The 144,179-nt window shown below is 41.3% G+C and overlaps 3 protein-coding genes across 4 annotated transcripts in view; all 3 read left to right on the forward strand.

The window, feature by feature from the left end:
• The first annotated feature begins 16,455 nt into the window (after positions 1–16,455).
• Positions 16,456–38,497, forward strand: MTFMT (mitochondrial methionyl-tRNA formyltransferase). 2 transcript variants are annotated; one of them, XM_061158061.1, is made up of 9 exons: positions 16,456–16,685; positions 18,637–18,846; positions 22,452–22,574; positions 24,227–24,329; positions 25,405–25,480; positions 29,986–30,077; positions 36,534–36,612; positions 37,482–37,564; positions 38,073–38,497. In XM_061158061.1, the coding sequence occupies exons 1-9, from the start codon at positions 16,465–16,467 to the stop codon at positions 38,259–38,261; spliced, it is 1,176 nt and encodes a 391-aa protein (XP_061014044.1). In that variant the 5' UTR covers positions 16,456–16,464; the 3' UTR covers positions 38,262–38,497. The 2 variants fall into 2 exon arrangements, with proteins under 2 accessions (XP_061014044.1, XP_061014045.1); XM_061158062.1 differs by lacking the exons at positions 36,534–36,612; positions 37,482–37,564.
• Positions 38,498–48,679: 10,182 nt separating this feature from the next.
• Positions 48,680–72,199, forward strand: SPG21 (SPG21 abhydrolase domain containing, maspardin). The gene is made up of 9 exons (XM_061158063.1): positions 48,680–48,819; positions 52,603–52,689; positions 55,355–55,516; positions 64,134–64,214; positions 65,109–65,254; positions 67,099–67,207; positions 67,892–67,999; positions 70,047–70,187; positions 71,515–72,199. Exons 2-9 carry the CDS (start codon positions 52,627–52,629, stop codon positions 71,629–71,631), a joined length of 927 nt encoding a protein of 308 aa, XP_061014046.1. The 5' UTR covers positions 48,680–48,819; positions 52,603–52,626; the 3' UTR covers positions 71,632–72,199.
• Positions 72,200–135,101: 62,902 nt separating this feature from the next.
• PTGER2 (prostaglandin E receptor 2) overlaps positions 135,102–144,179 on the forward strand; it is an 11,731-nt gene continuing 2,653 nt past the window's right edge. Inside the window, exon 1 of the mRNA XM_061158064.1 lies at positions 135,102–136,092. Within this exon, the coding sequence (XP_061014047.1) occupies positions 135,268–136,092 (825 nt within the window). The 5' untranslated portion in view covers positions 135,102–135,267. The remainder of the gene's footprint in view (positions 136,093–144,179) is intronic.

Below are 144,179 nucleotides of genomic sequence, written 5' to 3' on the forward strand. Positions count from 1 at the left end.
CTTATTTTTTCATATGGAATTTGAGAGGTAGCCAATTACTAATTTAACTGCTCAAAAGCTCAAGGAAATCATTGCTTAGATTTCTGAGATTTCCCTCATGGCTGATGCAGTCCTTGCTATGATGTTCAAGTTCCGAGGAGAAAAAGAAAAAGGTAAAAAAGACAATAAAAAATGTGGCTATCAAGTATCATGGACAAATAACCCGACAGAGAGTAAATCCAGACAACGCAGAGAATTACAGACGATGATGGCATTCCCATAGGAGGCTAACCAGGGAACTTTATTGCCAGGGGAACCTCACGGGTCATGCCCAGAGGGATTTGATAACTGCCATGGACCAGTGATGGCTGCACAGACTGTAACAGAGCCTTCTAACTGTCTCTAGAATACATTCTTACCTTCTTCCTTTTCATAAAAGAGCCCTCTGAATTTTAGAGTCATATGGCCCACCCAGCTAGAGACCACATTTCCTAGATCCCTTGCAGTTTGGGGTGCTCCTTTGATTTGGTATTGGATAAGAGATGAGAGACAGTAGTGTAGTACTTTTGAATTACTCTTTTTCTTTTTTTGCAACTTATATAAACCTTCTAATTGGTGTGTAACCTATACACAGAAAGGTAAACAAATATTAAGCTGCGGTTTAGTGGGTTTTCATGTGTGAACATGCCTACATGTGGGAACTTACATCCTCCAGATCAGAATATCGTCAGAAGCTAGAAGCCTTCTTGTGTCCATTTCTGGTTCCTGACCCCATCCCCTCGAAGGCAACCACTATCTTGACTTTTAATAGCATATGTTAGCTTGACTGTTTTTATGTTTTCCATAAATGGAATTGATCAATATGTAATCTTTTGTGTCTGGCTTCTTTTACTTAACATTATATTGTGGTATTCATCCATGTTGTGTGTAGTTGTGGTTCATTTATTCTTATTTTCAGAATATTCCATTGTATGACTATGTGGCTAACCTATGGATTTTGTTTTTATAAGAGAAATTTCAACCGATCCACTTCCTTTCTCTGTCTGGAACATGAATATGATGGTGGAAAGAACATCTAAAGGCAGGAGTCATTAAATTACAACCCATGGGCCAAGTCTAAGCTGCTTTTGTAGATACAGTTTCATTGGACCATGGCCATTCCCGTTTGCTTATGTAATGCCCATGGCTGCTTTTGGGCTTCCCAGGTGGCTCAGTGCTAAAGAATCCACCTGCAGTGCAGGAGACTTAGGTTCGATCTGTGGGTCGGGAAGGTCCCCTGGAGAAGGAAATGGCAACCCACTCCAGTATTCTTGCCTGGAAAATCCCATGGACAGAGGAGGAGCCTGATGGGCTACAGTCCATGTGGCTGCCAAAGAGTTGGACACGACGAAGTGACTAAACAACAACAGGGATGCTTTTGCATTACATTAGCAGAATTGGGCAGTTGTGACAAAGATTGCACAACCTGCAAAGCCTAAAATATTTACTATTCGGATCTTTACAGGAAATGTCTGTGGACCCAGACAGCAAGTTAGAAGGACCTGGGTCCTTGGATGACCTCATGGAAAAGGGCAGCCCACCTGCCCTGGATCCGTTGTCCACCTCTGGAGTGTTATGTGTGAGAGAGGCACGCTTTGGCATGATTTGAGGCACTGTGTTTGAGATCTCTTTGTTACAGAATCTTAGTCTATACTGTAACTGACACATATGTTGTTTATGCTCAGTAACTGCTTAATTAGTGAATGCAGTGGCATCAGAAGAACTTAGTATTAGTCCAGTTCATTTTTACTATGACCAGTCATACATCCTTGGACCTTGGACTTCTTTTTCTTATCACACCATATAAACTTCAAAGAGGAGTAAAAAGGAAAGGTATTTTAGACATTATTACCATGACAAAACCCAGGCCCTTTAAACTGAGGAGGTTTTTTTACCTGGGGCTAACCAGTTAGCTTTTCTGCTTAATAAATAAACAGGTAAAACCCAATATGAAGAGGGGAACGCTTTGCCCAAGAACGAGGGTAGTGAAGGTAGGGCAAGGCCGACTGAGCTGTCCAGGGTCCTGATCCCTTAGTTCGGGGCACTTCAATATGCGCCCAGGATTAAAGTGCCAGGTAGGGTCCTCCCCTGATCTCCAGGGACTTAGGGGTAACCATCTTTCTGCTTCTCAACCTCCTTCCTCCCCACATAAAGATGTGATGCTTGCCAAGGCTGACAGCCATCAAAGGCTTCAAGGTGGTGGAGACTGCTCTATATTTTCAGATCAGACTGTTCTGTTCTTTGGGGTGAGCCATTCATTATCAGCTGAAGCCAAAAGAGATGGTCACGCCTTTGACTAGATGTTTGTTCTTTCTTTCATTTTCACAAACATCGCTTACACTCAGAAGCCAATTTAATCATTAAAACAATAATTTTTCCACGTCCCCCAAAGCAGCACTTTCTCTTCTCAGTAAACTTCACAGAAAATGAAGTGAAATTCAGAGGGAAATGATAACACACAAGATAATGCAGCAGAGATACATGTACAAAGATGTTTACCACCACATAGTTTAAAGAGGTTTTTAAAAAATCTAAATGTCCAAGAACAAGGGAGAGGTTAAATTATGGTACAATTGGAACCAATATTTCTTCTAAGGGCCAATTTTTATATTAAACTCAGAGGGGGGAAACACATAGTAGAATTAGTGAGGAGATTTTTTGAAAATACACAGCAATTAAATGTCCAAAACTATTGGTGCTTAATCACTGGCCCAGTGCCTCCATCTGCAATAGGGTGATTGAGAAAGAAGATCGGTATCCAAAGGGAAGCCACCATTACACTGAAATGAAATAATCTCAGGGATTAAATGCTTTTTCAACAGACAGGTTTTGCTGGAAGTATGTCAGGAACATTTGCAAAGTATTGGAAGTTTGGGCAGAAACTGGTGTGAAACAATGGCACAAAGTTTATGCCTTCTCCAAGAAAGGACATTCTGTAGCCAGCACTTTTACCTTGGCTATAACACTGGAAACTTTCTATGTCATTGACCCTTACTTCTATGTCATTGACCCCTTGCTCCTGGTTATAGTATAACCAAATATCTTCTTCAGTCTCTGACTAAATCAAAGTCCAAGAGTAGAATAAAGCCAAAGTCTATCAGCTTTTCATTTTAATCATATGAGGTACTTGAAGTTTAATCATTCCTCTGCACAGAACACTGAATAGTTTCATCTTGAAGAAAGGTGCTCAATAATCTGTTTGAGAAATGTCCAACAACTTGGTTAATAAGCATCATGTGTTACTTTGTCTGAATTTTGTGGTTCTCACCTTCACAAGCAGGTGAGCATTCTTTCAGGAAACTAAGTAGAATACAGTTGAGAACTCTTGAGACTGCTTAGTTAGAACTATAGTTAAAGTTTTATCACCATCTTGCTGTCAGGGGAAAGGCCTCTGGTAGTCTCAGTTTAGGGGGGTACTTTTGGTGAGTAATTAGATAATCATGTGAGACTAGATTTAAAACCAAAACCATGTTCAATTAGAAAGTCACTAAGACTCTTGACTGATGTCAATTGTGTGGGTAAGTGACTAGGGTTTCCAGAATAAGTCTTAATCCTCTTAAGTTTATCAGAAAAGTTTCCAATTTTTTTTTATCAGAAATTTTAATTTATTTCCAGAAGGAAGTTATGAATTAAATCATTCAAAAAAATTCTATCCTGGACCATATTTGGGACAATTTTTCTTTTGCACAACTCCTCCTTTGGGTTCAGATAAGTTTTAAAGATATGCCTTGGTTAAAAAAAAAAGACTCTATGTCCATTAAGTTTCTTACCTAGTTGATCACTTTTTACTTTTTTGAGAAAATGGAGGCAAGTAGCCATATAAAAATATAATCATTGATGGAAATATTTGTATCCACATTAATATTATTTCTTTAAACCAGCTTCCTATATTTGGAAGGAGTTTCTTTTTATTTTTAATTTTTTTTGAAATGTAGTTGATTTACAATGATTTACAATGTTGTGTTAATTTCTGCTGTATAGCAAAGTAATTATATATATATATATATATTCTTTTTCATATTCTTTTCCATTATAGTTTATCACAGAGTACTGAATATAGTTCCTTGTGCTTATGCAGTAGGACCTCATTGCTTATCCATCATGTAGCACTAGTATGCAGCTGATAACCCTAAACTCCCACTTGATCCCTCCCCCAGTCCTCTCCCCCTTGGGAATCCAAGTGTCCTCTATGTCTGTGAGGCTGTTTCTGTTTCATAGATCAGTTCATCTGGGTCATATATTAGATTCCACATATAAGTGATATTATATGATATTTGTCTCTCTCTCTCTGACTTACTTCACTTAGTGTGAAAATCTCTAGGTCCATTCATATTGTCGCAAATGGATGCAACATCCATTTACTTCTTTTTCATGGCTGAATAGTTTTCCATTGTATATTTGTGCCACATCTTCCTTATCCATTCCTCTGTTTGTTGGCAGCCACTTAAATTGTTTACACATTTTGGCTATTGTTAATAGTGCGGCTATGAACATAGGGGTGCATGTATCTTTTTGAACTGTAGTTTTGTCGGGTATATATATATGCCCAGGAGTGGGATTGCTGGATCATATGGCAACTCTATTTTTAAATTTTTGAAGAATTTCCACTGTTTCCATAATGGCTGCACCAACAGTATAGGAGAGTTGAGAGGAATTTCTAAGCAGATATGGTATGGTGTTTCATTCAGTCTGGTGGTAGCTATCTAATGCAGTTTATGAACCTGAATTATGTAAGTATTATTCTACCTGTCATGTTTTAAATCAGGAGTGCAGCAAGAGGCATCTATAAATGGGCAAGCCTCCTTGCTGAGTGGGAAACAAACTCAGAGCCAGAATATTAGAAGCAGAAAGAAAAACTTTTGCCTGTAAATGGTTACAAAGCTGTAGGGTTGAGTTTCCATTTCTTCCACCAGAAGTGCCTGATACTGACCTCCTCAGTGTGTTTGCTCTGAGAACAGAAACCAAACACCCTCTAATTCCCCTCACCAGGTTTGGTCATCAGTTTCCACATCTCTTTTGCAGCTCAAGTTCGTCAATGTTTCTGGCCTGCCTAGTAGTGGCAGCCTTTATGACATGTAAGCTTGTGACTCCATAAGTCATTTCCCTGAAAGGTTTTGTAGCATCATTTCCATATATAAAATGCAGTGCTTGTTTATTATCCATGGGAAGGTTTAAACCTCATAAAAAGAAATTCATCCCTAAATATGACCCTCCTGACTGGATTTATATATGTGGATCTTCCAATCATACTTTGGCGAACCAATTCTAATTGAACTTACGACTGGAAAGCAAGGGCCTTCCAGACCTCTCTTCTGGACGGTGCTGCAGAGAAGGACAGTTTGTACATCCTAGTCTCTGATGCAGTGTGATGAGGGGGCACGTATTCTGAGGCAGCTAGTCCTTGGCTTCTGAAAACTGGATGATCTGAAGTATACTATATTATTTCTTTCATGAATTTTGATGGGTCAAAATAGGAATAGGATTTACCTGGGAAGTAATTAAAATGCTCTAAAACTGGCTGAAATAAAACACAAACTTATGGGAAGGATTCACAAAGCTAATAATCAGGGAGAGTCAGGGTAATAGTTCCTTTAACAACGTGTGCTAAGGGAGACCATTCCTGGACTTCCTGGTTAGTCCAGTGGTTAAGACTGTGCTCCTAATGGAGGGACCACAGATTTGAGCCCCGTTCAGAGAATTAAGATCCTACGTGGTGCAGTCTGAAAAGCAAGAGTATACCTTTTAGTTTGAACAGTTAAAGCCTGCTAAACTGAAGGTTAGAGATGCAACACAAATGCCCTTAATCAGTCATATGTATAGCAGAGTACAGAACAGAAAAACAAACAAACAAATAAAAACATTCCAAGATAATGCCATCCACATTCCATCACTGGTTTCATTCAGTCCTACATGATGAATTCTCTGTAGGCAAATATGGGATCAGCTGTCCAAACTTATAGACTTATCTGCTTCTAGATAAAGGAGTTTCAGAAGTTTTGGGATTTAAGTGCTCTGGTACATCCTGCCAGGCAAAGTCAATTCACACCAAAAGGCCAGAGCTCATGAGTTAATTCTCTGTAGTATTAATAGTTAAAACTGTTGGCACACCATTGTACACTGCTGGTGGACATATAAAACAGTGCAGCCACTTTAGAAAACAGCTGACAGTTCTTCTAAAAGAAGAATGTGAAACTATCATACGACCCAGCAATTCCACTCCTAGGTCTGTACCCAAGAAAATTGAAAATACACGTTCACACCAAAATTTGCACATGAATGTTCACAGCAGTACTATTCATAATAATTAAAAAGCAGAAACAACCCAAATGTCCCTCAACTGATGAATGAGTGAGCAATGGAATATTAACCAGCTATCAAAAGCAATGAAGTACTGATATTTACAACAGATGAGCCTTTAAAAGTATAGAGTGAAAGAAGCCAGTCACAAAAGACTACATCTGATATGATTCCATTTACATGAAATGTCCAGAACAGGCAAATAGATGGAGACAGAAAATCAATTAGTGGTTGCCTAGGGGCAATGGAGGGGTTGAGTAGGGGTAATGGAATAGGATTTATACGGGAAGTAACTAAAATGTTCTAAAATTGACTGAAGTAGTTGGTGCACAACTCTGTAAATATACTAAAAGCCACCAATTTGTACATTTTAAATGAGTGAATTGAATAATATGTGAATTATATCTCAATAAAACTGTTAAAAATAATGAGCATCTGATACAGTCCTTCGGCTTCCCTTTGTGGCTCAGTGGTAAAGAATCTGCCTGTCAATGCAGGAGACACAGGTTCGAACCCTGGGTTGGGAAGATCCTCTGAGGAGGAAATGGCACCCCACTGCAGTATTCTTGCCTGGAGAATCCCATGAACAGAGGAGCCTAGTGGGCTACAGTCCATGGGTCGCAAAGAGTCAGACATGACTTAGCAACGGAGCACACACGCATGATACAGTCCTTACGACCAAGGTTATAAGATTTTCCTTTGACATTTCTTGCAGAAGATCTCTGACTTATGTACAAGGGCATTTATAGAAATGTGAAGAGAGAGAAAAACCCACATGTTGATGACAAGCCTACGTATTAATAGCTCTGCTTTCATTTATTATTATAGTGTCAACTAAATACATCAGAACGAAAGAGAATGGAATTCCCTACTGGAGAGTAGGATGGAACCAAGGGGCTTTTCAATAACTCTTATATAAAGACTTAATTGATCATCAGTCCCAGAGGGAAAGATGTATTACAGACAGTGAAAGTTTTGACAAATCTCCAGGATATGACCTCTGTCTGTAAAGTGTAAAGGATATCACAATCACCTCCAACTGACAAAGTTATTATCATTCTAAAAGAAACTGTCTTAGAAGTAAATTTATTGACAACCTTTATTCATGAACAGAAATATGCTACTATCCAACACAGGCTCTATAATAATATAGCCACAGTGATACTTTACCTGTAGAAACTAATAGGATAGTAGCTTGTGTTTCTTGCATTTCTCTTTTTAATTAAGCGGCTTTCTCCATATTCTGAATCCAATAAATAAAGAAGCATGCTATTGAGGTAACTGAAACTATGGGGTGTTACTCCATATGTAACTTATTTCTAGCATCTCTCTTCTCTGTGTGTGATATCTGAGGGTAAAAGGTGAAAGAGGCTTTGGTGCTGTCTAGTAGCTGTCTAGGAAATAAAAAAGATGGTTTGGGTGTAAAATCAGGCTAGCTATTTTATTACTTCAGATGTGGGGCCCAATTTCAGGGAAAAGCAATGTCAAAAAGAACCCAGGTGTCCAAGAACAAGAAATGGCCATTGCTTTAGCTATTTTACTAACCAGAGTTTTGCAATGCTTTGAACACTACAGCAGAAGGCAACACAACAAACAGGAATTCCAGCTGCTCAAGAAGCAAGGAATCCTTTACAGTTCTGTTTGTTTGCTTATAGTCATTCATAGATTTTATATTTCCAAAAGTTTTGTGAAAGTTAATAGGCTCTTTTAGGATTTCCCCAGTGGTGCAGTGGATGGGAATCCTCCTGCCAATGCAGGGGGCACAGGTTTGATCCTTGGTCCAGGAAGATTCCACATGCCACAGAATAACTAAGCCTGATGCCTAGAGTCCATGCTGTGTAACAAGAGAAGCTACCACAATCAGAGGCCTGCTCAGGGCAGCTGAACTGTAGCCCCTGCTTGCTGCAGCTAGAAAAAGGGCAGAAACAAAGGAACAAATTCTCCAAGCCAGGCTTCAACAGAACGTGAACCATGAACTTCCAGGTGTTCAAGCTGGATTTAGAAAAGGCAGAAGAACCAGAGATCAAATTGCCAACATCCGCTGGATCATTGAAAAAGCAAGAGACTTCCAGAAAAACACCTACTTCTGCTTTATTGACTATGCCACAGCCTTTGACTGAGTGGATCACAACAGACTATGGAAAATTCTTAAAGAGATGGGAATGCCAGACCACCTTACCTGCCTCCTGAGAGATCTGTATGCAGGTCAAGAAGCAACAGTTAGAACTGGACATGGGACAACAGACTGGTTCCAAATCGGGAAAGGAGTATGTCAAGACTGTATATTGTCACCCTGCTTATTTAACTTATATGCAGAGTACATCATGTGAAATGCTGGGCTGGATGAAGCCAAGCTGGAATCAAGATTGCTAGGAGAGATATCAATAACTTCAGATGTGCAGATGATACCACCCTTACGGCAGAAAGTGAAGAAGAACTAAAGAGCCTCCTGATGAAAGTGAAAGAGGAGAGTGAAAAAGCTGGCTTAAAACTCAATATTCAAAAAACAAAGATCAGGGCATCTGGTCCCATCACTTCATGGCAAATAGATGGGGAAACAATGGAAACAGTGACAGACTATTTTTGGGGGCTCCAAAATCACTGCAGATGGTGACTGCAGCCATGAAATTAAAAGATGCTTGCTCCTTGGAAGAAAAGCTATGACCAACCTAGACAGCATATTAAAAGCAGAGACATTACTTTGCCAACAAAGGTATGTCTAGTCAAAGCCATGGTTTTCCCAGTAGTCAGGTATGGATGTGAGAGTTGGACTATAAAGAAAGCTGAGTCCCCCAAAATTGATGCTTTTGAACTGTGGTGTTGGAGAAGACTCTTGAGAGTCCCTTGGACTACAAGGAGATCTAACCAGTCAATCCTTAAGAAAGTAAGTCCTGAATACACATTGGAAGGACTGATGCTGAAGCTGAAACTCCAATACTTTGGCCGTCTGATGCAAAGAACTGACTCTTTGGAGAAGACCCTGATGCTGGGAAAGATTGAAGGCAGGAGGAGAAGGGGACGACAGAGGATGAGATGGTTGGATGGCATCACCGACTCAATGGATGTGAGTTTGAGCAAGCTTCGGGAGTTGGTGACAGTCAGGGAAGCCTGGCGTGCTGCAGTCCACGGGGTTTCAAAGAGTCGGACATGACTGAGTGACTGAACTGAGCAACAAAGACCCAGGGAAGCCATAAACAATTTTTTTAAATAGACTCTTTAAATAGTATACATTTGGGAAGTTACAGCAAAAACCTTCTAAAACCTACGCCAAAGAAAAATACAAATCAATTTCACTACTTCACGTCAAGGACAGACCATATACTCATGATCAGGTATGTGATCAAGCGAGATTTTTTAGTACTTTATTATACGTGTGTGTGCACGCGCACTCGCTCAGTCTCATCCAACTCTTTGCGACCCTATGGGCTGCAGCCCACCAGGCTCCTATCTCCACGGGATTTCCCAGGCAAGAATATTGTAGTGTGTTGCTACTTCCTCCTCCAGGGGGCCTTTCTGGCCCAGGGATCCAACCCACATCTCCCGCATCTGCTGCATTGCAGGCAGATTCTTTACAGCTGAGCCATCAAGGAAGCCTATTTATTATACATAAGCTTACCAATATAAGCTTTTAATACAGTTCTATACATATATATTTTGAATGTGCAGCCTAAATGATAGGTACAATGTTATTTAAAGTTTAAAACTTTGGCTTTAAAAATAAAATTAGCCTAATGAACATACTTTAGGACATTTTTTTTACTGCATTGATTTTATTCTTATAATTTTAATCTAATGAAAAAGTACATTCCATACAGACCAGAGTATGTAAAAAACATGTTTCAATAATTTTATTGAAATATAATTGATGCACCACATGATTCATTCATTTAAAATGTGTGCAAGTCAATGACTTTTAGTAAGTTCATAGAACTGTGTCACCATCAACGCAACCAATTTCAGAGGGTTTTTTATCATCCCCCAAAGAAACTCTGTGCCCTTTAGTGGCACTTCTCAACTGTCCCAACATCCACCTCTGCCCTACTTTCTGTCTCTACACACCTGCCTATTTTGGACATTTGTGTACATGGAATTGTACACTTCTTTGGTCTTTTGTGATTTTTTGTGACTGGTTGTAAAAGGGATTGTGTAACCTTCAAGAACTTGGATGTTGTCTATTCTTTTTAATTTCTTTAGTTTTTTTCAGATAACCAAAATAATTTATTAATTACTTTAATATGTCTAAGCTCTTAAAGTTAACTAGTGATCTGGGAATTACTATTTAAACTGACATTAACTAATGAATTAATCACTGTTGATATTAAATACACACCCTAACTTTTACTGAGGTATTGCAAGCAGAGCAATTCTGTAGTTCCACATGGTTTGCAGAGTTGCCTAAATTTTACACATCACTAGTCATTATAATTGCATTTAGTTGAGATGCCATGTTTATGTCTACATAGTTTTATGTTTTTGGTGTAAAGAATAATTAGTTATGTAATCTATAAGATAAGCATGAGGAACTTAGAAAATTCCAATTAATTAGGCTTATCAGAATATAAATCCAAGCCTCCCATGAATTAAAATGTTATATTGGCATTTTACCCACATTGTGATCAAATCTGAGTCTTTAAAAAAGTTGAATCATACCACACACAGAGCCCAAAAATCATAAAACTAGAACTTGATGAATTTTCACAAAACAATCACACCTGTGTCCTCAGTCCCCAAATAAAGAAATGGAGCCTGACCAAACACCTGGAAGCCGCTCTGTGCTCCTTCCCCAGTCACCACCACCAAACCCCCTCCAAGGGTAACAAGGATCTTGAGTCTTTTTATTTTAATGAGCATGCACTTGGCCAACTTTAGTCTCCAAGCTTAGTCTTTTAAAAAAATATTTATTTTTGGCTGCACTGGGTCTTCTTTGATGCTTGTGGGCTTTCTCTCACTGGGGTGAGCAGGGGCTACTCGTCGCGGTGGTTTCTCTTATTGCTCTAGGCACAAGGGTGCAGTTGCCACTTGGCATGCGGGAATCTTATTTCCTGGACCAGGGATTGAACCGGTGTCCCCTGCACGGTGTCAGCCACCGCCTGAGAAGTTCACAACTATCTTGATTCTAACACCCTGGGGTCGCAAAGAGCTGGACACGACTGAACAACTGAACTGAACTGAAATGGCTTTACTATCTGGTCAGTTTCCTTCTGGCTCGGCAAGGGTAGTTTATGAAAAGACATTATAGTCTCCCTTTGTTAACACTACACAGTTGTTTTGCTTGGGGGAAGGGACAGAGAAACAAACCAAAGATTTTATGATTTGATCTCTTTAAGCCTGTTTCAGTATTTCTCTTGGTCTCCTCGGTTGACTGTGGGCAGCACAGAGAAACTTTCCTAGCCCTCTCTCTTATCCCTAAGCTACGGCTCATTCCTGCAGTACCTCATCTGGCTTCCCTCCCTGGAACTGCGGCATTCTTCAGCTGTCATGGGACCTCTCCAGTCTCCCTCCTCCAGGGCACTCAGTCCTGTGGGCCCACGATGCTTCTTAAGCTCTCTCCAGAGGTGGAAAGGCACACAGATGTTGCATAGAATAGCCTCCTCAATATCTGTGCATTATCTGTAAGAGCTGAGGGCTCTTACCACCTGGTGGCTCAGATGGTAAAGAATTTGGCTGCAATGCGGGGGACCTGTGTTCGACCCCTGGCTCAGGAAAATACCCTGGAGAAGGGCGTGGCAGCCCACTCCAGTATTCTTGCGTGGAGAATTCCATGGACAGAGGAGCCTGGCGGGCTACAGTCCATGGGGTCGCACGGAGTGGGACGCAGCTGAGCGACTAACACTTGTAAGAGCTGCGGCGGGTGAAGGGATGTGGGGTGGTCAGCAGGTCTCGGTGCTTCCCCAGCGGGTGGCCTGGCAGACCCTACCCGGCTTTACAGAGCGGCTAGACAGATTGGGAAGTGACATCTGAGAGCACGGATGGCAGGAAGAACAAAGCCGAAAGGGAGTCCGGAGCACGTTCGGGGACGGGAAATTAGTGCGCAGCGCCCCCTCGCGGACTTCTGAGGCAACCACAGGCAGTAGATGGTAGGATACGAATCTTCGCTCTAAGGGGCTGCATCCCATAAGGTACCACTGGGCTGCGTCCCTCGGTTCAGTTCCCGCCGCTGACAGTGGCGCGATGCTTATATGTGGCAAACCTCCCCCTGATTACATGTGGCACGGCCTCCCGGGCCACAGATTCTTGTGAACTAAAGCATCGGCCACCTTACTAACCAGAGCTCTGACCATTTTCCTCTTGTGCCTCAGTTCCATCTTTCCCAGGGGTCTGACTGCTCCTCATTAAACTCTCAATGCCAACGGGCTAATTTTACACACACACACACACACACATACACACAGAGTCTGTGGCAGGTCTCCTGACTCCTCAAAAATCACGTACACATAGGTTTAGGTGGGATGATGGGGAATGAGGGACATTTCCTTAAACTCCTGGATCACCTCTCTCACCAGCCATAGTCATGGAAGCCAGCCCCACATTCTAGATTTCTACCAAACATCTCTGCTTGCTTGTCTCATCACTTCAGTTTCAAAGCATTCAAAGCTGAAATATTGTCATGGTTACCACCAGGCAGTTCTTCCTCTGTCAACCACACTGCTCTTGTCTTGTCACCCAGACTCAGAACTTGGAGTAATTTCATTGATTCAAATGCACACATACTCCATTCATCAGGGGGGAGGAATTTCTGGAAACTGAAGCACCAGCCAAATTAGCACTGTCTGGGTTCTATTATAGCCCAGTCCTCTTGGATGTGCTTTCTGGACATCTTAAGGTATTACCTAAAACCCCTTGCCATTAGGGGCTGATGTCCTCATCTTCATGTGCTCCAGCCATGGATTTGCCTGGAGTTGGAAATGGATTTCACCCCACTCCTGCCCCCATACGTCTTCAGTTTACCATCAAGAGTTTCAGAAAGATTTCCATGTTAGCATCCTGGGAAAATGTCAGTTGTTACAATAATATCATGTTCAGGTTTTTTTTTTAAAGATATTTGCTAAAAATGAAAAGAATACCTACTAGAAACTTAGATGTCAGTGGTTTAGTTCAGTTCAGTTCAGTTCAGTTGCTCAGCTGTTTTCAACTCTTTGTGACCCCATGGACTGTAGCACACTAGGCTTCCCTCTCCATCACCAACTCCCGAGGCTTGCTGAAACTCATGTCCATTGAGTCAGTGATGCCATCCAACCATCTCATCCTCTGTCGTCCCCTTCTCCTCCTGCCTTCAATCTTTCCATCAGGGTCTTTTCCAATGAGTCAGTTCTTTGCATCAGGAGGCCAAAGCATTGGAATTTCAGCTTCAGCATCAGTCCTTCCAATGAATATTCAGGACTGATTTCTTTTAGGATTGACTGGTTGGATCTCCTTGCAGTCCAAGGGACCCTGAAGAGTCTTCTCCAACACCACAGTTCAAAAGCATCAATTTTGGGGGACTCAGCTTTCTTTATAGTCCAACTCTCACATCAATACATGACTACTGGAAAAACCATAGCCTTGACTAGACAGACCTTTGTTGGCAAAGTAACATCTCTGCTTTTTAATATGCTGTCTAGGTTGGTCATAACTTTTCTTCCAAGGAGCAAGCATCTTTTAATTTCATGGCTGCAGTCACCATCTGCAGTGATTTTGGAGCCCCCAAAAATAAAGTCTCTCACTTGTTTCCCTTGTTTCTCCATCTATTTGCCATGAAGTGGTGGGACTGGATGCCATGATCTTAATTTTTTGAATGTTGAGTTTTAAGCCAGCTTTTTCACTCTCCTCTTGCACTTTCATCAAGAGGCTCTTTAGTTCTTCTTCACTTTCTGCCATAAGGATGGTGTCATCTGAATATCTGAGGTTATGGATATTTCTTCCAGCAATCATGATTCCAGCTGGTGCTTCATCCAGCCCAGCGTTTCTCATGATGTACTCTGCATATAAGTTAAATAAGCAGGGTGACAATATACAGCCTTGATGTGCTCCTTTTCCTATTTGGGACCTGTCTGTTGTTCCACGTCCAGTTCTAACTGTTGCTTCCTGACCTGCATACAGACTTCTCAAGAGGCAGGTCAAGAGGCGGTAGTTTTCCCTACTTTCTTCAGTTTAACTCTGTGGAGGAAAGCCAAGGGATTGGAAACGACTCTTCAGACTGAGCGGTCGCTATGTGATCAGCAGAGGGCGCTGTGAGCGACTCAAGGCAGCTCTGTGGGGCGGGGCTATCAGAGGTGAATTTGGGTTGCTGAAAATTAATTGGATCATAATGAAGTCTCTCTGATTCAAGGAGAAAAATTACATAAACACAAATATGAAGAGTCCCACTTTAGACAGCAGCCAGATTCTAAGGTGAAAACCCAAACGACTATTTGACTTGTATTTATAAGTCATGTTGTGTGGGAAAAGACCATTAAATAATACCAGAGGAAATTCCCCGGGGGTCCAGTGGCTAAGACTCTGTGGTTTCACTGCCCAGGATGCAGATTCAATTCCTGGTTGGAGAACTTAAGATCCTGCAAGCTCTGCAGTGTGGCCAAAAAGGAAAAAAAAAAAAAAAAAAAATCATATTCCACTTACCATGAGATGATATTAGAAGGTAACTTGATCGAAAGAATAGAAGGTTGAGATCCTATCTCCATCCCCTTCTCTTATACAATCAGATGAGCAGAATCACTGGAAATACAGTCCCTCCCTTCCTCTTTCCCTATCTCTTTTCTATTCAACACACAGGTGAATTTGTCAATGTCTATGCATACATCGGAGAAGGAAATGGCAACCCATTTCAGTGTTCTTGCCTGGAGAATCCCAGGGACGGGGGAGCCTGGTGGGCTGCCGTCTATGGGGTCGCACAAAGTCGGACACGACTGAAGCGTCTTAGCAGCAGCAGCAGCATGCATACATCAGACAACTTTCCTCAGTAATTCCAAACTGTAAGAAGCAGAGGTCCCCACAGAGCATTAAAAGGATACATAGAGGTACTTCCCTGGTGGTCCAGTAGTTAAGATTCCACCCTTCTACTCCAGGGGACACCAGTTCAATCCTTAGTTGGGGAAATAAAATGCCACACGGCCAAAAAGTAAAAAATAAACAAATTAGGCCAAGATTTTTTTTGAAAAATACTATGAAAAAGGGCACATAGAGAAAAACACTAAATCCATTCAGGCAGGAGCTCAAGGCTTCAGGGAGGATGTCTGACCTTGACATTGAAGAATGGATAGCATCAGTGGATAGAGAGGAAGTGGGGGGGAGGGGAGCATAAGCTAAGGCACTGAAGCAGGGATGTGCAGAGCTCATAATTGAAGAAAAAGGACTGGCCTGGAGTCGTTGAGCCTGAGGTTGTGTGATGGGGAAAGGCGGTGACAGTAAGTCTAGGAAGGAATCTGATCTCCACTGTACCGTCAGGTTGCATAGGCCACTCAAGGACCTCAGAAATACAGGATCTAAGCACTAAAAGCTTTTAGATTCTTCTGAGGACAGCTTCCCCTGCCCATAGTCCCTGAGAATCTCTTCTGTGTTATCCCTCTGGGCGGAAAGGTACCCACAAGGTATGGGGAAAAGTGGGCCTTTGGGTCACTAGAGTGACTACAAGCAGGAATTGGGGACACTGCCTTCCCTAGTACTTGGGGTTGCTGTGGAGGTTAGGATAACGGACTTTGGAGCCACGTGGGGCTAGCTGTGAGGACCTTACATAGGTAACTACCCTAACTTCGCGGAGTCTCAGATCCTCTTCAGTAAAATGGCTGTAATAATATCTACCTGGTGTGGGTGATATGCAGATTAACTAAACAAAGGGGATCTAGTCAATATTAACTATAACGGCTGAGAAAATGGTACAGAGATAAAGATTTCGTCATCTGAAAACATATATGATTTGTTTCTAAAAAGAGTTGTTTGGGGAGATTGGCTAAATCGTGCAAACAAATGCAACAAAAGTCACGCGCACTTTTGAACCCGCAAATTCCCTTTCCAGCTCCAACACAGATGGGCCCCGCCTCCAATCAGGCAAGCCACGCCCCAGTCGCGGAAAGGCCTCGCCGGACGAGCTTCCTCCCCGGCCCCGCCCCTCCGGCCCGGAGCCCGCTCCCGCGCCCCTACGCGCCTGCGCAGGGTAGGCCGCCGGCGGAAGAGATGAGGGTGCTGGTACGGTGCTGCTGCGGACCCCTGCCAGTCGGGGGCGGCGCGGGCCGGAGGCCGAACCCACGCTGGCGAGCGCTGGCCAGGCTGAGCGCGGCCCCTGGCTGGGAGGACGGCCAGGGCGCTCGCGTCCGCGAGAAGCCGCCTTGGAGGGTGCTCTTTTTCGGCACTGATCAGTTCGCCCGCGAAACGCTGCGGGCGCTGCACGCCGCCAGGTACCGGGCCCGGGGATTGGGAGGCCCGGGTGTTGAGGGCGCGGCTCTGGAAACTCTGCGGCCGGCCTCGAGGATTTGGGCTTCTCGTCGGGAAAAGCAAGATGAGCGGGAGGAGCGTGGGCCCAGATCTCGGCGTCTCGAGCGCCCGGAAGGTGCGCCGCCCCCTCGGTCAGTCCTTGGGTGCCCGGCTGGTCCCGCCCGGCCGGTCTACACTCCCCCGACTCTTAACGCGCTCTGAGCTCTACAGGGCACCCCATGGTGTTGAGACCTTGCTGCCTGCCTTACCTGCATCACCTCTGCCTTGTCCCACCACCTCCCTGCCCGCTTTGCATGGAAACCGTGACCCAGAGAGGTTAAGAGATTGCCCAAGGTCATCAGCTGAGCAGGTTGGGACTAAGATGGGGTCTGACTTCAAAGACCGCCCCTTTCCACTCGCTCCTGCTGCCTCCTACTCAGCATGATTTGTACCCTCTAATTCTTTGGGCTTCTTACTAGACACAGGCATCTCTCTGCACACGCTTGCCTTACATTTTCACTACCTAGCTCCTCCTTGTGTACAACCGGATCCAGTTTTCTGGGACTGAAATGAAGACACTGTCCAAAAGCGAACTGCTTTTATAAATCAGAACTCTTAGGTATACATTTAATATTTATTCCGCAGGGGGATCCTAGTTCCCTGGCCAGGAATCAAGCCCGAGCTCCCATAGGTGTGGAAGCATGGAGTCCCAACCACTGGACCACCAGGAAATTTCCCTACATTTAGTATTTCTAAAATTCAACACATTCCTAGGGGGGAGAATTATTTGAGATCTAGCCTGTCTGGAAAGTCCATGGTATGTGGTGGCTATCCCCATATACACTGCTCTGCCTCCTTTTCCCTAGTCTGCATTTTTTGTTTCCCCATTCCTTGTTTTCCCGATGCACCCCAGACTCAGTTCTGTCATCTCCCTCCATCACGTGTTCCCTGCAAGTACTTCCCAGCAGACCCTCATGTTGACTCCTTCACGAATCCCCTTGTATTCCCCGGTCCACTCACTGCGCGCTGTAACACACCCTGAAACGCTCCCTTCACGTGTGTTCCCTCTGTAGACTGTAATGCACTCTCTGCATGCTGCTTTCTTATGTAGAAATGCTTTCCCTGCATCTCTCTCTGCATGTGTCCTTGTGCTTCTGCTGGTGCTTCGCTTGGCAGCTCCAGTACTCCTGCACTTTCTGTTTTGGGCCCTCTTGTCTCCTTTTCTCATAACTCCTTAACATTTGATGCAGTACCTGCTAAGTAAATGAACAGTCCCTGGCACTGGAATACTGTCCAGCAGGTAAAAAATTGAGATAGTGCTACATACAGTGTCATGGAATGATGCCCATGGGGGTGTGTGTGTGTGTGTGTATGTACATAGAAATATATATACATACATGTATATTTTAAAAATATCTAGTTTGAATAACATGTGGTTATAGTAAAAAAAGAAAATTCAAAAAATTTAGAAGACATACAATGAAAAGTCAGTTCCTTCCTTCTCGTTCTCCCAGGTCCCAATTCTTCTCTTCAATTTCTTATTCTAGAAATGTTTGATGCATCTATAAGCAAATGTATGTTTAACCTTTTTTTTTTTTTAAAGACTCACATATCATACAGTGTTAAAAAAACAAAATGCAGGAAGGTATATGTAATCCAGTTGTGTGAAATGTCTACTGTATATGTTTCAGCGTGCACAGGAAATTTCTAGAACTGTAACAGTTCGAAGAGTAGCCATTTGTGGCTCTTTGAATTTAAACAATTAAAATTAAATAAATAAATCTAACTTTAGTCTCTCAGTTGCACTAGTTTTAACATTTACCCTTAAATACTTTGCGAATTAATCAGAAAAATGCCTTAGAAATGTATGAAGTAGTTTAACATTCCGTCATTATCTTAACCCTGTCATATTTTCTTCTAATCTTTCCACCTTAGGGAAAACAAAGAGGAAGAGTTAATTGAGAAGTTGGAGGTGGTCACAGTGCCCTCCCCATCACCGAAAGGACTGCCCGTGAAGCAATATGCTGTCCAGTCTCAGCTTCCAGTGTATGAGTGGCCAGATGTGGGATCCGGAGAATATGATGTTGGCGTGGTAGCATCATTTGGCCGACTTTTGAGTGAGGCTCTTATTCTTAAATTTCCCTAGTAAGTTTTATTTGCAAGGAAATACAGCGCACAGACCTTGGTCTTTATATATTGGACCTGGTATCTAAAGCGCAGTACCGTGTGACTTGAACTCTAATTCGTCTTGTTTCAGTATTTTCTGATAAAGTAAAAGATTTCATTAGTGGCCTGAATTGTTTTGTTTTGTGGCTCAGAACAACACAAGTTTATTGCTGTATCGTTCTGTAGGTTGGGAGTCTACCTATGGCTCATGAGGTTAAAATCAGAGTGTTAGCAGGGCTTCATTCTTTTCTGGAATCTCTAGGGGAGAATCCACTTCTTTGGCCTTTCCAGCTTCTAGAGGCCACCAACTTTCTTTGGTCCGTGGTGCCCTTCCTTTATCTTCAAAGCCAGCAATGGAGGATCAAGGCTTTTTCATTTCACATCTCTCCGTTCCATTATCACTTTCTGACCTTCAGCTAGGGAAGGTTCCCTGCTTTTAAGAATTCATGTGATTAGATTGGACCCACTGGATAATCCAGTATAATCTATTTCAGGGTCTTTTACCTTAACTGTATATACAAAATGTGTAAGATAACAAATTCACAGGTTCTGGGGATTAGGACATAAACATCCTTGGAGATCCGTTATTCAGCCAACACTGGAGGAGATGCTATGATTGGTTTCATGAATCAGTAAGCACTGGCTCCAAACACCACTGAAATCCTCTCTGTTCCCATATTTTTAAGATACATTGCACAGTAATTTGATCAGTTCAGTCGCTCAGTCATGTCCAACTCTTTGCGACCCCATGGACTACAGCACACCAGGCTTCCCTGTCCATCACCAACTCCCAGAGTTTGCTCAGACTCATGTCCATTGAGTTGGTGATGCCATCCAACCATCTCATCCTCTGTCGTCCCCTTCTCCTCCCCCCTTCAATCCTTCCTAGCATCAGGGTTTTTTCCAGTGAGTCAGTTCTTTGCATCAGGTGTCCAGGTATTGGAGCTTCAGCTTCAGCATCAGTCCTTCCAATGAATATTCAGGACTGATTTCCTTTAGGATGGACTGGTTGGATCTCCTTTCAGTCCAAGGGACTTTAAGAATTTTCTCCAACACCACAGTTCAAAAGCATCAATTCTTTGGCGCTCAGCTTTCTTTATGGCCCAACTCTCACATCCATACATGACTGCTGGAAAAGCCATAGCTTTGACTAGATGGACCTTTGTTGGCAAAGTAATGTCTCTGCTTTTTAATATGCTGTCTGGGTTGGTCATAGCTTTTCTTCCAAGGAGCAGGTATCTTTTTATTTCATGGCTGCAGTCACCATCTGCAGTGATTTTGCAGCCCCCCAAAATAAAGTCTGTCACTGTTTCCATTGTTTCCCCATCTATTTGCCATGAAGTGATGGGACTGGATGCCATGATCTTAGTTTTCTGACTGTTGAGTCTTAAGCCAACTTTTTCACTCTCCTCTTTCACTTTCATCAAGAGGCTCTTTAGTTCTTCTTCACTTTCTGCCATAAAGATGGTGTCATTTGCATATCAGGTTATTGATATTTCTCCTGGCAATCTTGATTCCAGCTTGTGCTTCATCCAGCCTGGCATTTCGCATGATGTACTCTGCATATAGGTTAAATAAGCAGGGTGACAATGTACAGCCTTGTCATACTCCTTTCCCAGTTTGGAACCAATCCATTCCATGTTCAGTTCAGTTCAGTTGCTCAGTTGTGTCCATCTCAATTATGAAGTATGCAGTCATCGAGATTTCAATATTTGCACAAAGCCAAATGGCAAAAAAAGCCAAGTCAAATGCACAAGGAAAAACATGCCGTAGCAATCTAAATTGTCTTACATGTCAGTTCTCATACTGACATTTCAAGTCACATGGGAAGGTTAATTAACAATGCTGGCATGAATTGTTAAAATTTATGATGGCCTTTATCACTATGTCTGGGCTCTCACCCACCCTCATTTAAGTGCTGTATATGTGCTGACAATTCCCAAATTTGTCCCTCCAATTCAGATCTCTCTCTGAACTCGAGGCCCCTGGTACACACTGCCTCCTCTGCAGCTCTGCCTGATGTCTGATAGGTACCTTACATTTAAGGTATCCTGAACCTTTCACCCCGAAGCCTGATCCTTCCCAAAATCTTCATTTCAGCACATGTCAACTCCAGCCTTCAGGACCCAAAACCTTGGCATTGTTGTTAATTTCTTATCTCACACCACACATCCAATCCATCGGGAAGTTCTGTCAGCTCTGCCTTTGAAATCTGCCCAGAATGACTGTCTCTCATCACTTCTGTGGCCATCACTCTTGGCGCTGACACCGCATAACCTCCTAAGTGGTCCTCATTTCTATCTTTGGCCCTCTTAGTCTTTTACCACCCAACACCACCTGATCTTTTTTAAAGTGTAAGTTAGTCATGTCACTCTGCTCGAAGTTCTCTGGTGGTTTTCCATCTCGCTCATAGTAAAATCAAGTCCTTTTTTTTCTTCCTGTTTGATTCACTATTGCTTATATCCCCAGCACTTAGTGCCAGGACATGAATTATACTTGGTAAATATTTGTTGGATGAATGAGACTGGGCTGAACAGTGGAGTTTAGAATATAGGAGTCTTGTATATATAGGGGCTTCCCTGGTGGCTCAGTTGGTCAAGAGTCTGCCTGCAATGCAGGAGACCTGGGTTCGATCCCCTGGGTTGGGAAGATCCCCTGGAGAACGGAATGGCTATCCACTCTAGTGTTCTGACTTGGAGAATTCCATGGACTATTCCATGTGGCCACAAAGATGCTGACACAACTGAGTGACGTTCACTTTCACTTTATGTATATACATACTCATGTATGTATATGCATACTCATGCTAATGGAAACATCATTAAACTAATGGCAGATTAGTAAATTATTAAAATTGCTTATTTATGGGTGAAAAGCATATTGGGAGACACACCAATGGTGAATAAATCATTCAATGGGGATCTAAGAAGCTTGTTTTAGGAACTCTAAATGCAAATTTAGTAGAGTGAGGGCAATTATGTAATTTGACTAAAAAGTATAATTTTACATTGTCCATGAGATGCACTACTGGGTTTGAGTGGCTCTTCTCATATAGTAAAAAAACACATTTTGTGTTTTTATTTAAAAACTCCCAGATATCACAAGCTGTTGTGGAACATCTTTGGAACAATGAATAGTTGTTCTTGCTCTGTTATTGAGTTTCATGGGTCTCTTATGGCAAGAGAGTGTACTTAGCCTCTGACTCCTGCTTTAGTTGGTTTGAGACTAGATTTAACTGTTTTTCAAAGTTTCTGGCAAAGTTTCATGATGAAAAATAGCATATTAGTTTAGGTGGCAGTAAACTAAGGGGCTTCCCCGGTGGCCCAGCGGTAAAGAATTCGCCTGCAATGCAGGAGCCGCAGGTTTGATCCCTGGGTTGGGAAGATTCCCTGGAGGAGGGCATGGCAACCCACTCCAGTATTCTTACGTGGAGAATCCCATGGACAGAGGAACCTGGTGGGCTGCAGTCCATGGGGTCTCATGGAGTCGGACACACTGAAGCGATTTAGTTCACATATATGCAGCAGGAAACTAAATGGTGGAAAAGCCCACTTTCATACTAATTTCTGTCTTTTCTAATTCAGCGGCATCTTGAATGTCCATCCCAGTTGCCTTCCGAGGTGGCGTGGTCCAGCCCCTATAATCCACACCATCCTCCATGGAGACACAGTTGCTGGAGTGACGATTATGCAGATTAAACCTAAAAGGTAGAGCGTATTTTCCTGTCTAGAGACTTTTGTGATTTTTGACTGTTGATGTCAGTCTGCCTGAGGGAAAGGGGAGGTGGATAAGTGGGTGCTAATCACTCATTTCTTAACTCCAGGGTGCTTTTTTCTTCTATTTATTCCTGGTTTCTAACGTAAAACATGTGTTTTAGAATTTACACAGTGTCTCTTTATACTTGTTAATGAAATAATGTTATTAACAGCTGGATTTCTATAAATGACATTTATAAGTGAGAGATGGATTTTTGCATATTAGTTGTCATCTTGGTTTTCTGCTGGCTTTGGTTTCTAGGGTCAAAATTTTTTTTGAACCTGAAGTAATACATTGTATACCAATGTGTTATATAATTGTCTTTAATATTTAATTTTTTAAATCATACCTACAATCTAAAAAACAGTTATTTTAAATTGTATCAGGAGAGTATCTTAATACTCTGCGTGTTATCACCTAATGTCTTCAGAGAAAAGAAAAATCACAAGTTCACAAGAATAACTCAATATCTGGGATTTGCTTTAACTTCAAAAAATAAAAAAAGAGGGGAGGGTCAGATGAAACAAGAGTGGTGAAACTTTGGTAGTTCTCAAATTTGAATGGTGTGTGTATGGGGATTCCTTAGACTGTTCACTCTGTTTTTGGAATGTTTGTTACTTTTTGCTTACTTTTCATAGTAAGCATTTTACTAAAGCTTGTAGGTAAAAAATAGAGTTAACAGATCACAAAATTACATATTTAAAACAAAATATATTTCTAATAGAAGTTGATAGCCAATATTTGCAGAGCTTGATATAACATTCAAGACTTGTGGCAATGCAAATACACTTGCACCTACTTGTAATCGCTATTGATTATAATTCAGGCAAAACTCTGTCCTTTGAGAAAGGAAATATTGAATGATTATAAATTCCTTAATTGTACTTCCTTGGAAAATAAATTCTTTGCTTTGTGCTTTCATTATATAAATAGAGACTTTCTCATACTATTTATTGCTAATGGTAGAATTATTTGTGGTTGCAATTAAATCCCTGATGTGCAATTTTATACTTTTTTCCTTTGGGCAAAAAATTAACTTAAAATCTAAATATAGGCCAGATTTGCTCTCCCTTCTTTCTTTATTTTTTTAATTTTACGGTTTTTAATAGCTTAGTGAAATGACTGTGTTAGAGTTTAATTTTGTTAAGCTCAAATATTGACTCCATATATGCCCTATATGACCAGAAAATGGTAGTTAAGAGTAAACCAGGTGAAAATGCAGAAAATGGTGAAAAGTTAATGGGCTTAAATTCTCTAGTTAATAAACTCAAGTGATATTAGTAACATGCTAATGTTGCTCACCTTTCTTTCAAACTGACATTTCTCCCTTGCCAATGGCTGCCAGTCACATTCATGGCCATGGTTGAACTACCCTTGTTGGGGACGTCCCTGGCAGTCCAGTGGTTAGGGTTCTGCGCTTCCACCACAGGGGGCCCAGGTTCAATCCCTGGTCAGGGCAGTAAGATCCCACAAGTCATACGTGTGGCCTAAAAAACAAACAAAAACCATCCTTGTGGTATGTAAACATCCGTGTAGACAAACATATTGATCTTAAGAAATAGTCAGTGATCATGTTACTATTTGCTTTTGATTTTCTTGGTAGGTTTGATGTAGGCCCAATCCTCAAACAGGAAACGGTTCCTGTGCCACCCAAGAGCACCTCAAAGGAATTGGAAGCCGTGCTGTCAAGACTGGGTGCCAACATGGTACACTTTTCCAGTATCCCCCTGCTTGTTTCCTAAGTGGTTATGATGAAAAGAACACGTTTATGATATATAATTTTAAACTTATTTTTGAAAAATGATTTCTATCCCTGGCTTCCTAAAAATCAGCTTGGAAGTCTTTGAGAATTTACACAGAGGAGGTACTTATTCAAGGCTTTTGAATGAAATACGTGATTTTATATGATCTACTGCATTCCATGGAGAGGCTTTTAGACAATTCTTCCCAATTTCACTCTTCTTAGTCTCAGGGACATACCATTCATCCCTGTCAAACCGGACCAGGAGCATTTCCTAAGTCAGTCACAGTTTTCCTCCCACTTTTGTCCCTGTGTTCCAGTAGTCTGCATCCATGTACTTTGGAATTCTGCTGACCCCTTGCTGTAAATGAACTCCGTGGCTTTTTCATTCAATCTGAGTAAATGCTTAAAGACCCGATTAGTGGTTTTCATCTGGACTAAACTTTCTGTGGAGGAAAACGTTCTCCCCAGGTTTAGAGATGGTGCTTTCCATTCTAGGCACTCACCTCGGAAATGCTGTTAAAATAGTGTCTGTCATTTATGGAGCACTGGCTTGTGTGCCAAGGACTGTATGAGATACTATTATAGATGCTCTTTTATCCTTTGTTTTTTTTAACCTTTCCAACAAACCTTTTTAAACTGTTTTAGAGATGATGACCTTGAAGGTCACAGACAAGTAAAATAACTTTTCCACAGAGACATAGCTAGTAGGCAGTGGAACTGGAATTTGAATCCAGAACTATGTGACTCCAGAGTACACTCTCTTTAGGTCTCCACAGCTTTCCTTCACGCAGAGTGAGAGTGTGGTTAGCTGAGCTCAGGCTGTTCTAACGGCCAGTCAGGGCTCAGCATTCTCAGAAAGGATCAGTGACCTGTAGTCTGCAGAGAAGCAACAGCTCCACTGAAACTCCACCCAGTAGATGGCTCTTCACAGATTAAGCCAATTTATTGCCTGACCCCAGTTTAATGGTACTGAGTTGTAATGTATTTTGTTCTTTTCATCTAGAATATATTTCTCTCCTCCTTTTTTTTTTTTAAAGCTTATTTCAGTTTTGAAAAATTTGCCTGAAAGTTTGAACAACGAAAGACAGCAGCCAGCCGAGGGGGTGACACATGGTAAGTGCAGACGGCCCAGACTCTCATAGCTTTCCTGAGGTTTTGTTTGTCGTGATTGGCATCTGAATCCTCTGACTTCCTCACTTGTACATTTCCCTTAATTTGGCTAAAGGTCGAGTGTCCACTTGCAGGCCTGTTTCCAGAGAATGATCAGTAAGGGATCTTCCTCCCTCTGCACGTGTAGCCCTATGAAAGATTAAAACAATTTTTTATGTTCTTTTTATTGAAAAGTACCAAACACAAAGGTAAATTGAAAGACAGTGAATACCTGTTTAACGCAGAGTCAACAATTACTAACGTTTGTTCACTTTGTAAAGTCTCTGTCCCTCGTCATATTTTCTTTATATATATATACGTGTATTTATGTAGTGTATATATATTAATTTCTACTATACCATTTGGGGTCTTCCCAGGTGGCACTGGTGGTAAAGAAGCTGCCTGCCAAAGTAGGAGAAGTAGAAAAACGCGGGTTCGATCCCTGGGCTGGGAAGATCCCCTGGAGGAGGGCATGGCAACCCACTCCAGTATTCTTGCCTGAAGAGCCCCATGGACAGAGGAGGCTGGTGGGCTGTGGTCCATAGGGTCACAAAGAGTTGGACACGACTGAAGCGACTTAGCAGATACCATTTGGAAGTATGCATTATAACTTTTCATCCCTCAATATTTTAACATGCATCTCCTAGGAAAAGTGAACATAGCCAGTCCATATTTAAATTTTCCCGTCTAAAAACATATTTTATAGCTGTATATTTTTTCAGACTAGGATCCAGTTACGGTGAGTTACGGTGAGTTGTATGTCTCTTTAGTTTCATTAGAGTAATTCCTCCACTGCTTTTTTCTATGTCGTTAACTTTTTAACGACAATTGTTAAAAAATGTCCTGAGACCAGGCCAATTGTCTGTTTCCTTTCAATGTTCAGTTCAGTGTTTAGTTTTTCTAGCCCTTAAAGTTCCTGTAAATCAGAAGTTCTCAAGACTTGATTAGATTCAGGCTTAAACTGTGGAAATAGAATTTCATAGATGATAACTGTGTTCCAGTGATACTTGTTTCACGTTGTTTTTAACCTTGTGTTGCTTTTTAACTTAGATTTAATTTTATTTCTTGAATATGTGAGACATTTTCATGACTCAAAATTTAAAACTGTTTGAAGGATATACTTGGGGAAGTCTCTGGAATTGAGCATGACTGAGCAAATACATGCACGTGGGGAAGTCTCTACCTCTGTTGCTGCAGTTTTAGCGTGTCACATGAGTAAGCCATAATGCTAGGTTGCATCAAAGCTAGTGAGGCTAAGTTTGATCACTTGGTTGAGGTGGTGACCATCAGATCTTTCTACTGTAAAGCCATGTTTCTCCCTTTGCAAATGACAGTTAATCTGTGGGGTAATACTTTGATAACTGTGCAGATAGCTGGTTTCCTGGAGGCTCAGCAGTAAAGAATCTGCCTTACAGTGCAGGAGACGCAGAGACACGGGTTTGATCCCTGGGTCAGGAAGATCCCCTGGAGGAGAAAATGGTAAACCACTCCTGTATTCTTGCCTGGAAAATTCCATGGACAGAAGAGCTTGGCAGCCTACATACAGTACATGGGGTTGCAACAAGTTGAATGTGAATGAACAGCAACAACCTTTCACAATTTTAGCAGGGATTGATGCTCCTTCCTTCGATGAATTATTTAAATGAAAATCAAAATTGTTATTTTCCAGTTCCTTTTGTATTTAATGGTTGGCATTGTTCTGTAAAGAAGAGCTTTTCCTCATTAATTGGGGTGAATTTTATTTTATTTTATTTATTTTTTTTCATGTCTTTTTATTTATTTATTTATTTTTTAAAATTAGTTGGAGGCTAATTACTTGGGGGTGAATTTTAATTCATCCCAAAAGGGCAGGATAATTTCTTAATTCTTTCTGTAATTATCAATTTTTTTTTTTGGTAATTATCAATTTTTAAAATAGGGAGTTGGCACCATAATCACTTTCAGTTATGATGGCAAGTGAATTTTTGTATCATTTGACTTGTGGGTTTTTATTTATTGTTTTGTTTTTTTTTTATTTTAGTTGGAGGCTAATTACATTATTGTAGTGGTTTTGCCATACACTGACATGACTTAGCCATGGGTGTACATGTGTTCCCCATCCCAAACCCCCCTCCCACCTCCCTCCCCATCCCATCCCTCAGGGTCATCCCAGTGCACCAGCCCTGAGTGCCCTGTCTCATGCATTGAACCTGGACTGGTGATCTGTTTCGTATATGATAATATACATGTTTCAGTGCTACTCTCTCAGATCTTCCCACCCTCACCTTCTCCCACAGAGTCCAAAAGACTCTTCTATACATCTGTGTCTCTTCTGCTGTCTCACATATAGGGTTATCATTACCATCTTTCTAAATTCCATATGTATTTGTTAGTATACTGTATTGGTGTTTTTCTTTCTGGCTTACTTCACTCTGTATTTATAGTTAATCACATTCCTAATGCTTTGTGCTGCTCAAGCTGTCCCAAATTTGGCCAGTGGTGGCTTCTTAAAGTTGGCGCCTGCATCCTTTTGCTATCCCCCTACCCCCAAAATAGTTTTTGAGTGCTTCCTTGTTTTTTCACAAGATGTCCCAGGCTCACCTTATAAATTCTGTGCCCCATGTTGGAATCAGCCATCTCTCCCTTGTTCATTTTAGCTGGGGAGTAGTATTTAGAAACCATCTGATACCATGATGTGTTCCAAAATGAGGTGTCAGAAAAGGCTAGGTGTTATATATTTTTTTAAATATTTGAGTTGATACTGTTTCTAATTCAAATTTTAAAGTACAGGATTTTTCGTGTATTTTCTCTTACACAAAAAACCTTTTTAAAATCAATTCTGTACCATTTTTTATTTGCTGTGCATAAAATAATTTCAAAATTGCAACACCAATATTACTGTGAAAAATTTAAGTACTAAGTAAGAGTTAAGATCTACATTTTTTTTTTTTTTGGTCCTTAAAATATATCATTCTGAAGTATATAGTCAGAGTACTATGTTCAAAATTTACTGGAGATAATTATTTTTTCTATGTGGCTTTGTTATCTAGTTTGATATTAGATTATATAGTTGTTTCTTTGTTTCAGTTTGGTTTTAATTTTCAGGATTGCCTTTTTCCTCTTTACAACTAAATCTTAGTTTTGAATATTTGAAACATTTACATGATTCAGAGTTAAAAGCATTTGGAAAGGTTACACAGAGAAGTCTTACTTCCATCCCATTCCTATGTCCTTGGATCCTGTTTCTCTCTCCCTCTAGAACTATTGGTTTCTGATTTAGCCTTTTGGTTGTTTCCTTTATAAAAATAAGCAAAAACACATACTTTAAAACTGATTTTTTTCTTTTTTATTCCACAAAGGATAGCTTAAAATATACACTCTCTGCATCTTTCTTTTTTTCACTTTACAGTGTATGCTGGTGATCATCTATCAATAAGAAGAAATTTTCATGTTCTTTTTTATGGCAGTATAGTTCTCATTTGTATGGAAAAATCATAGTTTAATCAATAGACCTCCTTATTGGTGGACATTTGGGTTATTTCTAATCTTTTGCTATTTCCAATAGTGCTACTATGAATATCTTTATGCATGTATTACCTCCTAATCTAAGAGATAAGAAATTGTGTCTTGGAATAGTTTTAATTCACATTACTCCTTGAGTAAGATTGCAGAACTTTTCATGTTTAAGGGCTATTTGCATTTTTTTTTCTGAGAAGAGTCTATTATATCTTTTGCCCATTTTTCTACTCAGTTTTTGGTTTCTTTTGTTTCAGTTTTTAGGAGTACTTTGTGTAATAGATATAAATAAATCTATATAATAGACACAAAGTGCTCCTAAATATATAAATAACACACACATATATATAATACTTATATGCAAATACTTATATTTATTATATAGATATATCTCTCATGCAATATATATAAATAGATATAAAACACTGTGGTATAAATTGCAAATACCTTGTTTGTCATTTGTCTCCTGGCTTTATTTGTGGCATTTCTTTTTGTCTTATAAAAGTTTTTTATGTAGTCACATTTATCATTCTTTATTTGCTTCTGGACTTTGAATCATAAAAGAACTTTTTCTCTTCCTAGGTTATAAAGAAATTTACCCACGCTTTCTTCTGTGCTTAGTCACTCAGTTGTGTCCGACTCTTTGCGACCCCATGGGCTGTAACCCCCTAAGTTCATCTGTCCATGGGGGTTCTCCAGATAAGAATACTGGAGTGGGTTGCCATGCCTTCCTCCAGGGAATCTTCCCAACCCAGGGAATGTTTTCTTCTAGTACTTTTATTTATTATGTATGTATGTGTAAATATATATATTTTATTTTATATTGTGGAAAATTTAAAACATACAGAAGTTGAGAAAATAATATGATGAGTTTTCTATCATTCAGATCATTCTCTTTGTCATTCTGTATCAATAATTACCAATTTATGGTCATTGACCTGATATTCATTCTTGCCATTGGCTTTCTCTTACAGCCCCTAAGATTTCTGCTGCTACCAGCTGTATAAATTGGGAGGAACAAACTTCAGAGCAGATATTCAGACTTTATCGTGCCGTTGGGAATATAGTAAGTTGGAAGTCAAATTGCAGTTTTACCTAACTGTGTGTGTATGTGTGTGTATGTTGTAATTTACTTTTGAAGTATTTTTATTTAGGAATAAATCTCATTAAACAAAACCTAAGGGTCCTGAAATTCAGTTTTCATTTAATTAATTATTTTATTTTTGACTGCATGGGCTTCTCATTGCAGTGGCTTCTCTTGTTGTAGAGCATGGGCTCTAGATGCACGGGCTTCAGTAGTTGAAGCATGTGAGCTTGGTAGTTGCAGCTTGCAGGCTCAGCTACTCCTCAACATGTGGGATCTTCCTGGACCAGGGATTGAACCTGTGTCCCCTGCATTGGCAGGCAGATTCTTGATGGACTACCAGGGAGGTCCCCGAAATTAATTTCTAAATGAACTTTTTCTTGATCTCAAACTGAAACTGTATAACCATTAAGTAACAACTCCCCATTTCACCCATCCCAACATCCCTGGTAATCACTATTCTACTTTCTGTTTGTGAATATGCCTATCATAGGCACCTCATATAAATGGAATCATACAATATTTGTCGTTTTGTGCCTGGCTTATCTCATTTAGCATAATGTTTTCAAGTTTCATTCATGTTGTACCATGTATCAAAATGTCATTCTTTTTTAGGGCTGAATAACATTCCATTGTATATATATGTAGCACAGTTTGTTTATCCATTCATCTCCTGATAGCCATTTGAGTTGTTTCCACCTCTTAGCTAATGTGAATAATGCAGGTATGAATGTGGATGTACAGATATCTGTTTGAGTCCCTATTTTAATTCTTTTGTACATCCGACATTCATTTTTTAAATATTTGTTATATAGAATCTTTTTAAACTTTTTTATTTTTTGGTTTATTTTCTGGCTTCACTGAGTCTCTGTTGCTGTGCGTGGGCTTTCTCTACTTGAGGCGAACAAGGTCTCCTCTCTAGTTGAGGCTTCTCATTGTGGTGGCTTCTCTTGTTCATAGCTCAGGCTCTAGGGCATGTGGGCTTCAGGAGGTGCTACACTCAGGCTCAGTAGTTCCAGGTCCTAGGCTCTGGAGAGTGGGCTCAATAGTTATGGTGCATGGGCCTAGTTGCCCTGCAGCACGTGGAATCTTCCTGGACCAGGGATTGAACCTGTGTCCCCTGCATTGACAAGTAGATTCTCAACTACTGTACCACCAGGGAAGTCCCAAGTTTGGGGTTTTCAATGGACTACCTTTGTTGGTTAAAATGGAGAACTGTCTTTGAATATCTGTAACATGCCCAGTTCTTCAGTGAGGATTACAACCTTATGTTATGGGTATTATTCCATTTTAAGTTGACAAATTGAGGCTTAAAGTAGATGCTCAGTGAATGGCTATTGAATGTTGCTGATGGTCACATCGTTAGTGAGAGTCAGGTTTTGAACCAGATCTGCCTGACTTCAAACCCTATACTTTTCCTGCTGTAACAGAATGGCATATGGGAAGGAACATTGACTTTAGAACCAGACAGAGCTGGATTCCAGCTTCTCTCTGCTACTTCCTAGCTTTGTAGACTTGAGAAAGTTGTTTAACTTCTGAGCTTTAGTTAGCGCATTTGAAAATTAGGATGACATGTTGTATATAAAGCATCTAGTACAGTATCTGATACCAACTATTATTCATTCATTAAAAAAATAATTTATTGAAATCCTATTATGTGCCAGGCATTGTTCTAGGTGTTTGAGGTGATGTGGGAAAGCAAAAACAAATAAGCAAATAAATAAGGAAAATACAGATAGTGTCATAAGCTCGTCAGCGAAAATTAAAGGAAGATAATGTGATAGATTCACTGGTGGCTATTTTAGATTGGATATCTATTTGGGGAAGGCCACTCTGAACTGACATTTAAGCTGAGGTCTGAAAGACAATAAGGAGAAAGTCATGCCCAGATCAGGAAAAGAGCATTCCGGGCAGAGGGAGCAGCTAATAGAAAACTCAAGTAAGCTAAATCAGATAAAGATTCACAAAAAAAGAAAACTACAGATCAATAGCCCTTATTAACATAGAGGCAAAAATCCTTAATAGAAATAACAAACTGAGTCAAACAACATGTAGAAAAGGATTATACATCATGGTCACATGTGATGTAGCCCAGGAATACAAGGTTGGTTCAGCATAGAAAAATCAACATAATACACCATATTAATAGAATAAAGGACAAAAAGCATGTAACTGTCTGAGTAGATATAAAAAGGGCATTTGAAAACTCCAATATCTTTTCATGATAAAAATATTCAACAGACTAAGAATAGACAGGAACTTCCTCAAACTGGTAAAGAATATCTACCAAAAAAAAAAAAAAAAAATCCAAAGCTAACATATTTAATGGCAAAAGATTGAAAGTGTTCCCTCTAAGATCAGGAACAAGACAAAGATCTCCACTCTCACTGCTTCTTACAACAACTCACCACTTGTATTCAATATTGTCCTGGAGGTTATAGCCAGAGTAATTAGACAAGAAAAAAAAAAGGAACAATGTAAAATTATGTCTATAATATTATATATAGAAAATTATAGACTCCCCCCTCCAAAACAAATAGAGCTAATAAACAGCAAAGAATTCCTAAGTAAATGGAAAGACCTCTGTGTTTCTGAATAAGAAGATTTAATATTGTTAAGATGGGACTGTTGCCCAAATTGATTTACAAACTCAACACATTTCCTATAAAAATCCTTCTTGACTTCTTTGCAAAAATGGACAAGTTTATCCTAAAATTCATATGGACTCCCAAGAGGTCCAGAATAGAAAGAAAATCTTGAAAAAGAACAAAATTGGAGGACTAATAGTTCCTGATTTTACAACTTACTACAAAGCTACAGAAATTAAGGCAGTGTGATACTGAGAAAGATAGACATGAAGCTCAATGGGATAGAATTGAGAGTCCAGAAATAAACCCATACATTTATTATCGCTTGATTTGTGATAAGGATTCCAAGACAATTTGATGGGGAAAGAGTAGTCTTTTTACCACATGGTGCTTGGATAACTGGATATTCACAATAAAAAAGAAATGTATTTGGATCCCTACCTCACACCACATATACAAATGAACTCAGTATGGATCAGAAACCTAAATGTAAGAGCTAAAACTATGAGAACTCTTGGAAGAAGATATATGAGTATAATTTCATGACCTTGAAGTATGCAGTGGTTCTTAGATATAATGCCTGAAGAATAAGCAACAAACTAAAAACAGAGAAATTGGATTTCAAAATTTAAAACTGTTGGGTTTCAAAGAACGCTAAGAAGAAAATGAAAAGACAGCCTATATAATAAAAGAAAATATATGCAAATCATATATCTGATGAGAGTCTAGTAACCAGTATATATAAAGAACAAAGAACTCTTATAGCAAAAAGGTTAAGATTATTAGCAAAGATCTAATAACATGATTAGAAAATCAGCAAAGGATCTACATAGACATTTATCCTAAGAAAATATATAATTGGCTACTAAGCATATGAAGAGATAATCAATTTCATTAGTCATTAGGGAAATGCAAATCAAAACTATACTGAGATACTGCTTCACACTTAATAGAATTGCTGTAAATTTAAAAAAAAAATCAGGGTTGATGAAGATGTGGAGAAATTTGGAACCCTTATTCATTGTTGGTGGAAATGTAAAATGGGGCAGCTGCTATAGAGAACAGTTTGACAGCTCCCCCAAAAGTTAAAACAGTTAAATACTACATAATAATCCCTATCTTCTGCAATTCACCTTTCCTCTCCACTGAGAAGTGCTTGTGCTATGACAGAAGGAATGCTTATCTTGCAACCAGAAAGTGAAATTTGATTCCTAGAGCTGCTGTGTATTAACCAAGAGCAAGATTCTTAACTTCTCTGAGCTTCTGCATTTTACCTGTAAAATGGGGTTAATGACCAGGTCCACAACTGTCAAGATCAAAGGAGATAAACTGTGGATTTATCCATGCCAACATATGATTTTGACAGTAATGATGGTGAACACAGAAATGACTGTATTCTTACTATCCCTTTCCTTTCTGCAGTGCTCTGATGATAAGGTGAAGATGAGCCTTACCTCCCCAAGAACACTTACTGTGTATTCTAATTCTGTACCTATATCTTATTTGTAGCCCTCTGTAAATATAAATGATTTTCAGTCAGTAAATGTGTTTCAGAAGTCTTTAGAGTTCTTTGAAAGAGAAAAGGTTACGCACATGAAAGTCATTTCATGACTTATGGAAGCTGGTGAAAGAAGAATCAGTCAGCAAATTATAGAAGAGGATATTATACCAAAATATGACGTAGATAAAGTTGTGAGTACTTTTCTTCAAGTGTGTTTAATTCTCTGATTTAACCATTCACATCTTTGAAACAGCCTGTCTTATTCTAGAAGTTAAATGTCCTGTTGAGGTGGCCATGAAAAGCCCTGAGCTGTGAAGGGGAAAACTTAGATTGTGGTCCTTGGCTCTGCCATTAACCAGCTGTGTCTAAACGTGGGGAAATGGGTGCATTTCTCTGGGCCTCACTTTCCTCATCTGTGAAATAGAGGACTGAACTGCAGTCTGAAAATTAGTTTATTTACTTCAGAAACTCGAAAGAACTTATTTTCCTGGTGTATGTTAATTTCTGTTAGCCTATTTAAGTCAAAGTCTAGTAAAAGTAGCATCTCATCGTGGGGAAAGGTGAAGTGGATTATCCAATATATAGTGTTGGAATGGCTGGTTAGCCAAAAAAAAGGGAGCCTTCAAGTCTCATCTTTTAAAATCAGAATAAAATCTAAATGGATCAAAATGAAACCACAAAGAACTGGGAAAAAGCGTAGTTGAATAATTTTGTAATATTTGATAAATGTGGATAGGCCTTTTAAAGCATGGTATGTACCAATGAAGTCATGAGAGAAAAGGCTAATAAATACTACTTAATAAAATAAACTTATGCATGGAAAAATTACCCAGTATCAAAAGCCAACAGACTAGAAAAATATTCATAATACATCTGAGAACTAAAGAGCTAATTTCCTAAAAATATAAAAGCCTTTCATGAATTAATGAGATGAACAACTCAGTTTTGTTTTTTTTTAATGAGCAAAGGGCATAAACAGGCCTAAGAAATAAAATGTGCAAGTGCAAGTAGATATGCACTGCTCCTTAGCCTCATTAATAATAAACAGTAATAGACTGTCACTTTTTTCTCTTATCAAGACTGTTTAACAATAAAATGTTGATGCTCTTTAACCGAAGTGGTCCACTTAAAAAAACAGCTGTTGGGACTTCGCTGATGGTTCAGTGGCTAAGACTCCGTGCTCCCAATGCAGGAGCTCTGGGCTCAAACCCTGGTCAGGGAACTAGCTCCCACATGCCGCAACTAAGAGTTCATATGCTACAACTGAAGACCTAGTGCAGCCAAATGAGTAAATAAATATATTAAACAACAACAGACTATTCTCCAGAAACATAAAAGTCCTCAAAGATATATATGCCAGGCTATTATCACATTTAAAGGTTTTTTTGTAATTTTGTAATATGTTATGAACTGTCTATCATAAAGGCATTGGTTTCATAAATGATGGTACATTTTATAAAATGGAATATTGTCCAACAGATAAAAGAGTGAAATAGATAAGTGTGTACTGATGTGTGTACTGATGAAAATTTGTTCAAGATACACACAACACCATGACTGTCCTGTAAGTTTTAGATTACAAAGTCAGGGCATCAGCAGATGTATGCTCTCCAGTATTAGTGCTGTCTTGCACAGTTTATGGTTAAGTTAAAAATTCCTTGTCAAACACTATGTTTTAAGATTTTTGTGAGAATTATATTTGTAGAAAAAATACAAGGACATACACATCAGGCTACTAATTGTGGTTACCTCTGGGGATGGGAGGTAACCTCTGGGCCTCATTTTCCTCTCTGTGAACTAGAGGACTGAACTGCAGTCAGTCCTTGAAAAAAATGATGAGACTGAACTGCTCATCATTTCTGTTACTTAGTGCCATTTGCAGCCTGGATTTTAGTGAAGATTTGTTGTTGTTGTTGTTTTTCCATGATAAAAGTTTTGTAAGCAAAAATTTACCACCAGTTTTGCCAGCACTGCATTTTCACTGTCTTTTGCCCTGTAGGATGACTGGATTGGTGTTCGATCAGTGATGCTTAAGAAAATTATTCATTTTCTAATTTTTTAACATAATTGTTGTAATGCTTGCATTTTTATAATGAGCATGATTTTTAACTAGAAGTATTAATAGAGATATACATTGATTAAAAATAGTGTTTAATTTTAAGATCTTATAAATCCCTAGGGCTGATGCAGAGGGTCATGTTATGTTCTGTTCCCTAAGATTTAGAGACTGAGTTCCCAGTTCCACTGTAATTGGGAGAGAAGTCAGGCCAGATGAACACAAAATAATAATTGAAAAGTGTTGGGGATTGAGTGTATTTTTTTATTATCCTTCTTTCATTTTATTTGCAGATTCCGTTGCAGACACTCTGGATGGATAATACCATTAAACTTCTGGATTTGGTAGAAGTTGATAGTTCAATCCTCAGTGGTACTTAACTTTTGAATAGCTGTCATGGAAAATGTTTTCAGTATAGTCCATTTGAAAATGCGTCTATTTTACCATGAGTCACATTTACTAAAAATAAGGATTCTTTTAGTTTCAGCTCAGTAATACTTTACATTCATTTATAGTGTTGTTCTTTGCAGTGTCCATTCACATATATTTCCTCTTTTAACCATTGTAAGAAACTGAGAAGTAGATACCAGTGTCACTATCCCGTATTAAGCTCTGTGATTTCCTCTCTCAGGGTGTTCAGGGAATGCAGAATGATTGGGTTAATTTCACCTTGGTGAATATCATAATGAAAATCTCTGGGCAGCTCAGTGAGAATCTTGGGCGAGGGTGGAGCGTTTCATGATCTGGTCCATTCAGAGGCCCATTGGTGTCCTACCATCCTGGTAGGCTGAAGGAGTGGGAGCCACAGAGGGAGCTGGTGTAGTTCAGAGGGGCTCAGAGTTACCCAGGGATCCAGGAACTGGGATTTGTTTGGTCATGGATAGAGGGCCCAGCTGAGATCCTAAGTTTCCTTGTATGTCTCTCCACTGCAAGCTAGTTATTTCACCCAAATGGTGAAAACTTCTAGGTTCAACGTTTTAGGCTGGTCTCTGGGACGCTGAGTAAAGGACTGGTAGCTGCTTATGTGTTTGGAAAGGTTCCCGTTGGGTTCAAGATACACACAACACCATGACTGTCCTGTAAGTTTTAGATTACAAAGTCAGGGCATCAGCAGATGTATGCTCTCCAGTATTAGTGCTGTCTTGCAGAATGTTTCCTTTGATTTTTAAGAAGCACTATGAAGTTGCGTAATTATTCATTCTCTCTCTCATATCCCTCTTTTTCTCCTCCCCTTTCTTTAGATTCAAAATTAACAGGACAGGCTGTTATTCCAGGATTAGTAATATACCACAAACAGTCACAAATACTGCTGGTTTGTTGCAAGGTACACTTTTCCTTTAGTTTCACATTATTATACTTCTTTTGCTGAGTTTATAGTTTGTGTTATTTGTCATTTTTAGTTGGGTCATCACTCAGGTTGTGATGAAGTTTTACCAAGGTGTTACTATTGCTCAGACAATGAAAAATGATTCAGTAACTTTGTTGTTGTTTAGTTGCTAAGTTGTGTCCAACTGTTTTGCAACCCCATGGACTAAAGCCTGCCAGGCTCCTCTGTCCATGGGATTTCCCAGGCAAGAATACCGGAATGGGTTGCCATTTCCTTCTCCAGGGGATATTCCCGACCCAGGGATTGAACAGCATCTCCTGCATTGGCAGGAGGAGCACTGAGCCACCAGGAAAGCTCATCATTTATGTTACTTAGTGCCATTTGCAGCCTGGATGTAGTAAAGATTTGCTGGTTTTTTTTTTTCCATGATAAAAGTTTTATAAGTAAAAATTTACCACCAGTTTTGCCAGCACTGCATTTTCCCTGTTTGTCTTTTGTCCTTTAGGATGAATGGATTGGTGTTCGATCAGTGATGCTCAAGAAAACACTAACAGCTACTGATTTCTACAATGGATATTTGCACCCCTGGTACCAGAAAAATTCCCACGCTCAACCAAGCCAATGCAGATTTCAGACTCTCAGACTTCCACCAAAGAAGAAGAAGCAGAAAAAAAAAAATGTTGCTATGCAATAGTGCACCAAGTACTTAGGAAGAAGATGAACAAGAACCTACTATATACTTGTGATTTGTTAAAAAGCCTTATTTACAAGGAATTACCCTGACTTTCAAAGAATTTGACACTGTTGAAAGGGAAGATGATTGTCAAAAAGATGAGTTACCCCACTTTGTGTTTTCCATCTAACAGAGTTAAAAACAACTTTTTCCGTTTGAATATAAAGAGAAGTTTTAAATTAAATTTTTATTTATTATATCAGACTCATCAGACTGTATCTTTCCCTGACAGCGAGTATGACTGACTGGTGTATATATATATATATATATATATATATATATATATATATACACTGAAGAGAATTTCTTTTAAAAAAGTGCATCTATGAAATTTTTAAAACCATATGTCCCCTTTGACTTTGTTGGCATTTTAGCAGTATTAAATCTGATACGGATTTTTAACAGGGAGTAAAGTCAGATCTTTACATTTATCTACCATCTAGTTCCTACCAAGTCATAAACATTGATAATATGTTATAATCTCTGTAACATTGATTTATATAATAAATTCACATTTTACACCTAGATTTCCTTAAAGTAGGAATGTAGTAACATTCTTCAACATGTTTGTGCAGTAAAGGTTATTGATCCGCTGGTCTGTACAGACTCATCTCTGTGTCCAGGAGAGTCAGGCACTTCTCTGGAGGAAGGGAGGTGTGGTGGCCAGCTGTTGAATTTTTTTAAGCCTTTATATTATCAGCTTTTCCTGCCTAGATTCTATCAGTTGAAGTTTTTCTGCAATCATTAATTCATCCATTCAGCAACCCTTATTAATAGCATGATCTGATAATTGGTCATCTAAATTAGGACATGTTTATAACTAAAAGGAAGCACTTAGTTAGCCCTGGATGACAGACATCAATAGGACTCTCCGAGGCAAACCAGATTGTGTAAACATCGTTCAGTTTTAAAGAATTTTTAAAACATGTGAACCATTTTTTAAAGTCTTTATTGAATTTGTTACAGTATTGCTTCTGTCTTATGTTTTGGTTTTTTTGGCCACAAGGCAAGTGGGATCTTAACTGTCCAATCAGGGATTGAATCCACACTCCCTGCATTGGAAGGTAAAGTCTTAACCATTAGACTGCCAGAGAAGTCCTTAAACATCCTCTTTGTTGAACACTTGCAGTGTAAGCTAGATTTTATGCTGATTACTGGAGACATAGAGATTAAATATATGTTTAATCTACTGGGGACACAAGCATAAGCAAATAGAAGACTGTTTAAATGCCATAATGGAGGTATTGTAGAAGCAGTAAGTCTCCCTCAAGGGAGTCAGTGGAGGCAAAGCTGAATCTAAGGTTCCGAATGATAAGTTCATTATGCAGACCAAGGCCTGGAAGAACAGTCTAGTATGTGCAGAGGGACAGAGGCATAAAAAGAACACTATCTTGCAGGGGGGTTTGGTAAGGTTCTTAAGCTGAGTGATGGGAACACGATTGCCTTTTCTTACTGTTCTTTATAAATTTGCTATGCACACTCTTCAGTGTATGAGCTAGTTATATGCTTAGATATGTGTGTATATAGCTGGCTGGGAGAAAGCTAATGGTGGATCATGGAAGAGAAAGAAGTGGCATGTTAAACAAATGGCAGGAAGAAAGTATTTTAAAGGAACTGGAAGAATTGATACAAGTGGAGTAGAATGATGGAGATGAGACTGAAGACCAGATCATGGAGGACTTGAAGACCATGAGAATCTGGACCTTTGTCCTATATGCAGTAGACAGTCAAGAAAGTGACACAGATATAGGTTTGCATTTTGGTAAGTTCACTGGTGCTGGGGTGGAAGGTAGATTGGAGGTAAAACCTGGGGCAGGAAGATGTGTTGGGAGGTTACAAACATCATCTAAACTATGGCAGCAGTTAATGGGCATGGGGGAAATGGTTTAAAAGATTTTTGCTGTAGAAGTAAGAACTTGGGTTATCAGTTGGATGTTTTATGGAGAGTTTTGGCTTCACTCTTGGGCGTCCCTTGTGGCTCAGCTGGTATAGAATCCTCCTGCAATGCGGGAGACCTGGGTTTGATCCCTGGGTTGGGAAGATCCTCTGGAGAAGGGAAAAGCTACCCACTCCAGTATTCTGGCCTGGAGAATTCCATGGACTGTATAGCCCATGGTGTCGCAAAGAGTCAGACATGACTAAACAACTTTCACTTAGTATCTGTTAATCCCATACTCTCAAAATAGTTTGAGAATCAATGACTGTGAGAGAGCCTTTTTGTTGTTTTCAGTTAACATGTATTGAGAACTTACTCCCCACTCTGCTAAGTTCATGTTATGAAATTCAGTGAGAAGGAGAATCACTGTCCTTTGGGGGCTTATGGGCAACATTAATGGTGGTTTTTGCAGCAGATCTCAAGAGGTACCCACTCAGACACTGCCATGGGGAGTGGGGAGCCTTACTGAGGGCACAGATTTCTTCTTCTAAGTTCTAATCTCTTACTACATGGTGGTAGGTGGTCTCAGGTCTGCTCTGCATTCTGGGTGAAGCCTGTCTGCTTGTTTTGCCCATTACCATTGCCCTTGTGGATATCTTTTGTGCCAGACCACCTCTAGCCTGTGAGGCAAGGCCCACCCCAGTCCGGTGAGTTCACTGGCATAAGCAATACAGCCTAACGCCAAGTAGGGGGCTGTGGGTGAGGCCACATGAGGTGGACAGGGAAACTGGTCATTGTGATTGACAGGGTTGCCATACTTAGGACAATTCTGTTGTTCAGCCGACTCTTTGCAACTCCGTAGACTGCAGCACGCCAGGCTCCCCTGTCCTTCACTATCTCCCAGAGATTCAGGACAATATGGAATACCTTTTACACATGAAATCTTGAGGCATGAGTCCAGGGCCCATCTCGCTGAGGGCAGTTTCCCATCCAGGGAGCCTCAAGCCCATCCTGGGACTGGAGGACAAACCCCAGGTTTAGAATGCCAGCTCTATGCTGAGAGCCAATTTGAAAAATTAAACGGTGCACATCCCAGATAGCCTTCAGGAAAGGAGGGGACCCACTCTTTCAGCCTCCGATGGAGACTGCAGCCCAGCATGATCGAGCCGTTTCTCATCTGAACCAGAATCACTTGGAGTACTTGTTTAAAATGGAGATCCCTGGGCCTTACTCCAGAGCTTGAACCAGAATCTCTGGATATGGGACTCTGCATTTTATCACAACTTAACAATTTGTATGCTAGAGCAGTCGCAGCTGTAACTAGCTTAAGAGGGACACATGGAGCCACAGGCAGGGCCTTGGGTCTGGGGTCCTCCCAGAAGGGGTGGAACACAGCCTATTCTGCATTCTGGCTGAAAGGATGAATTTGCAAACACATTGCCTCCTCGTGCAAGATGCTTCTTTGATTCTTGTCGTTGCTGAAAACACATCAGACTCAACAGAATCCAGTTACTTGTTGGTAGTTGGGTGGCCCAGGACAAATGTTGAAAAGTTTAAATTCTGGGAATGTCCTGGCGGTCCAATGGTTAGGACTCCATGCTTCCATTGCAGGGGACATGGGTTCAATCCCTGGTTGGACCACATACTTCTCAGTGGTCCACAAAATGAAAACAAATTTAATTCTGATTTCTCAGTTTAAAAACATGGGTAATACCTACTTTGCAGAATACAAATACATATAGAATATGCCCAGGGAAGCTCATGGCGCATAGTAGGGAATAAAAGGTAACTATTTTTGTTACTAGTCTAACTGCTAGGATGCCTTCTTTGGGCCTGCAACAATATTTTCTCCTCTGGATGGCAGCAACAGCTTGCTGAGATGCTTTTAGACTAACAGAAGGAAAAGAATTTTAGAGTGGGAAAGGCTCTATGTTTTAGTACTCAAAATTCAGTTTGGAAATGATGAAATGGTGATCCAGCAACAGCTAGCTAGTGACAATATTAGAAACTGAAGCCTACAGTAGCTTTTATTAAAAAAAGATTTTATTCTTGGTTTGATTTGAGGGACAAAAGAAATGGTTCTGAGCACAAAACTGAGCTCTTGAGAAAGGCTGCTGAAAGAATGCTTATTGCTTTTAAACTCTGTTTTAAAGGCGATACAACGTATTTTCACAATTTTTCTTTATCAAGCAATTTCAAGGTAAAGAGATACGATTTTGAGATTCAACCAAGGTGGCATGAGTCCTGGCACTCACTTTAAGCCTAGAATGATTACTCATCCTCTCTGAATCTATTCCCTTATCTATGCAATGAAAAATGTACCTACTTTGCAAGGATTTGCATGAGGAATAAAAATAGTCTATATAATGCACCTAGCACAGTGGTTGGAACACAGCAGGTTCATAATACCATTATTATTAGCCAACACATTGATTGTTAGTCTTCTTTCTAAGGACTCAACCTCAACTTTCTCATTTTATCTTTACAATGAACCTATGAGGTAGGTAGTGTTATTGATCCTCCTTTTTCCAGACTATTAGATAGCTAATAAGTGGTAGAGCTAGAATTCATACTTAAGTAGTCTGACACCAGACTGTGGGACTAACCACTTTGGTTCCCTGCCTCTATTGCAAATGTTTTTTATCTGTGATCAAGGAATTAATGTACTAGGCTTTGGTGCTCAGAAATGAAGAAGTAGGAGCACATGTTAAGTTGACTGGCCATCATATGCAGGCACTAGGCTAGACATTTCAAAAAGATTTTTGCATTTTAGTTACTATTTAATCACTGTCTTTATCACCTCTAAGAATTCATGACATTTTCTAGAACCCTACAGATAGAAGCTGCTTTATTTTGTATTATAATAGTGCAGTTCTTGTTTCCCAGGATTTTTAACTGTAGCTCTCCTTCTGAAAGGTAGGTTATCACATTGTTATTTATGGAAGAAACACTAATGAGATGCTAGGTTGACAGATGATACAAGATATGTGGTACCTTTGCTTCAGTTCAGTTCAGTCACTCAGTTGTGTTTGACTCTTTGCGACCCCATGGACTGCAGCATGCCAGGCTTCCCTGTTCATCACCAACTCCCAGAGCCTGCTCAAACTCATGTCCATTGCATCAGTGATGCCATCCAACCATCTCATCCTCTGTCATCCCCTTCTCCTCCTGCCTTCAGTCTTTCCCAGCATCAGGGTCTTTTCAAATGAGTCTGTTCTTCACATCAGGTGGCCAAAGTATTGGAGTTTCAGCTTCAGCCTCAGTCCTTCCAGTGAATATTTAGGACTGATTTCCTTCAGGATGGACTGGTTGGATCTCCTTGCAGTCCAAGGGACTCTCAAGAGTCTTCTCCAACACCACAATTCAAAAGCATCAATTCTTTGGCACTCAGCTTTCTTTATGGTCCAACTCTCACATCCATACATGACCATTGGAGAAACCATAGCTTTGACTAGATGGACCTTTGTCAGCAAAATGATATCTCTGCTTTCTGATATGCTGTCTAGGTTGGTCATAGCCTTTCTTCCAAGGAGAAAGCGTCTTTGGATTTCATGGCTGCAGTCACCATCTGTAGTGATTTTGGAGCCCCCCAAAATAAGGTCTCACTGTTTCTATTGTTTCCCCATCTATTTGCCATGAAGTGATGGGACTGGATGCCATGATCTTAATTTTCTGACTGTTGAGTCTTAAGCCAACTTTTTCACTCTCCTCTTGCACTTTCATCAAGAGGCACTTTAGTTCTTCACTTTCTGCCATAAGGGTGGTGTCATCTGCGTATCTGAAGTTATTGATATTTCTCCTGGCAGTCTTGATTCCAGCTTGTGCTTCATCCAGCCCGGCATTTCACATGATGTACTCTGCATATAAGTTAAATAAGCAGGGTGACAATATATAGCCTTGACCTTCTCCATTCCCTATTTGGAACCAGTCTGTTGTCCCATGTCCAGTTCTAACTGTTGCTTCTTGACCTGCCTACAGATTTCTCAGGAGGCAGGTAAGGTGGTCTTGTATTCCCATCTCTTTAACAATTTTCCAGTTTATTGTGATCCACACAGTCAAAGGCTTTGGCATAGTAATAACCAAACACTAACTTGTCCAAGAAGTCAAAATACTGTTTCCATAAAGAGCAGTTTTGTGTGCAGCCTACTTTTTTAGAAGTTTGATTGAAGGGAAGTGATGGTTGGGGGGTGGTTATTGGAGAAGGGCAGCTTTGAGGAAAGGCTATTGTGAATATTCTGTAATATGGCTCTCATAATTACGTGGAATCTAATATCTTAGAATTGGAAAGAACTTAGAGATCATTTCGTCTAACTTTGGACTCGTTTTCCAGAGAAGAAAACTACACCTAGAGAGAGGAAGTGTCTTGCCCAAAGATAGAACTCAGGTTTCTTAACTCCCCCACTCTGCGTCTAACCCCTGTCTGTAATCCAGTATAAAATAGGTAAGTCACAGACTGGGTCTGGCAATAAGGAAACAGTATTCTCTTTCAAACTTGGTTCTTAGCATAATTTGATATATAACGCTGCAGTCAGTTGTACCCTGAAAAACTTAAAAGGATGGTATTCCAAGAATTGGTATTGTTTTGCTCCTCTTTTACTTTTTCACATATGCTTCCCAGGGGCAAAATAAGGGAAATTCAGTCTGGTGGGTAAAGTGGAGTGGGGCAGGTGTGAGACCCCTTGAGAAAGTCAGACCCTGCTGTAGCTCATGCAGTTTGTACTTTGACTTGAAGGCAATGAGGAGCTATTGAAGGATTTAGAGCAGCATTTAAAGCATGAATATAGTTGCTTTTAATATTTTTTTTAATCACAATAACATATGGACTGTTGTGTGAATTCAGATACTAAGTCTAAAGCCAAGTTCTCCTTCACCACCCCTTCTATTCCCAGTTTTCCCTCAGAGGTAACTACCACTGTGGTATGTATACATGCATAAGAGATATAGCTAGGATTATTTTGCACGTGTGCTTTAAAACAAATATCATCCTGTCAAAAAATCAATTTGAGGAAAAGAGCTTGGGTTTGGGCAGTTTTGAGAAGCAGCTGGCCACCTGTTTACTTTGCTTGGTGTTCACAGTATTTCGTGAGCGCTGCAGTTTGTAAGCGAGATTCTCACACAGGGACTGGTGCGTGGGAACCATCTGGCGGACCCCAGCCACGACAGCTGCAAAGCCTCCCAGCCACACCCACCAGGCCTGCTTGCCCCTTGGCTCGCCCTGGGTCCAGAGTTTGCTCCCTACAGTTGTGCAATTACAGGGCAACTGGAATCCACAGATATTAACTGTTCCTTGTTCACAGATTAGGGAAGGACAATGTGCTTGCCATGTGTTATGGAACAACTGAAGGTCCAAATGTGACCATGAGTTCCTTTTCTAAGGGAAACAAAAGATTCATGATTTGGGGTTTGATCTTTTAACAAAAGTAGAAATATATCAAAATGTATCTACATAATAAAATGGTTTTCCACTAACAACAGTCAAGTTAAAAGTTATTACCACCAAAGTAACCAGAATATCCTTATTACCAGAATAACAATTTTTAACACATTGGAACAAATCCATAATTCAGTCTCTTTAGTGCGGATACTCAAGTGAGGTCTGGGAGTGTGGGATATAAGCCATACAGCTTTAGGAATACAAGCAGATAGATTTATTTATTCACTAATTAATTCATTCAGTACACATTTAGTGCTTATTATGAACCAGGTCATAATAGTTAATGCACTGGTTAAATCAGTGTTCAATTTTAACTAAATTAAAACTCCCAACCCATTGCAGGAGACAGATAAAAAATGTAATGAGTACCTATAATGGGTTTTACATACAACCAGTGATTTGCCAGTTATTCTATTCATTAAACTTCTCTAAATTTTTAAGAAAAACACCCAAGGTTAAAAATCTTCCACAAAAACATTCATAACCTATGTGGTGTGAAAAACAGAAGACCACTTTCTGTTGTATACTCGGTTGAGTCTGACTCTTTGTGACCCCATGGACTGTATGTAGCCCACCAGGCTCCTCTGTCCATGGAATTTTCCAGGCAAGAATATTGGAGTGGGTTGCCATTTCCTTCTCCAGGGGATCTTCCCATCCCAGGAATTGTCTCTTGCATCTTCTGCATTGGCAGGCAGATTTTTTTAACCACTGTGCCACTTGGAAAGCCCACTTTCTGTTACTGATTTGAAATTCTGAAAAGGTGATTTGGTGGGGGTTTAGGGGGGTGGATATGTTACTGTGTTCTTGGGAAATGTATCTGGGATTTGTCCCAATTCTAGACTGGGATCCAAGACTCCTAAGCAGGAAGGCAGAGGTCATGACTTAGGATGCAGTTTACTCAGATTCTTTCCTGCCCTTAATCCCCAAAAATATTTGCCAGAGTAAAGGCAAAGGCCTTTAATCAGGTACAAGTTTTCCCTGAAACAGATTAGGGAGAGGTTTTTTCAGCAGGATCTTACTGCAAGATCACTAAAAAGCTTCAAACAAGGAGCTTTATATGTTATTCAACGTTTTCAAACCTCCAAATATTTTAATGAAAAGGAGAGTCATGAACTTTGCAAAATGTTACATAAGTGATTATAAATATATTCAGTTCAGTTCAGTTGCTCAGTTGTGTCTGACTCTTTGTGACGCCATGGACTGCAACACGCCAGGCCTCACTGTCCATCACCAACTCCTGGAGTTTACTCAAACTCATGTCCATCGCATCGGTGATGCCATCCAACCATCTCATCCTCTGTTGTCCCCTTCTCCCAACTTCAGTCTTTCCCAGCATCAGTGTCTTTTCAAAGGAGTCTGTTCTTCACATCAGGTGGCCAAAGTATTGGAGTTTCAGCTTCAGCATCAGTCCTTCCAATGAATATTCAGGACTGATTTCCTTTACGATGGATTGGTTGGATCTCCTTGCACTTCTAGGGACTCTCAAGAGTCTTCTCCAGCACTACAGTTCAAAAGCATCAATTCTTTGGCGCTCAGCTTTCTTTATGGTCCAACTCTCACATCCATACATGACTACTGGGAAAACCATAGCTTTGACTAGACAGACCTTTATTGGCAAAGTAATGTCTCTGCCTTTTAATATGCTGTCTAGGTTGGTCATAACTTTTCTTCCAAGGAGCAAGCATCTTTTAATTTCATGGCTGCAGTCACCATCTGCAGTGATTTTGGAGCCCCCCAAAATAAAGTCTCTCACTGTTTCCCTTGTTTCTCCATCTATTTGCTATGAAGTGATGGAACTGGATGCCATGATCTTAGTTTTCTGACTGTTGAGTCTTAAGCCAACTTTTTCACTCTCCTCTTGCACTTTCATCAAGAGGCTCTTTAGTTCTTCTTTGGTTTCTACCATAAAGGTGGTGTCATCTGCAAATCTGAGGTTATTGATATTTCTCCCAGCAATCTTGATTCCAGCTTGTGCTTCATCCAGCCCGGCATTTCACATGATGTACTCTGCATATAAGTTAAATAAGCAGGGTGACAATATACAGCCTTGACCTACTCCTTTCCTAATTTGGAACCAGTCTGTTGTTCCACGTCCAGTTCTGTTGCTTCTTGACCTGCAAACAGATTTCTCAGGAAATCTGTAGGTAAGATTTCTGCAGCTAAGGTGGTTTAGTATTCCCATCTCTTTAAGAATTTTCCAGTTTGTTGTGATCCACACATTCAAAGGCTTTGGCATAGTCAATAAATCAGAAGTAGGTGTTTTTCTGGAACACAGTCGCTTTTTCAATGATCCAGCAGATGTTGGCAATTTGGTCTCTGGTTCCTTGGCCTTTTCTGAATCTAGCTTGAACATCTGGAATTTCACCGTTCATGTACTGTTGAACCGTGTTAATAATGTTAATAAGTATATGAACATTCTCTAGTCCTTTAAGGGAAAGTGATGAAGGAGCTGGACAGTCAGCGGGATCTGTTCCTAGAAATTCTCAAGACCTCAGCACAAATCTGGAAAGGGAGATGGAGGTGTTACAGTGGAGGATTATGGGGGGCATTTGTGGCTGTGCCAAAATAAAAAAAAATCTTGTCAAGAAAAGAGAGTATACAAAGCCCTGTTCATCAAAGCCTGTAACCCAAAGGAGTTCCCTCAAAGCTTTATGCCCCGAACTGCAGGCAGGCAGGTCCCAAGGGTCAGGCGCCCCTTTCTTTCAGTCCCATAACCGTTCCCTCGGTGCTCACGTCACATGAGTGACCTAGAACTGACCCTTGAGTCTCCCTGGGCCTCCTCCCCGCGCCCTCGCCCCCGCCAGAGCGGATGCCAACTCTGCAGCCGGCAGGATGTAGGGAGAACGCTGGAGTCTTCACCCTGTGGTCCAATCCGCCCCGTCGCCACGGTGACCGCCGGAGTCACGCAGCTCCACCCCTTCCTCGCTACGTGGCCCCACCCCTCCGAACCCGGAAGCTCGCGGCTCGCGCCAGCTGCACGAACAATTCCGGAGGAGGGAGGGCGGCGGTCGGGTCTCGCTCGGCCGCGCGCCCCGCCCCTCGGAGGCCGGCCCTCCAGTGCGCCCCCACGGCTCGCAGCGCTTACCGATACTGAGCGCTCAGGCCTCCAGCCCCGACCCGGGCCCCAGCAACCTCCGAGGCCGGCCCCCTTTCTGGAGGGAAGAGCCGCCTTGGGAGGAGGGACAGGGACCTGGGGGCGGCCACGGCAGGTGAGGGGTGGGAGAGGTCCTGGGAAGCGGGGGATGTGGGTGTATGATGTGTTTGTGGCCGCAGGTGAGAGTGGTTTGTAGTGAGGACGGCTGCCTCCGTCGGTGTGACTTTGTGAGTGTGGCCCTGAGTGGGTCGGTTCATGTGACCGTGCACGTGATTGCACGTCTCTGTGTGTGTCTAAGGGCGAGTCTGAGTTCATGGGGGTGATCGGTGTGCCTGTGACCCTGCCTTTGTGTGGCTGTCACCAGTGGGACTGGTAGAAGGTGGAGATCTGTGTGTGGTTCGCCTGGGGTGGGGGGTCGGGTACTTGACCTGGACATACTCCTGTAATCCCATCTTGGGGCTACACTGCTGCAGCGCAGGAACGCATTTTTCCTATAAACTTTGAAGACTCTGAGCAGACTAGTAATTTTGGAGATTGCACCTCAGCCTGAAAGTGATAAATGCCTTTGTCATTGCTGAGCACGGGCCAGGTGTGAGGAAAGTGGCAGGGCTAAGCTGTCTCACTTTCCTCTTCTTGTCCTCAGGAGTCCTAAGTTCTGCATTTATGTTGCTTCTTTGTCTCCACCTACAATGTTCCCGCTCATCTTGGCACAGAGCTTCAAGAGACTGAGGGGTAATTGAATAGCTTTGTGCAAATTTCCAAAAGCTTTAATACTAAGACAGGGTACAAGATGAGATGTGACCGTCGAAATGGCAAGTAGTCAGATTTTCCTCCCATGAGGTTTAGAAGATAATAGAATACATTTCTGAAGATAAGGATAAATCTTCCCCCCAGGAAACCTAAAAAAAGAATAGCTCTGTATTGGTGTGGTGAGGTATGGAGACTTGCGTTAAAAAGCCAATGGCATCATCCAGAGACCCTTAGGTTCTAGGATTCGCTTTCGCTTGTATCAGTAAGAATCATAGATTGTCCGTATGTAGATCATATGATTGAGGAAAAGGATCAGAAAACCTGTGACTAGTTAAACTGGTTAGATGACTTAAACATTTGTAAAGGCGATTTCATTGGCTGTGAATTGGCAGGGTCTGTTGAAATCTTGAGGGATAAGTGGACTGTAAAGTGGCTGGTTCTGGTGAAACCTTGATGGAGAAGTGCATATAATTCTTGGTGCACACTCAAAACTGGCAGTTTTATCCTGGAGCAGCACAAGGGCCAGAGAGGACTGAGTGTTCCCAGAGAGACTCACTGAGAAGGGGGTTTCCCTAAGCAAGATTAAGGGAAAATTCCTGCCACCCATTTCCCAGCAGCATGAACAGGTGCTTTTGTTTTTGGGAAGAATTGTGGGAGATCAAATCAGCGTTGAGCTCCTGGTCCACATTCTTTCTTATTTAATACCGATCAGTTGGATCACAGTCTCAGTGAACCTTTTTTTTTTTTCCCATATGCAGAATGTTCCCCTTGTGACTTGGAAAAGTATTCCCTTGTAGTGGATGAAAGAGAGCTAGGAGAACAAAATTCCTTTTCATACCACTCACAGCTGCTTTCTCTTCGCAGCAGTTTTTTCCCCCACTTAAATGTCAGTTGGTCATATGCAACATTTGGTATCTATCTTACCTTTCATGTACTGCCAAACTTGCACAAATGTTCAAGTCACTTGCTTCTATAAAAATTTAGTCACCGTTCAGTGGAATCTCTCCAACCAATGAGATTAGTTATAAAATAAATGTTATAATATTGGATGGTTGTGGCTAATACTGAAGACTGTGGTAAGGAACCTCTTTCTACTTGCTCCTGAGGGAAGACATGAATGACAGTGAATGTGTGTGCCTGTGTACAATGTGTGTGTGTGTATATTTGTATGATAGTTTGGTTTGTATGTTGCAACTGATTCCAAACTATGAATCATTTATTTTATCCCAAGTTTGGTGAATCTAGAAGCAAAATTTCTGACGTTAGTTAGCTAAGGTGTTTTGAGTTGGTGTTTTGTTCTGATCTGTTGAGTAGGGATTTTTTTCTAAGCATGTTTTTGATATTTCCTCCTGTAGAATGGTGATTGTTTATAGTAATGGTATACTAGAAAATGTCTTGATGAGGCAATAGTTAGATGACATAGGAATAGTTCAAGTCTGTCCAGGTAGAAAATTTTCCAGAATTAACTATATGTGCCAGTTGCTTTCAGTTAAAAGCAGTGACCAGCTTAGAGAAAGACTATAGTTCAAATGGCTTCAGTTTTTTAACATGTTAATATTTGTTAAGAGAAAATGGATATGCAAAGAATGATTTTCTTTATTTTAGTATGAATAAGAACTACATCCATGCACATTGATTGTCTGTATAATACTGGCTGATGATTTTCTTCGTATTTTAGAACCACTGAAGATTTCAATAAACTTTTCTAAGAACCATCCCAGCCTTGAAAGAAAAGACCAATTATTACAGTGTCAAGGTTGTAAACCTAGTTTAATATTGGATGTCTACATTTACCATCTCCTTGGGGTTCAGTTTAGTAACCCCCAAGGCTAGAGGTAACAGTTGAGATTGCTGAGTGCCCTGTGTTTTGAGGGAGCAGATGTGGAGGGCCAAAGAGGAAGATTCATTGACTTAAGAACCCCTGGCACCTGACCAGCCCAGAAAAGCCCCTCTAGGTTCTTAGTTCACAGTTAGCCTAAGACTTAAGTCCTAGGGTCTCAAACTCATCCTAGCCCTGCTAGGAAAATCCAGGTTTGTCCTGCAGTAGAGGACATGATGCAAAGGAGCATTTGAGTCCTTCCAAACCAATAGGTAGAATTTCATTTGGCAATAAGAATCTGTAGCAAGGAACTATAATTTTCAAGTTCCTGTTGTGACACAACATAGATTTTTAAGCAAACAGGGGCAGCTTTAAGTTGAGGATGCCCGGCCAGTGTAACACTCATAGGTACCCAGGTTAAAAGGGATTCTAGGATTGACTAGTTCGGCCTACTTAGGATGCAGTCATTCATTTAGTCGACAGATAATGCCTGCTGTGTACAAAGCACTATTCTGCACTTTAGAGAGAGAGGAGTGAAACAATCTTAGATGAGAAAACAAGTCCCCAAAGGGTCAGTAACTTTTCCCAGGTCATAGAACTATAAAAGCTGGAAATCACTAATCTCATAATAGAAGACCACCTGCTTTTTAAAGGCACATGTTTTATTTTGTTGCCTTTAGGAATGTTCTGGTACCTTATCATGGATCTTTTGGGGTACGTTATATCACTTTTACCACATCCATATGAACAGCAAGTTTTTCCTGTATTTTGCATTAAAATCTATGTGTGTTTCTGAAGCTGTCTTCTAGAGTTAGATTTATGGCATTTTATGAATTTATGAGGAAGCAGGCTTACATGAACTCCTTTTTCTAGTGTAGACTGTTGCCTAGAATTCTGTCAGACAGGAACATCTTTATTAACATAGATTCTTAAGGTTTTGTTGAAAGACAGGTTATTCTACTGCATTTGGAGTCATGTAACTAGGACAGGCAGTCAGGTGTCAGAAAAGACTGTCCTGTGTCTGGTCCTGGTTTTGCAATAGCCATGGGATCTTGGGTAAGTCATTAACATTTTCTAGACCAGATTCCTCTTTTGGAGGAACTAAGGGGGTTGGAATAATTCTCTCTCAGGGTACTTCTTGCTTGCTCCATGATTATAGGATTTCACCAATTGTTTTCTGTAGTTTTAGTCTACGCTGATAAGGTAAAATAGCCCATTTCCTCGGTTTTACCTTTTAAAGTATTGTTGGTAGAACCAGACCAGACTCTACATTTAGTTCTGATGTAAACATGAATTCTTGACATGAAACATCACATGCTTTTATTTCAGGGTTAACCTCCATTTCAGCTAACCATGGGAGAGATTAAAGTCTCTCCTGATTATAACTGGTTTAGAAGTACAGTCCCCCTTAAAAAGGTATGTATGGTTTTACTACACCTCTTATTTGCAAAATCTTGTATTGTTTTTCATGTGTGATTTAGACATTATGTCTTAGTAGTGTTTGAGAGTAAAGGTTATTGCCAAATATCATGACTGGATTGCAGAACATAACGTTCAACCCCTTCCCTGTCAAGTACAATCAACTTTTGAGACTCATTCAAGAGTAAAAGCGAAAATAACTGTACTCATTATTTTACAGTTGCTTTTACATATTCAAGCAAGCAGGAATACGAGTACTTCTCTATATAGTTTGGTGGAAAGCGTAAGCAACAGTAACTGTACAGTTAAGTGCAGTTAGATTCTATTAGAAACCATTTTCCTGTTCGTCAAGATTGAAGATTGACATTGTAGATCCTCTGTTTGCCATAATCTGTACTCATTCTGCCACAGTCATCTTTTAGAAACGTTATTTGCCTGGGTTGTCCAAAAACCCTAAACACTTATGTTGAAGTCTGTTGACTGTGAGTCTCAAATTTAATCCCAAATGCTTGGGGATCACACTCATAAAAGTTGTGTCAGAAAAAAAAAAAAAAAGTTGTGTCAGAATAAAATCTTTGCTGATCCCCTTGCAGAAGTATTAGAGTACTATGATCTGAAGATCATCTGTGTTTCTGTTAAAATTATTTTGTCAGGGTAGATAGCTGTGGAAGTAGCATGCAAGTTTGAATTAATAACAGAGTTACTCTTCCTATAGAAATTTGAGGTACAGTTTCCACATACAGACAGAATACCTTCCACTGTTGTAGGAAGTCCCCAAATACCTTAATTATTTAAACAGTTTAACAAAGTGGGTAGTGGTGTGCTCATTTTACAGATGAGAAAACCAAGGTTCATGGAGGTTAACATGTTAAAGTCACATAGTCTAGTAGAGTTTGTGTTAAAATCAAATCATCTGGCTTCAAAGCCAGAGCTACTTGGCAGCTTAGCAAAGGGAACTACTGCCTGTGCTAGAAGAAGAATTGCCCCTGGAGTCCCTCTGCCTTGTCCCATCCCCTCAAGTAATTCACAGGGGCTCCTCTTGATGAACTCACTCAGCACGCTAATCACTAGACCCAAAGCAACACAAACTTATCAAAATATACTTGGAAGTAGTTGTAGGAAGTAGTTTCATTGATGTAGTGTTCTCCTTTGGTCAATTTGGTCCAAAAGTGATGAAAAGTTTGCTTGAAATTTCATAGTGCTAGATTTTAATTTCAGAAATCTGAATATCATATCTCATGTTTTATTACTAGAAGGTTGGAATCTACTGTATGCACTATCAAAGGTCACTAAGATTTTTTTACTACAATCACAGCAAAAAGAAAAATGAAAAGCAAAAATGTGAGTGGCAGAATCCAAAGGGCAAAAACATAATCATGAGATATACTGTCACTTGTGGAAGTCCAGAAAGTATTGGATAGGGCCCTCTAGACTTTGCCCTGCCGTGTTTGTCTGCTAAGTGACTCCAGTTAGCATGCTGCCACCCACATTGACACCATGGGCCCCACAGCTCTGCCAACTTGGAGCTCTCAGAAGATGCAACCTTGGGACTTCACTGGTGGTCCAGTGGTTAAGACTCCATGCTCCTAATGCAGGGGGGCGTGGATTTGATCCCTGGTCGGGAAAATAAGATCCAGCATGCCACATGGCATGGCCAAAGAAGGAAAAAAATAGAACCTTGAACCTTTTAATGTAAAAGTAGGATAAGTATTGATTTGCACTGGCAAAAGTTCAAGCAGTTAATGTACTTTTCCAAATACCACCAAAAAGTCAGCCATAGAGAACGAAAATTACCTATCATGCAGTGCATACTGTAGATAACACTTTTGACACTATTGAACACTCAGTATCTGCCAGACTCTGTGCTGAACACGTGATTTGTCTCAGCTAATGTAATGCTCATCTTTTTCACTTACTGGGTCAAAAGCCACTAAATGAGGAAGGTTTCTGATGACCTTCCTCCTTCTCATCACCTTTTCCCAAAAAATCCAGTTTTTCCCTGAGCCCATTCCCCGCACCTGACTGAATGGTTTGAAATACTCTCCGGGGACAATGGCACCTACACCTGCCTCGTCCCTCCTCTCTAGCAGAGCTCTCTGTCTCAGAGGCTTGGGCTAGATCAGGCTCCTGAAGCATCTCACGCGTGGTCCCATCTCTACGCGGTTTCTCCCCAGAGCCTGGAGTCTTTTCTTTCTCTCGTCTCCCCTTTCACACACTAACCCTGCTGATCCCAGCCAGCCCTCTGGGCCAGCACTGGAGAATGACTCTGCAAATTGTCCTCCTCCTACATACGTGCATGCACACACACAGCCAGAAATATGGGGAAGAATTAAGATGCCATGTGCAGAGTTTACTGTTTAATGGTAAACAAAATAAACTTCAAATAATCATGACTGGAGAGGAAAATTCCAAGCTGAGAGAAAAAGGAGCTCTTGGGAAAAGTATAAAGCAGTTCCATGGACGATGTCAGTTCTGAAGAAGGAAAAGGAGACAAAGCTGTTTATTATATGTACTGGTCTGATGTGATCCCCACGTTAGTGTGTAAACCACCAAGACAGTGGTATTAAAATTGTCAGCGAAATTACAGTGTCGAAATAACTATTAGTATGTAAAATCAAATCCATGAGATTTTTCATTTTCTTCTTATAACTTTCCCCTCCAGATTATTGTGGATGATGACGATAGTAAGATCTGGTCGCTCTACGATGCAGGCCCTAGAAATATCAGGTGTCCGCTCATATTTCTCCCTCCCGTCAGCGGAACTGCAGATGTATTTTTCCGGCAGATTTTGGCTTTGACTGGATGGGGTTACCGGGTTATAGCTGTAAGTATTATTGATCTAGGATAACGATGCAGGTCCACACTTTCTGACTGTGTGTGTGTGTTTCTGTTTCCGAGTATAGTAATGGGTGTGTTTCTTATTGTAAACTGCTGTTTTTCATTTTTAAAATGTGAAAGGGAGTTTTTTGAAGGAAGGTGGTGCAGTTTGAAAACAAATGGAGGCGCAGAGGAGACAAACCTTTATTGAAGCTTTCTCTACCCTCAGCTTGAACGTGCATTTCCTGAATAAGTCTGACCAGTAGGAAGCATTGTTCTTGTTTATAGATAAGGAGGCTGCGGTCTGGACATTTTAGAGATGGCTGAGGGTCACACAGCCAGTAGGCAGCAGAGAGAGAACCCAGCTCAGTCTTCTGACCCCGTTTCCTCCCCCCTTTTATTCCATCACTGCTCGGGAGCAGCAAAGGGGACTGAAAGCTTGCTTTACTGTGAGTCTTTGACAGGTGAGGTAAGGTTCATTAATTAGCTCATATCCTTCACGTTTGGTTAAGAAGTTTTTTGTTTCTAATTGTTATCACTGAGTTTGGTCTAAATCTAGTTTTGCATTGATCGTTCTTTAATCTCCCTCTCTGGGAGGAGGGCATAGGTGGGAAGGCGCCGTTGCTCACCAAAGAGTGTTTGGCACGCCTTGACTAGGTCAGGACGGTGGACTTCGGTTTCCTAACTTCCCTGAAGCAGAGGCCCTGGCCTCGGAGCTGGCAGTTGTTTTCTGGGACCTAGAATGTTAACACGTGAATGGTACTCCCCATGGGAGTGCTGCTGTTAGTATACATTTTATTTACTGCCTAGGGGAGAGACAGTGGAAACTGGAAATTCCACTGGGGCTGCCACCAACTGGGGTCACACAAGATGAATGCAGTTCCTCTTCCTCCTGCTAGCCCTGCTCTTTCTTGAAAAAACTAGTTACTTTCGGCCGCCTACTGACTTTCCCCCCAGGTCTTGTCTTCTGCAGCTAAATCTCTCCAGATTCTTTAACCATTCCTCATATGGTGTGTTGGAAGCCCTGCCACGTAATCCTCCCTTGTTCTGGGTTTCCAGTAATCCCTCTCTCTGGACAGCATTCCAGGAGAGGAGGGTGGTAGCCGCCCTCATCCTAGTCCTTTGCAGCTGAAGTGGTGACAGTTTCTGTCTAGGTGATCGCTGTTGGTCAGCCAGGGAGAGGGAGACTGGGCAGCCCCCAGCTGTCTGTCTCACTTTTGAGCGTTCTTCAAAGCAGACAGCATGGTTTTTGTTCTAAACTGACAGGGCACACAGCCTCGCCTTTTGCCTGGATATTTCTTCTTGCCCTCAAGCTTCCTGATGTGGGCATTCCTTATTTCTTAGCTAGATAAAGAATCAAGGAAAAAGACAGCAGTGTCTTCAAAATCACTTCGTCCTTGAGATTTGATCAAAATGCCAGGAGATTTCTGAAATTTTACTAGACATCTGCTAGTATCTAGCAGTTAAAATGGAGAAGGCAATGGCAACCCACTCCAGTACTCTTGCCTGGAAAATCCCATGGAGGGAGGAGCTTGGTAGGCTGCAGTCCATGGGGTCGCTGAGAGCCGGACAAGACTGAGCGACTTCACTTTCACTTTTCACCTTCATGCACTGGAGAAGGAAATGGCAACCCACTCCAGTGTTCTTGCCTGGAGAATCCCAGGGACGGTGGAGCCTGGTGGGCTCCGTCTATGGGGTTGGACAGAGTCGGACATGACTGAAGTGACTTACTAGCAGCAGCAGCAGCAGTTAAAAATGCACGGATCCTTTTTTCATTTACATTTTTTATTGAAATAATTATAGATTCACTTGCAGTTGTAAGAAATAATAGAGAGATACCCCTTATATACTTTGCCCCATTTCTCCCAATAGTAACATTTTATAAAACTGTAGTAGAATATCACAGCCAATATTGATGTTAATATAATCCACCAACCTTGTTCACATTTCCAGTTTTACTCATACTCAATTGCTTGTGTGTATATTAAGTTGTATACAATTTTATCACCTGTCTAGGACACAAATTTTTTTAATTTAAATTTTTTATTTTATATTATAGTTGATTTACAGTGTTGTCTTAGTTTCAGGTGTATGGCAAAGTGATTCAGTTATACATATATCCTTTCTTTTTCAGAATCTTTTCCCATATAGGTTATTATGGAATAGTGAGTAGAGTTTCCTGTGCTATAATACATCTATTTTATATGTAGCAACACTACTATATACGTGTATATGTTAACCCCAAACCTCTAATTTATCCTTCCCCCAGCCTTTCCCCTTTGGTAATAATGTTTGTTTTCAAAGTCTGTGAGTCTGTTTCTGCTTTGTAAATAAGTTCATTTATATCATTTTAAAAAATTCCACATATAAGTAATGTCGTATGATATTTATCTTTCTCTTCCTGACGTAATCACTTACTATGATAACCTCTAGGTTCATGATGCTGCAGATGGCATTATTTCATTCTTTTTTATGGCTAAGTAATATTTCATTGTATACATGTACCACATCTTCTTCATCCATCCCTCTGTTAATGGACATTTAGGTTGCTTCCATGTCTTGGCTATTGTAAATAGTGCTGCATTGAACATTGGGGTGCATGTATCTTTTTGAATTATGATTTTCTCCAGATATATGTCTAGGAATGAGATTGCTGATTCAAATAATAGTTCTATTTTTAGTTTTTTAAGGAACCTCCATACTATTCTCCATAATGATTGTACCAATTTATATTCCCATCAACAATGTAGGAGGGTTCCCTTCTCTCCACACCCTCTCCAGCATTTATTGTTTGTAGACTTTGATTATTGCCATTCTGACTGATATGAGGTTATACCTCATGGTAGTTTTGATTTGCGTTTCTCTAATAATTAGCAGTGTTGAGCATCTTTTCATGCGCTTTTTGGCCATCTGTATGTCTTCTTTGGAGAACTGTCTATTTAGATCTTCTGTCCATTTTTTTATTTTTGTCTTTTGCTGTTGAGCTGCATGACCTGTTTTGTATATTTTGGAGATTAATCCCTTGTCAGTTGTTTCATTTGCAAATGTTTTCTCCCATTCTGTGGGTTGTCTTTTCTCATTTTGTTTATTGTTCCTTTGCTATGCAAAAGCTTTTAAGGTCCCATTTGTTTATTTTTGTTTTCATTACTGTAGGTGGTGGATCCAAAATGATATTGCTGTAATTTATATCAAAGAGTGTTCTGCCCATGTTTTCCTTGAAGAGTTTTATACTATCCAGTCTTCATGTAGGTCTTTAGTCTATTTTGAGTTTACTTTTGTGTATGGTTAGAGGATGTTCTGATCTCATTGGAACATTCTAGTGAATGTTCTAATTTTATTCTTTTACATGTAGCTGTCCAGTCTTCTCAGCAGCATTTCCATTGTGCATTCTTGCCTCCTTTGTCATAGATTAATTGACCATAGGCATTTGGGTTTATTTCTGGGCTTCTTATCCTGTTCCACTGATGTATATGTCTGAATTTGTGCCAGTACTATACTGTTTTGATTACTGTAGCTTTGTAGCATAGTCTGGAGTCAGGGAGCCTGATTCTTCCAGTTCCATTTTTCTTTCTCAGAATTATGTTGGCTATATGGGGTCTTTTGTGTTTCCATACAAATTTTTAAATTTTGTTCTAGTTCTATGAAATACGCCATTGGTAATTTAATTGGATTTCATTGAATCTGTAGATTGCCTTGGATAGGATAGTCATTTTGACAATATTGATTCTTCCAATCCAAGAACATAGTCTGTCTTTCCATTTATTTGTGTCATCTTCAGCTTCTTTCAGCAGTATCTTATACTTTTCAGAGTACAGGTCTTTTGCCTGCTTAGGTAGGTTTATTCCTAGATATTTTATTCTTTTTGATGCGATGGTAAATGAGATTGTTTCCTTTTTTCTTTCTGATCTTTCATTATTAATATATAGAAATTCAGCATATTTCTGTATCTGCAGAAATAAAAAATTTACAGATTTTTGTATCCTGCAGCTTCACCAAATTTGTTGATGAGCTCTAGTAGTTTTATGGTAGCATCTTTAGGATTTTCTATGTCTAATAACATGTCGTCTACAAACAGTGACAGTTTACTTCTTCTTTTCCAGTTTGGATTCCTTTTATTTCTTTTCCTTTTCTAATTACTGTGGCTAGGACTTCCAAAACTATATTAAATAAAAGTGGTGAGAGTGGACATCCTTGTCTTGTTCCTGATCCTAGAGGAAATGCCTGTAGCTTTTCACCATTGAGTATGATGTTAGCTGTGGGTTTGTCATATATGGCCTTTATTATGTTCAGGTAATTTCCCTCTATGCCAACTTTCTGGAGAGTTTTTATCATAAATGGGTATTGAGTTTTGTCAAGAGCTTTTTCTGTATCTGTTGAGATAATCATGTGATTTTTATTCTTCAATTTGTTAATATGATGTAGCACACTGATTGATTTGTGAATATAGAAAAATCCTTGAACCCTTGAGATAAATCCCACCTGATCATGGTGTATGATCTTTTACTATATTGTTGGATTCAGTAGTATTTTGAGGATTTTTGCATCTATGTTTATCCATGATATTGGCCTGTAATTTTCTTATTTTGTGAAATCTTTGTCTGGTTTTGGTATCAGGGTGATGGGGGCCTCATAGAATGAGTTTGAGAGTGTTCCTTCCTCTGCAGTTTTTTCGAATAGTTTAAAAAGATAGCTGTTAACTCTTCTCTAAGTGCTTGATAGAATCACCTATGAAGCCATCTGATCCTGGACTATTGTTCGTTGGAAGTTTCTAAATCATAGTTTCAATCTCTTGTAATAGGTCTGTTCATGTTTTTTATTTTTTCATGGTGCAGTCTTGGAAGATTGTACCTTTCTAAGAATTTGTCCCCTTCTACATTGTTCATTTTATTGGCATATAGTTGCTTGTAATAGTTTCTCATTATCCTTAGTATTTCTGTTGTGTCCATTTAATTCTCCTTTTTCATTTCTAATTTTATTGATTTGAGCCCTCTCTCTTTTCTTGAGTCTGGCTAGCTGCTGCTGCTAAGTCGCTTCAGTCGTGTCCGACTCTGTGCAGCCCCACAGACGGCAGCCCACCAGGAACCCCCGTACCTGGGATTCTCCAGGCAAGACACTGGAGTGGGTTGCCATTTCCTTCTCCAATGCATGAAAGTGAAAAGTGAAAGTGAAGTTGCTCAGTCCTGTTGGACTCTTTGAGACCCCATGGACTGTAGCCTACCAGGCTCCTCTGTCCATGGGATTTTCCAGGCATGAGTACTGGAGTGGGTTGCCATTTCCTTCTCCTAGTCTGGCTAGAGGTTTACCAATTTTGTTTATCTTTTCAAAGAAACAGCTTTTAATTTCATTGACCTTTTCTATTGTTTTCTGTCTCTATTTCATTTATTTCTTATCTGTATGACTTCCTTCTTTCTACTTACTTTAGATTTTGTTTTTCATTTTCTAGTTGCTTTGGATGTAAGGTTAGGTTGCTTGAGACTTTTCTTGTTTCCTGAGGTAAGATTGTATTGCTATGAACTTCCATCTCAGAACTGCTTTTGCTGTGTCCCATCAGTTTTGGGTTATTGTGTTTTTATTTTCATTTGTCTCTAGGTACTTTTTGTTTCCTCTTTGATTTCTTCAGTGATCCATTGGTTGTTCAGTAACATACTGTTTAGCTTCCACTTGTTTGTTTTGCTTTGTTTTACAGTTTTTTTTCCTTGTGGTTGACTTTTAATCTCATAGCGTTGTGATAGGAGAAGATGCTTGATCCGATTTCAATTTTCTTAAATTTACCAAAGCTCACTTTGTAGCCCAGGATGTAATCTGTCCTGGAGGATGTTCCATGTGCACTTGAGAGGAATGTATATTCTACTTTAGGATGGAATGTTCTATAAATATCAATTAAGTTCATTTGGTCTAATGTGTCATTTAAGGTTTGTGTTTCCTTATTGATTTTCTGCCTGGATGTTCTGTCCATTGATGTAAGTGGGGTGTTCAAGTCCCCCACTATTATCGTGTTCCTGTTGATTTCTCCTTTAAGCAATTGCCTGTATATTGAGGTGCTGCTACGTTGGGTGCATATTTATTTACAATTGTTATATCTTCTTCTCGGATTAATCCCTTGATCATTATGTAGTGTCCTCCTTTGTCTCTTTTAACAGTCTTTATTTTCAAGTCTATTTTTCAACCCCTGGATCTTGTTTTTAATTCATTCAGCTAGTCTGTTCTTTTGGTTGGAGCATTTAACCCATTTACATTTAAGATAATTATTGATATGTATGTTCTTATTGCTGTTTTTGTTAATTGTTTTGGATTTGGTTTTGTAGGTCATTTTTCCCTCTTTCTCTTTTTTTCTCTTCTAACCACTCCAGTATTCTTGCCTGGAGAATTCCATAGACAGATTGTCTGGGGCTACAGTCCGTGAGGTCACAAAGTCAGACATGACCAAGTGGCTAAGATACTTTCACTTGTGATTTGATGACTATCTTTAGTGTTTTGTTTGGATCAATTTTTCTTTTCTATGTGTATCTATTGTAGATTTTTGGTTTGCAGTTACCATGAGGTTTTGATATAGTGTGCTCTCTCTCTATATATATATGTATACACACACACACACACACACACGATTGTTCTAAGTGCTGGTCTCTTAATTTCAAATGCATTTCTAATGTCTTGCCTTTGTTCTCCTCTTCTCATGATTGCTGGGTTTGATATCATATTTGTGGATGATTTCCTACCTTTTACTGTATGTTTGCCTTTACTAGTGAGCTTTCTCATTTGTAATTTTCTTGTTTCCAGTTGTGGCCTTTCTTTTTTGTCTAGAGAAGTTCTTTTAGCATTCATTGTAAAGCTGGTTTGGTGCTGAATTCTCTTAGCTTTTGCTTGTCCATAAAGTTTTTGATTTCTTCACTGAATCTGAATAAGAACCTTGCTGAGTAGAGTATTCTTGGTCGTAGGTTTTTGCCTTTCATCACTTTGAATATATTGTGCCACTCCCTTTGGGCCTTGAGTAACCATCATTACTCTGAATTCTTTTTCAGGTAGAGTGCCTATCTCCACTTCATTTGTTCTTCTTGGGTTTTATCTTGGAACATATTTCTTTGCCTATCATTTTGTCTAATTTTCTGTGTTTGTGGCCTCTGTTCCTCAGGCGCCTCTTTATGGTTTTTTCTTTGGGGACAGACTTTTTTTTGGTAGGCTTAAGCCTTTTTTGTTATGGTTGCTCAGCAATTAGTTGTGATTTTGGTGTTTTTGTGAGCGGAGGGTAAGCTCAAGTCCTTCTACTCCGCCATCTTGTCTCCAGCTTTTTTTCCCCCTTTGTGTTTATAGTCTCTCTTGCTAAGAGTGCCAGATGCAGAGGCCTTCCACCTGGCACTTTAGGCCAGAGTTCCTGGAGTGAAACCACCACACTCAACACCTCAGCTCTGGGACACTCCTTAGGGCACAGACGTTTTTAAATTAAAGGATTCATAAAAATGTCATCTCCTTTTAGGCTATCATCTGACTCAAATTCTCAAATTTTTGCTAGGAAGAGTTTGTTCTCCATCCTGCCTCAGAAAAGTGGAATCGTATCCATGAATGGAATTTTAATAGTAAAACTAACATTTTGCATCATATCTGAAATTATCCCATAATTTACATGGTGTTTTCTATCCCAATGATTTGTCATTAGCCAAATGAATCTAAGTGATTAAAACAGCAAGCCTTTAAGATGAGTCTTACATGTATTAAAGGGCACCCTTAGGTGACAAGCCTGAGTCCCCTAGAAAGGAGTTAGTGACTTATGTTTCTTTTTCTTCATTATTGTCAATGTTAATGGGTTACCTAGGGTCAAGCACCAGAGAAGGCAGTGGCAGCCCACTCTAGTACTCTTGCCTGGAAAATCCCATGGATGGAGGAGCCTGGTGGGCTGCGGTCCATGGGGTCACTAAGAGTCGGACACGACTGAGTGACTTCACTTTCACTTTTCACTTTCACACATTGGAGAAGGAAATGGCAACCCACTCCAGTGTTCTTGCCTGGAGAATCCCAGGGACGGGGGAGCCTGGTGGGCTGCTATCTATGGGATTACACAGAGTCGGACACGACTGAAGTGACTTAGCAGCAGCAGCAGCAGGGTCAAGCACCTGAAATGTTTGATCACAAACATAAGTACTACAAGAAGTCAGATAGAATGACTGAGTCAATAAAAGGAGAGGAACAATTTTATTGAATACTCCCTTAAAGAAATGCTACCAAAAAGAGAGGAAACCTCCGTAGAAGGAATTCTAGTTCTGAGCCATAATTCAGAATGAAATTTGTTTAAAGGGAAAACAAAATTTTCTTACTTGAATAGTTCTGCTCTGTTCACCCTTGAACCTCAGAGTTTCTTAGCTATTTGGAAAGGAAATTGATGTGAATTGAAATTGTTGTATATGTAGTATCACTAGAGTGTGATTTTTATTTTTTTAATTGTTCTGTTAGATAAAATTGGAATTTTGAAGTCTAGGATAAGATGAGAGCTTATTTTCCCATGTTTTGAAAAAGGACCAGGGATTGAGCAAATGAGAAATACTGTTGTGAGAGCCCTAAATTTTTCAGATACACATGAGTTGTGTTTTACCGTTACAGTTTTTAAAATAAATTTTAAAATTGTTGTATTCTAGTTGCAGTATCCAGTGTATTGGGACCATCTTGAATTCTGTGATGGATTCAGAAAACTTTTAGACCATTTACAATTGGATAAAGTGAGTACCTTGAAACTAGTTACTCACATGTGATTTTAATGCAACATTTACATCATTGTCTGGTGTTGTCTTTTTTTAAATAACAGCTCTTTTGAGCTAGAATTCACATACCATACAGTTTACCCTTTTAAAGTGTATAATTCACTGGTTTTTTAATATATTCAGAGATATGTGCAACCATCACAACGGTCAATTTTTGAACATTTTTTCCACCCCAAAAAGAAACCCCATACTTAGCAGTCACCACCCTTCTTCTTCCCTGGAGCCCTGTCTGTGGATTTGCCTGTTATGGATATTTTATATAAATATAAAGATGTAATTTGGGGTCTTTTGTGACTGGCTTTTTTCACTTCGCACAAGATTTTGAAGGTTCATCAATGTTGCAGATTCTATCAGTAATTCATTCCTTTTAATTGTTAACTAAAATCCCATTGTATGGATAAAACACATTTTATTTACCCATTCATCACTTGATTTGTTTCCATTGGTTAGTTATTATGAGTGATGTTGCTATAAACATTCTTACACAAACTTTTGCATAGACAGATGTTTTCAGTTCTCTTGAGTACATGTCTAGGAGTGGAAATACAGAATTACGAAATTAAAATGTCAGTTTTCTTAAACAGAAACTGCAAAGTAGTTTCATTTTCTAATATAATCCGTGAATAATATTTTTTTTAACTAATATAACATATGCACCATTGTATTTTTTCTTGACAGGGTATAAACATTGCATTTAAATACAGTATTTCCTAAACTTCTAGTTGCTGAAAATATTTCAGTCTAATGACTGGTGATAACATTATATTCTGTGGTTGGTGATAATTAAAACAATTTTTTGATACTTCATGAGCAGTCATTGTTTTTAGGATCCTTGTGTTTGTTTCCAATTAGGTTCATCTCTTTGGGGCTTCTTTGGGAGGCTTTTTGGCCCAGAAGTTTGCTGAATACACTCACAAATCTCCCAGAGTCCATTCCCTCATCCTCTGCAATTCCTTCAGTGACACCTCTATCTTTAACCAAACATGGACTGCAAACAGGTAAGAATGTGAACATTCGACCAACAGTTTTGTTATTTTCAGTGGAATTGAAAATGTTGATGTTTGGTTTTTTGAAGCATTAGGGAGGGAGGGGCCATATGTATTTTTGTCTTCTGAAACCATCCTGGCTTTTAGCATTAGAAACAGTCACCCTTGCAAAGGAAAAGAATTGGAAGACTTCTAACTTCAGTGGTTCCCGTTACTCTAAATCATCATCTGGCTTGTTTAATATAGTTCGTATGCCTTTACAGTTTCCCTTCAGCGCATGTCTCACTGATACTGTGTTCTGCTTGTTCCACTTAGTATTTTGTGTACAGAGTTCTGTGTAATGACTGTTACAGTTTTTTAAAGGCCTTCGGCTTCTCTCAGTTTTTCACCAGGTTCTACTGTAAATCTTTGTGTGTAAATTACTTCTGTTCCTCTCTTTCTGGGTTATTTCCTTGAGATAGGTTCCCCGAAATGGAGAGACTGTTTAGTTCGCCTGGCACTTTTACAACTTTAGTCTGCTTTTTAGAAAGATGGAAAGGGCAGAATGCTTTGCAAGGCAACCAGTGGGGTACCTGCTATCTCTGAGCCACCCCTTCATTGACTTTATCATTCGATTTAGTTTTATAGATGTCTAATGATACCTTAAAGCTGACTTCACTATATTTCTTTCATTGCTAGCAAGGCAAGGCTCTACCCCCCGAAAGCAGCCTTGACTTAACTTACCTGAGTGATCAGATTGGTTTTCTTAAAATGTTCTAGGTAAACATTGTTTTCATGGTTTTCACAACTATTTACTGTTGCATTCTGATTTTTTAAAAAATGTTTCCTGATGTTTTCTCACTTGTTTACTCAGCATTTGTGTATCAATTTCTTGTATGCATTAGACAGATAGTTCATGTCCAGATGATGCACAAAAAGTCATTCTTTTTTGATGATTTTTTCATGTTGTTTTGATTGTCAGAAGCCAAGACTTCCCCCACTTGGTGCTCTTGCATATCAGGAATTTTTTTATCAAAAGTCTGAGTACTTACTATGTGCCACACAGAGGCTTCAGGGGTGAACAGAGCCAAGAGGATGACCCCCCACCCGCCCACGCACACACAGAAAACACCCAGGCAGCATCCCCTTTAGAAGTTAAGAAGCTGTTGGGATGGGTTGGAGTAGAGAACTTAGATCACTGAAGGTGACTGAAAGTAGGCCAACTGGTCCTTGTGAGGGGAGTTTACTGAGAATGTACATCAAAAGGTGGTCTGTACCTTTTATAAGTCATTTTCAGCATAGGTTTAAAAGAATTCATGTTTACCCTATATAAGGGCTCCCAATGTAATTAATGGAGTAAACCCTAACTAAAGATCACATAGAGAAGTACATGAAGATTGAATTGCCTTGAATTAGCCCAAGAATCCACTAGTAGCAATAGTAGGTATAATAACTCTGTGATTTTACTGTTTCGAAATCTATCGTTTAATGTTAATCAAAAGGTGATATGAACCTTAAGGTTGATATGGTAAGTGTTCAGTTCTCCACAAGTAGCTTAGCCATTGAAAATAAGACCAACTAGAAAATAAAATCTTGAAATTATCAGAATGTCTATCTCAGTAAAGGCATTTTGAAATATTACTTATAATTATTCCAAGTCCTCAGAAGTTTGATCATGTGAAACCATAACTCTTTGGGAACTTGAGAATGCATTTATAAAAACTAGATGCTTCAAAACTAGCTCTTTGAAGGAAGCAACTAGGTTTCTTAAATCTCTAAATCCCAAATGCCTAGCTAATACAGAGCTTCATATTGAATAAATACTTGCCACTCATGTAAGTTTAAATGATCAGGTTTTTTTTGTTTCTTTCTTACAGCTTTTGGTTGATGCCATCATTTATGCTTAAAAAAATAGTTCTTGGGAACTTTTCCTCTGGCCCAGTGGACCCTATGATGGCTGATGCCATCGATTTCATGGTAGACAGGGTAAGGATCATGACCTTGGGGAGGGGACACCTTGTCCTGGGAATTTTCATGTCTCCTTGGTTCCTGAGAAATACCTGTCTCGCTCAGTGTGTGTTAGAGGTGTTTGTTAACCATTTTTCCATATTAACTTTAATACATCCAGATGGATATTATAGCTGCTGAGTAATTTATCAGAATCATTTGGGGAAATTTAAAAAATACAGATTCTAAGGCTTCACACGAGACCTTGAGCTGGAATGCCTGGCCGAGAGGGCTCTGGCAATCTGTTTTTACCTCACTTCTCCACTTCTAGCTTCCCAGGCCAGTGTGATGGAGCAGGTTTGTAGATGTGCATGTAGGAACTACTGGATAGGTGATTTTTCCTGAGGCCTCTTCCAGCTCTAAGATCACTGAAATGTTTCTCTGTCTTCACTGAGCTTCTGGAATGGGCTTGCTGCCCACAGGTGCCTGGTTGAAGAGGCAGCTCAGGTTGAGGGTTGTGGAAGGCCAGGCGCCCAGAACAGAAAAATATCACCACTTCCAGGGCCCAGTTGTGGTCTCAAATACATTGTGTCTCCCCAGTGGTTAACTTACTGGCCTCACCACACATAATGCCACCTTTATAAATAGGATATTATCTGTGGATCTAATGTAAATGTGAAAAACAAAATTTTGAAAAAACTTTACCTGTGTTTTTTCCTGCAGCTGGAAAGTTTGGGTCAGAGTGAACTGGCTTCAAGACTTACCCTGAATTGTCAAAATTCTTATGTGGAACCTCATAAAATTCGGGACATCCCTGTAACCATTATGGACGTAAGTTTTCTTTCAGTAAAACAGATGCTTTACCTTTTTTATATGTATATGTCAAGATCCACCTTACAAATCATTGTACGATTTTTCAGTGTTGCTTCAAACACTGCCTTGAATTTGTTTTTACCACCTGCCTCCCACACAGCTTTTTCAATTTCAAAAAAAATCTTTTATTGCTTATCCTGTATTTTTCCTGGAAGGAATAACACCATTGAAATAAAAATGAATTTAAATAAACATGGTAGTCCTTACCCATTCTGGTTTGCTTTGCTATTCTTTTTAAGCTGTTACTAATCTGGGCAGCAAAATGAAGGTGCCAGAATTCCATAAAGTCTAGTTAACACAAAAGCTTGCTTCTTACATGTTTTTTAATTGTAGTAAAATATACATAACAGAATTCACCTTTTAAACTATTTTTAAGTGTACAGTTCAGTAGCATTAGGTATATTTATAGTGTGGTCCAACTGCCACTGTTATCCATCTCCAGAACTTTCCATCATCCCATACTGAAACTCTGTACCCATTAAATAATAACTCTTCATTCACCGTTCCCCCTAGAGACCCTAGTAACCTTTGTCCTACTTTTTGTCTCTATGAATTTACCTGTTCTAGGTACCTCATGTAAGTGGAATCATATAAATATCCTTTTGTATCTGGCTTGTTTCACTTAGCATATTTCCAAGCTTATCCATGTTAAAGCATATGTTAAAAATATCCAATTATCCTCCAACTAAAAATAAATTTAAAATTTAAAAAAATCGTTCCCTTTTCCAGTTGGATAATATTGCATTGTATGTATATACCACAGTTTGTTTATCCTTCATCTGTTGATAGACATTTGAGTTGTTTCCACCTTTTGGCTATTGTGAATAATGCTGCTGTAAATATTGGTGTGCAAATACACATTCAGGGTCCTATTTTCAGTTCTTTTGGGTGGTGCATACCTAGAAGTGGACTTGCTGAATCATTTGATAATTCTGTTTAACTCCTAGAGGAACTGCCTTATCATCTTCCACAGGGGCCATACCATTTTACATTCCCATTAGCAGTGCATTAGATCTGCAATTTCTCCATATCCTCACCAATATCCTTGTTACTTTCTGTTTTGTTTTTTTTTAATAGTGGCCACCCTAATGGATATGAAGGGATATCTCACTGTGGCTTTGACTTTTTATTTTAATCATATAGCTGTTTTGTCTCACAATAGATTTACTCCTAAATGCAAGTAATATGGTATTTAAATTAAGAACTGATTTTTATCAGGAAATTATTATGAACATGTACAATAACTTACCATTTTCTACTATAATTGCTACATTCCAACATTTACCATGACACAGAGTAAGCTTGTCAATACTCTCAAAGAAATATATGGTCTTCACAGTACATTTGCTCTGCCTGCACTTTCAAAGTTATGTTCACCACTTAAGTTCATAGTCACTTTAAAATGTCTACAAGTTTTAGCAAGGTGGAGATGCACCTATCTTTATTTTCATGTTTTTTTTGTTTCTTTTATATTATTTGAATAATTTTTACACGAGTTTGAACATAAATTTGTATGAGTATTATAAGATTCTTGAATCACATATGCAAACTTCCAACGGTGGCTCCCCCAGGAAAGGGTCTGGACTTTTTATCTAATATTCTTAATTTTTTAGATAATTATTTTCACGGAGCATATCATACATATAACTGTTTTTAAATTAATACTAAGTTCTTTTGGGGTTTCATGATCTTTTTGAAATTGGTATTTTCAATGATTGTTTGCTATTAATGTTCTGTTAGTTTAATTAACTATCTTTGAGAACAAATGAAATTCATGGTAGAATTTTCCCCTAAACAATGCAAAAGACATTTGGCAGTAAAATCTGTGTCTTTTACTTTGGAGTTAGAGTCACTAGGGATGAGCAGAAGGGGGTGGCCCAGGCTGCAGAAAGGTTCAGCCACGTCTCCTGAAAGGAGTGCTTGGGGGAAGTGCTTGGAGGGACACTTTGCTTCAGGTGAAAAGAACACATTGAAATAACAGTTTTGTCCTCATGTTCTTTTAAAGGTGTTTGACCAGAGTGCACTTTCAACTGAAGCTAAAGAAGAAATGTACAAACTGTATCCTAATGCCCGGAGGGCTCACCTTAAAACAGGAGGCAATTTCCCATACCTGTGCAGAAGTGCAGAAGTGAATCTCTATGTACAGGTAGGCCCTAGGTTGGAACCCAGAGCACTTGGAATGCAGAGTCTGTGGTTTAAAACATAAAGCTTTTTGGTGGTGGTGGGGAGAGAGAACTACAGAATTCTCTGTAGGAATGAAACACTTAACTTGATAAAGGTGGTCTCCACGAATAAGTTATAGAATTCAAGCATAGTAGAGACACCTGGGTGACTATCTGCCCACTCTGCCTTTTCTATGAACCACAGGCCTGAACTCACACATTGAAGTAGCCATTTGGTACCATGGAACCTTGGCTCCCAGATTGTAGGAATTCAGTCAGAGCAGGACACCAGACTTTTTAAGTCATTTTATGGAGTCAATCTGAGTCCCATGAAGTGACTTCTTGGTCTAATTTTAATGCATTAAAACACACACACAGTCTAACACACACCACCTCTTCAAATACCTGCCTAAACTGATATTAGAATAGTGGTGAGAAATGGCTGCTTTGCAATTTGGCAAATAGTATCAAGAGCCTTAAAAAACCAGTCATGTTCTTTGATCCTGTCATCCACATGTGGCTACAGATCCTAAGGAGAGGATTGTAAATACAAAACAACCTGATTCCCAGAGACAGTCATTATGATATTAGAACAGTGGAGGATGGGAAGGACCTGATTCACAGCAGCAGAGGAGAAGGGTAAACGCCTGCTCGAGAAGCAGCATGCCGCAATTTAAAATGTTAGTAAGAATATGTAGCTGCCTAGAAAGACTGGTTACATAATGATTTTTGACATTTTTGTTTTCTAATTTTCCTCTAGTTAGTATCTATTACTCTAATTTTTTAATGTGTATATATTTATTTTTATTGAGGTATAATTGGTTTTTTGGCTTTCCTGGTGGCTCAGATGGTAAAGCATCTGCCTGCAATGCAGGAGACGCACGTTCGATCCCTGGGTCAGGATAATTCCCTGGAAAAGGGAATAGTAACCCACTCCAGTATTATTCCCTGGAGAATTACATGGACAGACGAGCCTGGAAGGCTATCGTCCACAGAGTTGCAAAGAGTCAAACACAACTGAGTGACCTAACACATACATAGTTGGTTTATAATGTTATTTTCACATGTTCTATGTAGTGACTCAACATTTTTAGATTACAGATTATATTCCATTTAAAGTTATTGTAAGATAATCACTATACACCCTGTGATGTACAGTATCTCCTTGTGGCTTATTTTATACATGGTAGTTTTTACCTTTTGACCTGTACCCCCAATCTTGCCCCTCCCCTGAGTACTCTGTAATTTTAGAAGTAGAAATTATTAATATACGGCAGTGATGTTTAAAATAATCATGCTGCATTTCCGCAGATACATTTGCTTCAGTTCCACGGAACCAAATACGCAGCTATTGACCCGTCGATGGTCAGTGCCGAGGAACTCGAGGTGCAGAAAGGCAGCCTTGGCATCAGTCAGGAGGAGCAGTAGCTGTTAGTGACGAATGGTCCAGCGTGTTTGTACAATCAGCGACGTCAGTGCCCGCCAGTCGGCCTCTCTTCGGTTGGTCAGGTTCACCGGTTATCACTGTGTTTGGAACTAGGACTGATGGTCATCTTCGTGACAGGCGGCAGCTCTTCTAAGCCAGTGTAACTATTTCCCCTTCAGTTTTTTTAGCTTTTGAACTTAAGTACTTTTGGAGACTCCCATTTTAAGAACTGTGAAAATTTTGCTACCAAAAGTATTTACCCACTATGTTCTTAATTGTTAATTTCTTGGTTTGGGGGTTTTGTAGATTTTTTTCCTTTTCTTTTTGTCTTCCTTTCTTCCTATTATTTGCTGTAAATGCCGCACAGCCACGTTCTGTATCAGCACATTTGTTTTTTTATGCTTTCTTGGTTATAACAGTTATTAGAGTGCCAAGGCCGTCACCCACTGTTTGCTCTCCTGCCAATCAACTACTTCTAATTTCCAGTTAAGCCAGTTGTTTTTAGTTTTGGCTGTTGTCTTTCTACCCATTATAGTCTTTGGAATAAAATTTCAATTTCAGTGAGTTGAATTTTATGATTTTATGATTTTTATGGCTTTTATGATTATCGCAGCTGCCAAAAGGGCTGCCTACACATAGGACTCTGAGAAACAGACTGTGGTGTTTGCCAAACCTGTGTAACTTTTGGTAAGTGACTTAATCTCTCTAAAGCACACTTTGCTCATTGTTAGATTACAAAAACAGTCATTTACTGAGCTGCTGCTCTGGCAAGGTACTTTTCACACCTGCTTTTTGCCCCCTCAGTGGAAAATTTTAAACACACATAGAGAAAATAGTATAATGAACTACATCTCCATCAGCTTCAAAAATTATCAACTCATGGATGGTGTTGCATCATCTCTTACCCCACCCTCACTTTTTCAACACATACTTGTATCACTGGATTATTTTTTTTTCCCCCCCACTGGATTATTTTAAGGCAATTTCTGATATCTTATTTCATTTGTAAAAATTTTTCTGTGTACCTCCAAGAGATAAAATAATGCTGTTATCACACTTTAAAAAGTTCAGCAATAATTCTTTCATACTAATATCCAGTCAGTGTTCCTATTTGTGATTCCCTCATAAATATCTTTTAACAGTTGACTTGTTCTACTTAGCTTCCAAAGTTCACACTTTGGAAGGACCAGAACCGACCAAAAATATCCTCCACGACAAAAGATATTAAGAAGAAATCACAACCAGATGGGTAGGAGGGGCACAGTTGCAATATAGCCAAGTCCCATACTCCCAGGTTGGGGACCCACATACAGGAGAATTATCATTGCAGAGGTTCTCCCAAAGAGGGTTCCAAGCCCCAGGTCAGGCTCCCCAGCCCAAAGGTCCTGCACTGGCAAGATGAGCCCCCAGAGCATTTGGCTTGGAAAAGCCAGCAGGGCTTATTTCAGGAGTGCCAGAGGGCTGGGGGAAATAGACACTCCACTCTCAAAGGGTGCACACAAAACCTCACATATTCTGGGTTGCAGGGCAGGAGCAGTAATTTGATAGGATCCTGGGTCAGACCTACTTGCCTCTTAAAGGTTCCTGGAGAGTCAGGAGGCAACTGCAGCTCACGCTAAGGGCGTAGACACTGCTGGCAGCCAGTCTTGGGAGCTCATTCTACCATGTGGACGCTGGTGCTGTCAGGTGGCATCGTGGAATCCTCCCTCTAGCCTGGCCCTGGTTCAATGGCCTGCATGCCCCACTGCTGGGATGCCTTAAGCCAAGAGTTGAAAAATATACTAGAAGAAATCAACAGTAGAGTTAATGCTACAGAGGAATGGATCAATGAGCTGGAAGATGAAGAAGTGGAAATCATTGAAGCTGAAGAGAAAAATAATGAAGACAAAGAGACCTCTGTGGCAACATCAGGTGCACTAATTATAGAGGTCCAAGAAGGAGAAAAGAGAGCTGAGAACATAGGGGAAGGCATAAAAGCTGGAAACTTCCCCAACCTAGGAAATGAAACAACCAACCGATCTAGGAAGTGCAGAGTCCCTACAGGATTAGTGCAGAGTCCCTACAGGATTAACCCAAAGCGAAACACACCAAGACACATTGTAGTCAAAATGGCAGAAACTAAAGAGAATATTAACCCCTGACTGACTGGAGGATTTTTGCAGAAACTAATACCTGGGGCTGTAATATGTCTCTGGTCAATAATGTGTTAAAAGCAGCAAGTGAAAAACAGTGACATAAAAGAAGTCCTATAACGCTATCGGCTAACTTTTCAGCAGAAACTCCACAGGCCAGAAGAGAGTGGCATAATATACTTAAAAGGTATGAAAAGGGAAAACCTACCACAACCAAGAATATTCTACCCAGCTATGCTGTCATTTAGATTTGATGGAGAGATAAAAGCCTTACAGGAAAGCAAAAGCAAAAAGAGTTCATATCGCCAAACCACCTTTACAAGAAATGTTAAAGGAACTTCTGTAAGCAATAGAGAAAAGACCACAATAAGAAACACAAAAACTATGAAAGGAAAAATCTCACCAGTAAAGGCAAACAGTAGAAGTAGGAACTCATCCTCACAGAAAGCTAGTAGGAGGAAGGTTAAAACACAAAAGTAGTAAAATCATCTACTTCCACAATAAGCTGTAAAGGGATACACAGAAAAATTAGATGTAAAACATAACGTCAAAAACAATAAATGTGAAGAGAGGAGAGTACAAATACAGAGTTGTTGAAAGGCACTGGAAATTAAGAGATCAGCAACTTAAAACAGGGCTTTCCTGGTGGCTCAGATTATAAAGAATCTGATCCCCTGGAGAAGGGAATGGCTACCCACTCCAGTATTCTTGCCTGGAGAATTCTATGGATAGAGAAGCCTTGTGAGCTACAGTCCCTGGGGTTGCAAAGAGTCAGACACATCTGAGTGACTAACACTATCACCTTGTAACAATCATATATATGTACATGTGTGTGTATATACACACATACGTACATATATATTAATATATAATATTTATATATATATATAAAAAATAATTGCTATATAAAACCCTCATGGTAATCACATACAAAATCTATAATAGGGCTTCCCTGGTGGCTCAGTGGTAAAGAATCCACCTGCCAATGCAGGAGACACAGGTTCGATCCCTGATCTGGGAAGATCCCACATGCCATGGAGCAACTAAGCTGGTGTGCCACAGCTTTTGAGCCTGTGCTCTAGAGCCCGGGAGCTGCAATTAATGAGCCCACATGCTGCACGTACTGAAGCCTGCATGCCCTAGAGCCAGTGCGCTGCAACAAGAGAAGGCACTGCGGTGAGAAGCCTGCACGCCCTAACTAGAGAGTAGCCCCTGCTCACCGCAGCTCGAGAAAAGCCCGAGCAGCAACCAAGACCTAGCACAGCCAAAAACACATATTTTTAAAAATATCTATAATAGATACACAAGGAAAAGGAATTCAGAACATAGCACTAGTCATCAAATTACAAGAGGACAAAAGAAAGGAACAAGAAAGAACTATAAAAATAACCCAACACAGTTACCAAAATGGCAATAGGAACATGTGTATCAGTAATTAAATGTAAGTGAATCCAATCAAAAGGCAGAGTAGCTGAATGGATTAAAAGAAAAAAAAAAAAAACCCATATATATGCTGCCTACAAGAGACTTACTTCAGACCTAATGACACACACAAACTGAAAGTGAGGGGATGGAAAAAGATATTCCTGCAAATGAAAATCAAAAGGAAGCCAAGGTAGCAATAGTCATTTCAGGCAAAATAGACTTTAAAATAAAGACTCTAACAAGAAATAAAGAAGGACATTACATAATGATCAAGGAATCAATTCAAGAAAAAGATATAACAATGTGCCCAATATAGGAGCTCCTAAATACATAAAGCAAATATAAATGGACATAAAGGGAGAAATTGATAGTAACAATAATAATAGGAGACCTAACCACACTTACATCAATGGATAGAATATTCAGAGAATCAATAAGGAAACATTGGTTGATATGTTAGGCAAAATGAACTTAGTAGATATATGTACAGACTATTCCATACAAAAACAGGAGAATACACATTCTTTTCAAGTGTAAATGGAACATTCTTGAGGATAGATCACGTGCTAGACCAGAAAATCCTTGGTAGACCTAAGGAAACAAATCATATCAAGCATCTTCTCTGACTACAATGCTATGACACTAGAAATCAAGTTCAAGGGAAAAAAAACTTGCCAAAAAAAAAAAGAAAGAAAATGTGTAGGCACACACAAATGTGGAGGCTAAACAAAATGCTGCTAACCAATCAACAGATCACAGAATAAATCGGAGAGGAAATAAAAATACCTAAAGACAAATGAAAGCACAACTATCCAAAAATCTATGGGATGGAGCAAAAGCAACTCTTAAGAGGGAAGTTGACAGCAATACAGGCTTACCTCAGGAAATTAGGAAAATCTCAGCCTGACTTTACACCTAAAGGAACAACAAACAAAACCCATAGTCAATAGAAGGAAAGGAACTGTAAAGATTAGAGCAGAAATAAATGAAATAGAGACCAAAAAAATCAATAAAATGAAGACCTGGTTCTTTGAAAGGGATAATATTGAGAAACCTTTGTGTGTGTGTGTGTATGTGCTCAGTCGTGTCCAACTCTTTGCAACCCTGTGGACTGTAGCCCACCAGGCTCTTTTGTTCATGGAGTTTTCCAGGCAAGAATACTGCAGTGGGTTGCCATTTTTCTACTGCTGAGGATCTTCCCAACCCAGGGATCCAACTCAATCTCTTGTGTCTCTTGCATTGGCAGGTGGAGTATTTACCACTGTGCCACCTGGGAAGCCCTGATAAACTTTTACCCAAACTAACCAAGAAAAAAAGAGACAAGACCCACAGCAATAAAATCAGAAATGAAAAAGGAGAAGTTGCAACAGACATCAGACATACAAAGGATCATAGGGAATACTACAAATAACTGAATGCTAATAAAGTGAACAACCTAGAAAAAATGAACAAATTTCTAGAAATATACAATGTCCCAAGACTAAACCAGGAATAAACAGAAAATATGAACAGATAAATTATCCATAATGAAATTGAATCAGGAATTTAAAAAAAATTCCCAACAAATAAAGTCCAGGATCAGGTGGCTTCACAGGAGAATTCTACCAAAGATTTTGAGAAGAGTTAACAGCTATCCATCCTTCTGAAACAATTCCCAAAAAAATCAGAGAGGGAGGAATACTTCCAAACTCATCCTATGAGGCCAACCTCACCCTGATATTAAAACCAGACAAAGATGCCACACACAAAAAAGGAAAATTACAGGACAGTATTACTGATAAATATAAATGCAAAAATCCTCAACAAAATATTAGCAAACCAATTCCAATGATACATATAAAGAATCATACAACATGATCAAGTGGGATTTATCCCAGGGCTGCAAAAATTTTTCACTACTCACAAATCAATGTGAGACAGCACATTAACGGATTGAAGACTAAAGACCATAGATCATCTCAATAGATTCAGAAAAAGTCTTTGATAAAAATTCAGTATCTATTTATATTTTAAAAAACTCTCCAGAAAGTGGGTATAGAGGGAAACATACCTCAACACAATAAAGGCCATATATGACAAGCCCACTACTAATATCATGCTCAACAGTGAGAAGCTGAAAGTATTTCCTCTAAGATCAGGAATAAGACAGGCATGCCCTCTCTCACCACTTTTATTCAATATAGTATTAGAAGTTCTAGCCATAGCAGTCAGACTAGGAAAGAAAATAAAAATAATCCAAATTGGAAAGGAAGAAGTAAAACTGACACTGTTTGGAGAAAACATGATACTATACACTGAAAATTCTAAAGATACCACCAGAAAACTACCAGGGCTCCTCTAAAATTTTAGGACACAAAATTAATATACAGAAATCTGTTGCATTTCTGTACAGTAAGAACAAGCTATCAGAAAAGATATTAAGGAAACAATATCATTTACCATCACATCAAAAAGAGTAAATAGGAATAAACCTACCTAAGAGGGTAAAAGAACTATACTCATAAAATTATAAGATACGGATGAAAGAAGCTGAAGATGACACAAACAGATGGAAAGACAGACCATATTCATGTATTAGAAGAATTAATTCTGTTAAAATGACCAAACTCCGCAAGCAATCTACAGATTCAATGCAAACCCTATCAAAATATCAGGGCATTTTCCACGGAACTAGAATAATTTTAAAATCTATATGGAAACACAAAAAGACCCCCCAAAGCCAAAACAATCTTGACAAAGAAGAACAGAGCTCATACAGCTCGACATCAAAAAACACAATAGAAAAATGGGCAGAAGACCTGAATAGACATTTTTCTAAAGAAGACATGCAAATGACCAAAAAGCACAAGAAAAGATGCCCAATATAATTATTAGAGAAATGCAAATCAAAACTACAATGAGATATCACCTTACACCTGTAATAATAGCTATCGTCAAAAAGTCTGCAAATAACAAATGTTGCAGAGGATGTAGAGAAAAGGGAACCCTAGTATACTGTTGGTGGGAATGTAAATTGTTTAGCCACTATGAAAAACAGTATGGAGTTTCCTTAAAAAACTAAAGGCTGCTATATGATCCAGCATTTCCACTCCTGGGTGTGTATCCAAAAAAGATGAAAACTCAAATTTGAAGACACATGAACCCCAATGTTCACAGTGGTATTATTTACAATAACCAGAACATGGAAGTAACTCAAGTGCCCATTAACAGATGAGTGGCTTAAGAAGTCAGGGTATGTAAATATATATACTATGGAACATTATTCAGCCATAAAAAAGAATGAAATATTGCCATTTGCAGCAACATAATATGGATAGACCTAGAAAATATTATATTTAGTGAAGTCAAACAGAGAAAGATAAATACTATATAATATCACTTAAGTGAGGAATCTGAAAAACAGTACAAATGAACTTATTTACAAAACAGAAATAGACTCACAGACATAGAAAATAAACCTGTGGTTACCAGAGGAGTGAGGGCGAAGGGAAGGACAAATTAGAAGTATGGCATTAACAGATATAAATGAAAATCGCTCAGTCATGTCTGACTCTTTGCGACCCCATGGACTATACAGTCCATGGAATTCTCCATGCCAGAATAATGGAGTGGGTAGCCTTTCCCTTCTGCAGGGGATCTTCCCAACCCAGGGATCAAACTCAGGTCTTCCACATTGTGGGCAGATTCTTTACCAACTGAGTCTCAAGGGAAGCCTAAGAATACTGAAGTGGGTAGCCTATCCCTTCTCCAGGGGACCTTCCTGACCCAGGATCTCCCTCATTGCAGGTGGATTCTTTACCAATTGAGCTTTCAGGGAAGCCCTAACAGATATAAAGCACTATACATAAAATAGATAAGCAACAAGGATTTACTGTATACAGACAACTATATTTAGTATCTAATAAATACCTATAATGGCATATAATCAGAAAAAAACTGAATAAATATGATGTACACTTGAGGCTAAGACCACACTGTAAGTCAACTATGATTGAATAAAAAATTATTGATCTAAATATTTTCATAGGTTTAGAAAAACATTTAAAGATTTTTTAGAAAATTGTTTACAGATTGATTGAGAAGGCAACAAAGCATTCATGGGAACCCTGTAAATCAATCTTTGTTAATCTTGTCTAAAAGAAAAGAACCAACCCACAACAAATTGTTTGAAATTTTCCCATCTCTCAAACAAATGAAAGTATTGAATTTGAGAGATCTATTTCAACATTTAAACTTTATTTAAGGACTTGCTTTTTTGTCTCAAAAAAATAAAAATTCATCCAGGTAAGCGATCCAAGTCCTATGAAATGCCTTTCTCGTATGGAATAGATGGTGGAGTGTTCTCTGTCTCAACACAGCATGTGTGGTGATGGGCGCCACAGGGGAGGGAGGCTGTGTGCTGTGCAGAGGGCCGAAACCCACTGCAAACTGCGGGCCTTGGGCAAAACACACCTCTCAGATCATCAGCCTGATGAGTGGGTTTCAAAACCTCTTTTTCTTTTTTTTTGTATGTTTTAGTTTCAGTTATTTTAAAAAATAGACTAGTTTTTCGAAAGACAGCTTTTAAAACCTGAACAGATAGTACAGAGTTTCCATACACCCTTCTCATGGCGTAGTTTCCACTAGGCTCACTTGCGTTCGTGTTAGTATGTTTGCAAGTTTCTCTGTAGGATAAATTCATAGATGTGGGATTGCTAAGTCAAAGGGTAAATGTATTCGTAATTTTGGTGAATAACGCCAAACTGCCTTGCAGAGGATTGTACCACCGTGAACTCCCACCAGCCATGTGTGAGAACTGGAACCCCTTTCAGCTCTAGCAGTTTTTATTCTCCTTCCCAGGACTCAGGTCCAGTGGGTAACTTTGTGGGAAGTTTTCCTAAGATACGGGCTTCTAAACCAGCCATAGGAGGATAGTACACATTAGACAGAAACAGCTTTCAGGCAGCACTTTCAGGCAACCCAGCACAGGTCCTCCTCACATGTCAAATTTCCAGAGTCATATTTCCCCAGAACCGTGCTTTCCAGCTGGTGTGGCTGAGCTATGCAATGACCTGTGCAGTCAAGGCACCTAAACGGCTTCAGACCAGCCCAATATGGTTGCTACTTGCCATAGGTGCTCTTTAAATTTAAAATTAAATCAGAAGCTCAGTTCTTCATTCCACTAGCCACATTTCAAGTGGCAACCGTATTGAAGAGCGCAGATCTGAAACATTCCCTCCATCGAAGAAAGTTCTATTATATAGTTTTGGTCCAGAGAGGTGACCCTTTGTATGGCCCCAAATGGGAATGATGACAACGAAATGCAAGGTATAATCTTGGACCAGATCTTGGTCCAGTAAAATGACATAAAAGAGGTGCCTCGTTAAGCACAGTAGGTAGCGCGTCAGTCTCATAAAATGACATGAAAGGCCCAAATGACAAAATTTGAATAAGGTGTGAAGGTGAGTTAATAGTATCCTCTCAGTGTTAATTTCCTGGTTGGTTAACATTTGGGGAAGCTGAATGAAGAGTATTTGGAAATTCTCTGTACTGTATCTGCAACATTTTCGTAAGTCTGAAATGATTTCAAAATTAAGAGTTGACAACTTTTAAAAATTCATTTAAAAAAGAGGGAAAAATGAGACTGTGTGCCTCTGGGGACCATCAAAATATACAAGCCATGAGTGGAAACAGCTGTGCAGTAAGCACACCTTTCATAAAAGCCAGGGACTGAATTAAGGGCAGTTCTTTCATAAGGGATGAATGGAGACTTTCATCAGATGGGGGAGACAGATGGTGAATTTGACTCCAGACCTCATCACTTGATTAGCTGCTTATCCACCCTGAGCCCAGCGTCTTCTCGAAAAGACATCCCTTGCATCTCAGGGGGTTGTTGCAAGGCTCCAATGAGATGCAGGAGATGAAATTGAGCTAAGAGCTGCCAAGGACTATACCTGTGGGAAGAGACTACCTACAAAACCTCAGACTGGCCCGTGAACCAATCCTGTGAAAAAGATGACAGACATTTGCCTGCTGGTCCTGCATAACTGTGTGTTTAAGTGGAAGCAGCTGAGGTCTCTTTACAGTGATTATTTTTAGCCCTTGGACAGTGGTCTTGCTCTGTTCAGCATTCCTTCCAGTTACACGGCTGTGCACCCAGGGTCCTCCTTTGCTTTCTTCCTGAAGCTTTCTGCAGAAGACAAGAATCCTATTGCCTCCGCCTCTTATTGCCCAACTGCTTCCTCACAGGGCAGGTTTGATGTTTTAATTGTCTGCCAGAGCTTGTGTTTAAAGAAGATACAACAACAATATTTAAGAATATGTTGGAAAAAGAACCAGGGCATCTCTAATTCTTCCCCTCTGAAATGACTGGTTTCCCACTTTGCATGTGGCAGCTGGTGAAGCTGGTCCCCACCATGCAGGGGATCTTTCCTCTGCCCCTCGACAACACGCTATGAATGCTTTTCCTGTTGCCGTGCTCCTTCATTACTATGGATGAATGCCTGGTTCCCCATCCTGTGGTTGCCCTGTATGTATATAAAATGCACCAGGCCAACAGACATTACAGAGTTGAAGCCTTTTCATCATGAACTGATTTTGTTATTAATGAGGGATCATTACTAGAACCTGTTTCGCTGCTTGTCTGATGGTTCCACTTGGTGCCCTGAATGCCAAATCCCCAAAAAAGCTTTTGGGATTGACAGACTCAAATAGGTTGTGATGGCCTCAGAAATTTTATTTGATCAGATCGTAGTAGTTCAACTCATCTTAAACCAGTTTTGGACCATAGATCTTAACGTTTGTGAAAAAAAACCCTGCAGGCTGTTCTCGCCTTACCCCAAGCTGAGCAGTGGGGTGGGGTGGGGACATGGGATCAAAGCAGTATAAACAGCTGGATAGGAAGAGATTGTAGCTTCAGTGACCTTGGGGCTGTGAAGGTCACGGGGACCATCTGGGCCACCCTCACTGCACAGATAGGGAGCCTGGGGCCCAGAGGTTCTGTGAGTTGCCTGAGGCTCTGCCTGGGTTCCAGGAGGAGGAAGGGCTAGGACCAGCAATCTGGAAGGTTCAGAGCCAGTGCTATGGCACCATGGTCTGAGAAGCCTTGGAGGGCCTTGTAGCTCTGACTCGGGCCCAGAGCTGCCCTGAGCAGGAAGCAGGCGAGAGGGAGACACTTACCAGTCAGGACCCTCCTGCAATGGCCACGAGGCCCTTGAACAGCGCTCTGGTGAGTGCTCACCACACTGTGTGGCCAGATGAGCAGCATGTGCCTGTGTTCCCCATAGCTCCTGGTTCCTGAGGATCGGGGAGGGAGGGGGAGAGAGAGAAAAGGTGCCCACCCTGTCTGCCTTACCAGAGCCAGGTCTGAGCCCACCCTTACTTCCACCAGAACACCAGGACCTTCTCCAGATTTCAGCAGAGCTCAGCCCAGAGATGGGGAGGAGAGTGGGAGGGAGGGGTGGGAGGAGCGTGGGAGGGAGGGGCGGGAGGGGGAGGAGCAGCAGCCTCAGATGGTAGGGGGTGGGGTTTTGGGTCCGGGACTCCAGGACCTCCCCAGCCCCAGACTTTCTCCTGATCCTCCATCGTGTTTCCTATTGGTGTCACTGGGAAGAGGGAAAGAACTAGCATTCACAGTGGTACCCAGATGCACTGTAGAGTTCATCTCTCTGGCTGCTCACAGTCATCTCTGCTTTGCATGCTGTTCTTTGCACCAGGGGTTCTCAGCCACTAGTGCTCACTGGAAACACCTGGACTCCTCTCGTCTCTGAGATTCGCCTGTACTTGGGAGTGGGTGGCCTAGGCCCTGAGCTGTGTTAAGCCTTCCTAGGTGATTCCAATGTTTGGAAAATGAGTGCCTACTCTCTTCAGTGCCTGTGGTAGCATTAACTTGTTATTAAACTGTGACCAGGTCAGCTCTCCCAGGTTGGGGCAGAGGCTTTGGCACAGCCCTGGGGGCACAGTCATGATGTCCAAGTCAGTCATCCACTGCATCCCTGATGTTCGGGTGTCTGTGGGCCCCCAGTGGGCCCCTCCTCCTGGTGTTGCCTGTGATATGCCCATAATATGTTTCATTTGACCCCTTTATTCACTAACCCTTGTCACCAGCCTTGTAATTCACCAGTGCTCTTTAATTGTCTAAGAAATCTGCACCTGTAACAGAGTTTACTTTTGGACTCACTCTTTTGGACTCCCGCTTCCCTGATAGCTCAGTTGGTAAAGAATCCGCCTGCAATGCAGGAGACCCCGGTTCAGTCCCTGGGTCGGGAAGATCTGCTGGAGAAGGGATAAGCTACCTACTCCGGTATTCTTGGGCTTCCCTTGTGGCTCAGCTGGTAAAGAATCCACCCACAATGTGGGTAGACCTGGGTTCGATCCCTGGGTTGGGAAGATCCCCTGGAGAAGGAAAAGGTTACCCACTCTAGTATTCTGGCCTGGAGAATTCCATGGACTTCCATGGGGTTGCAAAGAGTTGGACGCGACTTTCATTTTCACTTTTGGACTCCCTGCTCTATCCACTACCCGATTTACACATGTGTATGTCAGGAATCTCTGTGTTAAATTTTTAGCTTTCTAAGTTGAGTTAGACCCTTTTTGCCTTTTTTCCCCAGAGTATTTATTTATATATTCCCTGTCTCTTCTTTCAGGTGAACTGTAGAATCCTCAGATGGTGCTAGTGGTAAATAATATGCCCCAATGTGGGAGAACTAAGAGATGTGGGATCGATCCCAGGGTTGGGAAGATTTCCCCTGGAGAAGGAAATGGACCCACTCCAGTATTCTTGCCTGGAGAATCCCATGGACAGAGGAGCCTGGCAGGCTACTGTCCGTGGGGTCACAGAGTTGGACATGACTAAAGTGACTTAGCATGCACACATGTAGAATCCTTTAGTCAAGTTTCAAAAACTTCCTATTTTGATTTGATTAAAATTGAATGAGCGACTTCCCTGGTGGTCCAGTGGCTAAGACTCCATGCTCCCCTTGCAGGGGGGGCAGGTTTGGTCCCTGTTTGGGGAGCTAGATCCCACATGCCACAATTAAGACCCAGTGCAGCCAAATAAATAAATATTAATAATAATAAGTAAAATAAAATTGGATCAAAGCTTCAGTTGGGGGAAAATTGATATCTACATGACACTTTTTTTAGCTGGAAACACAGGAATATTGTACCACTTACCAAGTCTTCTTTCAAATAATTTGTATTGTCTTACTCATGTCAAATAATTTGTATTATCTTACTCATGTCACTCATATTTTAGAAACATACTACTGTAAGTGGAATATATTTTTTAAAATACCTCTATATATTTTGTATACTTCTTGATGGTACAGAGGAATACTATGGTGTTTATATATTTAATCATATTTAGCCATTTCATTATTTTTTTCTAAGTTTTTCTGTTGACTCTTCTGGACTTCCTATGTACATAATTATAGCATCTGAAATTAATAAATCTCTCTTCCTTTTCAATATTTATACTCTTAATTTCTATTTCTGTTTCATACCTTAATACCAGGGCCAAAATTTCCAAACAGATGTGAAATAATAGTGGCAACAACAGTTCCTTTCGTTTTTACAGGAAGTAAAGGCAGTGCCTTTAGCTTTGTGTGTGAGCGATGGGTATCAGCTCAAGCTGACTCACGAGGCATGTGAAGTTCACAGGTCAGATGTGGAGGGAGGGGCAGAGGGCTCAGCTGTGCAAAGGCCTGGGGCGGGGAAGAGCACGTGGCATGTTGGAAATAGCGTGTGACTTGGTGAGGATCTTCCCCTAGAAGCACAGAAAACTGAACACACCCGTGTGCCCCCACCCCTCCTCCTGCTGCTCTGGGGCGCCGAGGCAAGATGGTACCTGTCCACCGTTGCTCTATGGCTTGGACGTGGGCCCTGGTGAACTCCCAGCAGTACGCCAGCTTCTTCCACGTGTGGGGCCGCAGGTACTGGGAAGCCAGTTGCCACAGCATTGGGCAGAGAGGCTGTGTTTCCCGCTGATGGTCCTGCATAATGGTCAAACTCTTCCCAGAGGGGTTACAGAGGTCCCTGCACAGGAGGCGGTCCCGTGGGGCAGATCCCAGCAGTACAGCAACCATCTCGGGGAAATCCCTGCCAGGCTCCCCCTTGTTCCATGAGCCTGGACCCAGAACTGGCAGCATCACAGACCTGGGGCTTAGTGTCCATTACTTTGGTTTTTGACTCTATGCCTGGCTTTGAGTGCTGGAACCTGAGCTGCTTACATATTTTTCCATCCAGAATTCCTTTCCTTACCTTCCTGTCTCTCAATCCCATTGCCATAGTCAAAAGACCACCTGTGTGCCACCTCTTCCAGGAAGCCTTCCCAATCTTTCCTTTTATTTGTGTTCTTATAGCAGGAGTGTCAGTAGAACACCTCAGCAATTGTGGCTAGAACTAGGCAAGCCAAGAATCAGGCACTAACTAAACTTGCTGAATGCCAACAAGTAGAGAAGGGTGGGTTACAGAATTCTTTCCATGCAAAGCAGGTGATAAAATAAGAGGCTGCCAAAATTATGTAGTAGCATAAGTTAAACCCACAAAAGCCTAGACTGAAGCCAAAAAAAGCCCCTTGAAAAATATGGATACTTAGTTCTGGCTGCTAAAATGCTCAGGTGAGTCCTGGCATCTGCAGCTTTGAACCTCACATCCTTGTTAATAGTGTCTGGGAGGTGATGACCTGGGAGCTTTTCTCCCACGTGGGGTGGTGAGAATTGTTTCTATAGAACAGTGTTCTCAGCTGCATCTTAAATTAGAATCATCTGAGACCTTTAAGAACCACAGAAGCTAGGCCTTTACCTCAAGATTCTAATTGAACTGGTTTAGGGGTAGAAAGGAGGGATTTGTGATTCTTTTTTTTTTTTTTTTTTTAATTTATTTTTATTATTATTATTATTTTTTTCCAGTGGGTTTTGTCATACATTGATATGAATCAGCCATGGATTTACATGTATTCCCCATCCCGATCCCCCCTCCCACCTCCCTCTCCACCCGATTCCTCTGGGTCTTCCCAGTGCACCAGGCCGGAGCACTTGTCTCGTGCATCCCACCTGGGCTGGTGATCTGTTTCACCATAGATAGTATACATGCTGTTCTTTTGAAATATCCCACCCTCACATTCTCCCACAAAGTTCAAAAGTCTGTTCTGTATTTCTGTGTCTCTTTTTCTGTTCTGCATATAGGGTTATGTAGGGATTTGTGATTCTAACTGCACCACTGCCTTAGTGTTGAGAACTTTTAAAGCCTGAGGTGGATTAAGATTATGCATAGAGATGAATCAGTTCATTTAATAATCATTTGTATTAATATTTAGGAGTAATCTGTTGTATGTAAAGAAGCTGTAATGCTGACGAGATGTGAAAGAGAAAGATCTTCTGATTCCTATGGAAACTTGTTATTGATCGATTGGTTTTGGGACAGTTATTTTTTTTGAGAAGTGCAAGAGAATTTTACTGTTTGTATAAAATATAGGAGGGCTCCCCAGGTGGCTCAGCAGTTAAGAGTCTGCCTGGAGACGTGGGTTCGATCCCTGGGTCGGGAAGATCCCCTGGAGAAGGAAACGGCAACCCACTGCAGTACTCTTGCCTGGAGAATCCCATGGACAGAGGAGCCTGGCGGGCTACAGTCCATGCGGTCACAAAGAGTCAGACACGACTTATTGACTAAACCACAACAATGATAACAACAGCAGAATGTCTACAACATTTAAGATTCATTTTATAGGTTTAATTTACTGGATTTAATGGAATAATTTAAGAATTTAGGAAGCATTTGAAGTGCTTAAAAAGAGAACCTATTATATTAAATGTATTAATTCAGTTTAATACGTTTAAGGTAATTTAATTAAGTTTAAACACAGGACCAAACTTTAAACAAAAGGTTTCCTTGAGGGACTTCCCTAGCTGTCCAGTAGTTAAGACCCCATACTTCCAATGCAGGGAGTGTGGGCTTGATCCCTGGTCAGGGAACTAGATCCCACATGCTGTGTGATGCAGCCATTTAAAAAAATGTCTTTCTTGAAAGTGACTGTTGAAATGTACTAGTTGTATAAATACAATAATAAGAATGTAAAAATAAATGTAAAAGTTTAAGGAAAACTAAGATTTAAATTTTGTAAAAAAAATGGTATTAATTTCAAAACTGAAATAAACGCAAACTTTTATTTTCTGTATATAAAAACAACCACCAAAGGTAAACAAAAAACTCTCACCCCCATTTGTTGATGCTGGAACTGCAAATGCCTGACCTTACATTTGCTACTACTCTTTCCCAACTCCAGAGCAGATATCCCTAAACAATCCCAGCACACTTGAGCCCTCTGGGCTCAGAAAGTTGCTTGAATAGAACATCCCAACCCACAGTTCCAATCACCTGGAGCTGACAGTGAGCTGGAACCAAACTGTCATTTCTTTATTCATGTGTGTATGCATTCATCCATCAACGAGGAGCTAGAGCAGTGTCTACCAGTATCTCCACACTGCTATGGACCTCAGTCAGCCTTATTTCAGGTGGTTTGAGTGATCACCCATCTCTTTATAATCCCAAAGAACCCCAGCATTAGGTAAGGCAGCAATTATCATTCCCTTGGAAACCGGGGGGTTCCTGAATTGGTCAGGGCTGAGGTTCAAAGCCAGCTCCACCTGAAGCCATGGCTACTCCCTTTCCAACACAGACAGACCAAGCACAGGGCCTCAGTAGCTTCTCCCATTCGTAGAAGTGACCGGCTTTTGTGATCGTGTCCACCAGGCTGCTGGGGTTGATGCGGGCAGCCACTGATGGGGCAGGTTTTCCTTGCTGCAGGTGAGAAAGGAGAAGGGAAGCCAGAGTCTGTACTCGAGGGTGTGTGGTGGTCTCTAGCTCTGACAACAAACCCTCCTGTCCAAAGCAAATGGTTTCTAGCAGTCTACACTGGAGAACAGAAACGTTTTCTGGGAGAAACTCCAGGTATGGAAAGTCACAGTAGACTAAGGCAATAATAATAATTCTAGCAACCACCCCTTGTGTTCCTTTAGAATAGGAGGCCTTAGAGCTTATAAAACTCAGCCTATGGTTCATGTTGATGTATGGCAGAAACCAACACAATATTGTAAAGCAATTATCCTTCAATTAAAAATAAATAAATTAAAAAAAACAACACCCAGCCTACATAACTCTTCAAGGTCATCTGTGAGATCACGTTACCAGCCCCATTTCTCAGATGAAGCTGAGACAGGCCTGGGACCTGGAAGACTTTGCTGCAACGCTTGCACCTGGACACACCTCTCCTCAAGCAACAAAATACAAAGAAACTATATGAGACTAAAAATAACTGCATGCAGGCACAGTTGGGGCAAATTCTGGATCCCAAAGATTAAAAGAGACCAAAAAATCCAGCTACCACTTTTGAAGAGTGTGGAGCTAAAACAGAGGATCGGGAGCAAAAGCGGGGTACTGTGCAGGCCCCCTGCACACAGCGCCAGCTAAGGGGTGAGCCAAATACCTAAGCTACCCCTCCAGCCCGACCTCTGGACACACCCCTACCCTCAGCCCATATAAGGGAAGATCTTGCCCCACCTCGCTTACCCCTGCTGTAGCAAGGGCCCCAGTATAGCCTTGTCTGAATTTCTTGTCTGGCCTCTAATCAATTTCTGTCCATTGGGAAAGGCCAAGAGCCTTTGTTGGTAACAAAACCAGAACCCAGAGAAAGGGCCTGGGCTCCTATGTCATATTTGCTTCCTCCCCTCAGCCTTCTAGCCCTTTGCCCCAGGCCTGTGGCACAATGCTGGCCTCAACCACCTCCAGGGACCTTGGGAAGATGGGGAGCTCTTCTTCAAGCTTGGCCAGCTGTCTGGGGCCCAGCTCAAAGCAGGGAGCCCTGCCCAGATCCAGCCTCCAGGCTTGTTCCCTGCGCCCACCTCTTTCCACACCATCCCAAGGGCTGGGCCATGTGTGCAAGGTCCTTCCCCTCGTGGGCCCATGACCTCCTCAGCCTCACACCAAGTCTTCAGGTCTTCTTGAACCTCTGGCCACCTGAGGAGTTGGCTACCCCAGAGGCACCATGACCCCAGAAGCTTCTGCCAGCCTTGTTGCACATGTAGGGACTTGTGGGGTGGTAAGGCACGGTCCCTCCAGTCTTCTCCCCCTCTCCCCGGCAGACAACTCAAGGAGCTTAAAGTCTGATGGAGCTCATGAAAGAGAAGACAACTGTTATCACAGACAAGGACCAAGAGAGGGGCGGGCCAAGTGCTGAGAGCCCTCAGAGGAGGCAGGGGAGGGTGATGGAGGGGCAGGAAGGCTGCCTGGAGGAGGCTGCCTTTGAGCTGATATGTAACAGTGATATCAACACTCTGGAACCAGGAGGCAATTGCCTCAGGCAAAGTTGTGAAACTTGAAAACGGAGGCTGGTTGCGAGCAGAGGTACCTTATCTCTTAGGTTTAAGTTAACCCCAGTGATGAGGAGCATCTCTGCTATGTCCCACCAGGCATGCTCCGCGGCAAGTTGGAGGGGTGTCTGTTTCCTCTGGAGAAGAAGCCAAGGGATTGAAGAGCAGAGAAGCATGTAGGCATGGTGTGTAGCTCAAAGCCGGGACAGGACCAAGGAGGGGTCCACTCCCAACTGGGTCTCAACAGAATTTCTCTCTAAGAAGTTATAAGGAAGGGTAAACTGGGTTTAATCATAAACATACTACTCAGGACAGAAAACTTAGTGAAAAACAAAAAAGTAGAAAGAACAAAAAAAAAAATACCACTCACTAGCCCACCCAAATCAACCTCTGTTGCAGTCTTAGCACATTTCTTCTAGTCTTTTGTTTAATGCAATTATTTTTAGTTTTATGGCTTTACATATTTGAGATCATTCTATATTACATTTTGTATCTGCATAACTTTCTGCATATTATAAACTAAATAAACACATTTTCATAGCTCCATAAAAGCCAATCTATGTCTGTATTGTAATTTTATGCAGGAGACCCAGGTTCGATTCCTGGATTGGGAAGATCCCTAGGAGAAGGAAATGGCAAACCACTCCAGTATTCTTGCCTGGAGAATCCCATGGACAGAGGAACCTGGCAGTCTACAGTCCATGGGGCCACAAGAGTCGGACACAACCTATCAACTAAACCACTATCACCATAATTTACCCAATCACTTCTCTCTTATTAAGTATTTGAGCCCTTTTTGAAATGAAAACTGATACGGTGTTACAATGAATATCTTGGTGCATGAGCTCAATATGTTTCTTGAGGCTCAATTTTCAACAGTGCAAATACTGACTGTTTTAAAGATACATGTTACATATTCTGTCAAATTGCTTTCCACTACTAGTGGTTGTGGATGGTCGCCCCGAGGATTGTATGATTGGGGGGTAGATTGTGGGGATGGGGGTTTTAAAATGATTCTGTCTGATTATAACTTCAGGACTCAGAGGCCTTTTGTTATATAAGACCCGGTCACTGCTGCCCTGGTAATTTCCCCTAAGGGGGGAATAAAAAATCAATGAAAGGAAAAGGCTAAATATAGGAAGATGTTTACTTTAGTGTTCTATATATCATGACAAAAACTTGGGAATACTCAAATGCTCAACATAGAAGAATGGTTAATAAAATGTTGCTACCTTCAACAAATATTCAAACAGCTTTTTACAAGCTAAGAAAGCAATTCCTCAACTCTGGGCCAGGCTGGTAGACCACAACCAAACTCTGCCAGCCTGGGAGGGTGCCCGGAGGTGCCATGGGGCCCAGATGGTTTCTGTAGCCATTTATATTGTCAACAGTGTCCAGATCACTGCGGCATCCATAAGGCCCTGCAGCAGGCCAGTGACGTTCTGCCTCACGGCGAGGTGCACAGGAGTGGCGCCCTGCTGCGGGTGGAGATACACAGATCAGTTGATGGGTCCCTCCCAGGGCTGCCCAGCTGCAGCTTGGTGCTAGAAGTTGGGAGTTAGGAGGAGTGTAGACAGTGCTTCTGAGTTTGGCCTCTCTCGCTTCTTGGGCGACATGAGTGGCCTAAACCATTTACAGCCCAAAGCCTGAATTCCTGGGGCCCACTGCTGATCTCAGGGTGGGAGGGAGCCCAAAGTCCCACATTTGAGACCTTGATGTGCCAAGCATTCACCACACAACTTTGGGCAAGTCATCCTGCTTCTCTGCTACTCTTCATCCGGCAAATGATGCCTGCTGCAACAAACAGCAAGGTCCCTTCTAGGAACACCACCTTAAAATTCTCTGATAACTCATTTACTTTCCAGGAACCTAGCAAACATATAGGAATGGTATTCTTATTTAGTACTTTCATCTCACAAATGAGAACACTTAAAGAGATCATAAAACTAACATGACTCACCCAAGGACACGTAACTAATAGAGACCTTGTGTTATTGGACTTTCTACCCCCAGGGTCTAGGTAGATGCCTAAGAACTATTTATGTATGAAATCAATGAGTGAGAGAGCCAGCCAGGACTAGAACAGGTCTCACCCCAAGCCCAACAGTCACCCCAGGCCTCACTCGGGTCTGGAGGATTCCATCCCGTGCTCCCTGTGAACACTGACCACGTGACGAAGTGTGGCTACTGCCACAGCACCCTTCTGTCTAGGTGTACAGTGCCACGCGTATAGTGGGACAGGACAAAACCAGAAAACTCAATGGATTTTAGATGGATACTCTCAATGGACAGTAGATGGATACTATTAGTAACTATGGAAAACGCCCTCGTATAATGAGCAATAAAAGGTTACAGAACAGAACACACACACACACAACAAAAACACCCAGACTACCGTTACTAGTTTTGGCCAGGAAAAAAGCAGTTTATGGATATCAGAAGATTTAAACTATATGATTATTTGTAGGCAATGTGATTGTACATCTAGATGTGTTAAAATAGCTACTATACCCCAACAACAGCAACAAAAAAACTCTAGCAAAATTAACGAAAAGTCATACAGAAGATAAAAATACCAGAGTCAATAACATTCCTATATTGAATGCCTACAAGAAAAGACATGTTTTAAAAAGATAGTCTATTCACAATGACGGTCAAAACACATAAAGTACCTATGAAGAGTATAATTGGAAATGACTTACAAAGGCAAACAAAAAACCATAGGACACCACTGAAAGATATAAAACAAGACATAAAGGAAATGGCAAGACATGTTCCTAGTGAAAAAACAAAATATTACAAAGATGACCATTTTATCTTATATTATTTACAGACTTAATGTAATCCCAAACCCAAACTGCAAATAAATGCCAAAAAGTATTCTAAAATGGGCTTCCCAGGTGGTGCTAGTGGTAAAGAACCCACCTACCAAAGAGGAGATGTAAGAGACATGGGTTTGATTTCTGGGTAAGGAAGATCCCCTGGAGGAAGGCATGGCAACCTACTCCAGTATTCTTGCCTGGAAAATCCCATGTACAGAGGAGCCTGGCGGGCTGTGGTCCATGGGGTTACAAAAGAGTCGGACACGACTGAAGCGACTTAGCACATCAGAGCATTCTAAAACACATCTAGAAAAAAATTTAGAAACCCAGGAAAAACTGCCACAGAATTTCAACAGATCATTGCTAAGTAACTGTGAAATTTATAAAATAAGGCGAAAAGAAGGTCTGCGTGTGAGTGAATGGGCAGACACGGGAAACTGGCTCCAAGAATGATTCAGATGAGCTGGGAAGCCCAGCAGGGCTATAGCGGTGGCTTTCCAGGAAGCGGCAGACCACAGAGACAGAGCAACTAAGGAGGCTGTTTACGGCCTTCATCATCCTAGAAACAGGTGGGAGGGGTTGTGGTGGAAAAGGGCAGTGGCAAGAGATCAGTATTGCTTTTCATTGTTTTACACATTATTTGTAAAAACCAAAAGAACCAAGAAGAACAAAAGGATCTAGTGAGATGCCTTCTTCCCACCACTATCATCCATCTGCTCCGTTCTCCCCACTCCCATAGTAACATCTTATAAAGCCACTCTACAATACCCTAACCAGAATACTGACATTGATAATACCCATCTTACTCAGATCTCCCATTTCACTCCCAGTCATTTGTTTACATGTGTATTTTATGCAATTTTTTCATTAATGGGTACACACGTAGGTTCATGTATCCACCACAAAGTCAAGATACAGCAGTGTTCCGTCACCACATGGGTCGCCTGTGTTCTCCTTTTAAAACCGCACCCTCCTCCCTCCTCTGCCCCCCGTCCCACCCTCAGCAACCACTAATCTGTCCTCCATGTCTGTTTTGAGCAGCAAGTCATGGGAGATTCTTCAGTGTGGCCCCTTTCATCCACGCCCCACACTGACATGATCAGCCACATTAGTACTGCTTCCTGCCTGGATGAGGGCCCAGACCAAGTCCTTGGAGCCACCAAGCGCTGTATAGTGGAGGCAGCTCTGATTTTCTCTAGAAGGAAACAGGCATCAGTGCAGCATCCCCAGGACATCTCACAGTGGGGTTTACAAAGCGCTCTGGGATTCATTATTCCATTTACAACTCACAGCCCCCCGTCCCGGGACTACTATCTCCATTAAACACAAAGGAGGGAGAAATCAGTGACTTGCCCAGGCCTGGTGACTAGTAAAAGGAGCAAACTACGGTCTCTGGATTTTCCTTGCCTCCAGTCACAGACTCCAGAACAAAAGCCAAAAGCCTTTACAATTCCTGAGCCAGTGGAGACACTCAGAGAAGAGACTCTGAGAAGACGGTCTTCAAAGAGGGGGACTGATAAGATTTGCAGTTCAAGGCAAACCCCACCCAGCACGTACTATCCAGCTGGAGCTGGTGTCAGCGGGTCCACAGAGGAGATTGGCAGGGCCAGAGCGAGGGCTTTCTCCTGGATGGGCCTTCATCTCAGAAGGACCTGCTAAGTGACAAGCTATCCCAGGTTTCCCTGGACTGAAGGCTCCCTAGAATGTGAGACTTTCTGTTTTAAAATCAGGACAGTATGAGGCAAACCAGGATGAGTTGGTCACCCTGCCAAAGTTTTGTCTGAGCAAGTACACAAGATGGGTGGGAACCCATCCATCTCCCCGTGGGAAATGCGATCCCTTTGGGTTGGCTGCTCCTCTGAGACTCAGCTACATGACCTTGTGGGGGTGGGACTGTTGGAATGGATCACGGCCTCTGCCAGAAACAAGTCAAGGCTGGAGCAAGAGGCCCAGGGAGGCCTGGAGTCTCTTCTCCAGGGCGTCTCTAACTCACCAATGACCACCAGCTGGACTTGACCTCCCGCGTCTCTTAAACTCCTGCGCTCTTGCTGCTGGGGAGGTGCCATGGCATGTAGCATTCTTGCTCCTCCCAGTGCCTGATGCTGGGCACAGAGAAAGGGCCTTGCTGAAGGATGACCATACCTGGGTGCCTGGGGGCAGTCACGTCCCTTCTCTGGGTTGTCCTGCTCCCCCCGACACCCCTGGGGTAGTAGCCTCCATACTTTCCAGGGGAGTTCTGCAAATTAATAGGCTTATAAAGCATTATTGGCCAAAAAAAAAAGGGAATTCCTTGGTGGTCCAATACTTTAAAAGACTGCTTTCACTGCCAGGGCTGTGGTTCAGATTCTAGTTGGAGAACTAAGATCCGGTGGACCACATGGCATAGCCCAAATAACACTAATACTAATAATAAAGCATTATTTACATTTAAGGGAAGTTATGGTTGCTATTATTATTAAATTTACATTTGCCATTTTGCTATTTGTTTTCAGAATGTCTCTTCTCTTTTTTATTCTGTTTCCCCGAGACTGCCTTCTTTTGTGTTAAATATTTTTTTAGCATATCCTTTTCATTCCTCCATTTTTGCTATTATTTATATTATTCACTCTTAATGTTATTTTTGCCACATTATTGAAATGTGGACCTGAGTGTCCCTCAGACGCTCAACCATCCAAAAAAGATTATTTGTCACTGATCAAAAAATAAAAAGCAAAACAAAGCAAAAAATCCAACTTCCTACTTAAAGAAAGGTAACAGTCCTCCCCCTGCCCCTGCTCCTTTCCAAGGACACAGAATTTCTATGGACAACTCACAGAGCACAATGGGAGGGGAGAAAAGAGGCCTGTTCCAGAGTCACACCCAGGCCTCAGCTCTGATTGCTGGGGTGGGCGGCCACAGCTGGAGACACATACACCCCACCCCCGACCCACCCCACTGGGCAAGGCAAGCCTGTCAGGCCCTGAGCTCTGGGGTCAGAGAAATAGGCTTCTCAGACTCAGCTTTGCTTCTTACTAGCTTGAGCCCTGGGAAGGTCACTGAACCTTTCTCATCTGTAAAATGGGGGAAATTTTTCTGAGATAATATTCAACCATTATAAAAGGGCTTTGAGAACTATCAAGTGTCCAACAATAAGAATTGAATGAGTACGGAGCTCCTATTAAGTCCCAGGCACTACACTAGCTATTTAGTCCTCACAGCAACATAAAAAAGTAAGTATATATCATGGGCTTCCCTGGTGGCTCAGATGGTAAACAATCTGCCTGCAACGCAGGGTACATAGGTTCCATCCCGGGGTCAGGAATATCCCCTGGAGAAGGGAATAGCTACCCACTCCAGTATTCTTGCCTGGAGAATTGCATGGACAGAGGAGCCTGGTGGGCTACAGCCCATAGGGTTGCAAAGAGTCAGACACAATGAGCAATTAACACACACACACAAGTATATAACATCTTCAATTTATAGCTGAGAAAAGAGGCTCAGAGAGGTAGAGTAACTAGCCCAAGGTCACAGAGTGCAGCAGTAGAGAAGCCAAGTCCAGGACCTGAGCCTGCTGCCTCATAGCTTTGCTCACACCACGTTCAGGAATCATTGTGGCTGCTGCAGTCACAGCCGACTCAGTCACAGCCCGGCAGCTGAGGACACACACTGGTCCTGGGGGGGCCCAGCTACCTGGGTGAGGGTGTTCGCGCTCCTCCCCGCCCCTAGGAGGGGCTGCACACAGGTGAGGTGGATCAGACCTTCCTGACACCCAGAGGGGTGGTGTGAGGGCAGCAGGAGGCTGAGGCCAGAGCCGAAGGCGGAGGTCACCACGCTTGCTGGGGCTGCCGGGCTCTTTGAGCTCTCCCCTCCCTGCTCCTGCGGACGATGACCTGGTTATCAGTGGCTTCCTGAGCCCCACGCCTGATTCTCACCTGGAGGGACATTTGGGGCGTTCAGTCCGTCCCCCACAGCTCTTCTCCTGTCTCCTCGCCCTCCTGTCTCTGCTCCCTCCCGCCCCACCCTGGTCATGTGACCTCCCGCTCCTTTAAACACACGCGGTGTTAAGGACTTCTCCATAATCCCTGATGCTCAGTGTTCCTCTGAGCCTGGAGTTTTGTGCTGCCACTCATCTTTTCCTGGTGGGCTGTTAGTCTGAGAACATGTCCTTGTTCTTGGTCCCAAGGTCCCCGCTGGGAGAAATCAGACAGCACCATGGGCTGTGGGCTCCCGGAAGGCAGGGCACAAGTCGACCTCACACATCTCTGCCTCTGCCAGACTCACTGCATTCTGCTCCTTCAGGTCCAGCCTGACGGCCACGCGTCACTGCTGCATAGCCAGGTGGGCGGCCAGGTGAAGGGCTGTGTTCCCTACTGTAAGGAGAGGGGTTCCTGAAGGGTCGGTGGGATCACTGACCCTTGCAGGTCCTGGGGACCCGCTGGAGCTGACGTCCAGACAGGGGTGACACATCCAGGGTGACAGAGCAGGTCTGTGACAAGCTAGAGCTCTGCTGGGCCAATGCCACCCTGCTCGGAGAGCTGTGCCCCAAGCTACCAAAAACCAGGGGCATTTGCAAGGACCAGGTTCTCATCTCTTTTTTCACACTTTAAGATAAACACATTACTTAAAAAAAATAAAAAATTCCATGCTCCAGGTTAAAGCTGGTCCCAACTCAGAGCCCAGATCCATGCGTTTCCTCTGCTCAGGCCACAGCCCCAGAGACTCTCCTTGTACTCAGGCTGTGCCCGGCGGCCACATGGCCCAGTTTCTCATCTCCTATATCTGTTCTAGGTGTTAGCTTCTTATTGAATGGCACAGCCCACCTTGACTACACTATTGAAAACTGCACCTTCCTCCTGATCCCCTTATCCTGCTTCACTGTTCTTTTCCCCCAGAGCGCTGACCACCTCTGGGGTGGTCTAACACCCTCTACCAGCTACTTGTTTACTATATTTATTGTTTATTGTCTGCACCTCTTGGCTGGAGCAGAAGTGCCACAAAGGCAAAGGATTTCTGTCTTATTTTCTTCTGTAAAGTTTTCCCAAGTGCCTAGATTAGGGCCTGGGGCACACGGCAGATATTTGTTCTGTAGATATTTGTTCAATAATCAATAACGGAGATGCAGAACCTGACGTGTGTCTCCTGGAACTTGAGAGCAGCCTCACCCTTGAGAAGTCTAAAGGTGACAGTGGCAGAGCCACAACAGATGACTCCACTGGGCGGGCGAAGGGCACAGCGTCCCTTGTGTCGGAAGTGGCCTAACCGAGGACAGACTGTTGGGGGTCATCCTTAAAGAGACCTTGCTTCAGGAGGGTAAGAGGCCCCAGGGAAGAGGAGGCAGCTGAACGTGGCCAGCCCAAGACAAGGTATGTCCCTACAGGGAAGCCATGGATGGAGCCAGGGCAAAGACCCTGGAGTCACAAACAAAAGCATCCAGAAGGGAAGACTCAGCTTCAGCCATCCATCATGTCCAGGAGGCTGCGGGAACAATTGAGCTGAATCAGTCAAGGGGGCCTTTTGGCTCAAGGGCTCCCCTCTGCCCTGGGCTGTCTCAGTACCTTCCCCAGGAAGGAATTCAATTTAGGGACTTCTCTGGTGGTTCAGTGGTTAAGAACCTGCCTTCTTCCAATCCAGAGGACTCGATTCCTGGTTGAAGAACTAAGATCCCACACGCCATGGAGACATTAAGCCCACGTGCTGTAACTACCGAGCCCACACACTCTGAAGCCCATGCACCACAACCAGAGAGGCCCACACACTGCAACAAAGACCCAAAGCAGCCAAAAGGAAAAAAAAAAAAAAGACACACAAAAACAGACATTCAATTTAGACACAGATCTTTCAAGGACCCAGTGAAGATGTGAACATGTACTTAAAGTAGTTAAGCCATCCCCCACCTCCATGATAGATCCACACATACATAAACTATCTTACTGGGTCAAAGACGAAACATTTACATTTCCTTGATGATCATCATCAGATTATATTAATACATAAAACTAAGTTTAGAAAATCCCCTTGACCACTTGGTTCCACTCCTCTCCCACTTGCTGCATGGTTGGCTTGCCGCGCCCAAAGACCAGGCTGTGGGTGACGTAGCCGCAGTGTGAAGCCTCTGTGTTCAACGAGGCAGGAAAGAAGTGGGTGAACTGTGGGGGCCCGGCATGTGCCCCTGTGGTGACAGGCCAGGGCTTCCCTCTTCCTTCTGGATTATAAATATCTACTTCCTGTCCTTTGAAGCTGCAGGTGGCAGGGAACCCCTAACAGGCCTCACCCTCTGCCCAGGCAGGGCAGGGAGCTGGGTGGAAGGAGGCCGCGGCCTTGGGCCTGAACTCTCCCCTCCACTGAGGGGACGTCCAGCCTCTCCTCCTCTGTGGGGCCCTGTCAGCATCTCCTTGCTGTTTCCCAAGGAATTAATCACTCTCTCTGGGCTCTCAAAACCTCCCTATCACAGCACCTGCAGTGTGAGTTGTGTTGTCATCTGTTCTAACAGGTCTGTTCCGCTACGCAGGCTGCAGGGATCATAGCAGGAGTCAGACCTCCAGTGGCTCAAAGCCTTGAAAAGTTTACTGTGCCCTCTCCTCCAAAGAAATTAAAAATAAGAACACTGCTCATTGGAAAATTTTAATACAACACTTAACGTGCATGCGTGCTCAGTCATGTCTGTGATCCCCATGGACGGTAGCCTACTAGGCTCCTCTATCCATGGGATTCTCCAGGCAAGAACACTGGAGTGGGTTGCCATGCCCTCCTCCAGGGCATCTTCCTGACACAGGGATTGAACCCATGTCTCTTATGTCTCCTGCATTGGCAGGCAGGTTCTTTACCACTAGCACCACCTGGGAAGCCCTACAACACTTAACAGGGGCATGCAATTTTAAAAGCTGTTTTCTAGAATTTCTGATTGCAAGGTTTTGTGTAAGTTCATCAAAGCTGAACTTTTCTTGCTTTCTGGTTTTGGTGTTCCTGCTCTCTTGGGGCCCTGAGAACATCTTTTTTTTTTTTTTTTTTTTTGCTTCCTGGGTAGATGTGTCCTGGCAAGAGTTGTCCTTCACTCTTCTCTGCACTCTACCTTCCTGGCACAGGGACTAACCCAGAGCACAGCCCAAATTTCTGAAATGAAGTACCTCTGCCTGACCTGAATCTTGGAATCTAACTTGGCCTTTTTATCCTGGAAAGATGAGTGTGGGCAGACAAATCTGATGCAGATCCCCAGGGCTCAGGCCCCAGGAGGCAGCACGGTGAGAGGGAGGAGCACAGGGGCAGGCATTAGGATGCTGGCTGCAAACCCCAGCTCGACTCTAGTTTTGCTGTGTGACCTTGGTTAAAGTATGCCCCTCTCTGGGCCTCAGTTCCCACATCAGTAAAATGAGAAGGTTGAACAGGCCCTTCAAGGACATCTTCCAGCTCTAAGATCCTGTGGTCCATTGGTTCTGTGAACTTTGTCACTGGCTTATAAACAGAACTCCTTGTATCCTGGCTAAGCATATTTATCAGAAAATTAACAACGGAACTCCTCCTTTTGTTGGAAGCACTGTTTAGAATTTGCCGCAATGTACTTGCCTATTGATTCACAATGGTCTGTTGATACAAGTCATCTGCAGAGTGATCACCTTAGGGCCCCATCCCTCATCCCTTCTCAGGTTGGTAAAATGCTGCTTGTCAGCTCTCTACCCTGGATAAACTGCTCCCTCCTCAGTGCTCTTATCCCTCTTTTGCCATAATCATAGTAGATTATTAAAACAACAAAGAAAGCAAATAACCAGCGGGTGTGTGGCTACCATGCTCCTGACTCTTCCCCATTCCCTGCAGCAACAGACAGCCCCAGTGAATCACAGCCCTGCTCAAATCCACCTCAGGCATCACTACCAACCAATCAGGTTGCCATCCTGGATCCCCACGTTTGATCACAGTTCCGTACTAGGATTGTGGTGTTGAATTCCTTGAGTAAGAAACTGTGTCTGGGGCATCTTTGTGCGCTTCAGCCATAGCACAGGGTTTGAAAAGTGCCAGCTAGATGAATACCAGACACGCGCTGGTCTTTGGGCCACCAGGCCCTGCAGAAGTAGACACAGGTGAGCTGCCAGTGACCACCCTGCTCAGGAGTCCAGAGCCTGGCCCTCCCCTGGGACCCAAGGTCACAGTTCCTCGTCTTTGACACTGTGGTCACAGCCAGAGCCCACGGAGAGGTCCGGAGCATCCAGCTGCCCATGCTCTGCAGCCCAGGGAAACGCAGTTCTTCCTAGCTGGCCAGGGAGAAGAAAGGGAAGCTAGTTTCCGCAGCCACTCCGGGCTTGCAGTGCCCTAGACACTCTCCCCTCCCCTTTCCCTACACATCCTGCCTGGAAAGTCCAGGCCCAACTTCCCAGCAACACCCAACTTGGGAGGGCCCCTCCCCCACCGAAATCTTCCTGTGGCTCCTTGCTGACAGTTCAGTGAAGGACCCGTTTCTGAGGCTGGGGGTTGAGATCTCCACGAAGGCCCCCAAGAACCTCTCAGAGTTTTCAACTCCCGAGATTTCAATCCATCTGAACTCACATACCTAAAGCCCGTTTCTACCTCTAAAACTCTAGCAATGGTCTCCCCAGCATTTAGAATTCCCTTACTCTCTAATCTTACTGACACGATCTGGTGCTTCCATCAAATGCCACATCCTCCAGGAAGCAGAAAGCAGAGGCTCCCTTCTGTGATATGTCTAGTCCTTGTCAGAGTCTCTCTGAGGGAACTGACCATGCGCCCTAAAGCCCCTTCTAGACAAGCAGCTCCCTGAGGCACGGTCCAGTCTGCAGCACCCATGGCTCAAAGGATGCATTCAGGAATGTACAGGAGGGGCCCTGCCGCGGGAACCCCAGGTCCAAGGGAAGGACACACAGCCTCGGGGCCACACTCAGCCTGTCACACGGTCTAGCACCTCATCCTCCAGGTCCTCCATTAGGAATGGCAGCACTGGCACGTTGCCTTTTGTGGCTGCGAATTGCAGTAAGGTCAGGCCAGCACGAAACAAGCCCAGAGGGTCCCTGCACTCTGGGAAGGGAGGCCCTGCTCACACACTGGCTATCCCCCAAACAATGAATATTTGTGATCAGAACAGCTTTCCAAAGGAAACCATGCTGAAAATGGGGATGAGCGGCTGGGACAACCACAGCACCCACTTAGCCTCACAGGGGTTCGTGGGGGTCAGGATGCCAGAGTTCACATCCCAGGTCCCACATTTATCAGCTATGTTGTCTTGGGCATGTTACCTGTACCTCTCCGAACTCCTAGTAGGTCAAATTAGGATAATACAGGGTTATTGTGTTTCACTTTATTGAAGGTCTCTTAGTCCTGGAAGTAATATTTAAGTGAGGGATGAGGGAGGCTTGCAAATCCTATGTTTATAGCCCAGAGCTTCTACCCTGGCCTTGCATTACCACTAGATTGTCTGAAGCATGTTTTTGAAATAGATTGCAACCATCAATGGGTCATAAAAATCAATAGAACAGTCTTCTACATCTTGACAGTGATTTGGGTTACAGAGAAGTAAAGTAAGTAAAGTCACTCAGTTGTGTCCGACTCTTTGCGACCCCATGGACTATAGCCTACCAGGCTCCTCTGTCCATGGGATTTTCCAGGCAAGAGTACTGGAGTGGGTTGCCATTTCTTTCTCCAGGGGATCTTCCTGACCTAGCGTTTTTTAAATCTCAGTGTGTATTTCATTGTATACAAAGAATTTGAACTCTAGTTAATAATATGCTGGTGTGTTTAGAGGGAGGTACCCTGATGTTTGCAATTTATTTTGAAATGCATCCAAAATGTATAAAAAAACTCTAAAAACTCATCAATAATAAATTATCCCAATTAAAAAATAATTTGCACCCCAAATAACATATAGGAATGACAAGTAAGCACATGAAAAAATATCTGACATTGTTAGTCTTCATTGAAATTAAAACCACAAAGAGTTTCTAACAATAGAATATGAAAGGGAAAAATATTAACATTCCTGTGGAGAAACCTGGCACCATTTTAACCAAGTGCTCAAGCTTGATATTATGATTTACAATAAGAAATATATATTTGATCTTCATCCTGGTTCCTGGCACAGAGCTCCAAAAACCCTAGGAATTTCCTAAATGGTCAGAGTGATAAAAGTGTCTTTTATGATGTTAAAGGTGACCTGAAGACCCTATGTAATCTAAGGATGGAAGCTGGCTGCCCAGGGAACCAATGGTGATTAGAGGTGGAACTTCCAATCCCACCTCCCCACCTCTGGGGAGAGGGGAGGGGAAGGAGGTTGTCAGTGACCTAGGGCTGAGAATTTAATCTTTCAAGTCTATATAATGAAGCCTCCATAAAAACCCAAAAGGACACGGCTTGGAGAATTTCCGGGTGGGTGAACCAGGTCACGTCCATGTGCCAGGTCCCAAACTCCATGGGGACAGAAGCACCTGCTTTTGGGACCTTGCCCTATGCATCACTTCGTCTGGCCATTTATGATTCATATCTTTAATATCCTTTGTAATAAACCAGTTATAAAGTAAGTCAATGGCTACCTGAGTTCTGAGAACTGCTCTAGCAAATTAACTGAACCTAGAGAGGAGGTTGAGGGAACTTCTGATTTATAGGCTATTATATAGCCAGGCAGCCATCTGCACTTGCGATTGCTATCTAAAGTGGGGGCAGTCCTGGAACTTCCTTGGCAGTCCAGTGGTTAAGACACCATCTTCCAATGCAGCGGGTACGAGGCGGGGGACGCAGGTTCAATCCCTGTTGGGGAACCATGACCCTGCATGCTGCACAGTGCAGTCAAAATAAATAAATAAAGTGGGGCAGTCCTGTAGGACTGAGCCCTTAGCCTGAAGAATCTGACACTATTTCCAGGTAGTGTCAGAACAGAATTAAATTTGTGAACGCCCAGTCAGTGTCCACCGGGAACTGAGTTAACTGCTTGGTGAAAAAACACACATCAGAATTGGTCTTAGAACTGGCTCAAGAGAACATCACCAGTAACAGATCACAATGGCTATCAAATGCTCTCTGATAGGAGGTGATGAGGACATTTGACCTCTGTGATCTTCTTCCCCAAATTCCATAACCCAGATTTAATCATGAGAAAAATTTCAGACAAAACCAAATTGAGACACAGTTTACAAAATACTTGACCAGTACTGGTCAAAAGTGGCAAGGTCATGAAAAATAGGACGGTCTGAGAAGCTGTCACAAGATCAAGCAAGATGATTTTGCCACTCCTCTCATCAAGAGGAGGAATCTGGTATTTCCTTCCCCCTGAAATGAGGCTGACCCTGTGATGGGCTTTGACCAGTAGTATCTCAAGAAACCCTGGGACTTCCACTCTTGCTTTTTTGATATCCTGGTTGGGGGAGAGGGAGGGAGGTAGTCAGAGAAGGACGTTTCTGTGAATATCAGCTACCACCTGGAGACATACCATCCCTGACATTCCTCCTCCCTGCAGAGGCCCCAGACATGTGAGACTGTGTTCTCATAAGTGAGCCTAGGCAAGGCCAGAGGAACTGGCCAGTTGCCGTTATAAAAAATAATAAATCACTGTTACTTTAAGCCACTACATTTTAGGATGATTTGTTCCCCCAAATAGATAAGTAATATGGAGTGGATCCGCTTAACTAGAAGATCCCACTATTCAGAACCCTGCTCTCCTCATATACCTAAGACCTCACCTCCTTCATTCTAGAACCCTGAGGCTCATTCTGTGTTGATAGCAAGTATCATCTTGACAGCTACTGGATTCCCCAGAACCACTGAGATTCTCTCTGAGGCTAAGCCAGGACTAGACAGGAAAATCCTCAACTTGAACCTGGGTGTCTTCACAGGGTGCCCTTCTGAGGGCCCTTCTCTCACCCCTACACTCTTGGCTCAGATCCTGTGTCCCATAACCCAGGGACATCCTTCACTGGGAACTGTCAGACCTGTCCACCATTGCCAACAAAATCCTGACAACTGGACTTCCCTGGTGGTCCAGTGGCTAAGAATCCGCCTGCCAGCCACCTAGGAAGCCCGAAATGGTAAATATTGTTTGGTAAATATAAAGAGACCCTTCTCCTCATATAAATATTTTATTTTGCTGCTGCTCCTAAGTCGCTTCAGTCATGTCCAACTCTGCGACCCCATAGACGGCAGCCCACCAGGCTCCTCTGTCCCTGGGATTCTCCAGGCAAGAACACTGGAGTGGGTTGCCATTTCCTTCTCCGTATTTTATTTTAAAGATGGTCATTTAAGGCAAAAAAAAAAAAAAAAAAAAAATACTGTGTCTGTACACATTGTGAGGTGTATAGCATGCATGTAATGTATAAGGAAATGCATTGTGAGGACTTCCCTGGTGGTTCAGGGGTAAAGAGACTGCCTGCCAGTGCAGGAGACATGGGTGGGATCTTCCCGACCCAACAGGGAAGATCCCTGTTATCATCCATTTATTCATTCATCTCAGGTTTGGAACCTACAACATTCCAGGCATTATAATTCTTTGTGGGGAAATAAAGTGAGAAAAGCATCATATTTGCCCACAAAGCTATAATCCTGCGGGGTGACAGAGAGTGACTAAGGCCAGAAGAGAATTTAGAAAAGAAAAGGATTAACTTCTAATTGATAAAATAATATTACTACCTAATTTCTGAATTACTATTCTATAGAAGGACCTATTCTCAACGTTTTGCTCATAATATCTCATTCAGATTTCATGACAGTCCTGGAAGACAGGTGCAATTGTCTCCATCGTATAGATAATGAAATGGAGTAACTCGCCTGAAATGTCACAGTCAGTGGGGGGATTCTATCTAATGTGGATAGTCAGACTCTAAAACTGATGAGTCAATCCTAAAAGAAATCAACCCTGAATATTCATTGGAAGGACTGATGCTGAAGTTGAAGCTCCAATACTTTGGCCGCCTGATGCAAAGACCCTGATGCTGGGAAAGATTGAAGGCAGGAGGGGAAGGGGACGGCAGAGGACACCAAAAAAAAAAAAAGAAAGAAAGAAAGAAAGAAAGAAAATACCAGCCAAATGACCAAAAAATATGCAAAAAAGACTCCATTCATAATGTTTCTCTGACCTCTGATTCTCAGATCTTTTCAACGCGTAATCACTGACGTCTAATTCCCCAAAGCGTGTTATCTGTCATGTTCTCAAGGCAGTTACAACACTTCTGTTCAGACAGCCATCACGGTTCTCTATTTCACATGCTCAGAGTATTAATGGCAGTGAGGAGCCTTTGGCCCATGAGGGAATCTCCTAGATGAGCTGCTTCTTCATGCTCGTGTAGATGCTTATTGGGCCTAAGCCTGACAGTTGTTTTGTTGTGAAAGAAGGCCAACCAAAGAGCATTCATTCCCAGAATAGCATTACCAGAGATTTTGTCTAATGGGAAGCTTTCATTAGGGAATTAATTATCTTTCTAGCTTTCTATAGAATAGAAATCTCCATTCAAATATTTAAAGCTATTTTTAAACTTTTGTAATTTGAACTTTTATATATTTTTAGAAATACATTCTATGTTTCATCTTTCTTTCTAGGCTTCAAAATGTTTGAGGAATAGATATTCACCTTTTTTTTTGTCTTTTCCCATAATACCATGAACAGTGGAAGGGCAAAAATAGATTACAAACATGCATTGAATAAAAGATTCTCTCTTCCATGATTTCCCAAAAATATAAGTATACTCAATAAGAGGCTGCATTAGGTCAGAGATTCTTCTATATCTGAGAGGAATACTCTTACTTCAACATATAAAGATATTTTTCCTTAGGCTACCCAAAGGTGAAAATAATAAAATGCAGGAGGAAATATTTTGTTCTATATTTTTCCTATTGTCATAGACATTGTGGAAATTAACATTTTAGTTTTATCCAGAAACTAGAAATTCAAAAATTAACAAAATTAACATTGTGAAAAGTTTATTAGGCCGTTAAAAAGTTGTAAAGACAACTTTGTCTTATTGACACAGAGTTTGGTGAAAAGATTGGTGCCTTCTCTTATAATTCCTCTCAGGAATGAGGCTGCTATTGTCTGTCTGGGGATTCCAAGTACAGCCTCTAGGTGGAGGAAATCTGAGTTTACAGGTAAGGAGTGGTCTGTGATCAGGGCTTGATTTCCTTGCCTCTTCACAGTTGCCTAACCTATTGAAACAAGTCAGCAGATCTCAGCTGATAACATGAGGTAACATTTCCAATCCGCCAGATGATTAAAAAAAAAAAAACTACATGGACTCAGAAGTCAGTCCAGCCTTAAAAATTTTGCAGTGTATCCATCCATGCTCTGGTTACAGAGAAATGAAATCAAATATAGAGAAGAAGGAATGAACTTGGTTGTTTTTTGCTTTTACTTTTTGCTATTTAAATCCTAAAACTAGTGAGAATAATAAAGCACAGTCAAGTCTAATAGAAAGTATATTTTTATTCAAGCTCATAGGACCTTATCATTTCAGTTCAGTTCACTCAGTCGTGTCTGACTTTTTGCGACTCCATGGACTGCAGTGTGCCAGGCCTCCCTCATCATCGCCAACTCCTGGTGTTTACTCAAACTCATGTTCATTGAGTCAGTGATGCCATCCAACCATCTCATCCTCTGTTGTCCCCTTCTCCTGCTTTCGGTCTTTCCCAGCATCAGGGTCTTTTCCAGTGAATCAGTTATTTGCATCACATGGCCAAAGTATTGGAGTTTCAGCTTCAGCATTAGTCCTTCCAATGAATATTCAGGACTGATTTCCTTTAGGATGGACTGGTTGGATCTCCTTGCAGTCCAAGGGACTCTCAAGTGTCTTCTCCAACACCATAGTTCAAAAGCATCAATTCTTTGGCGCTCAGCTTTCTTTATGGTCCAACTCTTACATCCATACATGACTACTGGAAAAACCATAGCCTTGACTAGATGGACCTTTGTTGGCAAAGTAATGTCTCTGCTTTTTAATATGCTGTCTAGGTTGGTCATAACTTTCCTTCCAAGGAGCAAGCATCTCTTAATTTCATGGCTGCAGTCACCATCTGCAGTGATTTTGGAGCCCCCAAAAAATTGTCTGTCATTGTTTCCACTGTTTCCCCATCTATTTCCCATAAAGTGATGGGACCAGATGCCATTATCTTAGTTTTCTGAATGTTGAATTTTAAGCCAACTTTTTTACTCTCCTCTTTCACCAAGAGGCTGTTTAGTTCTTTTTATAGGACCTTATAATGACTCTTAATTCATGTGACCTTGAGAGAGACCCAGAGGACGTGGCTAAGCAGCACCCAGACTCACCCAGAAACGCAGGAGAAATGTTTCAAGTCACTAAATTTATGGGTGATTTTCTCTGCAGTCGCAAGTAACTAATGCAATCATGACTGTTAAATTAATGGACATACAAATCATACACAAATCCATAGTGTACTTTGTTGATAAATGTTTAAAGAATCTTCCTGCAATGTGGGAAACCCAGGTTCGATCCCTGGGTTGGGAAGATCCCCTGAGAAGGGGAATGACAACCCACTCCAGTATTCTTGCCTGGAGAATTCCACGGACAGAGGAGCCTGGGGCCTGGTGGACTACAGTCCATGGGTTGCAAAGAGTCGGACACAACCGAGCAACTAACACACACACGTGATACATGAAACAGTTACAATGTTCTATTAGGCTACAGGGGAAATTTCAACAAATGTAAGCAGGCAGAAATCCAACAGATCATCTTCTCTGATCAGGAAACACATTCGTATGTAAGAGAAAACTAAGACTCTCCAATTACTTGGAAATGTTAACTTTTTTGTGTATATCATTCACACTAAAATGGTGCATAAGACGTGTATATATTGTCTAAATAATAAAGTGAACATTCAAGTAAATGCCATGCAGGTCAAGAAACAGAACCACAGATGAACATTATCCTGACGTTTGGATAACCATGCTTTCACTTTTTGTTATTTTACCACCTAAATGTTTATCATGAAATGTGTTCTCTTTTGTATCTTTCTCTCTAGCTTAGCACTACGTCTCAGATCAGATTCCTCCCATGCAGACAAGAGACAAAGATTCAGTGTGTGTGGTTTGTAGAGCTTGTGCTCTCGGGAGTAAGGCAGTGAAGGAATCCAGGACAGGACAGCTACAAGTGCCAAACAAGGATGTTGTCTCAGAGGTAGCCTGCTCCCTGAACAACCCTGGAGCCTGGAAAACACCACAGTGCTGGGCCCGCGTGTCACAAGCAGTCTTTGGCCAGAATGTACTGGGGGAGGGGAGGCCTTCAGGTCAAGAGCAACTTTCCAGGGGCTTCTCTGGAGGCTCAGTGGTAAAGAACTTGCTTGCCAATGTAGGAGACATGGGTTCAGTCTCTAATCTGGGAAGATCCCACATGCCACGGAGCAACTAAGACCATGCACCACAACTATTGAGCCTCTGCTCTAGAGCCCGGGAGCTGCAACCACTGAGCCCACGTTTGGCAACTACTGAAGCCCACGTGCCCTAGAGCCTGTGCTGTGCCGCCGAGCAGCCATCGAAACGAGAAGCCCGCGCACTGCAAGCACAAAGTAGCCCCTACTCGCACAACCAGAGAAAAGCCTGTGCAGCAACGAAGACCCAGCACATCCATAAATAAATAGATAAAAAATTTTTAAAAGAGGGGGCAATTTTCCAGAGCAGAGGCCAGTGGGTGCCCTGGCCTGGAAAGGGAAATCTGGGGAGCTTCCACTACATAATATGTTTGAGAGTCACCTCACTATATAGCTGCAGTTCATATGATATCTATGCCAAATAATGTTCTATTGTGTGAATATATCATATGCTGCCAATCTCAGACACGTCAGACATGAAAAGAGTATATCTAAGGCATGTGCCTAGGAGTGGAATTTTGGGACTGTAGAGTATGTGCATCTTCTATTTCATTATATTATAAAAATTGTTTTCCAATTTACACTATCACCATTACTGTTTGGTAGCTCCCATCACTCCATTTGTAATTTTGGACTTTTAATTTTAGTCATTCTGGTACCTTTGTAATGGTGTCTCACTGAGGTTTATAATGTGTTTTCCTTGTTATTAATGATGCCATCTGCCTTTCCATATACTTATTGGCAGTTTGGAAATTCTCTTTTTATAAAACTTTTGTTCAAGTCTTTTGCCTAGGTTTGCCATCTGATGCCTGTCTTTTCTTACTGATTTGTAAATGTCCTATCTGCTGTTACTGTTAGTTATATGTGTTGCAAAAATATTTTCCCATTCTGTAATCTGTCTTCTCAGTCTCTTTATGGTGACTTTTAATGAATAGAAGTTTTATTTATTGGAATCTAATTTATTAAGCTTTTATTTTATGGTTAAGCTTTTATGTCCTGTTTGAGAAATTTTTTTCCTAAGCTGAAATATTATTCCACATTATTTTATAAAAGCTTTATAGTTTTGCCTTCACTCTTGGGTTTTAACCCACCTATAATTTATTTTGTGTATGGTGTGATATAGTCAATTTTGTATTTTTACCATGTAAATAAGCAGTTGTCTCCAGTTGAACTGTTCTCAAAAAAAATTCATCCTTTCCTAGGATGATGGTGCCTTCCTCCAGAGAGGATTTGTATTTGCTGGGCACCTAGAGTCAGTCCAGGACTACTTTAGACCAGTTCACAGCATAACACTTTTTCGGACAAACCAGGAAATGTGAACTCGCAATCTCTACCAGCATGCGGTTTTAACTTCCTGGGGGCAGGGTTTTTCTTTTCTTTACTCCCTCTGAACAGTTCAGCATCAAAGGACTTTATTTTCCCCGTGTCTCTTGGGGATGAGGATTAGATAGTGAGAGCAGGTTTTCCTCTGGTTCATTCTTAACCTGAGGAAATAACCCTTTGGGATCTAGACTTAGTGGGGAAGGTTTCCTCTTACGCTCTCCATTTTTGCACAACTAAGCCTTTAATTTCTAAACTCAAGGGCCGGCAGAGAACTTAAACAACAACCAATTTTCCTTAATTGGCAGATGTCTTCAGAGGCAAAAGCAACACCAGTGTTCTACTTTCCCTCCAAATTCCCGTTTCATTTAGATTTTGGCCTGATAAATCCCTACTATCTTAGTTTTTTATGCTTTTCAGACTTGAAATCTTTGAACAACATTTTTTAGTTGCTTTCATCTGGAGAGTTAGTCTAAACAATCTAGTCTGCTACATTACTCAAAATATGACTTCTTTTAAGTTTTCAGACTATTAAACAACCATGAGAACAGGGAGGGAATTCTTAAATGAAATAACTAAAATTGTTTTGGTAATAATTAAAGCAAACCAATGAATGTAAAAAAGAGTATAGGAGCCTGTATTTTACAGGGAAAGCTATAACAGCAAGTATTTTTATTATGAAAAGAAATTACATTATTTACAATTTAATAAAAAGAACACAATTCCTAAGCAAAATGATAAAGACAAAAAAATGAAAGGACGATAAAAAATATAAGTGAGCCAAAAGCTGATTATATGGGGAAGGAGGAGAGGTAAGAGAGACAAATTTAGCTAACTGGGAAAATAGCATGGAACGAAATTAAAGATAACAGAGATATGACACTGATAAATATTTGCAGTTGTAGAAAGATACTAGGCACCAGTAGTTTTCATAATCCACTTTCCAGAGCCCCAGGGAGGGAGGGTACAAAAGAAATCAGATCAGTTAGAGGGTCCAAAGGGGCCTCCCAGGTGGCGCTAGTGGTAAAAAACCCACCCGCCAATGCAGGAGATGTAAGACTCCAGTTCGATCCCTGGGTCAGGAAGATCTCCTGGAGGAGGGCATGGCAACCTACTCCAGTATTCTTGCCTGAAGAATCCCATGGACAGAGAAACCTGATGGGCTACAGTCCCTGGGGTTGCAAAGAGTCGGACATGACTGAAGTGACTTAGCATGCGCACATGCAGGGGGTCCAAACCTCTCTCCATCTGAGTCATTCACAGCAGATGATACCTAGACTTGATAAAAAAGCACCACACAGAAGAGACACAAATCATTACCAGTTGCGAGGATTCTCTAGAAGAACTCACAAGATTCACACACAGTTGTACTTGTGGCTATGGTTTATTAGAGCAGGAGGCTACAAAGCACAGTCAGCATTGGGAATAAGCACATGGGGCAAAGTGCAGAAAACACCAGGTACAAGCTTCCTAGAGTCCTTGCTGATGGAGTCACACAGATGTGCCTAATTCCTCCAGCAATGAGTTTTAGGGCCCCTGTGAAAGTGGTCCACATGGATGCTTATTTGAGATGCAGTGCCCAAAGTTTTTGTTGGAGTTGGTCACATAAGCAGCATCTGCCTGGCACATAACAAAATTTCCAAATTTTAGAAGGAAAACAGGAAGTCATATATTTAAAAATTTTATTAATTTTTTTAATTGAAGGATAATTGCTTTACAGAATTTTGCTGTTTTCTGTCAAATCTCAACAGAAAAGTTGGATATGAATCAGCCATAGGTATACATATACATGGGACTTCCCTGGTGGCTCAGACGGTAAAAGCTTTTGCCTACAATGTGGGAGACTCGGGTTTGATCACTGGGTCGGGAAGATCCCCTGGAGAAGGAAATGGCAACCCACTCCAGTACTCTTGCCTGGAAAATCCCATGGACGGAGGAGCTGGTAGGCTAAAGTCCATGGGGTTGCAAAGAGTCAGACACGACTGAGCGACTTCACTTTATACATATACATACATATGTCTCCTCCCTTTTGAAACTCCCTCCCATCTCCCTCCCCATCTCAACCCTCTAGGTTGATACAGAGTCCCTGTTCAATTTCCTGAGCCATACAGCAAATTCCCGTTGGCTATTTATTTTACATACGGTGATGTAAGCTTCCATGTTACTCTTTCCACACATCTCACCCTCTCCTCCCCTCTCCCCATGTCCATAACTCTATTCTCTGTGTCTGTTTCTCCATTGTTGCCCTGTAAATAAATTATTCAGTACCATTTTTCTAGATTCTGTGTATATGTGTTAGAATACAGTATTTATCTTTCTCTTTCTGACTCACTTCACTCTGTATAATAAGTTCTAGGTTCATCCACCTCATTAGAACTGACTCAAATGCGTTCCTTTTAATGGTTGAGTAATATTCCATTTGTATATATACAACAACTTCTTTATCCATTCATCTGTTGATGGACATCTAGGTTGCTTCCATGTTCTAGCTATCGTAAATGGTGCAGTGAACAATGGGATACATGTGTCTCTTTCAATTTTGGTTTCCTCAGGGTATGTGCCTAGGAGTGGGATAGCGGGGTGGTTTTATTCCTAGTTTTTAAAGAATCTCCATACCATCTTCCATAGTGGCTGTATCAACAATTTACATTCCCACCAACAGTACGAGTGTTCCCTTTTCTCCACACCCTTTCCAGCATTTATTGTTTGTAGACTTTTTGATGAGGGCCATTCTGACTGGTGTGAGGTGATATTTCATTGTAGTTTTGATTTGCATTTCTCTAATAATGAGCTATGTTGAGCATCTTTTCATGTGTTTGTTAGCCATCTGTATGTCTTCTTTGGAGAAATGTCTGTTTAGGTCTTTTCCCCACTTTTTGATTAGGTTGTTTGTTTTTCTGGCATTGAGTTGTATGAGCTGCTTGTATATTTTGGAAATTAATCCTTTGTCAGTTGTTTCACTTGCTATTATTTTCTCCCATTCTGAGGGTTGTCTTTTCACCTTGCTTATAGTTTTCTTTGCTGTGCAAAAGCTTTTAAGTTTAATTGGGTCCCACTTGTTTACTTTTGTTTTTATTTCCGTTACTCTAGGAGGTGGGTCATAGAGGATCTTGCTTTGATTTATGTCATCAAATGTTTTGCCTGTGTTTTCCTCTAAGAGTTTTACAGTTTCTGGTCTTACATTTAGGTCTGTAATTCATTCTGAGTTTATCTTTGTGTGTGGTGTTAGGAAGTGTTCTAATTTCATTCTTTCACATGTAGCTGTCCAGTTTTCCCAGCACCATTTATTGAAGAGGCTGTCTTTGCCCTATTGTGTATTCTTGCCTCCTTTGTCAAATATAAGGTACCCATAGGTGCATGGGTGTATTTCTGGGCTTTCTATCTTGTTCCATTGGTCTATATTTCTGTTTTCGTGCCAGTACCATACTGTCTTGATGACTGTAGCTTTGTAGGATAACCTGAAGTCAGGAAGGTTGATTCTTTCAGCTCCATTCTTCTTTCTCAAGACTGCTTTGGCTATTCAGGGTCTTTTGTGTTTCCACATGAATTGTGAAATTTTTTGTTCTAGTTCTGTGAAAAATGCCATTGGTAATTTGATAGGGATTGCATTGAATCTGTAGATTGCATTTGGTAGTATAGTCATTTTCACAATATTGATTCTTCCTACCCAGGAACATGGACTATTTCTCCATCTGTTTATGTTGCCTTTGATTTCTTTCATTAGTGTCTTATAATTCTCTGTGTACAGTTCTTTTGTCTCCTTAGGTAAGTTTATTCCTAGATATTTAATTCTTTTTGTTGCAATGGTGAATGGGATTGATTCCTTAATTTCTCTTTCTGATTTTTCATTGTTAGTATATAGAAATGCAAGTGATTTCTGTGTTTAGATTTTGTATCCTGCAACTTTGATAAATTCACTGATTAGCTCTAGTAACTTTCTGATGCTATCTTTAGTGTTTTCTATGTACAGTATTATGTCATCTGCAGTGAGAGCTTTACTTCTTTTCTGATCTGGATTCCTTTTATTTCTTTTTCTTCCCTGATTGCTGTACTAGGACTTCCAGAACTATGTTGAATAATAGTAGTGAAAGTGGACACTCTTTTCTTGTTCCTGATCTTAGGGGGAATGCTTTCAGTTTTTCACCATTGAGAATAATGTTTGCTGTGGGCTTATCATATATGGCCTTTACTATGTTGAGGTAGGTTCCTTCTTTTTTTTTTTTTATTTAAGTCTTTATTTTTTTTATTATTATTAATTTTTTATTATTATTATTATTTTTTTTTCCAGTGGGTTTTGTCATACATTGATATGAATCAGCCATGGATTTACATGTATTCCCAATCCCGATCCCCCCTCCCACCTCCCTCTCCACCCGATTCCTCTGGGTCTTCCCAGTGCACCAGGCCAGAGCACTTGTCTCGTGCATCCCACCTGGGCTGGTGATCTGTTTCACCATAGATAGTATACATGCTGTTCTTTTGAAATATCCCACCCTCACATTCTCCCACAAAGTTTAAAAGTCTGTTCTGTATTTCTGTGTCTCTTTTTCTGTTCTGCATATAGGGTTATCATTATCACCTTTCTAAATTCCATATACATGTGTCAGTATGCTGTAATGTTCTTTATCTTTCTGGCTTACTTCACTCTGTATAAGGGGCTCCAGCTTCATCCATCTCATTAGGACTGGTTCAAATGAATTCTTTTTAATGGCTGAGTAATATTCCATGGTGTATATGTACCACAGCTTCCTTATCCATTCATCTGCTGATGGGCATCTAGGTTGCTTCCATGTCCTGGCTATTATAAACAGTGCTGCGATGAACATTGGGGTGCACGTGTCTCTTTCAGATCTGGGTTCCTCAGTGTGTATGCCCAGAAGTGGGATTGCTGGGTCATATGGCAGTTCTATTTCCAGTTTTTTAAGAAATCTCCACACTGTTTTCCATAGCGGCTGTACTAGTTTGCATTCCCACCAACAGTGTAAGAGGGTTCCCTTTTCTCCACACCCTCTCCAGCATTTATTGCTTGTAGACTTTTGGATAGCAGCCATCCTGACTGGTGTGTAATGGTACCTCATTGTGGTTTTGATTTGCATTTCTCTAATAATGAGTGATGTTGAGCATCTTTTCATGTGTTTGTTAGCCATCTGTATGTCTTCTTTGGAGAAATGTCTGTTTAGTTCTTTGCCCCATTTTTTGATTGGGTCATTTATTTTTCTGGAATTGAGCTGCAGGAGTTGCTTGTATATTTTTGAGATTAATCCTTTGTCTGTTTCTTCATTTGCTATTATTTTCTCCCAATCTGAGGGCTGTCTTTTCACCTTACTTATAGTTTCCTTTGTAGTGCAAAAGCTTTTAAGTTTCATTAGGTCCCATTTGTTTAGTTTTGCTTTTATTTCCAATATTCTGGGAGGTGGGTCCTAGAGGATCTTGCTGTGATTTATGTCGGAGAGTGTTTTGCCTATGTTCTCCTCTAGGAGTTTTATAGTTTCTGGTCTTACATTTAGATCTTTAATCCATTTTGAGTTTATTTTTGTGTATGGTGTTAGAAAGTGTTCTAGTTTCATTCTTTTACAAGTGGTTGACCAGTTTTCCCAGCACCACTTGTTAAAGAGGTTGTCTTTTTTCCATTGTATATCCTTGCCTCCTTTGTCAAAGATAAGGTGTCCATAGGTTCGTGGATTTATCTCTGGGCTTTCTATTCTGTTCCATTGATCTATATTTCTGTCTTTGTGCCAGTACCATACTGTCTTGATGACTGTGGCTTTGTAGTAGAGTCTGAAGTCAGGCAGGTTGATTCCTCCAGTTCCATTCTTCTTTCTCAAGATTACTTTGGCTATTCGAGGTTTTTTGTATTTCCATACAAATTGTGAAATTCTTTGGTCTAGTTCTGTGAAAAATACCGTTGGTAGCTTGATAGGGATTGCATTGAATCTATAGACTGCTTTGGGTAGAATAGCCATTTTGACAATATTAATTCTTCCAACCCATGAACACGGTATGTTTCTCCATCTGTTTGTGTCCTCTTTGATTTCTTTCATCAGTGTTTTATAGTTTTCTATGTATAGGTCCTTTGTTTCTTTAGGTAGATATACTCCTAAGTATTTTATTCTTTTTGTTGCAATGGTGAATGGTATTGTTTCCTTAATTTCTCTGTCTGTTTTTTCATTGTTAGTATATAGGAATGCAAGGGATTTCTGTGTGTTAATTTTATATCCTGCAACTTTACTATATTCATTGATTAGCTCTAGTGAGGTAGGTTCCTTCTATGCCCATCTTTTGAAGAGTTTTAATCATAAATGGGTGCTGAATTTTGTCAAAGGCTTTTTCTGTATCTATTGATATGGTCATATGGTTTTAATCTTTCAATTTGTTAATATGGTGTATCACATTGATTGATTTCCACATATTGAAGAATCCTTGCATCCCTGGAATAAACCCAACTTGATCATGGTGTATGAGCTTTTTGATGTGTTGCTGAATTCTGTTCACTAAAATTTTGTTGAGGATGCTTGCATCTATGTTCATCAGTAATATTGGCTTGTAGTTTTCTATTTTTGTGTGTTGTCTTTGTCTGGTTTTGGTATCAGGGTGATGGTGGCCTTGTAGAATGAATTTGGAAGTGTTCCTTCCTCTGTAATTTTTGGAAAGAGTTTTAGAAGGATAAGCATTAGTTCTTCTCTAAATGTTTGATAGAATTCTGTGAAGCCATCTGGTCCTGGGCTTTTGTTTTTTGGGAGATTTTTGATCACAGCTTCAATTTCAGTGCTTGTAGTTGGGTTGTTCATAATTTCTATTTCTTCCTGGTTCAGTCTTGGAAGATTGAACTTTTCTAAGAATTTGTCCATTTCTTTCAGGTTATCTATTTTATTGCCATATAGTTGTTCATAATTGTTTCATAATCCTTTGTATTTCTGCATTGTCTGTTGTAACCTCTCCTTTTTAATTTCTAATTTTGTTGATTTGATTCTTCTTTTTTTCTTGATGAGTCTGGCTAAGGGTTTGTCAATTTTGTTTATCTTCTCAAAGGACCAGTTTTTAGTTTTATTAATTTTTACTATTGTTTCTTTCATTTCTTTTTCATTTATTTCTGTTTGGATCTTTATGATTTCTTTCCTTCTACTAATTTTTGGGTTTTTTTGTTCTTTTTCCAGTTGGTTTAGGTGAAAAGTTAGGTTGTTTATTTGATGTTTTTCTTGTTTCTTGAGGTAGGATTGTATTGCTATAAACTTCCCTCTTAGAACTGCTTTTGCTGTATCCCATAGGTTTTGAGTTGTCATGTTTTCATTGTCATTTGTTTCTAGAAAATTTTTGATTTCCCTTTTGATTTCTTAAGTAACCTCTTGGTTATTTAGAAATGTGTTGTTTAATCTCCATGTGTTTATGTTTCTTACAGTTTTTTTTCTTGTAATTGACACCTAGTTTCATAGCATTGTGGTCAGAGAAGATGCTTGGTATGATTTAAATTTTCTTAAATTTACTGAGGCTTGATTTGTGAACCAAGATGTGGTCTATCCTGGAGAATGTTCCATGTGCACTTGAGAATAAGGTGTATTCTGCATTTGGATGGAATGTCCTGAAGATATCAATGAGATTCATCTCATCTAATGTATCATTTAAGACTTGTGTTTCCTTATTAATTTTCTGTTTTGATGATCTGTCCCTTGGTGTGAGTGGGGTGTTAAAGTCTCCTAATATTATGGTGTTACTGTCAACTTCTCCTTTTATGTTTGTTAGTGTTTGTCTTATTTATTGAGGTGCTCCTATGTTGGGTGCATAGATATTTACAATTGTTATGTCTTCCTCTTGGATTGATCCCTTGATCATTATGCAGTGTCCTTCCTTATCTCTTGTAATCTTTATTTTAAGGTCTATTTTGTCTGATATGAAGATTGCTACTCCAGTTTTCTTTTGCTTCCCATTTGCATGGAATATATTTTTCCATCCTCTCACTTTCAGTCTATATGTGTCTTGAGGTCTGAAGTGGGTTTCTTGGTAGACAGCATATATATGGGTCTTGTTTTTGTATCCATTCAGTCAGCCTATGTCTTTTTGTTGGAGCCTTTAATCCACTTCATTTAAAGTAATTATTGATATATATGTTCCTATTGCCATTTTCTAATTGTTTGGGGTTGATTTTGTAGGTCTTTTTCTTGTCTTGTATTTCTTGACTATATAAGTCCCTTTAACATTTGTTGTAAAGCTGGTTTGGTGGTACTGAATTCTCTTAACTTTTGCTTGTCTGAAAAGCTTTTGATTTCTCCATCAATTCTGAATGAGATCCTTGCCAGTTACAGTCATCTTGGTTGTAGATTTTCCCTTTCAGTACCTTAAATATATCCTGCCATTCCCTTCTGGCCTGAAAGAGTTTCTGCTGAAAGATCAGCTGTTAAGTGTATGGGGTTTCCCTTGTATGTTACTTGTTGCTTCTCCCTTGCTGCTTTTAATATTCTTTCTTTCTGTTTAGTCTTTGTTAGTTTGATTAGTATGTGTCTTGGCATGTTTCTCCTTGGGTTTATCCTGTATGGGACTCTTTGTGCTTCTTGGACTTGATTGGCTTTTTCCTTTTCCATGTTGGGGAAATTTTCAACTATAATCTCTTCAAAAATTTTCTCATACCCTTTCTTTTTCTCTTCTTCTTCTGGGACCCCTATAATTCAAATGTTGGTGCATTTGATATGGTCAAATATCAAAGTCTCAGAGGTCTCTGAGACTTTCCTCAGCTCTTTTCATTCTTTTTACTTTATTCTGCTCTTCAGAAGTTACTTCCAACATTTTATCTTTCAGCTCACTAATTCGTTCTTCTGCTTCAGATATTCTGCTATTGATTCCTTCTAGAGTATTTTAATTTCAGTAATTGTGTTGTTTTGTCTGTGTATGCTTATTCTTTAATTCTTCTAGGTCTTTGTTAATTGATTCTTGCATTTCCTCCATTTTGTTTTCAAGGTTTTTGATCATCTTTACTATCATTATTCTGAATTCTTTTTCAGGTAGTTTGCCTATTTCCTCTTCATTTATTTGGACTTCTGGGTTTCTAGTTTGTTCCTTCATTTGTGCACTTTTTCTCTGTCTTTTTTTTTTTTTAAGTTATTGTTTTTGAGGTTTCCTTTTCCCAGGCTTCAAGGAAAATTGAATTCTTTCCTTGAAGAAGGTTGAATTCTTTCTTCCTTTTGGTTTCTGCCCTCCTAACGTTGGTCCAGTGGTTTGTGTAAGCTTCATATAGGGTGAGATTTGTGATGAGTTTTTGTTTGTTTGTTGGTTTTTCCTCTGATTGGTGAGGCTGAGTAAAGTGGTACTCCTGTCTGCTGATGATTGGGTTTGTATTTTTGTTTAGTTTGCTGTCTATAGGATGTCCTGCACAGGGTGCTACTGGTGGCTGGGTTATGCCAGGTCTTGCATTCAAGTGTTTCCTTTGTGTGATACCATTTGATACTTCGTAGGGTTAGTTCTCTGGTAGTCTAGGGTCTCGGAGTCAGTGCTCCCACTCCAAAGGCTCAGGGTTTGATCTCTGGTCAGGAATGAAGATTCCACAAGTGGTTTGCTATGGCATTAAGGGAGAGTAAAACAAATATCCAAAAATGAGAAACCAAAGATGAATAGCAGACAAATGACAGTTACAAAATCAGGCAAATAATAATGAAAATAATGGAATATACATGTATACATATACACCCATGAGCAAAGTGAAAACAGTTCAACAAAAATAAAGTACAGTAGATTGAGCCAGTGAACAAAGGAAATAAAAAATTATATTTACCAGTTAAGAACAAAACTAACTTAAGCACAAACTGGAAAATAAAATTAAAACAAGTTGCCAAGTAAGGAATAAAGTAATGAAAACAAAACTAACAAATATGTTGAGAGGAAAGGAAGAATAGATATGCAAAGTTAAATAGAGGTAGATGAAGAAGATTTATATATGTTAAAGATTAATTTCAAGGGGAAAAGAAGAGTAGGAAAGGCAAACAAAGCAATAAATGTAGGAAAAATATAATATGTTTAAAAAATTAAAGTTATAAAAAAGAGAAAAGAGAAAAAACCAGAAGAAGAAGAAAAAACGGGGGAAAAAAGGAAAACTCCACAGAACTTCAAAAGCCCAATGTAGAGGCAGAGGTTTGTAACAACAATAGAAAGTGTGACTGAATATACATATATACATATACACCCATAGGCAAAATCAAAACAGTCCAACAAAAATAAAGTACAATGGATTGACCTGGTGAACAAAGGAAACCAAAAATTATATCTACCAGAACAAAACTAATTAAAGCACAAACTGAAAAACAAAACTAAAGCAAGGTGCCAACAGGGGAATAAAGCAATGAAAATGAAACTAACAAATATATTGAGAGGAAAGGAGAGAAAGAAAAGAAAAGAATAGATTTGAAAAGTTAAAGGTAGATGAAGATTTATATACGTTAAAGATTAATTGCAAAGGGAAAAGAACAGTAGGAAAAGCAAACAAAGGAAGAAATGTAGAAAAAATAACAGTAGGCTTAAAAAATCAAAGTTTAGAAAAGAGAAAAGGAAAAAAAGAGGAAAACGCCACAGAACTGAAAAAGCTCAATGTTGGGGCAGAGGTTTATGACAACAATGAAAAAATGTGACCGAGGGGGAAAAAAAATAAAGCTCAAAAGCTTAACTGGATTTCTTAGTGCCAATAAAATCGACAACTACAACAGAAGGGGGAAGAAAAAGAAAAAAAATCCAAAAGAATCTACAGAACAAGTCAAAAAATAAGAATAGTAAATGTTTTTCTTGAGTCACTGCTGTCAGAGTCTTTTCCCACACTGGGAATCACAGTCCACCTTACCTCCCTAGGATGCCCTCCAACACTGTACTGACCTCTGGACCCACTGTGAGGGCAGCTCAGATTCTAACCTGGCTCTACCCCTGTGTGTTCTTGCCGCCAATGTCCACCGCTATCAGAGCTAGTGCATTTTCCTTTGTGGGAGCTCTCAATGGCCTTTTATATTTTCCATAGACACAGAGTCTGCTTAGTTGATCGTGTGGATTTAATCTGCAGCTTGCACAGCTGGTGGGAAGGTTTTGGGTCTTTTTCCTTAGCCATACTGCCCCCGGGTTTCAGTGGTGGTTTTATTTCCACCTCTACATGTGGGTCGTCCACTGGGGTTTGCTCCTGAGTCTGCCCTGGAGGATTTGGGTTTGCCCCTGTGAGGGCCAGGTGTCGAGGTGGTGCAGCTGCTTGGGTCGCAGGGGTTCTGGCAGCAGCAGGGACTCAGGGGGGTTGGCAGCTGGGGTAGTAGCAAATATAGTGCTCTAGAAGGTATGGCAGCCAGTATTGGCCAGTACGCTCCAGTTTTCTTGCCTGGGGAACCCCCTCTCTGACAGAGAAGCCTGGCAGGCCACAGTCTACAGGGTCGCAAAGAGTCAGACAAGGCCTGCAGTGACTCTGCGCTTGCAGACGTGAGTTTTTTTTTTTTTTTTTTTGCCTGTGGCAGCTTTGCCCCTGTGAGGGTTGAGCTGGAAGGTGGCACAGCTGCTTGGCTTGCGGGGACCCTGGCGGCGCCAAGCGTGCAGGGACACGGACTGCCTCCGCCGCAGGAGTTATGGCCTGATCAGAGTCTTTTTTCGAGCCTCTGGTAGCTGGTGATCAGAAAACCTCTTTGGCCAGTCTTTCTTCATAGCTCCACCTGTTCAGGCACTTACAGGGCTCCCTTGCCTGGGGTCCTTCTCAGTTGTTCAGTCAGGGGCCCCCTGACTGGGGGTCCTACTCCGTAGATCGGCGTGTCAGGCACTTAAAGGGGCACCCTGGGTGGGGTCCTACTCTGTAGTTCAGTGGTCAGGCGTTTGATGGGCCAGCCTCTCTATTGTTCACCTGTTGATGCTGGCATGTGGGGAGAGAGAGGCTGTGGTGATGGCTCCACCCCTTACGTGTGACTCAGCAGTATCATCTTGCTTCCACGGCTGTCTGGTTTTCCTCCACTGGCATTTCCCAAGATCTCCTCCCTCACATCCCCTTGATCTGTCTCACTGCAGTCAACAGCAGCCCTGGCCCAGGGATTGCGCCACAATCCCTAAACGCCAGCTCCCAGCCACTGCCCCTTCCAGGAGACCCACATTCCCACCCGGTGTGTGTATGGCTGCGCCAAGGACTGTCTGATTCTCATCCCATTTAGGCTGCCACAGATCAGCTGTTTCACTCTCAGCCTTAAATGTTTCTCCTCTGACTCAGACAATTGCCCCGTGTGGGGACTGGACCCTTGCTTCTTTTCCCCCACTCGCCCAGGGTAGGTCCAGTCCTACTAACACTCCTGTTTTCCCCCCTAGTTGCTTTCTCCTACTGAGTTTTGCGTGGTTCTCTATATTCTTTTCCGCTGGTCAGGTCCTCCTGTCCACTCTCAGCTGGTGTTCTGCATGCACTTCTGTGTCTGAAGGTGTATTCCTGATGTATCCGTAGAGAAAGATGTACTCCACGTCCACTTATTCCTCCGCCATCTTCTTCTCTCCCATGTCTCTGCTTTAAAACATCAAGCCTAGATATCTTAAAGACAAGATCTTTTGGATCTCTTCAGGTAATGCATGCATGGGAACATGACGATCCATAATTTCCCAAAATATACTGAAGAAGCTCTGAAGTAAAATAATCTATACTTTGATTCTGCCAGGTGCAAAATGGCTTTCCTGGTCTCCTCAGGAAGCCATATTTTTGCACAGTCTAAAAATGTTATACCACCCTTATCACTTAGAGAAGGATGGCAACCCTCCCAAAGTCCAAGTTTCCAGAAACCAGCCAAGGGCGAACTATGCAAGCAGGTCTGTGTAATGATAGGAAGCTCAGGCCTATTTTGTTAGCTCTTTTCTACACACGAATTTTCTAAGATGAAAGAGAAGCATCATTCTAAACTGATATTGTATATACATAAAATATAAAAGAAAGAATAAAAGTTTACAAGTATGACTTAATATAAAAGCAATATAAATCAATAACATTTTTATGTACCAGAAGCTCTACAAAAACAAGCCAAATAAAGGTCCTGTTTGCAATAACTAACAAAACATGCATATTGCCTGGGGATAGTCTTAACAAGGTACATAGTGATGTTATGAAGAAAAAAGTGCATATTATATTAAAAATATAAAGTAAGACTTGGAAAAGTGACCAGTTAATTTTCCTAGTTATATTCCTAATTAGAAAGACTGAATATGAAAATAACTAATTTATAGGTTTAATCAAAATGTCTACTGCTCTGAGTTACTTCTTTAAAAGAACAGTAATTTTTGCCCACACTGACAAAATGATCCTAAAGTTCACTTGGAGAATAAAAAGGGAAGAAAGTACTGAACAAAAATTAGTTGTGAGAGGATCAATCCTATTCTGTTTTAATCATATAAAGATATGGTAATTAAAACAAATGTGATGTATGACAAAGAAAATGCTAAATTAATGAAAAGTCAAAATATAGATCTTATTATATACATAACAAAGAATGCATTTCAAATCAATGAGGAAGAGAAAGATTAATCAATATAGAACATAGGAGTAACTGTTTAACAATTTGGAACACACTAATCTAAGCCCTAAATAGTCTTTAGAGAAAACCAAGCATGTCTTACCTTTTTATTATCTCCAATGGCCATCATGTGACCTAATTAAAAGCCAAGATATGTGTTTGGCTTTGTAAAGTGTTTACAGTTAAAATTTATATGCTGCTCTCCATGTCCAAAAAAAAAAAAAAAAACAAACCCAAAAAGTTAAAATAAGAGAGCAGATAGTCCTGGGGAAAAATCTCCAAGGGTTAATATCTCTATTATTCATGTCTGACTTTTTGTGACCCATGGACTGTAGCTCCCCAGGATCCTCTGTCCTCTGAGTTCTCCAGACAAGAATACTGGAGTGGATTGCCATGCCATCCTCCAAGGGATCTTCCCAACCCAGGTTCGAACCTGCGTTTCTTATTTCTCCTGTATTGGCAGGTGGGTTCCTTACCACTAGCGCCACCTGGGAAGCCCCGTGTAATACTGTACAGCAGACTACACTGGAAGGACATATTTCAGATTAGAAACAGGAATCATATTAAAGTGATATGATTATGGAAAATTATTAATTTTAAATTAAAAAATAATAATTAATTAAAGCTAGATTTCCCTCACTACTTCCAAATGAGTTCTCTCTTTTAAATGACACTAAAATTTAACTTCAAAACTCTTAACAAAATCTGACAGACCTGATTTATTTACATTTCTCCTCTAGAGGGAGCAGAAGTACTTGAAATACATTCTCTCCAAGCCCATCTAGCTCGCTGTAGTCAAGGGTCTTTGAATTGCAAGCAACTTAGTCACCCAGTCGTGTCCAACTCTTTGCGACCCCATGGACTGTAGCCCGCCAGGCTTCGCTGTCCCTGGGATTCTCCAAGCAAGAATACTGGAGTGGGTTGCCATGCTCTCCTCCAGGGATCTTCCCAACCCAGGTATCGAACCCAGGTCTCCCACACTGCAGGCGGATTCTTTACAGTCTGAGCCATCAGGGAAGCTCAAGCACTTTCCCTTATTGGCTATATAGCCAAATAGCCCCATTTGATCTATTTCTTATAGGAACGAGTTTATAAATGCTTACTTCTTTCTCTTTAGCTACCAATTGTCAAAGTAAAAAGTCAATTTACAAGCCATCTCAATGGTGACTTATGAGTTCTTTCTATCTTGATCTTTATATAGACACATGAATTTTTATAATGCAGTTTGATTCAAATCTACTAAATATTTTCCTTCTTTTTTGTTCAAATTGTTGCAACTTTGGGCAGTGGCTGGGTTCCCTATTTTTTGAACTTAGATTTACAGAATATGTTCCCGCCTCTGGGCACCATCCCACTCCTCAGTTTATGCTTAATATTTTTTTTTGCTAATGTTCTTTTCTATCATCAATTTAGGTGAAATCTTTATTATACATATTTCTGTGTGTTTTTGTCTAATATAATCAACTTCTTGCTTTTAATTTTCAACTTAACAATTCATGACCACAAAAAGTATTTATCCCTGGCCTACCAAGTCAGTAGTTTGTTGTCCGCTTTTTTCCAGTTTTTAAACTTTTATTCTTTTTATCTCTCCCATTGTCATTGTCTTCATGGAGGGTAGGCAGGAGCCAGGGCATGATGGGTCTTCTATGCCAAGTGGAAGAATCTAGACTTTAATCTGAAGGCAGTAGGGAAACACTGACTAGTTACAAACAGGGGAGCATCATGATCACGTCTCCTTTTTGGAATGATCACTCAGGCCGTAATATAAATGACTGAACAGAGGTGAACAGGGCTGGAGGCTGGAAAACCTGTCAGAAGACTCCTAACCTACAGTCATTCAAGCTAGTCACATAGTTTATTTTATTTCCCAGTGCAGATAAAAGTTATGTCTATACTATTTTATACTCCATTAAATGTGAAATAGTATTATGTCTTAAAAAGTGTACATACCTTTATTTAAAACTACTTTATTGCTAAAAAAAAAAAAAGTGCTAGCCATCACCTGAGCCTTCAGCAAGTCATACTGTTTTTGCTGCTGGGGGATCTCCACCTGACGTTGATGGCTGATGACTGATCATGATGGTGGTTGCTGAGGTTGGGTTGGCTGCGGCATTTTTAAAAATAAGACAACAGTGAAGTTTGCCACACTGATGGACTCTTCTTTTCACAAATGACTTCTCTGTAGTATGCAGGGCTGATAACGTTTTATTCACAGTAGAATTTCTTTCAAAACTGGAATCAATTCTCTCAGATTCTGCTGCAGCTTTATTAACTAAAGTTAGGCAATATTCTATATCCTTTGTTATCATTTCAACTATCTTCACAGCATCTTTACCAGGAGCAGATTACATCTCAAGAAACCACTTTCTTTGCTCATTCATAAGCAACAACTCCTCATCCATTCAGGTGTTTTGTTTTTTTTTTTTTTAACTTTTTATTTTATATTGGGTATAGTGGTAGCTCAGAGAGTAAAAATCTACCTGAAATGCAAGAGACCTGGGTTCAATCCCTGGATTGGGACGATTCCCTGGAGAAGGGCATGGCAACCCACTCCAGTATTCTTGCCTGGAGAACCCCATGGGCAGAGGATCCTGGGGGTCTACAGTCCATGGGTCACAAAGAGTCAGACACGACTGACCGGCTAAGCACAGCAGCACATAGTTGATTAACAATATAGTGTTAGTTTCGGATGTACAGCGGGGTGATTCAGTGTACATGTACAAACGCTGTGTGTACATGTACATACATGTACATGTACATCTGTTCTTTTTCAAATTCTCTTCCCATTTAGTCTGTTACAAAGTATTGAGCAGTGTTCCCCGTGCTATATAGTAGATCCTTGCTGGTTATTATCACGAGATTGCAGCAGTTCAGTCACATCTTCAGGCTCCACTTCCAATTCTAGTTCTCTTGCTATTTCCCCACTTCTGTAGTCACTTCCTCCACGAAGCTTTCCTCAAAATCATCCATGAGGGTTGGAATCAATTTCTTCCAAACTTCTGTTGAGGTTGATATTTTGACCTCTTCCCATGAATCACGAATGTTCCTAAAATAAACCAAGTGGCAAACAGATGTGCTGCTTCTATGATTTATTGTTCCGTTTATAGAGCACAGGCAGAATACAATTATTATGGATTCTTAAGAATTCTTATGGAAATTCTTAAGAAAAATCCCTAGTATGTCTGGAATGATAAATGAGCACTGACTTCAGCCTAAAGTCACCAGTGGCATGAACCCCTAAAAATTCTGCCTGCCCTTTGAAGCTTTGAAACCAGGCATTGACTTCTCTCCAGCTGTGAACATCCTGGATGGCATCTTCCTTCAATAGAAGGCTATTTTGTCTACACTGAAAATCACTGTTTTGTGTAGCCACCTTCATTAATGATCTTAGCTAGATCTTCTATCAGATCTTAGCTAGATCTACTTTACCTTGTACTTTTATGTTATAGAGATGCTTCTTTCCTTAAATCTCCTGAACCAACCCCTGTTAGCTTCAGACTTTTCTTCTGCAGTTTCCTCACCCCCCTCAGCCTTCACAGAATGGAAGAGAATTAGGGCCTTTTTCTGGACTAGGCTTTGGGTTAAGAGAATGTTGCGGCTGCTTTGATTTTCTATTTTAGTCAGTAAAATGTCTCCATATCAGCAAATAATGCTGTTTGGCTTTTTATTGTTCATGTATTCACTGAAGTAGCACTTTTAACTTCCTTAAGAAGTTTTCCTTTTCCTTCACAACTTGGCTGTTTGGCTCAAGAGACCTAGCTTTAGCCTATCTCAGCTTTTGACATGTCTTCCTCACTAAGCTTTGTTTAAACTAAAAGAATTGCAGCTCTTCCTTTCACTTGAACACTTACAGGCCATGACAGGCCATTGCTATTAACTGGCCTAACATCAATAATGCTGTGTCTCAGAATGGGAGGCCTGAGGAGAAGGAGAGAGAGAAGGTATCAGCCTGTCAGTTGAGCAGTCCAAACATACACATTTGATCCACTTATTTCACTGTCTTATATGGGAGCAGTTCGGACCAACTCCAAACAATGACAATAGTGACAGCAAAGATCAGTGATCACAGATCACCATAACAAATAAAATAACAATGAAAAAGCTTGAAATACTATGAGCATTACCAAAATGTGGTACAGATCAAATGCTGTGGGAAAAACAGTGTCAGTAGACTTGCTTGATTCAGGGTTGCCATAAAACTTTGATTTGTAAAAAAAAAAAACCCAAAAAACAAAAAACGCAGTATATGTGAAGCACAATAAAATGTAGTTTTTACTGAACATGCCTGCCTTTATAAATGCCAAGCTCCATGGCAGATTATCTTAATTTGGATCTAAAAGGCCACAATTTCCCAGTTAACGTACTTTCCAACTCCTGGAAGTGATTATGCACTGTTTCTATTTGAAATTGCCCACATCCCTTCTTCCTTTTCTATTGGACAACCTCCTTATCCTCTCCATCAATTCTGCCAACATACCTGCATCTGTGCCCACATACACTGACTCATCCAGGAGGAAATGCACCTGACCTCCTTTATGACAACCCTCCCCCCCCCCCCCAAACTTGTCAAAATTCTCAAGGTGTTTGCACTGGCAATTACTGATTTTTGCTTCTGAATCATCCTTTTCTCCTTCTGTACAGGACAATTTCCATCTATCCACTAATGCCCAGTTTATAAGGGGGACTCCATGATCCCTCCAGTTACCACTGAATTTCAGCACCCGCTCATAGTTCTCCAAAACTCGTCCATATTGTGGTCTTCATTCCTGTGTTTTCTCATCATCAGTTCTCTCCTCGTTCTCTCCTCCAGCTCCTCTGTAATCAGGTTTTGTCCCTGCCACTTCACCAAAAGAGCTCTTAGCAGGGTCACCAATGGAGTACCTTCTGCAAAAGTCAGTGACCACGTCTCTGCACCCATCAGGTTAAACCCTCAGGAGCACCAGCTCAGCCCATTGCTCCACTCTTTGTTCATTCAACACATACTTATCAAGCACTTATTGATAGCTCAGTTGGTAAGAATCCGCCTGCAATGCAGGAGACCCCGGTTCGATTCCTGGGTTGGGAAGACCCCCTGGAGAAAGGAAAGGCAACCACTCCAGTATTCTGGCCTGGAGAATTCCATGGATTATATAGTACATGGGGTCGCAGAGTCGGACACGACTGAGCGACTTTCACTTTCAAGACTCTATGTCAGGCACAGTTCTAGTTCCTGGGATGATACATCACTGAATTAAAGCGACCAAGATCCTTTCCTTCTAGGAACTGAAATTCTTTCCGGGGGAGATAGTCAACAAGCAAATGACAAAAAGTAACAAAATCACATGGTGTGTTACAAGGCAGTAGGGCAAAGGAGAAGAAAAACCACAGACCTCAGCCATGGCCTGTGGCATTCCCCTTTGACACACAGATGTCATCATAACAAAACACACCCTATGTGACAAAAATATTTAATGATAGCAAATCAAACTGTAGGATATGTCTATATATCTATATATGCCCACATGATAAAATTAACCACATTTTTATCTGCTGTCTTTCTTAAGTCAATACTCTTCTCCCTCCTACTTCTCCTGGATTTGATATGATACTGGAGAGAATAAAAAGTAGAAACTCAGGGGCAGGGGTAGCGGGGATTTGCAAGGTCTTAACTTGTTTTAGTTGCAAAATATTCCATTGAATAGATACACCTAATATATTTATATGCCTCTTTTCCTTGACATTTAGGCTAGTTCCTAAGAAAAACATACAAATAATAATGAAAGGAACTTCCTTATACATAGAACTTCAAGCATGTATCCTTTCAGTTTGGTCAGCTGTAAGAGGAGGATATCTCTGACCTTTCCTATAGAATTGATAGAAAAAGTAATGAGGCAATGTGTGCTAAGCCTTTAACAGTTTAGGGAATATAATAAGCCTTTGGGCCTCCCTGGTGGCTGAGTGCCAAAGAATTGATGCTTTTGAACTGTGGTGTTGGAGAAGACTCTTCAGAGTCCCTTGGACAGCAAGGAGATCAAACCAGTCAATGCTAAAGGAAATCAGTCCTGAATATTCACTGGAAGGACTGATGCTGAAGCTGAAACTCCAATACTTTGGCCACCTGATGCAAAGAGCTGACTCATTGGAAAAGATCCTGATGCTGGGAAAGACTGAAGGCAGGAGGAGAAGGGAACAACAGAGGATGGGATGGTTGGATGGAATCACCAACTCGATGGACATGAGTTTGAGTAAGTTCTGGGAGCTGGTGATGGACAGGGAAGCCTGGTGAGCTGCAGTCCATGGGGTTGCAAAGAGTTGGACATGACTGAGCGACTGAACTGAACTGAATATGTATTTCAGTATAAGGTATTCATTATACTTTAAAAAATGTATTGGAGTATAGTTGCTTTCCCACATTGTATTCGTTTCTACTGTAGAGCAAAGTGGATCAGCTACATGTGTACACACAGCCCCTCTTTTTGGATTTCCTTCCCATTTAAGTCGCCACAGAGCACGGGGTGGAGTTCCCTGTGGTGTGCAGCAGGTCCTCCTTACTGATCTCTTTTATGCAGAGTACCAAGACTGTGTATATGTCAACCCCAATCTCTCAATTCATCCCACTTCCCTTTTCCCCTTGGTATCCATACGTTTGTTCTCTACCTCCATATCTCTATTTCTGCTTTGTAAATAAGATCATCTATACCAGTTTGTTCAGATTCCACATGTGTGCATCTATATACAATATTTGCTTTTCTCTTTCTGACTTACTTTACTCTGTTTGACAGTCTCTAGGTCCCTCCACGTCTCCACAAATGACCCAATTTCATTCCTTTTTATGGCTGAGTAATATTCCATTGTACATATGTACCACATCTTCTTTACCCATTTCTCAGCTGATGAACAGTTAGGTTTTTTTCCATGTCCTGGCTACTGTAAATAGCGCTGCAATAAAAACTGAGGTGCATGTGTCTTTTTGAATTATGGTTTTGTCTGAGTTTATGCTCAGTATCATTATACTTTTAAGTTTTTTAAGAATAAGTATAGAAAAGTTTACATATAATATCACAAGTAGGGGGAAAAAGATGTACGTAGCAGAAAAATTGAAAGAAACACACATCAGAATGTTAAGAGTGGCCATTTTTGATGGATTCACTCATGGGTGACTTTTTTCTTCTATTTTTCCAAAATTACTATAATGAGTTGATACTTTATACAAACAAGTTGAATAACCATAGCCTTACTTTTGTGTTAAATGTGCTTTTCTACATTACAGTTGGTTCTGTTCTTAGACACAAAGCTTTCTCGTAAAAGAAAGTGTTCATGATTATATTAGATTTTTTGTCCTCTATCAATCTTAAAAAGGAAATTAGAATCACAGGTAATTTGATTTCCTAACATTATTGGAGTGACTCATTTATTCTAACCCCTTGTGCTAATAAACAGTTATGGATTTACCTTTCTCATATTTCCTGTCTGAGGACAAGAGAACTGTTGTATTCTCACATCCATTTGTAAAGCACTTTTTATTGACTCTGGTTTGCAAAGACTTATCAAGTTGTTTCTCAATCCTGTGAGGATGTAATAAGTCCCACCAAGCCCTGGTTACATACACAGGCCTACATGAATGTAAATATAGCCAGGCATTAATTTGGCATATTAACTTATGCTTGTTTTTTTTTTTTTTTTTGCCCAGTACTTCCTGATACTTCAGACCATCCCCTAGTTTTAGCAGTAGCTAGGGAGTTCTATCGGAGAAGGCAATGGCAATCCACTCCAGTACTCTTGCCTGGAGAGTCCCATGGACGGAGGAACCTGGTAGGCTACAGTCCATGGGGTCGCTAAGAGTCAGACATGACTGAGCGACTTCACTTTCACTTTTCACTTTCATGCATTGGAGAGGGAAATAGCAACCCACTCCAGTGTTCTTGCCTGGAGAATCCCGGGGACGGAGGAGCCTGTTGTGCTGCTATCTGTGGGGTTGCACAGAGTTGGACACAACTGATGTGGCTTAGCAGCAGCAGCAGGGAGTTCTATGCTGACTGCTTCAGAGAAAGGACAGCCTTAGCAGAACACAGGCGTCAATTCTTAGCTTATGACTTTTAAAAGTCAAGACCCAGATCAGAGGCAATAAGGAAGAGCAGAGTTTCACCGCTTCTCCCCTAGTAGTTTCATGGGACATGAATGAGGGAAGGTGAAGTTTAGGAGAACCGGGGAAGCTTAGATGTTAACACAGGGTTTCCTAGATAAGGTTGCTCTGTACCTCTCAGAGATTTGAGGGATCTGAGAACATAGGAAACCCATGCTTCACTTCTTGGGTAAAGAAGTGAAGGGCAGGCAGCAGGAAATGATTATTCTCTCAGCCTTATGTGGTACGGAAAAAGTGAGGCTATTTCCCAGGAGCACAAAAGTCTTGATGACAGAAAAGGAAGATTTGATTAAGTCTTCAGGTTTCACCTTTAATCTGTCAACCTCAAGCTGCTGTAAGTTTTAGTTCTAGAATTTCCATTTTGTTCTTTTTTTATAGTTTCCATTTCCCTATTAAGATTCTCCACCTGCCCCCTCATAATTTCCCTTAATGTTGTAAAAGAGTCTTGAAGTTAGTTTCTATTCACTTGACTTTTTTTTTTTTGACCCTTTAGTTGACTTTTTGCTACCATGTTTATGACTTCCTGGTAACGGTAGCATCAGAACTGAGCTGGCAATGATACTAGCTAACAGACACCAAGAGTCTATTGTCAAAGCAGTCACTTCAGTGGGGCAGAGCACCATGTCATTAGAAATGCTGCCTAATGTGTGATGATTTCCAATTTTCAAATAAGAAGGACAATCTTCTTGATCAGTTTCAAGAAACTGATGAGACCTTCCCATTCATTAAGGAACAGAATGGGAAGAGAATTGAAAACATTAGCATTTAACCCCCTGCCTTCCACCAAGTAGTAAAGAGTCCTCCAATAATTAATTTTTTTCTAAATAAAAAGCAGCTTCCTTGCATTTCCTGATATAAAGGTAATACATAGAAAAATTCACCAAGACAGAAAGGCATAAAGAAAAAAGTACTACCCAGAGAAATTACCATTGATATTTTGCTGAATATCCTTCTAGATGCTGGTCTGCGCAAATAATTATGCATATAATTTTATATGAATGGAATGATTTACATGCTTTTAACTCCACATTATCAGTAAAAACAGATACACATCATCCTTTCTAATGATTTTTTATTGTGTTGCATAGGTGTATCAAAATCTATTAGACCAGTTCTCAATGGTAGGACATTTGGATTCTTGCAAGGATGAACACTATTTCTGCTTTCTCTGTGTATCTGTATACATTTCTCTGTAACATCATTGTGTACTTTGAGATTCTTCTGTCTACTGGAGGTAGTACATTATTTCTATAACATTATTTCTGGGCTGAAGCATATGCAACGGACTTAATGCCTTGGATCAATGGGGCAGTGTGGTGACTTTGTATTGTGGCAACTCAGCTAAACAGGATCTGTTTTCTAGAATCCTCCATGGTTTTAGTGTTGCATGAGCTCTGGAAGACAACACTGAAGCAGCGGCCACGGTTTTCACGCTCTGAAGGACAGCGCAGAGCTCCAGGCATGGTGGTACCTCTAGCACATTATAGCTGATCTGTTGGCTCTCCTTGCTGGCACGAGGCAGCACCCAGACCTCAGCCCCTACGAGATCTTCAGCTTCACCAGGTCATAAGCCAAGTGCCTGCACAGTTCCATGAAAGGTACCAGCTTCTCCTGCAGCACCTCTCCATGATCAGAGTTTTGAGTAGGGAGACACATACTCAGATCCAGTCTGCCTTTGAAGACTACAGCTGTTCATGAATTCCACTTTGTCCCTTCTGGTTCTAAGTCTGTTCGTGCTCCAAATCACACCCAACTTTCTATCCTGGCTGCCTCTGGCTGATCTGCATTCTCAACCCTAGAACCAGAGACAGCAAATGGCCTTGCATAGACTCCTCTACCTTCTCCCCCCACCATGCAAGGTCTAAGGCAGCCCTGTCCAATAAAACTTCTATGATGATGTGGTTCTGTTTCTCTTGTTGAACCCTGCTGACCACTGGGGAAGAGCATGGAGACAGAAAATCAGCATGCTAGGAATCACAGCCCTGGAGAAAAGAGACCTGGAGCCACACCAGCCCACCACTACTCACATTATATGAGAAAAACATACCCCTGTGAGCTTGCTTTGTTGGGATTCCCATCCCCAATCCAATCCACTGTTAAGAGCCCCCATCCCCCAAGCCAGAATCATCAAAGTGAACTAAAATAGTCATAGAGAACAAGCTGGCTGCAGGAAGGGGTGGGTGATCTTCAACAAGCAATCTTTCCTTTACTCCCACATGATGACTTCCCAGCCCTGTCCAACCCCCCACCCCCCACCCCACCAGTTCCCTAGGCAGATCCATCCTCTTCCCAGGCCTCCTCCCTTCCCCAAGTGCCTATGACCCTCCTTATAGAATGTAATTTACCCATGCGGGCTTCCCTGCTGGCTCAAAAGGTGAAGAATCCGTCTGCAATGCAGGAGACCTGGGTTGGGAAGATTCCCCTGGAGGAGGACACGGCAACCCACTCCAGTATTCCTGCCTGGAGAATCCCCACGGACAGAGGAGCCTGGCGGGCTACAGTCCATGGGGTGGCAAAGAGTCGGGCAGGACTGAGCAACTAACCACAGCACATGTTGGCTGTCAAACTGATGTTTGTTTTAAACATCAGCTCTTTTTCATGACTGCACATATGACAGGAGGCAGTAAGAAACTACCAAACCATATTTGTCAGCTCCAGTCTCTGAAACTGTCACCAACCAATAAACGTTACCAGGAATGGGTCTTTCCGTAGGGCTCCTGAATGGTTAACCAAACATGGGCGGGGCAATGTATGGCTGAACAACATTTCTCTTTCGCAGCTGAGCTTGGGTAGAGAACAATGGGCAGTGGTTTCAAGCTGTACCCACAAACACAATTCTACACAATTACAAAGAAATTAAAAATAATTGGTTGCTTAAACAAGTGGTTATCCGTTACCGTGTTGACATAGAAAAAGGAGAAATGCTGGGAACCGAATCAAAGCGACGGTGCAACAGACAGCTTGGCATGGCATGCATGGCTTGGTTACTTGAATGCGCGGGCTTGCTTCTCACTTCCTCCTAATTTTGGCCCCGCCTTCCTGATGTGTCTTCCTGAGAATGTTAAAAACAAACAGCAGACAAACACATTGGTCTTACTGCAGGCCGTCTTTAGTGTCTGTTGCTCCCCTCTTTTCCACGTCTCACGGTACTGGGTCCTCCCAGCTTCTCTCTTGCTTGCTGAGTCGCGTTGCCTTCGGTGAATGCTGTGCGGACACAGTACCCCACACTGCGCCCCGCACTCCCTCCAAGCCCTCGGCCGGGGCTAAAGGCGTCCCAGCGGTGGTCAGCCAGCCTCTGGGCATCAGGCAGCCGCCTGAGCTAGGGACCAGGGCCGCTGCTCGCACCGGCCACCCACGCCCCTCGCCCGGCCGGTCCCCGCCCCCGCGCGCCCGGAGAGGCTCGTCGTGTGACGCGTCCACCTCCCGGCAGCCCGCCGGCTCTCGCCCCTGGACGGCCGCCACCCCGGGAGACGCGGAGGCGGGTTCCCGGAGGAGCCTGGAGCACCGTAGGATGCGGCAGCCGCGCGGCCTCTCCCGGAGCCGCAGGAGCCCCGGGCCGAGCCCGCCCTCGGTGAGCGCCGGGGACCGGCAGGGGGCTCTGGATTTGGGTCCCTCCCCTTCGCTCAGAGTCTCGTAGCACTCGGGCTCTCAGACCCCACCTCCTGCCAGGTGCGCGCCGGCGGGAGAGGAGGACGCCTCTCTCCTCCCGGCACCCCACCATGGGCAATACTTACAACGTCTCCCAGTCCGAGAACCGCGAAGAGCCACGGTGGCTCCCCCCGGGCGAAAGCCCGGCCATCAGCTCCGTGATGTTCACGGCCGGGGTGCTGGGGAACCTCATTGCGCTGGCGCTCCTGGTGCGCCGCTGGCGGGGCGACTCGGGGCGCAGCGCGGGCCGCGGGAACTCCATCTCGCTGTTCCACGTGCTGGTGACAGAGCTGGTGCTCACCGACCTGCTTGGGACCTGCCTCATCAGCCCCGTGGTGCTGGCTTCGTATGCGCAGAACCGGACGCTGGTGGCCCTGGGGCCAGACAGGCGCGTGTGCACCTACTTTGCCTTCTCCATGACCTTCTTCAGCCTGGCCACGATGCTCATGCTCTTCGCCATGGCTCTGGAGCGCTACCTAGCCATCGGACACCCCTACTTCTACCGGCGCCGGGTCACCCGCCGCAGTGGCCTGGCTGTGCTGCCCACTATCTACATAGTCTCCCTGCTGTTTTGCTCCCTGCCGCTGCTGGAACATTGGAAGTATGCCCAGTACAGCCCAGGGACGTGGTGCTTCATCGGACACAAGCAGACCACGTACCTGCGGCTTTACGCCACTCTGCTGCTGCTGCTCATCATCGCCGTGCTCGCCTGCAACTTTAGTGTCATCGTCAACCTCATCCACATGCACCGCCGGGGCAGGAGAAGCCGCTGCGGACCCTCCTTGGGCAGCAGCCACAGGAGGGCAGAAAGGGTATCCATGGCGGAGGAGACGGACCATCTTATTCTCCTGGCTATTATGACCATCACTTTCGCCGTCTGCTCCTTGCCTTTCACAGTAAGTCACTCTCTTGGTTTCTACAGCCGAGCCCCGTGCAGCCTTCTTGCACTCTCTCCTCTTACTCCCACCCTTTCCACCACCACACAGATTCCCACAACTTGTAAAAATATGACCTAATTTGTAAAAGTCTATCGCCTTCCCCTCTCAAGTCTCACCTTTACTCCTCTTCCTGCTTCCCTAATCCCAGCAAATGGGCATCTCTATGCTAGTGTTTCTCATACAGCGACACAGCACCCCTGAAACGGAGTCTTGGCCCTCCACTAAGCCAGCCCAGACCCCATCCTAGAGCCAGTTCCCGTCTACAAGGCTAGAATGGCTTCCTGTCTGAGGAAGAAGCAGTCCCTTCCACCTTTGGACAGTTGTCAGTTACAATCTGACTTCCCTGAGCTGTAGTTCGCCTGGAGTCCTGTCCTCCACCCCACCCCAAGCAGCTGGTGCCAGTTCTCCAGGCTCTGCCTTCTGTTTCTCTCAATGCAAAAATGTGATGCCCAACCAGTAGCATTCCTGTGGCCATTAAGAATGGTCCCAGGTGAGAAGGGTCCACATTGCAGAAATCCAGAGCGTTCATTGTCTTGTTCAACAAAACCTAGTTTACAGGCTTCCCAAGTTACCTGTATATTGGAAGTATAACTCTTGGTTGCCATTAAAATTCATAATATGTTCCTGATGATAAGTAGAGGAAAGACTGGTTGCTTGGAGGAACCCCTTGCCTAGGTTCTGGGCTGGGTGCTGTCCTGATTGGAGGCAATACCAGCAGTTGGTTCCATGATGCTGTATTTGAACCTCCTAAAATGTAACATGGGTAGCAGAGCCTGGGATGTATCTGAGCAAGTGCTAACCTCTTACAGAGAAAGGAGAACTCTGAGTTTTAGCATCTCTACTTCCTAATCTTCAGAAGCACACGATTGCTCCTACAGGGAATAAACAGTTGACTCTTACCTGTCACAGTCTTGGTAAAAAGAAAGAGATGATGCCTGTCACAAAACAGATATTTGAACTGTACCTTAAATGGGAAGTATCAAGTAATCTCTTAATAAGGACATTTATATAGACCATTAACTAATTTTATTTTATCCATAGATTATTGGTACTTGTAACTTTCATCTATATAGCACTTTAAATGTTACAAAATGCTACACTGTCCAGAATTAATTTATTTCTTGGAAGGCTTAGCTGACAATTCTAAAGTCACGGCTGTGGAATGGTGCTTTACATTCTATTTCAGAATGCTTGGCATGGGTCTCTGGGGGGTGCTTTCCCCCATGTCTTTTTATTCTACTGGATGCACATGAAAATTGTGCTCAGAGACGGCCTACACCCAGTCACAGAAGGACAAATACTGTACGATGCCACTTATAGAAGGTACCTGAAGTAGTCAAACTCATAGAAACAGAAAATGGAACAGTGCACGCCAGGGGCTGGGGGAGGGGTAGGAGGAGTTGTTTGGTGGATGTAGAGTTTCAGTCATGTAGGATTGGGATGAGAGGTCTGGGGAATCTTTTGCACAACAATGTGCATGTGGGTGGCAATATTTTATTATACACTTAGAAACTGTTGAGAGTGAATTTTATGTTATATGCTTTTTTGCCACAATAAAAAATTTATTAATTAATAATAGGAAAAGAAATGGCCTACACCAATCTCCCACCCAAGGCAGGAATCATTTCCACACATCCTAACCAGGGCTCTGGTGGACAAGGCAAAGGCCTCTGGTTGCCTCCAGAAATTCTCCTGTTCTTCTAAGAGAGCATGCACAGCCCAATAGAAATACCCTGTGAACCACAAATGCCAGCCACAGAATTTCCAATTTTCTCAGTTCAGTTCAGTTCAGCCTCTCAGTCGTGTCTGACTCTTTGTGACCCCATGGACTGCAGCACACCAGGCCTCCTTGTCCACCAGCAACTCCCAGAGTTTACTCAATCTCATGTCCATCGAGTCGGTGATGCCATTTGACCATCTCATCTTCTGTTGTCCCCTTCTCCTCCCACCTTCGATCTTTCCCAGCATCAGGGTCTTTTCCAATGAGTCAGTTCTTTGCATCATGTGGCCAAAGTATTGGAGTTTTGGCTTCAGCATCAGTCCTTCCAGTGAATATTCAGGACTGATCTCCTTTAGGATGGACTGGTTGGATCTCCTTGCAGTCCAAGGGACTTTCAAGAGTCTTCTCCAACCACAGTTCAAAAGCATCAATTCTTCAGTGCTCAGCTTTCTTTATAGTCTAACTCTCACATCCATACATGACTACTGGAAAAAGCATAGCTTTGACTAGACAGACCTTTGTTGGCAAAGTAATGTCTCTGCTTTTTAATATGCTGTCTGGGTTGGTCATAGGTTTTCTTCCAAGGAGCAAATGTCTTTTAAGTTCATGGCTGCAGTCACCATCTGCAGTGATTTTGGAGCCCCCAAAAATAGTCTGTCACAGTTTCCATTATTTCCCCATCTATTTGCCGTGAAATGATGGAACCAGATGTCATGATTTTATTTTTATGACTGTTGAGTTTTAAACCAACTGTTTCACTCTCCTCTTTCACTTTCATCAAGTGGCTCTTTAGTTCTTCTTTGCTTTCTGCCATAAGGGTGGTGTCATCTGCATATCTGAGGTTATTGATATTTCTCTCGGCAATCTTGATTCCAGCTTGTGCTTCATCCAGTCCAGTGTTTCTCCAATTTTCTAGTAACCACACAACAAAAAGTTAAAAAAAAAAAAAAAGACGAAATTAATTATTAACTAAAATATTTTATTTAACCCAACATATCCAAATAGCATCAATGAAAAATATAATCAATGTAAAATAATTATTAATGAACTATTCTAACTAATTTCCTGTGTTCCAGAAAATGACAGCAATCTGCCCCTCTCTCTGCCTCTTTCTTCCTTGGGATAATAGAACATCCTTCTGTGGCCCTCAAAGTGGGCCACAGGTCTTCCCGAGTGGGCTACAATCCATGGGGCCACAAAGAGTCGGACATAACTGGGCAACTAACACAACACACAAAAAGTGGGCCACACCATTGGCCCAACAAGGAGACCTCACAGCTGTGTACCCAGTGGGACTCCAGCCTGCTCAGCACCCCAGGAATGAGGAAAGAGGGGTAGGAAATTGAGGAAACCCAAACTGCTAATGTCAACCATTGTCCCAAAGTGTGGGCAAGTTACAATTACTACTTCCTTTAAGAATGCCAGCCTAGGACTTCTGAAGCTTGGGAAGTGAAATTCAGAATGTAAAATGCTCAGTACACTGTAATGAAGTTCAGGTCATTATTACCACCATCAAAATTGCTAACATTTTTGAGTGCTAATTTTTACATATATTAACGCATTATCTTCACAACAATCTGTCATATAGGTGACATTTTTATTCCCATTCTACAAATGAGGCAAATAACTTACCCTGGGTCCCAAGCTAGTGAATACTGAAGCCAGGATTCAAAAGCAGGCAGTTTAAACACATAGCCTATGCTTTTAACCACAATACCATCAAAGAGAAAATACTTATTCAGGGGTAACATGTGAGAAGATCGTGTGCTTGTGATTAGTTAATCACTCATGTCTGATTCTGCAGCCTTTTGGATTACAGCCTGCCAGGCTACTCTGTCCATGAGATTTTTCAGGCAAGAATACTGGAGTGGGTTGCCATTTCCTCCTCCAGGGGATCTTCCCAACCTTGGGATCAAACCTGCATCTCCTGTGTCTTCTGGGTTGCAGATGGATTTTTGCCCACTAAGCCATCAGGGAAGCTCATGAGAAGATTGACCCAAGATTTATAAGAGAGTTGTGAGATATTATAAATATCTGCACCACTTTATCTCTTAATTTCAACTTTTAGCTATAAAAATACAGTGGCAAAGACCTTTTTCTCTGTAGCAGATCAAGGGGCCTGAGCTGGGACCGAGGGTGCAGTTTCTTTTTGCTTCTGCACAGACCTGTTCATTAAAAGGCTGAGTCTGAGATTTTAGAAGATTCGCTAGTGTAAATACTGGTCTAAATTAAGAAATAATCTGATTACTCCTCACATAAAGTTTTGTTGTTAAACATTTAAACATTTCTTAATTGATCTTTTAAAAAAGCTTTATTTTGGCTATCCAATATAAAATCATGCATAGGACCAATAACATATTCCATACCGTTTTTGCATTAAAGGAATATTGTATAAATTAATAAATTCCTCATATTAATCAGATGTTGTTATCATTTCACAGAGATAGATAGAAACTTTATTTCTTCCTTAAATGAGACAGGACACAGGAAACACATCAGACGTCCATTCTTGACTCAGATACTGTTTGTCTCTTAATTTCCAACCCATATTTAGCCACTTTCTCACTACTTTACTAATAACTGTTAATAGCCTCTGGTCATTTTAAACTATTTTCTTCATGCCATTAGGATAAAGTGCTTATGCATTTTATTCAGTTCTAAAATTTCAAGAGTGAACCATTGACTCATTCTAAAAATTTCTTCATCTTTAGAATTCTTTAGGGCTATAATTTTTAAATAAATCTGATTAGTGGAAATCTGATCTTTCACATACAGAACAAATGCAAGTAAACAGTACTGGAATTTCCCTCATTCATTCCTGGTACTGTTTATGTAAAATTTAACATGAAGGGGGTTGTAAAGCTGATTTGAAATTTGTTGATTACATACTTGCACAATATCACAATTCTAGTAGTAATGAAAGAGAAATTCAGAAATCTCTATGCATAACCATAGATGAACTTTGCCTGGTGATATTTTGAGTTAATATGCATGCAATACTAGAAGGCCCTTTATCATTCAAACATCATCAGTGATGTATCTGGGGATTTTTTAAAAACTTTTTACTTTATGCTGGAGATGATTAAAATCTTGTGATAGTTTCAGGTGTATAGTGAAATGATGCAGCCATACATATACATTATCCATTCTCCTGTTTGGGGATTGTTAAAGAATTTTAACACACCTTACCTTTTAAGAGAAAGTTTTTCTACATGAGTATTTTCACCTGACACCTTTTCCTTCTCCATATGATATGAACTGATGGTTATGAATACTGATAGGATTACACTGAGTTTTAAAAATGTAGACAGCAAGAACTAGAGGCCATTTCCCTAAAGAGAAGTGATGTGCTATGTCTACACTCTTGGTCAAGGTGATTGTCACTGCCTTCCATTTGGCTGTGGAAAGCGTGGAGGAAAGAAAAGCCCCAAAGAAAGCCAAGAGCTTCTTAGATAGCTATGGTTTTTAAATCTGTAAACAGGAGTAGTAATACCCATAAATCTTTGTGACACATTTGGAAAGAAATCTCCTACAAACCCATAATCAGTCAGTGGTGAATTTCATGTGACACTTCACATCATAGGGTATTTATGCAGATGGTGCTAGAGTGTGTAGTGGCTAAGAAGAAAGTCTGGCCCTGCTTCTGTGGTTGCAAGGCTTCCCTGCTCACCCATGGTGTGATTTGGGTAAATGTAACAAATCTTCTAAGCCTTGATCTCCTCCTTGCAAAAATGGGACTAATAACACTTTTACAGATTTGTAGAAGGATTAAATATAACAAGACACAAATTGTTTAGCACCAGACCTGACACAAAAGTATTCAGTAAATATTAGCTACTTTCCCCATAAGAATCAGTTTTCAAAAGAAATCATTGTATGTTAATAATCAGGAACTGAACTCTGGAAACTCCAAGTCATGTTTAATTGTCCAGGCCTCAGTAGGTCTTTTGTTGTTAAGTGTGACAAATGAATAATTTCAAACTATTTCAGGTATTGGGTAAGGGTCTAAAGCAGTGGGTCTCAACTTTGCACATTAGTATCACCTGTGTATGTGTTCATGCTCAGTTGTGTTTGATTTTTTGCCATCCTGTGGACTGTAGCTCTTCAGGTTCATCTGTCCAGGGGTTTTCCAGGCAAGAATACTGGAGTGGGTTGCCATTTCCTACTCCAGGGGATCTTCCTGACCCAGGGATTGATCCCGTATCTCTTATGTCTCCTGCACTGACAGGCAAATTCTTTACCACTGAGCAACCTCGGAAGCCCTAGTATCTCCTGGGGGACATAAAAGCCCTGACACCCAGGTTATAGCCCAGACTAATAAAATCAGAGGGAGGGAGCAAGCCATCAGAGTATTTTTATTTCTTTATTATTTTTTTCCATCAGAGTGTTTTTAATGATCCTCAGGTGATTTCACTGAGCAGCCAAATAAGGTTCTCATCTGCTCTAAAATTCTGAATATACTATGTAGTTGCATTAAAGGTAGGAAAGTAGCTGAAACAAACAGTGCCAGGTCAGTGCCAAGACGAAGTTTTACATGGAGGCTGCGGGGGTCAATGGAAGACAAATCTAAAGGACACTAACTTTCATTGGTGCTGCTTTGTGGGTATCACAACAAGCTCTCCATTCTTAGCAAAGCCCTGTAGAGAGTCTGTCCTAAGGAATTAAAACTCACTTGACTGGTTTACATTTGTCCTTGATATTTTTCTCATAGCAAATTTATTAGTAGCATGTGCAAAAACATGTATACAGTCTACCAGCCTCTGAAACTGAATTCCAGAATATAACTGAAACATTATTAATTAATTGACCTATATCCATTGTGTCAGCCTTTAATTAAATTCCAGGATTGGCTGAAGGGAGAGGGGAATGAGGAGTTAGTGTTTAATGGGTATAGAGGTGGCTCAGTGGGTAAAAGAATCTACCTGCAATGTGGGAGATGCAGGTTTGATCTCTGGGCTGGGAAGATTCCCTGGAGGAGGAAATAGCAGTCTGCTCCAGTATTCTTGCCTGGAAAATTCCATGGACAGAGGAGCCTGGCGGGCTACAGTCCATGGGCTTGAAAAGAGTCAGAAACGACTGAAAGGACTAAGCATGCACATATTGGCCACCTCCTAAAATGCAAATTTTAAGCATTTCTAAAAATTACTCAGTATAGTGGATGAAAAGGAAATAAAGTACAGAATTGCTTCATCCTCTGAAACCATTTTTCACTTCTCATTGGTCAGTCACACTCTAAAGAGACCAGGAACTATGGTCAGATCCTGCCACTGAAAACCTGACTCATCTTCACATGTGACCTTTGACACTGGAATGCTGAGCCTGCTCTATGTGGCCCGCTAGACAGTCCAGTGTTATAGTTTTTGGGTGAGATTAGGTCATAAACCCAGCTACAAACTTTTTCTAGGACAGAACGCTCAGTTGTATGTGTGTGTAGTGACTAGTATATTTTAATCTATCAGGTTTATGTACAACATCATCCTGAATTCCAAAACTCCAAAATGGCTCTTTGAGTGAGTGAAAGTTGTTCAGTTGTGTCCTACTCTTTGCGACCCCATAGACTGTAGCCCACCAGGCTTCTCTGTCCACGGAATTCTTCAGGCAAGGATACAGGAATAGGTTGCCATTTCCTTCTCCAGGGGATCTCCCTGACTCAGGCATCAAATCCAGGTCTCCTGCATTGTAGGCAGATTCTTTACCATCTGAGCCACCAGGGAAGCCCTCTCTCTCTCTCTCTCTATATATATATATATACATCTATATATATACTGAATTATAACTGGATTCAAGAACTTATAGACAATTCTGTGCCATAATTAGATTCACAATTTTAAGAGTTACAATTTAAAGAGCAATATTTAAATTGCTCTTTAAATATACCATATAAGTACTGTAAATTTCTCATCTAAAATAATTTAGCTGACAAGAGAAGTATTGCTCCCTTGCATATCTCCACCTAACTTTTTTCTTCTCTCTATATTCAGGGACATCTACCTTCAGGTTTTTTTTTTTTTTTTTTCCTTTGCTCATCTGCCAACTCTCTTCTCCATTCCCTTCAGCCAAGATTCTCTGGCATAAACACCTACGGCTGCCAAACCTCCCGATATTGTCCTAACATAAGCAAACCGAAGATGACTACTCTTCCCCTCCCTGCAATTTGCTTTGTATACGCAGTTGCCAGATGCCTGCAGAGTTAAGTACTAGGGGAATAGGAAAGAAACTCTTCCTTCTTTTGGTGAGGGAGAGTGGAGGAAAGAAGGAATAGCTCTCTAACTCACCCGCTGCAGTTGGTAGGAGAGGCCCTGGAGCTCTATAACGAACTGGCTTC

This window comes from Dama dama, chromosome 12, assembly GCF_033118175.1.
Source record: "Dama dama isolate Ldn47 chromosome 12, ASM3311817v1, whole genome shotgun sequence".
Classification (NCBI taxonomy): Eukaryota; Metazoa; Chordata; class Mammalia; order Artiodactyla; family Cervidae; genus Dama; species Dama dama.

What these genes read in the sequence shown, in the direction of transcription:
- MTFMT (XM_061158061.1), top strand. Translation starts at nt 16,465, where the DNA reads ATGAGGGTGCTGGTACGGTGCTGCTGCGGACCCCTGCCAGTCGGGGGC. An exon ending in CAAGACTGGGTGCCAACATG is followed by an intron (nt 24,330 to 25,404) that starts GTACACTTTTCC and finishes TTTTTTTTAAAG; the next exon opens with CTTATTTCAGTTTTGAAAAA. An exon ending in TACTGCTGGTTTGTTGCAAG is followed by an intron (nt 37,565 to 38,072) that starts GTACACTTTTCC and finishes TTTGTCCTTTAG; the next exon opens with GATGAATGGATTGGTGTTCG.
- SPG21 (XM_061158063.1), top strand. Translation starts at nt 52,627, where the DNA reads ATGGGAGAGATTAAAGTCTCTCCTGATTATAACTGGTTTAGAAGTACA. An exon ending in GGGGTTACCGGGTTATAGCT is followed by an intron (nt 55,517 to 64,133) that starts GTAAGTATTATT and finishes GTTGTATTCTAG; the next exon opens with TTGCAGTATCCAGTGTATTG. An exon ending in CAAACATGGACTGCAAACAG is followed by an intron (nt 65,255 to 67,098) that starts GTAAGAATGTGA and finishes TCTTTCTTACAG; the next exon opens with CTTTTGGTTGATGCCATCAT.